The following is a 144,179-nucleotide window of genomic DNA, read 5'->3' on the forward strand; positions in this document are numbered from 1 at the left end:
TTCAGATGGCATCTTGGGTGTTTCTCGAATCCAAACAGCGTCTGCTGTAACTTTTTAAAAGCAGGCGCAAGTATTTGACCTCCAAAAGTCCAAAAGTATTTCCAAAATAAGGTAGTGGATTGGGCCGGTACTCATTCTGTGTTGTGACCTTTCATACTTGGAGTGTGGTGAGATGAGGGTCCATCGCAATACAATGAAAGGCTGATGAGGCTTGTTTCATAATCATCTAATATCCATTGGCAAGAATTTTACACCCTGCCCCCAGTGGGTTCTGAGGTTGGCAGCGAGAGGGGCTGAAATTGCACAGACAAGATTCACTCCGGGCTCTCGTCTAAATCGGGCTGGTATAAATTTTGTACCATGGCGGGAATCCCGCCCTTTCCCCAATTAAGGCCCTTAAGCGACCACTTGATGGCTATACATAATGACCACTGAAGGGGTATTTCCTGCCCAGCCTTAATGGCCAATCATATTGGATGGCAGCTCTCCAAGGCGGGACTTTCTCTTGAGTGAAGGGCAGAAGTCCTGCCTGATGCCAGTCAACACTTGTAAGAACATAATATGGCACCGGGGCCCCTGGGGGTGGGAGGATGTGTACCCTGTCATCTCTTTGGATGGCGGAAACCGAGCCCTCACCATTCTTAAAATTCAGGCCATTTAGTTTCAACACCTCTATTGTTCATGGTGAGGCAGGAAGTCAAATCAACTGGTGTCAGGAACATATCACAGTCAGGCAGGAGCCTGGGGAAGGAAAGGGGTGTTCCCGGCTTCCTGGCCTCAGAGGAAATCAGAAAGAAATTAAAACGATTTACCTCCTTGGGCCTCTTCTGCCCCCGGCCCCTCTTCCTGCTAAATTAGTGGTAAAGGTACATATTGCTTCACCAATCAGGCTACTACTTCCAATAGCAAGTGGGCCCCAATGGTGACAGCTGAAAACAAATCCAAAGGTACGGCTGGGAAGGGCACTCTCTTGGGTGGGCCATGTATGTGCTGGAAGCTTCCTAATTGCTCAAATTATGACACCTAGCAACTGTTCTGGAATGATTTTATGCATGTTTTGATTTGATTTAAACTTATGCTGCAGATACACTCAAGTAATTTGTTTGTCACTCACCAAAGAATATGTATTCAGCGCCATAGATAAACATACGAATGTTATTTAAAGAGCCAGTCATTCAATTTGTAGGTAAGTCTTTCTTGAGTTAAGATAGAGCAAGTTTGTTAACCACTGAAAAAGGGTAAGAAGAAATTATAAAACACATGAATCTACATTCACACAGATTAGAAATAATTATAAATAAAAAAATTATGGAACAGTCCTTGAGTTACCAGGAGTAGATGATGACGCGTTACCGCCATGACATTTTGATATAGCTGCCTTCTGCTGACGAATGGTTGATTCGGTTCATGTGTCCTGTAGTTGGTCAAGATTTCAGTTCTTAGTCCAGCTGCAATCCTTTACACGCCCTGATCCGGTCACTTCTTTGGGCACCTTCAGTGTGTGTGACTTTCAGCTGCTGTTTCTCAGCACACACACAAACAGACCAAACAACAGGCAGACAGAGAGACAGGTAGAACCACAGAATGGCCCTTTGGCAGGGAGGCAGCCAAGTTTTTAATCCTCAGATGTCTACTCCAAGGGGGACTGGTATGTACTCATCTGTCAAGGCCATTACAGCCAGGGACCTTGAGATGAGATAGTTGTAATCTCCCTTTGTCTTCCAGAGATGATAATCCATCTTGGAATGTTTTTTACAAGTACATTGAATTGGCTGAAAGCACAAGACGTCCCATTGTTATTTAGAGCGCCCCCTGCAGCCTTTTCTGTCAGTGGTTAATGGTGCATTCATCAGACATCTTACGCATAAAAATATACAGCTCAGGTCCTTTTCCAGCCCAATTTTCCATGTATGATTCCCAATTTTTTCTCCATCATCATAATAATGTGGAGCACTGCGTTTGGGTGATCTGCTTATGGCTGAATGTCTAGAAGTAAGTGAAAACAGCAGGAGCTGGGTGTAAGGCTGGCAGGATTGGAAGACGTGAGGGTGCAGTGGAGTACTTGGATGTTAGGCCTAAGTCCCAGTTGCCAGGGATTGCTGCTGGATGAATTATGGGGGTGTGGTACATTGAGCTATGTTAGTGATTGATGGGGTTTGGGATTAGAAATGTCTTTTCAAGATTAATTCACTGATCTGGACCACCAGCGTGAGGTCATTGAGCTTATGGCACTACTGCCAGGTCCAGACTCTGCGCATTGACCACCCTGGCCACCTGCTCTCATTTCCTTCCGGGGATTTGCCTTGAGGACCTCTTGGCGTCTCTCCTCCTGTCATTCTCCACCACCGGGAGGCTGGATTCTCCATTTGGGAGACTAAGTCCCCACGCCAGCGTACAAACGGTGATCTTTTACACCAGGAAAACTGGTGCAAAATGGCCACCTATTCCCCGTTTAGCTGGGAGCAAGCAAGGAGGCAGCGTAGAGGTCGCAGCTCTCCCTTGAGCATTTCCGGTTCCGTGGCCGTGCCGTGCTTCATGGCGACTCAGCCCGTGGACCTGGACCGCAAAAGTAGTGCCCCCCCCCCTCGGCCGCTCGGCATCCCAGACTGCCCGCCCACAGTGAACCCAGCCCCGAATGAAGCCCTCACTGCCCGCGGATCGGCCCTCCCCCCGCCACTGTGGTGGCTCCGGACTGAGTTCTCAGCCGCCACGCGAGGCCCCAAACGGTGTGAGCACACTTAAACCAAGCCGTTGGGAACTCGGCCGGTCAGGGACGAAGCATCGCGGGGCGGGTCTCAGATGATGGCCTGAGGCTGTGGATACGTGGCGCGGTGTGCTCCTAGAGTTCTCCACTTTTCAGGGGGTGAAGAATCCGAAAACCGCCGCCGCTCATTATTCCGGCGTCAAAACGGATTCTCTGCCCCGTTGCCAAGCGCGATTTCAGCATCGGGGGTGGGTGGGGGGGGGGGGGGGGGGCGCGAGAATCCAGCCCCAGATCCGTGAACCTAGTAGCCTTCTCTTTTCCCGGTGCTCCTTTTTTCTGCTCTAATTTGTAGCCAGCATCATTATCCTCAGTTCCCAGCAGCTGCCTTCCACAGTATGGTGTTCCCACGGAAGGAGGTGCAGATTGCCTTTAAGAGTTGCAAGTTGGCTGCACTAAATGATATCTGTGCGTGCTACCCGGCTCCCCTGCTGAGGTATCAGGCAGCGAGCTGCACCGAATTTAAATGCCACCTGCCTCAATGGGAATGGGCTCAGGCAAATTATGACTAGCGATTCCCCCACCTCTGAAAATGGGCCTTAATAAGTTTTAATCCATTAAGCCCTTATCATTTTGAAAGTGACGAATAATGATGGATTTGAATGAAAAATATTCTTGCGGACGAGAGCTTTAATTTAGATCTAGCTGTACAATAAGTAATTGCATAATCCAAAGAAAAATATTGAATACTTGTCTTTTTTGGCAAGACTCTGAACTATATTGTAGCCAAGAATAGTATGTTTCGGCTTGTGAGGTGTGTTTCGGCACCTGACTGCATATCCGATTCAGACACAGATTAAACTTTAGCTTTTGTAGCAGTCATCTCAGAGAGAAGTGGGCTTTTCAAAGTTCTGCAGCCAGGTTTTAGCTTTAAAGTGTTTAATCACAAGGGTCCGCTTATCAGGTCGGTCACTGACCACCGCTTCTCTGAAATGAGCTGCTGCTCAACTTGCCTGTCAGCTACTACTAATATACGGATAAATATAACCTGCTTCCAAATGAGGACAGCCTCATTGGCAGCAACTGGATGGATAATTACACTCCTCTGAGACACATACAACACTGAGGAGAAAATTAATTGTTGCCTAGGTCCAGTGCATTTGAAATACAGAATTCTTGATACGACCTCTTAAAATGCAGGGTGGCAGCTGGTCGATATCATTAGTGCTTGTGGACACTTTTTGTCTCGGGTTTCATTTTGATCTGCATGTATCTACTGAAGCTTCCAGTGGATTGACGCATGAATTGAACATGCAGCAATTTCAGCTTCGATCTTTGCTGGAATCATTTCATGGTACCATTTCAGCTTTGATCTTTGCTGGAATCTTTGCCTTCCAACCCTCTCAGCATTTTCGCAACGCATGAATTACCATTAGAATATTGAGTGGCTTGAAGATGCGAAGAATAGCTCCAACTTTTAAGTATTCAGGATAAAGATCCAGATAAATCCTTCAAAAGGCTCGCTAATGTCCAGTCCAACAGGACATTCCACTCGAAACACAAAAGAGATTTGGAAAATCATTACCAGATTATTCAGCAGAAACGATAATTAGAATTTTAAAAAACTGTACGTTGCTGGGATTTAGGGGGTCATGGGTGTAATTTTAATTTCATTGTTCATTAGGCACATTTAATGATCTGAGTGCCTGATGTTGCAAGCAAAAGGCCCTGACATTTCGATGATTAGTCTCATTTGCATTTTATTGGCATGGTGCCCACGTGTTTCCAGTGCTGATAGGCAACTCATCTGTAACGGGAGGGCAAGAAATTTGGTGGACAGTCACAGAGCAAAGACCTGAAGCAACACGTTAAAGAGGAGGCCTGGGCTGGTAGGTGGGATGGTATGGTGAGCATTAATTAAGGCTGGAAGATTATGCCCAAGGAGCAGAAAGAACCTTTACGATTAAGTTAAAGTCACTTAACTGCGATATGCCTTTATTGTTAATATGATTGTTGCAGACAGAGGCAAAGACTCCACGAGAGGCCAAGCTCACAGGTTACAACTCACTTTATTCCACACTAGTCACAATATCCTCTCACCTCCCCGCAGGATCTCCTTCTCCGAACTGCTTCCAGGTCGGGGTTTCAATTCTGTGGGGAGCTCCTCCAATTGGGAGGAAGCTCTGCCACCTAGACACCTGAGTAGCTCATTCTCTGAGGTGTAGGAGGGGAATCCAGTGCTATACAAGCTAGGGGGTCATATAGGGGGTCATAACGCCCCCCCCCGCCCCCGCCCCCGCCCCGTAAAGTCCGGAGAAATAATGTCCATGTTCTCAGGTGGAGCGTCCCATGGCCACTTGGTTTGTGGGCAGTGTTCCAGGGGTGGTGTAGTTGGCCCGGGTGGTGTGTAGCGTACCGGAGACCGCCGCTTCCGTGATTAACATCGTAGCTGGCCTGGCCCAACCGGTAAGGTTGCTGGTACAATCGGTGCCGGTGAATAATCACCAGGCGGTCCAGTGGCCATATTGGAATCCATGTCGCTGTCTACGCTGTCACTGGCCGGGTCCAATGCCTCAGATCCCCTGGCGTCTTGACGTTGAACAGGAGGCAGAATGGGCGGGTGGGGCCCTGGTTCCCCTATGGTCTCAAGGCTCCTCCTTGGTCGTAGGGCCACGTGCCGGTGGTTCCTGGTCGCATCGTCATAAGTGGTCCAGGTGACAGTGTATCTCTGTGTCCTGTACCTGGATTACATAGTAGACCGTCCCTGTTGCGTGGAGGACTACTCCAGGGATCCATGTGGCTCCCGTCCCGAAGTTCCTCACATAAACCAAGTCACCTGTCGTGAAGGTGCATGCTTGCGAATAGTGGTGAGAGTCCTTCTCTGAGCAGTCCTGCCACAGTCGGACCCATGCTCCGACATCGAGGAAGACGAGGCTGAGACGCGTCTGGGGTAGGCACTCCAGGAGCAACTCTGCCGGTGCAATGCCGGTTATGGCATGAGGCATCCTACGATAACTGAAAAGAAACCGTGCCTTCCGTGTCTCCCACGATCCACGAGTCATCTATCTCATGGCTCGCTTGAATGTTTGCACCGCTCGTTCGGCTAGCCCATTGGAGGCTGGGTGGCACGGGACCGTCCGCAACTGCCTGATGCCATCCGTGGCCATAAAAGAAGCAAACTCCTGCCTCATTGTCGGACACCAGGACCTTGGGTAGTGCGTGAGTGCTAAAAATAGCCCTCAGACTGTCCGTATTTGCTCGTGTGGTTGCCATGGGGACCCGGTGTACTTTAAGCCAATTTGAGCGGCATCCACTAATATAAGGAATGTGGCCCCCTTTACAGGCCGGCAAAGTTGATATGTACACAGGACCAAGGCTTCCTGGGCCACTCCCAGGTGTGCATCGCGGCCACCGGTGGGGCCTTCTGGTGTTCCTGGCATGGGGTGCAATTGCAGGCTACACGCTTGATCTCGGCATCCAGTCCGGGCCACCAAACATAGCTACACGCCAACATTTTCATCTTGGCCACCCCAGGGTGTCTGTTATGGAGGTCTTTCAACAGGAGGACACCGTCTTCGATGCACATTTCAGGCAGCTTAGAGATGTAGGCCCTCAGTTCGTCTGGTATCGCCCTATGTCGGGCCCCTATGTCTGTCAGCGTGCAGGACGCAAAAGCTATATGTTGCTCCGAGCCCTTGGGATGCTGTGTGCCAGGATAACCCCAACATCGTATGGCGAGGGGTCGCACATGAGGTGCTGGGGCTTGTCCGGGTGGAAGTAGGTCAGCAATTCCCCCAATGAGTGATGCTGCTTCACCTCAAGAAACGCCTTCTGGGCCCCAGTCTCACTTCAGTCTCTCCTTCAGTAGTTGGTGGAGCAGCCTGAGCAGCGTGGCCACCCTGGGTATGAACCTCCCGTAATATTTCACCAGGCCGAGGAAAAAGCGGAGTTCCATTTGGTCACGAGGGATGAGATCCTGGCGAATTGCCCGTGCCTTTTCCTCCACTGGATGGAGGTCTCTGCTGTCCACCCAGTAGCTGAGATACGTGACCTCCGAGGCATGGAAAACGCACCTCTCCCCCCAGAGGCAGACCCCGGCCCGAGAAAACCACTCGAGGATTTCTGTTAGAATAATAGAACAATAGAACATTACAGCACAGTACAGGCCCTTCTAAAGCCCATCTACACTATTCCATTATCATCCATATGTTTATCCAATGACCATTTAAATGCCCTTAATGTTGGCGAGTCCACTACTGTTGCAGGCAGGGCATTCCACGCCCTTACTACTCTCTGAGTAAAGAACATACCTCTGACATCTGTCCTATATCTATCTCCCCTCAATTTAAAGTTAGGTTCTCCATGTGTTACTGATGCGAGGTCCCGGTAATCATCCAGGTAGACGGCCACCCTTGGCAACCCTCGCAAGATGTTCTCCATAACCGTCTGGAATATCGCACAAGCCGAGGAGACTCTGAATGGCAACCGCGTATATTCATACAGTTTCCGATGGGTATTGATTGTCACATATTTCCAGGAACTTGGCTCGAGCACCTGCTGCAAGTACGCATGGCTCAAGTCCAGCTTAGTAAACATTTTCCCTTCGCTGAGCCGGATGTAGAGATCCTCGATCCGAGGGACCGGGTAACGGTCAAGGATAATACCCAGTTTACGGTCATTTTGTAGTCCCCACAGAGCAGCACCGATCTGACTGGCTTCAACATGGGTACTACAGCAGCGGCCCAATCGGCATAGTGGACAGGGCGAATAATACCCAGCTGCTCCAAATGGTCCAATTCCCGGTCTATCTTGGTGTGAAGTGTGTACGGCACAGGGCGGGTGCGGAAATATCGGGGCTGGGTGTTTTCTTCCACATAGCTCCCTTAATGATCCCGAGGCCTTCGACGAAAACTGAAGGGAATTTGGACCATCTGGTCCACGGTGATACATCTGGCGCACGCGTTGCCATTCCAAATATAGGTGACGCAGCCAATCGCGCCACAATAGGCTGGGCCTGTTGCCCCGGACTACTACCAATGGTAGGCACGCAGGCTGGTCTCCGTATGCCATGGCCACATGGATGGTGCCCTTGATTTCTAAGGGCTCCCTGGTATATGTGGCCAGCCAGGCCTTCGTGTCGCGAGGCTCTAGCGATTGAAGGCCTGTCTGGATGAGAACTGACAACCGAAACTGCCGCTCCCGTGTCCAGTTCCATCTCAGTGGGATGTCCGTTTAGCAGCAGCAGTCCGGATAGGGGCCGCTCTGGGGCCAGTCACATAGAGCAGCGGTCAGCTCCTCAGCTTCCAAGTCATAGAACATAGAACATAGAAAATACAGCACAGAACAGGCCCTTCGGCCCACGATGTTGTGCCGAACCTTTGTCCTAGATTAATCATAGATTATCATTGAATTTACAGTGCAGAAGGAGGCCATTCGGCCCTTTGAGTCTGCGCCAGCTCTTGGAAAGAGCACCCTACCCAAACTCAACACCTCCACCCAACACCAAGGGCAATTTGGACATTAAGGGCAATTTATCATTGGCCAATTCACCTAACCCGCACATCTTTGGACTGTGGGAGGAAACCGGAGCACCCGGAGGAAACCCACGCAGACACGGGGAGGACGTGCAGACTCCGCACAGACAATGACCCAAGCCGGAATCGAACCTGGGACCATGGATCTGTGAAGCAATTGTGCTATCCACAATGCTAACGTGCTGCCCTTAAGAACAAATAAATCTACACTATATAATTTTCCCGTAATCCATGTACCTATCCAACAGCTGCTTGAAGGTCCCTAATGTTTCCGACTCAACTACTTCCACAGGCAGTGCATTCCATGCCCCCACTACTCTCTGGGTAAAGAACCTACCTCTGATATCCCTCCTATATCTTCCACCTTTCACCTTAAATTTATGTCCCCTTGTAATGGTGTGTTCCACCTGGGGAAAAAGTCTCTGACTGTCTACTCTATCTATTCCCCTGATCATCTTATAAACCTCGATCAAGTCGCCCCTCATCCTTCTCCGCTCTAATGAGAAAAGGCCTAGCACCCTCAACCTTTCCTCGTAAGACCTACTCTCCATTCCAGGCAACATCCTGGTAAATCTTCTTTGCACCTTTTCCAGAGCTTCCACATCCTTCCTAAAATGAGGCGACCAGAACTGTACACAGTACTCCAAATGTGGCCTTACCAAAGTTTTGTACAGCTGCATCATCACCTCACGGCTCTTAAATTCAATCCCTCTGTTAATGAACGCGAGCACACCATAGGCCTTCTTCACAGCTCTATCCACTTGAGTGGCAACTTTCAAAGATGTATGAACATAGACCCCAAGGTCTCTCTGCTCCTCCACAATGCCAAGAACTCTACCGTTAACCCTGTATTCCGCATTCATATTTGTCCTTCCAAAATGGACAACCTCACACTTTTCAGGGTTAAACTCCATCTGCCACTTCTCAGCCCAGCTCTGCATCCTATCTATGTCTCTTTGCAGCCGACAACAGCCCTCCTTACTATCCACAACTCCACCAATCTTCGTATCGTCTGCAAATTTACTGACCCACCCTTCAACTCCCTCATCCAAGTCATTAATGAAAATCACAAACAGCAGAGGACCCAGAACTGATCCCTGCAGTACACCACTGGTAACGGGGATCCAGGCTGAATATTTGCCATCCACCACCACTCTCTGACTTCTATCGGTTAGCCAGTTCGTTATCCAACTGGCCACATTTCCCACTATCCCATGCCTCCTTACTTTGTGCAGAAGCCTACCATGGGGAACTTTATCAAATGCCTTACTAAAATCCATGTACACTACATCCACTGCTTTACCTTCATCCACATGCTTGGTCACCTCCTCAAAGAATTCAATAAGATTTGTAAGGCAAGACCTACCCCTCACAAATCCGTGCTGACTATCCCGAATCAAGCAGTGTCTTTCCAGATGCTCAGAAATCCTATCCTTCAGTACCCTTTCCATTACTTTGCCTACCACCGAAGTAAGACTAACTGGCCTGTAATTCCCAGGGTTATCCCTAGTTCCTTTTTTGAACAGGGGCACGACATTCGCCACTCTCCAATCCCCTGGTACCACCCCTGTTGACAGTGAGGACGAAAAGATAATTGCCAACGGCTCTGCAATTTCATCTCTTGCTTCCCATAGAATCCTTGGATATATCCCGTCAGGCCCGGGGGACTTGTCTATCCTCAAGTTTTTCAAAATGCCCAACACATCTTCCTTCCTAACAAGTATTTCCTCGAGCTTACCAATCTGTTTCACACTGTCCTCTCCAACAATATCGCCCCTCTCATTTGTAAATACAGAAGAAAAGTACTCATTCAAGACCTCTCCTATCTCTTCAGACTCAATACACAATCTCCCGCTACTATCCTTGATCGGACCTACCCTCGCTCTAGTCATTCTCATATTTCTCACATATGTGTAAAAGGCCTTGGGGTTTTCCTTGATCCTACCCGCCAAAGATTGTTCATGCCCTCTCTTAGCTCTCCTAATCCCTTTCTTCAGTTCCCTCCTGGCTATCTTGTATCCCTCCAATGCCCTGTCTGAACCTTGTTTCTTCAGCCTTACATAAGTCACCTTTTTTCTCTTAACAAGACATTCAACCTCTCTTGTCAACCATGGTTCCCTCACTCGACCATCTCTTCCCTGCCTGACAGGGACATACATATCAAGGACACGTAGCACCTGTTCCTTGAACAAGTTCCACATTTCACTTGTGTCCTTCCCTGCCAGCCTATGTTCCCAACTTATGCACTTCAATTCTTGTCTGACGACATCGTATTTACCCTTCCCCCAATTGTAAACCTTGCCCTGTTGCACGTACCTATCCCTCTCCATTACTAAAGTGAAAGTCACAGAATTGTGGTCACTATCTCCAAAATGCTCCCCCACTAACAAATCTATCACTTGCCCTGGCTCATTACCCAGTACTAAATCCAATATTGCCCCTCCTCTGGTCGGACAATCTACATACTGTGTTAGAAAAGCTTCCTGGACACACTGCACAAACACCACCCCATCCAAACTATTTGATCTAAAGAGTTTCCACTCAATATTTGGGAAGTTAAAGTCGCCCATGACTACTACCCTATGACTTCTGCACCTTTCCAAAATCTGTTTCCCAATCTGTTCCTCCACATCTCTGCTACTATTGGGGGGCCTATAGAAAACTCCTAACAAGGTGACTGCTCCTTTCCTATTTCTGACTTCAACCCATACTACCTCAATAGGGTGATACTCCTCGAACTGCCTTTCTGCAGCTGTTATACTATCTCTAATTAATAATGCCACCCCCCCACCTCTTTTACCACCCTCCCTAATCTTATTGAAACATCTATAACCTGGGACCTCCAACAACCATTTCTGCCCCTCTTCTATCCAAGTTTCCGTGATGGCCACCACATCGTAGTCCCAAGTACCGATCCATGCCTTAAGTTCACCCACCTTATTCCTGATGCTTCTTGCGTTGAAGTATACACACTTCAACCCATCTCCGTGCCTGCAAATACTCTCCTTTGTCAGTGTTCCCTTCCCCACTGCCTCATTACATGCTTTGGCGTCCTGAATATCGGCTACCTTAGTTGCTGGACTACAAATCCGGTTCCCATTCCCCTGCCAAATTAGTTTAAACCCTCCCGAAGAGTACTAGCAAACCTCCCTCCCAGGATATTGGTGCCCCTCTGGTTCAGATGCAACCCGTCCTGCTTGTACAGGTCCCACCTTCCCCAGAATGCGCTCCAATTATCCAAATACCTGAAGCCCTCCCTCCTACACCATTCCTGCAGCCACGTGTTCAACTGCACTCTCTCCCTATTCCTAGCCTCGCTATCACGTGGCACCGGCAACAAACCAGAGATGACAACTCTGTCTGTCCTGGCTTTCAACTTCCAGCCTAACTCCCTAAACTTGTTTATTACCTCCACACCCCTTTTCCTACCTATGTCGTTGGTCCCAATGTGCACCACGACTTCTGGCTGCTCCCCCTCCCCCTTAAGGATCCTGAAGACACGATCCGAGACATCCCTGGCCCTGGCACCCGGGAGGCAACATACCTTCCGGGAGTCTCGCTCGCGACCACAGAATCTCCTATCTATTCCCCTAACCATTGAATCTCCTACAACTATTGCTTTTCTATTCTCCCCCCTTCCCTTCTGAGCCCCAGAGCCAGACTCAGTGCCAGAGACCTGGCCGCTAGGGCCTTCCCCCGGTAAGTCATCCCCCCCAACAGCATCCAAAACGGTATACTTGTTTTGAAGGGGAACGGCCACGAGGGATCCCTGCACTGTCTGCCTGTTTGTTTTTTCCCCCTGACTGTAACCCAGCTATTCTTGTCCTGTACCTTGGGTGTGGTTACCTCCCTGTAACTCTTCTCAATCACCCCCTCTGCCTCCCGGATGATCCGAAGTTCATCCAGCTTCAGCTCCAGTTCCCTAACACGGTCTTTGAGGAGCTGAAGTTGGGTGCACTTCCCGCAGGTATAGTCAGTGGGAACACCGGTGGTATCCCTCACCACCCACATCCTACAGGAGGAGCATGTAACTGGCCTAGCCTCCATCCCCTCTTACCTGACAGAATATAGCTGCTGTGTGGACTAACTAGATCTCCGCCCTCCGACTCTGCTCCCAGTCAGCTACACTTCCTGTAAACTCCTGGCTCTCTTCTCACTCTTTGCGGAAATGTCGGAAACAAAATGAAAGGAGCACCTTACTCCCTCCTCACCCAACTCCCTCGGTCACCAAACTCTCACTATCGCACTCAAAAAGCACCAAATTCAGCACTCCCTCGGTCACCAAACTCTCACTATCGCACTCAAAAAGCACCAAATTCAGCACTCAGTGCTGAAATCCGTGCGGATTCTTGGGGGGGGGCTAGGTGGGGGGTGGCGGTGGGAATGGCGACTCGTCCATTGCCCTCACGTGATCGCCCAGAGTCTCGCTCCTGACCTTGGTTTCCCACTCGATACAGGCGCCTGCCATCTGGAAATGCTGGGTCCTTGTTCGCTCTGGGGTGAGCCGCGGTGACTTCTGACCTGTGAAGTTCCTGGCACCTTGCTTTCAGTAGTTGTCAGCTGACGGTCTTGACGATGCCCAATGTTCAGGAACGCCAGGACCTGGAGTTCTTGGAGCCCGCAGTTGGTGCTTTCCTGGGCGAGCACTATTTCAACGGCTCTGTCAAAGGTCAGGGTGGTCTCATTAGCAGCTTCCGCTGCGTCTCCCGGTCCTGAAGTCCACAAACGAAGTGGTCCCGCAGCGATTCAGCCAGGGCAGCTCCGAACTCGCAGAGGGCAGCGAGTCCCCATAAGCGCACCAAGTGTTCCCTGGTGGACTCCACTGGCGTCTATGAAGCGGTATGGATCCGGTACCGTCAGACCATAACTGGGAGCTGCGGATTTAGGCGACGGCCCACCCAGTCGATCAGTATGGAGAACGGCAACCCATCCGGCCTGTCTGGGTAAGTCAAGTTCCAGAGTAGTGCATAAGCTAGTCCGTCAACAGCAGTCAGTAAGGTGACAGTCTGTCGCTAGTCAGTAGTGATGCCGTTTGTGTGGAAAAAAGTGGAAGTCTTTCTATGTACTGGGCCCAATCGGCCGAGTTGGTGTCAAATGGCCTGAGTTTATCTATGTATGCCATGCCTGCCGGCTGGAGATCGGCCTCCCGAAGTAGATGAAAAACAGTCCGAGTACGCAGCATTTTCTGCTTACGGCCACTCCACTTGATCCTCGTCGCCAGTGTTGTAGAGGGAGGCAAAGACTCAATGAGAGGTCAGTCTGACAGGGTACAATTCACTTTAGTCCACACTTGTCACAATACCAGTCCTCTCCACACTCCATTCCCCACAGGGTCTCTTTCCCCAGGCTGCTTCTAGATTGGGGTTTATATTCTGTAAGGAGCTCCTCCAATTGGGAGCAAGCTTTGCCCCTGTCACCTGAGTAGCTCAGACTCTGATGTGCAGGAGGAGAATCAAATGCTCTACAAGATCTCTCCGTGTAGGGGGTTGTATCAATTACCAGTTTTACTTCCAGAAATCTCATTAAGTAATACTGGCACAGTTCCTTTGCTGCTTTGTATCACGGAAGGTTAGGGATGCGGGGTGAGGGGGTGGTGGGGGGGGGGGGGGGGGGTGATATTGCAAAAGGATATTACAACTGGCAAAATAACTATTGGATCTTTTTTTTTAAGGGGCAATTTAACATGGCCAATCCACTTATCCTGCACACCTGTCGGTTGTGAGGGTGAGACCCACGCAGACACGGGGAGAATGTGCAAACTCCACACGGACAGTGACCCGGGGCTGGGATTGATCCCTGGTTCTCGGTGCTGTGAGGCAGCAGTGCTAACCACTGCACCATTGTGCTGCCCCTATAATTATTGCATCATAAAACCTTGATTCACAGATTCACATAGCTTACCAAGGTTCCTGCCAGTTTCTGTTGGGAACACTAGTGGCTCAAATTAAGGCCTTTCCAAAATGACAGGACTTGGGTGGAAAGTACTTTGTTTCAATTTTGATTTTGTTACCACCCCATTCACACTAAAAATAAAACAGGGCAGTTCAGAGGCCAAATAGGTGTCTTTGCATTTATCTATATGTTGACCTTAATGACAGTCAGTCTGAAACCTCAAAATATATTTTGTGGTATTTGCCAACTGATTTGGAGTTTTCTCCAATGATTTTCCCTAATGAAATGTTGGGGTCTCATTTCATGGTCGGCAACTGTCTCAGTCTTGTTTTGTCCAAATAACAATTCTTTGTGTTTGACCATAATCAGTAAAACTTACTTTGAAAGTCCACACTACCAACAAATTAACACCCTGTTCTCCTGTAGTAATTATTTGAAATCTGGCATTCTTTCGAGTGCAATACAAAGCTTTGGCAGCTTGTCTCTCTTTTCAGCAATATTCAAAATATATCCAGATTAAGTAAGTGGGAAGCAAGGTGATAGATGGAGTACAATATGGGAATGTTCAGAGAGACTTGCATGTACTCGTAAAAGAAATACACAAAGTTAGCGTGCAGGTTTACATAGCAAACAATTAAGAAAGCAAATGGCATGTTGGCCTTTATTGGGAGGGGATAGGAATACAGGAGTAAAGAAGTCTTGCTGCAATTGTAAGGGACTATGGTGAGACCACACCCAAAATACTATGTACAATTTTGTTCTCCATGTTAAAGAAAGGAGAAAGCTGCACTGGAGGCAGTACAACAAAGCTTCTCTATATTGATCCCTGCGATGAGATAGTTATCCTATGATGAAAGGCCTACAAAATTGGGTCTATAATTCTCTGGAGTTCAGAAGATTTAAGATTACGAAGGACCTTGATGGGGTAGATACCGAGATTGTTTCCCCTGAGTGGAGAATCTTGAACAAGGCGGCACAGTTTCAGGTTAAGGGGCCAATGCGGACCTTGTGAAAATGAACCAATCGGGACCTTGTGCTGCCCTATTATGTATTTTCTTTTCTTTTCATGTACTAAATGATCGATTTGAGCTGCACACAGAAAAATACTTTTCACTGTACTTCGGTACACGTGACAATAAACAAATCCAATCCAATCCAATGGGGTTAGCAGCCACTCGGCGTAGAGCACTTGGCTCTAACTGCCGATGTGGCCTGGAGAATCCGCAGCCGCCATGCTGACTTCCCGACGGGTGAGACCGTGAGAGACCCACGCCGTCGGGAACTCGGTGTAGCGCACAAAGACTCCGAGAGACGAATAGAGTGAAGTCGATGAGGCTTTATTAAGCGTGACTGTTTCCCCCGCAGTTCAGTAGTAGACTGCCTGCGGGGGAGGACTCCAGGTACTTATACTCCGCCTTCAGGGCGGAGCTAGAGGTCAACGTCCAACCAGGACCCGGGATCTGTCAGCCAATGACATCATGGCTTCACAGTCCCACATGACCCCTAATGCATACTACCACATTCACCCCTTGTTAAAAATGAACCCGGCGGGGTGATGCTTCGCATGGTGGTAAGGGTTTACAAGGCTGGTTATTACAGTATGTACAAGGGTTTTTTTTTTAAACTATTTACAGTAATCGTCAGGAAAAGACAAAATGTTCTCGTTAAAAGTCCACATATTGTACTGTTAGTTCGACGCCACGAGTCGGTCGGGCGGTCTGGTCGTCCGTGTCGATCGCCTCGGCCCCGGTGGTGGTGGTGGTGCTTGTTCCGGTGTTGTCGTCTCCGGGAGCCTTACGGTTTCAGCTTGGGCTTCATTCCTGGTCGGGCCTGGGAGGAGGACTGATCCTCCGGGGAAGGGGGCGGTCGCGGGGTGCGGCGGTGGCAGGAAGGGGGGGGGTTGGGTGATTGGTGTCGGGGGGGGGGTGTGTTGCCGGCGGGCGCCAGATCTCGCAGAGAAACCGTGTCCTGTCGGCCGTCGGGGTACTCCACGTAAGCGTACTGCAGGTTCGCGTGAAGGAGGTGAACCCTTTCGACCAACGGGTCCGACTTGTGCGCCCGCACCTGCTTTCGGAGCAAGATGGGTCCTGGGGCCGCCAGCCAGGTCGGCAGCGACGTTCCAGAGGAGGACTTCCTGGGGAAGACAAGGAGGCGCTCATGAGGCGTTTGGTTAGCGCTAGTACACAGTAGTGACTGGATGGAGTGGAGGGCGTCCGGAAGGACCTCCTGCCACCGTGAAACTGGGAGGTCCCTGGACCGTAGGGCCAGTAGGACGGTCTTCCAGACCGTGCCGTTCTCCCTCTCTACTTGCCCGTTCCCCCGGGGGTTGTAGCTGGTCGTCCTGCTCGAGGCTATCCCGTTGCTGAGCAGGAACTGGCGCAGCTCGTCGCCCATGAAGGAGGACTCCCTGTCGCTGTGGACGTATGCGGGGCAACCGAACAGTGTGAATATGGTGTTCAGGGCTTTAATGACTGTGGCCGCGGTCATGTCAGAACAGGGGATGGCGAATGGGAAGCGGGAGTACGCGTCCACCACATTAAGGAAGTATATGTTGCGGTCGGTGGAGGGGAGGGGTCCTTTGAAATCCAGACTAAGGCGTTCAAAGGGGCGGGAAGCCTTAATCAGGTGCGCACCATCCGGCCTGAAAAAATGCGGTTTGCACTCTGCGCAGATGTGGCAGTTCCTTGTGACGGTACGGACCTCCTCTAAGGAGTATGGGAGGTTGCGGGACTTGATAAAGTGGTAAAACCGAGTGACCCCCGGGTGGCAGAGGTCCTCGTGGAGGGTTTGGAGGCGGTTAATTTGTGCGTTGGCACATGTGCCGCGGGATAGGGCATCGGACAGCTCGTTCAGCTTTCCGGGACGATACAAGATCTCGTAGTTGAAGGTGGAGAGCTCGATCCTCCACCTTAAGATCTTGTCGTTTTTGATTTTGCCCCGCTGTGCATTATCGAACATGAAGGCCACCGACCATTGGTCCGTGAGGAGAGTGAATCTCCTGCCGGCCAGGTAATGCCTACAATGTCGCACAGCTTCCACTATGGCTTGGGCTTCCTTTTCCACTGAGGAGTGGCGGATTTCTGAAGCGTGGAGGGCTCGGGAGAAAAAGGCCACGGGTCTGCCCGCTTGGTTAAGGGTGGCCGCTAGATCTACGTCGGAGGCGTCGCTCTCGACCTGGAAGGGGAGGGACTCGTCGATGGCGCGCATCGTGGCCTTTGCGATATCCGCTTTGATGCGGCTGAAGGCCTGGCAAGCCTCTGTCGACAGAGGGAAGGTCGTGGTCTGTATTAGGGGGCGGGCCTTGTCTGCGTACTGGCGTAGAATGAAAAGAACCCCAGGCAGCGTTTCAGGGCTTTTGAACAGTGCGGGAGGGGAAATTCCATGAGGGCGCGCATACGTTCAGGGTCGGGGCCTATTATCCCATTGCGCACTACGTAGCCCAGGATGGCCAGCCGGTTTGTGCTGAAAACGCACTTGTCCTCGTTGTACGTGAGGTTCAAGGCTTTAGCGGTCTGGAGGAATTTTTGGAGGTTGGCGTCGTGGTCCTGCTGATCGTGGCCGCAGATGGTCACATTGTCGAGATACGGGAACGTGGCCCGCAACCCGTGTTGATCAACCATTCAGTCCATCTCTCGTTGGAAGACCGAGACCCCGTTTGTGACGCCAAATGGGACCCTTAGGAAATGGTATAATCGCCCGTCTGCCTCGAAGGCTGTGTACTTGCGGTCACTTGGGCGGATGGGGAGCTGATGGTAGGCGGACTTGAGGTCCACGGTGGAGAAGACTTTATATTGGGCAATCCGATTGACCATGTCGGATATGCGGGGGAGAGGGTACGCGTCTAGTTGTGTGTACCTGTTGATGGTCTGGCTATAGTCTATGACCATCCTTTGCTTCTCCCCTGTCTTTACTACTACCACCTGTGCTCTCCAGGGACTATTGCTGGCCTGGATTATGCCTTCCTTTAGTAGCCGCTGGACTTCGGACCGAATGAAGGTCCGGTCCTGGGCGCTGTACCGTCTGCTCCTCGTGGCGACGGGTTTGCAATCCGGGGTGAGGTTTGCAAACAAGGACGGGAGTTGCACCTTGAGGGTTGCGAGGCCGCAGATAGTGAGTGGGGGTATTGGGCCGCCGAATTTAGAGGTTAGGCTCTGTAGATTGCACTGGAAGTCTAATCCCAGTAATGTGGGGGCGCAGAGTTGGGGAAGGACGTAGAGCCTGTAGTTTTTGAACTCCCTCCCTTGCACCGTTAGGGTAACTATGCAGAAGCCTTTGATCTGTACGGAGTGGGATCCTGCAGCTAGGGAAATCTTTTATGCGCTGGGATGGGTGGTCAAAGAACAGCGTCTTACCGTGTCGGGGTGGATAAAGCTCTCCGTGCTCCCGGAGTCGACTAGGCATGGTGTCTCGTGCCTGTTTATCAGCACCGTTGTCGTCGTCGTCTGGAGTGTCCGGGGCCGAGCTTGGTCCAGCGTCATTGAAGCGAGACGTGGTTGTAGTAGTTGCGCGTCTTCTTCGAACCCCGTGGAGCCGTCGATACTGGGGTCCGTTGTTGCCGTCCAAGATGGCGTCGGGGGTGAACAAAATGGCTGCCCCATGCATCGCACATGGCTGGGGGGTCACAAGATGGCGGCGGGGGTGGACAAAATGGCTGCCCCCATGCGTCGTACAGGTCTGGGGTGGTCCAAGATGGCGGCGCCCTTCCTCCCCTCGTGGTGGCCGGGACCCAAAATGGCGGCGTCTGCGGGTCGCACATGGGGCGCTGGGGGGGTTGGGGAGCGTTAGGAACGCACGGGGCTCCCTCATCTCTGGGGACAGCGGTGGTCGGGACCCAAATTGGTAGCGCCGGCGGGTCAGACGTGGGGCGCGGGGGGGGGGGGTTTGGGGGGTGTTAGAGACGCGCAGAACTCCCTCTTCTCCGGGGAGAACGGTGGTCGGGACCCAAAGTGGTAGCGCCGGCAGGTCATACATGGAGTGCGGGGGGGGGTGGGGGGGTTTGGGAGCGTAAGCGGCGTGCAGGGCTCCCTGTTCTCCCTGGACCTCGGTGGTCGGGACCCAGAGTGGCTGCGCCTGCGGGTCGTACATGGGGCGCTGGGGGGGTTGGGGAGCGTAAACGGCGTGCAGGGCTCCCTGTTCTCCCGGGACAGCGGCGACCTCGCGGGACCGGCACACAGCCGCGAAATGGCCCTTTTTCCCGCAGCTCTTGCAGATCGCTGCGCGGGCCGGGCAGCGCTGCCGGGGGTGTTTCGCCTGGCCGCAGAAATAGCAGCGGGCGACCCTGGTGCGACTTGGCGTTTGGACCGCGCAAGCCTGTGGGGTGTCCGGGGGGGGGGGGGGTTTGTCGCGACGGGTACATATGGAGCCCAATGGGCTGCCGCGCGGTCGGGGCCGTAGGCGCGGTATTTCGCGCGGCCACGTCTAGGGAGGCTGCTCGGGCCCGTGCCTCTGAGAGTCCTAGCGACTCTTTTTCTAGAAGTCTTTGGCGGATTTGGGAGGAGTTCATACCTGCCACAAAAGCATCGCGCATTAACATGTCCGTGTGTTCATTTGTGTTCACCGACGGGCAGCTGCAGGCTCGTCCCAAAATTAGTAGCGCGGCGTAGAATTCATCTATCGATTCTCCGGGACTTTGCCGTCTCGTTGCGAGTTGATAGCGAGCGTAGATCTGGTTTACTGGGCGGACATAGAGACTTTTTAGTGCTGCGAACGCCGTCTGGAAATCCTCTGCATCTTCGATGAGAGAGAAAATCTCCGTGCTTAACCTCGAGTGCAGGACCTGTAGTTTTTGGTCTTCTGTGACCCGGCCGGTGGCCGTTCTGAGGTAGGCCTCGAAACAAGTCTGCCAGTGCTTGAAAGCTGCTGCCGCGTTCACTGCGTGGCGGCTGATCCTCAGGCATTCCGGGATGATCCTGAGCTCAATAGTCCTTTAGTCACGCTTAATAAATTGTAGCGCACAAAGACTCCGAGAGACGAATAGAGTGAAGTCGATGAGGCTTTATTAAGCGTGACTGTTTCCCCCGCAGTTCAGGTACTTATACTCTGCCTTCAGGGCGGAGCTAGAGGTCAACGTCCAACCAGGACCCGGGATCTGTCAGCCAATGACATCATGGCTTCACAGTCCCACATGACCCCTAATGCATACTACCACACTCGGCCGGTCGGGGGCGGAGCATCAGGGGGTGGGCTGTGGCCTGAGGCCGTGGATAGGTGGCGCGTCGTACTCCGCTTTGGAGGGGACGGAGCATCGCGGAAGCGGCGCTGACCCCGAATCTGTCGGGAATTTGGATTCTCTGGCCTGTCGCCGAAAGCGATTTCGGCGTCGGCGAACGGAGAATCCAGCCCTTGGTCTCTCAAGGGATCAAGGTTATGGGAAGTGGGTAGGCAAGTGGAATCGAAGTTCAAAATCAACCGTGATCATCTTGAATGGTGGAGCAGGCTCGACTTGCAGTATGGTCTTCTCCTGCTCCTATTCTTATGTCCCGCCAAGTGACTGGTTGCCAAAATAATATCAGATTAAACTGCTTATTCATTACCAAGGAAAAACAAACACAGGGCTACATTTTATTGATATATAAATCAATACCTGTGTGGATATATTATCGTCTCTAAAGTTCTGCCTGATCCTTGCCTATTCCATCACAGCTACAATCTGTTCCTAGCCCACATGCTCAATAAATGTTAATGTATAGTTTTCATTCGGGGAGAATGTCTGGATGTCAAAATGCAGATTTTACTGAATATTTAGCTCAAAGGCCAACAAGATTTAATAAATATATGGAATTAAAAATAGTCAAAGATAATGGAATGTCACTTTTAAGGGAACATGAAATAACCTATTTTATTACATTCTATGTTCAGCCCACACCTTGTGTATGTATTTGGACATTGAATGCACCATTTCTGATTTGTTGCTGTGTCGAATGAGACATATTCATACCAGGGGCTGGAGACCCCGGTCCCCCAGCCATGTGTTTCTCGGCGACGCACCGTTCTCCGGCAGCAGGATTCTCTCTTCCTGCTGCTTGTCAATGGGATTTCCCATTGAAGCCGCCCCACACTGCCGGGAAACCCGGAGGCGTGGGGGCGCTGCCAGCGGGAACAGGGAATCCCAATGGCTCGAGAATTCCCAGTTGGCCAGCAAATTTGAACGTATGTAGTTCACAAGATGATCGGAGAGCTCTAACTTGTGGTGTTCATCACCAATTTACTATTGCATCAAATTCTGAGGATTCTTTCCAGAACAGGATATCTTGAGCCATTCACTATTAGACCTTGCCGGCACGCTTCAGTACAAAATATACTCAAAATACTTGATGGTAGTGCAAGTGATGGTATGGCTAGGGCAATGGAACAATGGAACAGTGCATCTGCTTAATGAATGGAATTTAAGGATTGAGGAAGAAATGGGAACAAAAGAAAAGAAAGGTGAATTGAAGTTGGCGAATTGCAGTTAAATTAGGAACAGAAAGAGCACTAAATTTAGGGAAAGGTAGGATTCAGAGAAAGATAGCGGAAAAGGGCAGAAAGGAAAGGAAAATCACAATTTTTTAAAATTAGTGACAAAAATTTACTATATTCGGGAACGAGATTGAACAGTTTGAATTGTCTGTCTTCTGAACCAGGGAGGTTGATGGCATTGCATTAACATTGCTAAAAGGCCACTTACGCTATTAAGATCTAGCAGTAACGTTCTGCAATAGGTTTAATGGGCAATTCATGCACAAAATCCAGCAAGTTATTAAAAATAATGGCGAGGCTAAGAATGAGGTGCCTTTTGTGCAAAATGTATGGTGGAGAGGATTAAATCCACAAGCAAGTTCTAGAGAATCACAACTTATGATTTATCTCACAATCCCCTGAACTTGCTGGCTGATTTGTGTACGAATAATAGAGTTCGTTATTAACATTCCATTATTTTTGCAGCAGAATTCGGCCCAATTTTTAAAATTGTTTTTGATCGTTTCATATATTTTCAACAAATTACCAATGTAAAACTTAAACAAATCTATAACTTATGTTTCAAAGGAATTTAATTGACTGTGAAGTGCTGTGAAGCCATGAGAGGCAATATAAACATGTGTTTTGCTTTCTTTTTAGTATTGAACAGAATCACAAAATGCTTCTTCATTCACAATATTTATTCACTAAAATAGTACTCATTTAGAGCTCTCTTAATGACCTACCTGGTAAAAGCACTAATAAGTAAAGGTGCAAATGTATAGAATCCAGAGGTTCTAGAAATTAAAGGCGCGATCTTCACAAATCCCCTAGCGCAGGACGGGTGCAAAGTATTCATTCAATACCTCCACCATGCCCCAGACCCCTTGTGTAAATTTCGTTTTAGGTCCCTTATCAGCACTACTCCTCTTTGTATCATTTTTTTACTATTTCTATATCTATAGAAGACTTTGAAATCTCCCTTTATGTTGGCTGCCAGTCTTTTCTCATAATCCCCCTTCACTTTTCTAATGTACATTTTCACCTCCACCCTTTGAACCTTATGTATTCCTCTTGGTTCGCAACTTTGTTTTCTACCTGCCGCCTGTCATAAGCACAGTTTTGTTCTTTATCTTCATTTCTATCTCCTTTTTCATCCATGGAGCTCTGGATTTGATTGCAGCACCTTTCTCTTTTAAGGAAATATACCCCTGACTGTGTCCCGACCATTTCTGTTTTGAAGGTAGCCCATTGTTCAGCTACGACCTCCCGCCGGGTCGGAGAATCGCTGGGGGGCGGCGTGAATCACCCCCCCCCCCCCCCGCCGGCTGCTGAATTCTCCGGCGCCGGGAATCGCGCTGCGCCAGTCGGCGGCCGCTGACAGCGGCCCCCCCGGCGATTCTCTGGCCTGCGATGGGCCGAGTGGCTGCCCATTTTTTTTGCCGGTCCCGCCGGCGTAAATTTGAGTAGGTCCTTACCGGCGGGACCTGGTGGCACGGGCGGCCTCCGGGGTCCTGGGGGGGGGGCGCGGGGGGGGATCTGGCCCCGGGAGGTTCCCCCACAGTGGCCTGGCCCGCGATTGGGGCCCACCGATCTGCGGGCAGGCCTGTGCCGTGGGGGCACTCTATTGTTCCGCGTCGGCCGCTGTAACAGTCCGCGATGGCCGATGTGGAGATGAACCGCTCTGCGCATGCGCTGGGATGACGCCAGCACTCTCTGGCACTACCGCGCATGCGCCAACTCGCGCCGCCGGCAGAGGCCCTTTGGCGCCGGTTGGTGTGGCACCACCCCTTCCCCGCTGGACGGCGCAGTGCAAACCACTCCGGGGCCGGCCTAGCCCCTGAAGGTGCGGAGGATTCCAAACCTTTGGGGCGACCCAACGCCGGTGTGGTTCACGCCATTCTTCGGCGCCGGGACCTCCCGCCCTCCCGGGTAGGGGAGAATCCCACGCATAGTTTTTCCCGCCAACCTTTTGTTCCAGTCGAACCAGCCTAGCTCTATTCTTGCCCATTGAAGTTTGTTCGCCCCAGTTAATTATTTTTACTCTAAATTGCCTATTGTTATTTTCTATTATCATCCTAAACCTTACGATACTGTGAACTTTTGCCCCTCTCCGTCCTTCACACTGCCACTGTCCCAGTCTACGTTTGAGTAATTAAAGTCCTTCATTAAAACTACGCTATAATGTTTGCATCTCTCTGTAATTTCTCTGCAGATGTGTTCTTCTATATCCTTCACATTAGTTGGCAGTATATAGGCTACACTAACCATTGCAATTGCACTCTTTCTGTTTCTTAATCCCCGACAAATTGATTGTGTCCTTGAATCCTCTGGGACATCCATGCTCGTGTGGACCACCAGCTCAAGCTATTCACCCTCCCCAAAAGAATATCTTGCAGCCACTCTGTGATGCCCTTGATGCTGGCAGCAGGGAAGCATCTGGGGAATAGACTATTTTAGCCCTGGTAATGTGTAATGACACACAATTAATTAATGATCTCATAGTAAAGGATCCTCCAGGTAAGAGTGACCATAACATGATAGAATTTTACATTAAATTTGAAGGTGAAAAATTTGGATCAGAAACTAACATCTTAGGGCGATATGGTGGCATAATGGTTAGCACTGCTGCCTCATGGTGCCGAGGACCTAGGTTCGATCCCAGCCCCGGGTCACTGCCTGTGCGGAGTTTGCATATTCTTCCCATGTCTGCAAGGGTCTCACCCCCACAACCCAAAGATGTGGAGGGTAGGTGGATTGGCTATGCTAAAGTTGCCCTTTAATTGGAAAAAAAGAATTGGACTCTTTAAATTTAAAAAATAAGCTAACATATTCAACTTAAACAAGGGCAATTACAAAGTTGTAAAAACAAAATTTGCAAAAGTAGACTTTTTGGCAGCATACCCCGCTAAGGGGGCGAGTCTCCTGAGGGTCCATAGCCGATTGGAGGAGTCCCAGAGACTACGGACACAGGAGCGTGGCAACTGTGTCCAAGACATCTGTGCCAAGACATCGGCACCATGAGTGAAGCAGTTGGTGACGGCCATGGCTAAGGGCCTCGGTAGACTGTCCGACTCACTGGGGGATGTGACCCAGTGCCAGGCTGACCTTGATGAGGTGCTGCGGAACATGTCCCGCTCTCAGAAGGGAATGGCCGAGGTGCTGCAGAGCTTGATCCAGTGTCAGGTGGGCATTGCCGAGGCACTGCAGAGCATGTCCCAATCACTGAGGAGCATCGCCAAGGGCGTCAACACCATGGTGCAGACATCGGAGAGCCACCAGGGCTGGCAGAGCCAGATGGCACAGGAGCCGTCAGTCCCAACGTGACCACCAGGGCTATATGGGCACCGAGCTGGCAGGGTGCCAACCCGGACCCATCCCATTGAGTGGCGCTGATGGCCACCAGCTCCCCCGCATTCCACCCGTCTGATGAGGCCGCATCTCAATGTCAGCACACGAGACAGGGCGACATGGCTGTGCATGTGACGCAACAGGTTCGCCGGGGCCGTCTGACACCATAGCCGCCAGAGGACGCCCGCCAGAGGCATTGAAGGCCACGGGACATGGTAAGCAGCAGGCTGCCTCCATCTCCAATGTGTATCCTGGGGACACTCCCAGATGTGGATCATGTGGATGCACGTTGAGGATCACTGAGAAGACTGGGGGAGGGAGGGTGGGGGAGGTTAGGTAAGGGGTGAGGGGGAGGCGAGGGGATGGTGCGGAGAGTGGGCCGGTACCATCGGGAGGGTGGGGCATTGATGGAAATGTTTGAAACATTAAAAACCATTTACCACAACAAGTACGATGCCCCAATCACTTTCTTCCACAATGCGAGCTGACCTCTGAACCCTTGGCCCATCTCTCCAGGCACCCCTGACTCCCGGGCACACCCTGCAGGTGATGGGTGCGAGCGAGCACTCAGCAGATAGGCAGGGTCAGACCTAGATTGAAGAGCACTGGTGCTCAGCTCTCTGTGGGCTATCACTACCGCCCTGTCCTCGGCAGTGACCCGCTGACGGTGCGAAACAGTTCCAGCACCCTGGAGTGATGTTACACATACCCTGGGGGAGGTGGAAAATGGGGGGAGGGGAGAGGTGGATGTGGCCTGGGCAGGCACCACCGGAGCGGTCGAGGCATCGGAGCAGCAGTTTAAGCAGTCCGATGCACCGCTCAATGACAGCCCAGGTGGCCACATGGACCTCGTTGTATTGGGTCTCCACTTCGGTCTCCGGCCTCCATATTGGCGACATTGGCCAGGTCCTCAATGTGTACCCCTTATCCTCCAAGAGCTAGCCGCCCAACCTGGGGTAGTCCTCAAAGAGGCCGGAGTTGTCTGACTGCTCCAGGATATCGCTGTCGTGCACCATCCCTGGGAAGGCTGCACACATGTGCATGACCTTCATGTGGTGGTCGCACACACGTTGAGGGACGTAGGATACTCCCAGATGGCCCAGTGAGCACAGGACGACATTGGTGCAGTATATCAGCCCCTGGACCTGGGACATTCCGGCGATGGCAGAGAAACCTGCTGCCCAGCATCTAGTTGGGCTTGGACCATCCATGACAAAATTTAGAAAGTTCTCCGCCTGGGAAAACAGGGCATCCGGGATGCCACACAGGTCCCTGCTTGAGCCCTGGAAGGATACAAATGTGTAAACGTTCAGAGCTGCCAAGAGTGGGTGTTCTCCTCCTCCACGTGGTGCAAAGTTCGCGAGGACATGGCACAGGTACCACACCATCTCCTTTTTGAGGGGGAACCTCCAATGGCACGTGCTGTCCGTCAGTTGTTCAAAGGACCAGCGAAGCCTGTACATCCTGGGCTGTCGCGGGCCTCCCCCTCTGGGCCCCTCCCTGGCCTGATGGATGGCCAGGCCCTCAGGGTGTGGGATGGGTCTCTGCACATGGGCCGCTGCCTCGAGCATCTGCAGACGTCTGGCAGCCCGGCCTAGCACCATCCATACCGTTCAATATCTGGAAGGAATTGGGAGAGGGTGTTAGACTGACAAACTGCGGGGCTTCCACCCCGAGACCCTCCATTGATCCTTCCACTCCACTCTCCCCCCCACAGCCGACACACCTTGCTCATGCACTTCGGCCACAGCAGGCCCCTCAACGCACCCCAGACCCTGTATCCCAGACACCCGCACATAATTTCAACTGGACTGGGCGCTGGTCCCCTCCCCATTGCACTCACCCACCCTCCGCCCGTGGACATGTCGCCAGAGCTGTGTCCCACCCCCTTGGGTGTTCGGATGTTGGCCGCCGTGCCTGTGGTGTTGCCTCCCGCAGTGTTCAGGCAATATCCATGGCACCGCGGTCCGGTTGGGATGCTCGGCAATGCATCCCACATGCGACATGGCCCGCCCACCCATGGAAATCCACTTGAGTTGTGTGAAGTGCTCACTTAACCACAATTGCCAATTCCCCATTAGCAATAGCATTCGACCGCACGGTCAGAGGCCTCGGCAGTCATGGGGTTATGGGTGGTCAGTGGGCAGACAGGCATTGGCTAAGGTTGCTGCTGGAACAGTTACACACTATCCAGGGACTGGCATAGTGGAGCCGCGCTTGGTTGCCCCCCCCCCCCCCCCCAGCGGCCCTCCTCTCCCTGTGATGGGTGGCCTCCCCAGCCAAGAGTGCCCTACCCTCCGCTGGGCACTTGAGCAGCAAGCCCAGCGCACCTGGGCTCTTTACCTGTGAGCAAAGATGTCTACTCACATCCTCACAGCCCTTCCACTAGGTTCATGTTTTTCAAAAGGAGTACTAATCGGTGCCAGTGAGACCACTTGCTGGGGAGGCCGCTGAATCACGGGAGGCCGTTGGGTATGGGGTGGCTCCCGTTAATTGTATGAAAATAGGGCATGAAGTTATGAAGTAGCACTGAGGAACTGCCTGCACACTGCCAGCATGTCATTTTGAGCTTATTAGAATGGATACACATGTGAACTGACCAGTGCTTCTCAAGCTTAGCATGAGTATTTGTGTATTTGTGTGTTAAAGGCATGAGGATCCAACCATATGGACCTCTACCATAATTTCCAATTAATTTGACCCAATTTATACAAAATGAACACCATAGTCCAATATCCTGCGGAATGGAGAGCAGAGTATTAGGGAAAAGGAATAAAAGATATGATAAGAATGATTCTACATTGCTCTAAGTGGCCCAAAACCAGCACGACATGCAACCTATGGAACTTAGTGCTAAACTCCTGATTCTGCAGGACAGAAATTCAACTTTTTTGAGGTCATGTTATTTGCATGTCCTGGTCTTACTGCACATTCCAAAGTTATGTTAGTGAATGTAAATTGGTTCCACAATGAATTACTCATGTAATTTAGCAGTGCAGATTTTTATTCATTGAATGCCTGCACAAAATGCTATTGGCAAGCCTTTGGGTTATTCATTGAAGTACTCCACCACTTAAATTTAGGTTGCCATTTTATTGACACTTGCATTCCGACTACTGGCTTTGACCTACGGATTTATCTGAATTCGTGTTTGCAGGCTCCGCAATGGGCAATTAATGCTGATGTGATAGAGCTGCTTCATGTCCTCTATGGTGCCAGTTTGCTTATCTTGGAAGGCATCTACACAAATAAAAAGGGAATATGTGTCAGCAAATAGTATGTCACCAATGAGTGTGCAGACAGTAATAAGATTATTATGGTGCCTTAACAGCAATTGTTAGTAATATAACAACAGGGGCGAAATTCTCCCCCAACGGCGCGATGTCCGCCGACTGGCGCCCAAATCGGCGCCAATCAGACGGGCATCGCGCCACCCCAAAGGTCCAGAATGCTCCGCATCTTTGGGGGTTGAGCCCTAACGTTGAGGGGCTAGGTCGGTGCCGAAGGGATTTCCGCCCCGCCAGCTGGCGGAAACGGCGTTTGTTGCCCCGCCAGCTGGCGCGGAAATGACATCCCCGGGCGGTGCATGCGCGGGAGTGTCAGCGGCCGCTGACAGTTTCCCGTGCATGCGCAGTGGGGAGAGTCTCTTCCGCCTCCGCCATGGTGGAGACCGTTGCGGAGGCGGAAGGGAAAGAGTGCCCCCATGGCACTGGCACAGGCCCGCCCGCGGATCGGTGGGCCCCAATCGCGGGCCTGGCCACCGTGGGGGCACCCCCCGGGGTCAGATCGCCCCGCGCCCCCCCCAGGACCCCGGAGCCTGCCCACGCCGCCTTGTCCCGCCGGTAAATACCTACTTTAATTTACGCCGGCGGGACAGGCAATTTCTCGGCGGGACTTCGGCCCATCCGGGCCGGAGAATTGAGCGGGGGGGCCCGCCAACCGGCGCGGCCCGATTCCCGCCCCCGCCCAATCTCCGGTACCGGAGACTTCGGCAACCGGCGGGGGCGGGATTCACGGCAGCCAACGGCCATTCTCCGACCCGCTGGGGGGTCGGAGAATGACGCCCCAGATATCGCTGTCTGTTGGTTATTGTGCGCTGGATGCTAGCAAGAACACAAAGCCAGAATGGAACCATTCTCTCAATGGCCTCCAATCCTAAACATTTGGAAAGCCTGCTGCTCATAACGGTTGATGTGCTGTACTTTGGGTAATCTTCCACCAGCACAGAGTCACTGCTCATGGCTATGTGCAGTCTTGGGGGCTGAGCTTCCCAATGCACAGCCTACGTTGCACCTCATGGGAAAGGATGATAAGAGAATGTGCGGTTCCAGGAATATATAATAAGATAGTCAACAAATATGCCAAAGCTGTGTAAGTAATGTAAAGTTTATCCCATTGGCAGCTACCAAGCTGATAAATATGGATGTGAAAGAGAAGAAAATTTATATCATGCACTGACTACAGAAAAACACTTCACAAAAAGATATTCATTTGACTTGTTCCTTTCAAGAGGTTACGTGGGATTTTTTTTTTCCCCCCAAATTATATATTTTAAAAATCCACACAAATGCATCCTCATCTAAGGCAGAGGGCACTGGAAAACTGGGTGCAGAAACCTTGGCACAACTGATGCTGTCAACACACTGTCCAAGGTTTTCAGAATGATTGAGCAGCATTTGGTGAGCAGGATCTTTATGCTTCAAGTCTCATTGATTTAAGGATCTGTTTTTCCAGAATCTGCAATTGCTGCTCATCTGGGGGAAGTCACTGTCTCTGTACAAACAGCCGCATGCCACCTTTTGGAAGGTGTAGGTTCAGTTAAATCCATTTGGTCTACCCATAAAATTGTGCTGTTTGATCTCTGACCTTTTTTGTAGACCTTTGTCGATCTTTGTTTGGGACTCTTATTAGATTAGTTGGGTTGCATTATTTTAGGTTTTCTTTTCGCATTGAGCTGAGATTAGCTGCGTATTTTTTTTTGTGGGGGGGTTTCTGAATAGGATATTTAGTTCAGTTGGCTGGACAGTTAGTTTGTGATACAGAGCAAGGCCATCAGTGTGGGTTCAATTCCCTTATCCAGCTGAGGTTATTCGTGAGGCCTTCTCAACCTTGCTTCTTGCCTGAGGTGTAATGACCCTCAGGTTAAATTATCATCAATCAGCTCTCCCCCTCAAAGGGGAAATCAGCCCATGGTCATCTGGGACTTTACTAGTATGAATGCATCAGTTGAATTGTACAATCTTTTCTTGGGCCAAAGACTTTTTAATATTCCGTAAAGTCGATGCTTATCATCTAACAAGAGGAGGTTCTTCATTACTGCAGGATGACTGTCTTCCCAAAAGTGTTTCCATGGAACTTACAGAGCCATACAAGTTCCTTTCACCAACAGGAAAGTATTCTACTCCATTGAATTGCAGCTTGGATGTGACCAGAACTATGTTGCACTGGAAGTCGCCATGCTGCATTTATTCTGTTATCTCTACAGTCCCACCATTATTTCAAGACAATTCTGCCCTTGTTGAATGGATCCTGGGAAATGAGGAAGACCCTCCCAAGCAATGACTGATGACACCATGCAGATTTCAAGAACAACAGGAGGAAGAAAACAGAATGGGGCATTTGCATATTCCAGGACATCAATCAAGTGCATAAATGAACTGCTGAAAAAAAGATCCCAATGTTTCAATCGGTCTGAAGATCTGCTGATGTGTAGCCTCCCAAAAAATAGACAACATTAAATTTGTTAAGTGTAGTTTTGATTGCTTGGTTTGCAAAGGAAACTATCTTCCCAAGGCACTTGCATGTTCTTGGTTCACTCATCATTGTGTCCAACACAAAGAAATAAGACAAAACCAATGCTTCTCACAATGGAAGTGCTGCTTTAAGCAATCACACATACACTTTTAAGCTTATTTTCCACATTTTCCACTTATTGCTCTGCATGTTCCCAGTCCTTTGACCAATTTACGGTAGGAGTTCCTCACATATGCAAGTAACTTGATTTTGGAAATCTGGGAAGGACTCTTCTCTACATCTGTAAGACGGAGTGCACATGTCTGTGCCAGTGCAGTAGTCAACAGCAGATTGTCATCTCTGTGACAGATGAATAGCTCTAATTAAAACTTTTAAAAGAAACTGACGGAATTTCAGACCCACAAATGTTCTATGCGATTTCTGAGGAGAAAAGAAATCTAACCCTTATCTTGGTTGACAACCTGACATTTATGTCTTATATTTTTATCATCGCACTTAAATAAACTCAAATGTCTACATCAATTACACCCATCAAAATTTAACATGTTAATTACTTGAATATGCTGACAGCAGTTGTCATTATATAGAATTTTATATCCCAGTATCACTCCAGTCTGAAGGCATTCCAGTTAAATTATTGTTTTGATGGTATGGTATGTCCAACACTGCACAATATTCCAAATGTAGCTTCAACAATGATCAACTTCAGGTTAAAATGATCAGTTTTGTTGCAGTTCCCTTTACATTACAGAGACTTAGCCAATAGCTGACATCCCATTCTCCCTCTATGTGCTGCATCCCTGAATGAACATGAGCAGGAGAGCCTAACACAACAAACAAGAAACAGCAAAAAAGAGAAGAGGGAGCAAAACATGAAGGCCATTTACCAACACAGCACCAGTTTTAATGGGCAGTGTATTATAATCCAATGCTCTTTAGATGTGGGCAGTAATTTCATTAGAGTTGTTGGAAACAGCCTCACATTGACTGGATATGAATTATATTACTGAGTCCAACATTGTTAAATATGTCATCTCTGAAAGCTATAGAGCCTCACTGAAGTTCTCTTCCAGTTGACTACCCTTGAAGTGTGCTGTGCAGTTAAGGGATTCCAGGAATACCTCCACACTGATACTTATTTTCATCAATCAATTAAATTGAGGAAAGGAAGCAGAAAAAATAATAGTGCACTAGCAGCTTCTTTAACAGGTACATGCTTGAATGAATTGGTGCTCTAGAAAGTTTGCCCTAAAGCCTTACAATTCTGCGTCATAAAAGCTGACCCTAAAATGCGTTCTTCTAGCTAGTTTGTCCATCTTACAGGACTTTAACTCCTGTAATCATCAATATTTTATTCTTTGTCTAACTTAGTTAAAATGCCACAGAGCAGCAGGAGACCTATATTTGGCCTCAGTATCAATATGCTGCAGGGAAAAAAAATCAGCCAGGGTTCACCAGCCTGCCCACTACTTAGAGCCACTGCTAGAAAAAGTGAATGTCAAAACATTGCGTGAGGGTAGGATCTGATTTGTTTGTCATCGCCTTCACAGTTTAATAGTTTACCAACAGTGTCTAAGTTCACATGTAAAGAATGTCCACTTGCGTGAGATACCATATGAGACCCAGAATATGTGGAGCTACATTCCTGTGAAAGTCAGCAACTTCAGGAGGGAAGGAAAATTGAAAATGAAATGCCAAGAAACACCCAGAGGGGTTGAATTTGGCCAGCCTGGATGGACCCAGTGGGATGCAACAGCCACAGCTGCAAACTATCCTTTGGAGGAGTTCCTCCTCCACACCCATACAGCTGTAGGTGGCTGTGAGGTGATTTTGACCAATGCCTTTGCAGTGTCCTGCCTGGCTCAGCAGCAGTACCTACCTCTCCTGGTTAGACTGCCTGTTGAAGACCCTTCCATTGGACCTCCCGTTTTGTTGGTCCACCCACCACCTTTAATTGGGCCCTAAAATACAGCCTGCAAGCTGTTATGATTTTTCTTTCAAAATTATGAGGGGTCTTGATAGAGTAAATGGGGTGAAACTGTTTATGCAGGCAAAAGGATCAGAACCAGAGGACACGGATTTATTAGTGGCAAAAGAAAAAATCCCAGGGGAAATGAGGAGAAATGCTTTCCTCAGCAAAGTGTTTTGATCTGTAACGCACTTCCAGAAAGGCTAATGGTAGCAGTTCCAATAGTAATTTAAAAAGGAAATTGGATATATATTGAAAACGGAAACTTTGTCGGAGAGCAGGCGGGTGGAAGTATGGGAGGAATATTTTGCTGAAGCCGGCGTGGGACCAGAAATTTCCACCCAAACTCAACAAACCTTTTCCTAATCTGCCCAATTTTCCATCCCACCATGCAACGGTTCCTGCGGCAGGTGAGACCAGAAATCCCGTTCTAATTGGTCACTCATTTACACAGCTGGCACAGGCATGGTGCGCCAAATACCCTTCATCTAAGCTCTAAGATTCTGTTTGCCACATCTTTTGCTTTTACTTCACAGGCCAACTTCACTTATTTTTCAGATCATATGTAACAATTATGTGTTTTTAATTTTTAAGTTGATACTGAGTGAGGGGAACATTGGACAGAATGTTCCTCGTCCCACAGAGGTCGATTGGGAGGCTGGGAGTGAAAGGGGAAAAGGGTCCATCGATTCAGCTGCTCAACACATTCCCACCTCCAATCAAATTGGCAGCAGCAAGTGGCCAAATATGCCTTAGTTTGGGCCTGCTGGGGGAGAGATGCCACCGCTACCAAGATTTTCCTGAGAGAAGCAGGGTGTGGCGCACACAGACTCCGTGAGATGAATAGAGTGAAGTCGATGAGGCTTTATTAAGCGTGTCTGTTCCCCAGCAGCCCGATAGTAAACTGGCCTGCGGGGGAAGGCACCGGCTTCTTATACTTTGCATTCAGGGCGGAGTATGAGGACAACGGCCAACCAGGACCCGGGATCTGTCAGCCAATGACATTAGGGCTTCCAGTCCCACATGACCCCCAATACATACTACCACATTCACCCCTTGTCAAAAATGAACCCGGCGGGGTGATGGTTCGTATGGTGGTAAGGGTTTACAGGGCTGGTCCTGGGAGGATAGAACAGTTACATGGTAGTACAGTATTGGACAGTATCGTCCCGTTACAACTATTTACAGAGGGTATAGGAAAAACAAAATGTTCATTGGACAGTCCATCTTTGTTTTACATCGACGCCACGAGTCGGTCGGGCGGTCTGGTCGTCCGTGTCGATCGCCTCGGCCCCGGCGGTGGTGGTGGTGCTTGTACCAGCGTTGTCGCCTCCGGGAGCCGCACGGTTTCAGCTGTCGGTGAAAAAGGGAGGGGAACTGATCCTCCTGGGAAGGGGGCGGTCGCGGGGTGCGGCGGTGGCAGGAAGGGGGGCGGTTGGGTTGATGGTGTCGGGGGGGTGTGCGTGGTGCCGGCGGGCGCCAGATCCCGCAGGGAGACCGTGTCCTGTCGGCCGTCGGGGTACTCCACGTAGGCGTACTGGGGTTTGCGTGGAGGAGGTGAACCCTTTCGACCAACGGATCTGCCTTATGTGCCCGCACATGCTTTCGGAGCAGGATGGGTCCTGGGGCCGCCAGCCAGGTCGGCAGCGACGTTCCAGAGGAGGACCTCCTAGGGAAGACAAGGAGACGCTCGTGCGGCGTTTGATTAGTGCTTGTACATAATAATGACCGGATGGAATGGAGAGCGTCCGGGAGGACCTCCTGCCACCGTGAAACTGGGAGATCCCTGGACCGTAGGGCCAGTAGGACGGCCTTCCAGACCGTGCCGTTCTCCCTTTCTACTTGCCCGTTCCCCCGGGGGTTGTAGCTGGTCGTCCTGCTTGAGGCTATGCCCTTGCTGAGCAGGAACTGGCGCAGCTCGTCACTCATGAAAGAGGACCCCCTGTCGCTGTGGACGTATGCGGGGTAACCGAACAGCGTGAAGATGCTGTTCAGGGCTTTAATGACTGTGGCCGCGGTCATGTCGGAGCAGGGAATGGCAAAAGGGAAGCGGGAGTATTCGTCCACTACATTAAGGAAATATGCGTTGCGGTCGGTGGAGGGGAGGGGCCCTTTGAAATCGAGACTGAGGCGTTCAAAGGGGCGGGAAGCCTTAATCAGGTGCGCTCCATCTGGCCTGAAAAAATGCGGCTTGCATTCCGCGCAGATGTGGCAGTCCGTTGTGACTGTACGGACCTCTTCTAAAGAGTATGGGAGATTGCGGGACTTGATGAAGTGGTAAAACCGAGTGACCCCCGGGTGGCAGAGGTCCTCGTGGAGGGTTTGGAGGCGGTTAATTTGTGCGTTGGCACATGTGCCGCGGGATAGGGCATCGGACGGCTCATTCAGCTTTCCGGGCCGGTACAAGATCTCATAGTTAAAGGTGGAGAGCTCGATCCTCCACCTTAAGATCTTGTCATTTTTAATCTTGCCCCGCTGTGCATTATCGAACATGAAGGCTACCGACCGTTGATCAGTGAGGAGAGTGAATCTCCTGCCGGCCAGGTAATGCCTCCAATGTCGCACAGCTTCCACTATGGCTTGGGCTTCCTTTTCCACTGAGAAGTGGCGGATTTCTGAGGCGTGGAGGGTTCGGGAGAAGAAGGCCACGGGTCTGCCCGCTTGGTTAAGGGTAGCCGCTAGAGCTACGTCGGAGGCGTCGCTCTCGACCTGGAAGGGGAGGGAACGCGGAGCTCCCTCACCGGGGACAGCGGTGGTCGGGGTCAAGGTAGGTGGCGCCGGCGGGTCAGGCGTGGGGCGCGGGACGGGGGTGAGGGTGGCGTTCGGGATGCAAAAAACCCCCTCCTCTCCGTGGAGAGTGTTGGCCGGCACCCAAATCGGGAGCGCCGGCGGCGGGTCGTACATGGGCTGCGGGGAGGGGGGTTGGGGAGCGTAGGCGGCGTGCAGGGCTCCCAGTTCTCCCGGGACCGCGGTGGTCGGGACCCAAAATGGCGGCGCCTGCGGGTCGCACATGGCGTGCTGGGGGGGTTGGGACGCATAGGCTGCCTGTAGGGCTCCCTGTTCTCCCGGGACGGCGGCGACCACGCGGGATCGGCACACCACCGCATAATGGCCCTTTTTCCCGCAGCTTTTGCAGATGGCTGCGCGGGCCGGACAGCGTTGTCGGGGGTGCTTCGCCTGGCCGCAGAAATAACAGCGGGCGCCCCCGGTGCGACTCGGCGTTTGGACTGCGCAAGCCTGTGGGGTGTCCGGGGGGGGGGGGGGGTAGGGGGTTTGCCGCGACGGGTACGTACGGGGCCCAATGGCCTGCCGCGCGGTTGGGGCCGTAGGCGCGGGTATTACGCGCGGCTACGTCCAGCGAGGCTGCCAGGGCCCGTGCCCCAGAGAGTCCTAGCGACTCTTTTTCTAGAAGTCTTTGGCGGATTTGGGAGGATTGCATACCTGCAACAAAAGCATCACGCATTAACATGTCCGTATGTTCGTTTGCATTCACCGACGGGCAGCTGCAGGCTCTTCCCAAAATCAGCAGCGCGGCGTAGAACTCGTCCATCGATTCTCCGGGAGCTTGCCGTCTTGTCGCGAGCTGGTAGCGAGCGTAGATTTGGTTAACTGGGCGAACGTAGAGACTTCTCAGTGCTGTGAACGCCGTCTGGAAATCGCGGGTGTCTTCAATGAGGGTGAAAATCTCCGTGCTCACCCTCGAGTGCAGGACCTGCAGTTTTTGTTCGTCTGAGACTCGGCCTGTGGTCGATGTGATGTAGGCCTCAAAGCAAGTCTGCCAGTGTTTGAAGGCTGCTGCCGCATTCACTGCGTGGGGGCTGATCCTCAGGCATTCTGGAATGATCCTGAGCTCCATAGTCCTTTTTAGGCACGCTTAATAAATTGTGGCGCACAAAGACTCCGTGAGACGAATAGAGTGAAGTCGATGAGGCTTTATTAAGCGTGTCTGTTCCCCAGCAGCCCGATAGTAAACTGGCCTGCGGGGGAAGGCACCGGCTTCTTATACTTCGCCTTCAGGGCGGAGTATGAGGTCAACGGCCAACCAGGACCCGGGATCTGTCAGCAATGATATTAGGGCTTCCAGTCCCACATGACCCCCAATACATACTACCACACAGGGCCCCCTCCTGAGCTGCACAGACCACTGGCCGGTTGATGTCTCCTCTCTATCACCCCAGCCTGGATGGACCCAGTGGGATGCAACAGCCACAGCTGCAAACTATCCTTTGGAGGAGTTCCTCCTCCACACCCATACAGCTGTAGGTGGCTGTGAGGTGATTTTGACCAATGCCTTTGCAGTGTCCTGCCTGGCTCAGCAGCAGTACCTACCTCTCCTGGTTAGACTGCCTGTTGAAGACCCTTCCATTGGACCTCCCGTTTTGTTGGTCCACCCACCACCTTTAATTGGGCAGGTCTCTTGGGGACGCCTTCTTAATTGGCTGCCCCAAAGAAGATCGTCAACTGCTTCCAGCCACTTAGGGCCAGTTGTGGATTGAGGCTGATCACACCCTAATTGGAAAAATCCAGGCAATTGTGTTTGGCTATAGTTTCCCCTAATAAAGAATAGTCTGTCAGTATTGTAGATTCATACATGATGAAGCACCATCTGGATGAACTACTACAAAAGTTTTGGCTCTGTGGAAGATTATTCCAGCAAAATCCACTGGAGAAACGAAGGGATTGGTATACATGAACAAACGTTACAATGAAAAATTGATAGCGAGTAGCTGTTCAAAACATTAATCCATCACTTGTTTCAGATGCTGAGAGACTGGCTGTGTGTTTCCAACATTATTCTTTCTTGTTGAGATCAGCAGTGTTTTTTTACATAAAGCAATGTGTAATCAAATATGATGTTCCTCTGTTTTTGTAATAAAATATAAGGGGGGCATTTTGGAGGTGGCCGGGTATTGCCCGCTGGCTGGAGAGTTGACGAGCGGCCTGTGTCATATCCTTTCAGAATGGCCAGCCAAATTAAGTCCCAATCAGCTGCTTAATGTGGAGTAAAGGGTTAATGGTTATGTTAATTAGACAACGATGTTAATGATGATGAAAGCATGACATCAGGGTCAGGTGACCGAGAGATGCAAAGGGAACAAAACACAGAATATTCTGTGTCCAAAAAACAATGTACTTATCATGAGCTCATGAATGTCAATAGTTGGGGTGGCATGTGGCACAGTGGTTAGCACTGGGACTGCGGCGCTGAGGACCCGGGTTCGAATCCCGGCCCTGGAGTTTGCACATTCTCCCCATGTTTGCATGGGTTTCACCCCCACAACCCAAAGATGTGCAGGTTAGGTGGATTGGCCATGCTAAATTGGAAAAATAAATAATTGGATACTCTAATTTTATATTTTTAAAAATGAATGTCAATGGTTCTAAATAAACAGTTTCAAGAAAAACAAAATACTGACTATCTATAGTCCCAGAGTAAGAGAAACCTCATCAAGCCAAGAAAGCATACAAGTAAAAGCAACAAACCAAACTATGGGGCAACCCAAACGACTTAACTGGGCAGCGGGCAAGATCCAGGATCGGGGACGTGAGGTTGGAACCAGAGGCTGGCAGGTATCCATTACAGGCAACAGCGCCGGAAGCAGTGGCCGCTACCAGCAATTCACACTCCAAGGCTGTGGTGATGTGCATCATTGTAAATACATGTAAGCTAGACAGACACTAGAGGGAGCACCAGAAACATCACACACACACACTCAACCAATAGATAAGTTAGGTGGGAGGCGACCAATGGACATTCACGATACACAAGGAGGTGACACGACCACAGGGGGGCATTACACCAACCCATACATAAAGGACACCACACACATGATCAGCCCCCTTTTGGCCAGTGGAGACAGTCAGTGAGGAGAGGCACAGGGTTGATTCATTATCACACCCACCACGTGGAAGACAGCAGCTGGTCAGTCAGTTTAGGTAGCTACAATAGGATTAGCAGTAGTGTCGAACTCAAGTTATAAAAGTGTACATAGTGTAAATAAATGAGTTGAAGTTATTTACACGTCTCGACCTTCCTTGACAAATGCAACACAAGGAAGCCGCTTATGTTACAAAGGAAACATAACAAAACATGGTACCAGTAATGAACTGCTTAAATCCAGATAGCCATACCTCAGAGTACAGTGACAACCAGCAATACCCAGGCAAGATGTATGGGCTCCCGATTCCGCAGCCGCTCCAGTGCCACAGCGATCTCCGCGAGAGCTGGCGGCGATTCCGGCAGGCGTTTGAATTCTACCTGGTGGCAGCTGAACTTAAAGACCTGGCCGATAATGAAAAAGTAGAGTTCCTCCTCACCATCGCCAGTGCAAGAGCAGAAGAAATCTTTTTAAAATTCAAGTTCTCCAAGGGGGCAAAACAGGTACGACTTCCAGGCAGTCCTGGACAAATTCGGCAAATACTGTGAGGAAAACACACTCTAATCGGCAAGTAAAGGTAAGAGAAGCGCCAGTACTCACCTCGAGGCCGAGGGCCCGGACCAGAGAGCGATTTGGGTCGAGGTCGGTGGCCATCTTGCTAAAGGAACTACACTATCGCAGTTGCGCGAGAAGTGCGCAGAACCGGAAAGTTCGTTTGTGCATGCGTGAGATGCCGTGCATGCGCAATCAAGAAAACAGCCATCGGTAAAGGAACAGCGATCTGCGCATGCGCAATCGCTTCCTACGTGCTATGTCACGGGCGGCATGACGTCAGAGGCCCCAGACTGCACCAGTTTAAAGGGGAAATGTCCCAAATCAAAGAAAAAATCTTTTAAAGCTGTAAAACAACCTTCCTTCACCTGGAATGACAGCACAATGCCTCAAATTGAACCAGGAAATGAATTTAACCTCCAAAGAACCCTGCAACAAGCAGTTACCTACGCACAAACTGATGATACCGACCTTTACATTTTTTCTGGACCTCGCGAGCGCAATGACAGCTCCATGGTCCTATACGACTACGACTCGGATGAACCTTTCGTGTTGCATATTGGTGACCCCCGCATTGAATCCGACGCAGATGCGGATTCATTTTTCGGATTTGAGGATGTTCAACCCAGCAGATATGACGTCCCAACTCATCCGTGCAGGATGATGCTGCAGCCTGAAATTAAGAGACAGAAAGCGGTACAAGCCCACAGAGAGCGGCCTGCTGCCACACAGAGCGTGGTCCACGCCCCGCTCAGGGTTCCCGACTCTACGAAAGAAGACATGCAAGACTCCACGCTGCAGTCCTTGCAGGAACAAGACGTGACTCCAGTGTCACAAGACTCCACAGCAAGCTCGTGTACAGACTCCACAATTGCAGAAACGCAAGACTCCAGAGCGCAGTCTTTGCATGAACAAAAAGTGACTCCAGAGTCACAAGCCTCCACAGCGAGCTCGTGGACAGATTCCACGATAGAAGGAACGCAAGACTCCAGAGCGCAGTCCTTGCACGAACAAGAAGTGACTCCAGAGTCACAAGCCTCCACAGCAAGCTCGTGGACAGACTCCACAATTGCAGAAACGCAAGACTCCAGAGCGCAGTCCTTGCACGAACAAGAAGTGACTCCAGTGTCACAAGCCTCCACAGAGAGCTCGTGGACAGCCTCCACGATAGAAGCAACGCAAGACTCCAATGCGCAGTCCTTGCAGGAACAAGACCATGAGGGTCTAGCAACCTCCTCTTACCAACTAGCGGCAGACGATGCAAGTCTGCCATGCTCACGTAAACAGCAAGAAGGCTATAACAGTCTACCTCGCTCCACTGCACAGCAGGACGACCATGACGGTCTATCATGCTACAATGAAGGGCACAGCGCTGATGACTGTTCAAGCCCAAATGAAGACAAGCCGAAGGAATCGCCTCTTCCAAACCTGAAGAAAAAAGGATTATGCGCTGACCTTCAGGATCATTCTAGCCGAAGAGATATTAATAATGCTGCACAGTCACAGAAGGATGCTGAGGATTTGCTAAAGAAATTGCTTGTATGTCTAACTTACAAGGAGCAGACTGAAAATTGCCATTGCTTTAGTACGGATCGAAAAAATGGACAAGACATTGATCCTCATTTAATGGAAATAACACAACCTGAATCATATCTACAGCAGGGACAACTGTCTCCCTTCCACACAAAACCGCAAAGTCACAACTTCAATGACCAGCAGTTAGTCAGTAATGACTCTTCAACCCCGGATGGGAATATTAATCACATTGAACCTCTGCACATGCCACTGATAAATGAGCAGGGCATTGGAGCAAGAATCCTGAGGACACCGACATCGAGTAGCCAGATAAAGCACTTAAAACCTGCAGCAGTTTCATGTGAACCAATTGTGCTCTCCAGTGATGGTGAAGATGCAGATAAGGTCGACCCAATTATCCATTGTACCACATTAACTCCAGAGATTAAGCTTTATGTCTGGGGAGTAGAATGTGGGCAATTGAGAACAGTAAAAGAGAGACTGTGACTGTGCCAGTCCCAGCAAAATCAGAGCCAGAGACTATGAAGGCATGTACATTAGAAAAGGATGCATATGAAGTAACTGAGAAGAAAATTGAAACGGACTGTTCTTTGGAAACTAGTACAATGACAAAAGAAACATTGGATCTAACATTTGATGCCCTACAAATGGGAGAAATTGAGGGAAATTAACAAGGTTCTGAAATGTCTGGGGGAAGATTTAAAATTCCAAAGAAGAAAAGCCCAAATGAAGGACAACGGCAAGACAATGACAGTCCATCCACATTGTTTGCACCACCAGATGAAAACTCTGACAATTTACCGAACCCTAGTGAACAGCAAGCAGCGACTGAGGATCTACCCACGGTATGTGAAACGAGTGACGACATCATCCCACTTCCTATGCAAAAGGTGCAAAGTGACAGACCTCAGCTAGTGCATACAGAGGCACTCGACGATCATGGTGAGACCACTGGTGACTCCGGTGACACCACACTACTTCCACCCTCAATTGCTCAAACCTCTCCACTAGTCAATGCATTCCTGCATGTTCCGACTCCAGACGTGCAGCTTCAAGAAATCTCAGCTGACTCCAGTGAACCTGCTAAGACTCCGGACGGGGAGCATCAACAAAAAACAGACCAGACTCCAGATGCGGAGCAACCAAACGCCGACTCTGATTCACGTAAGCCAGACTTTACTCCAGACAGACAGTGTCGCAACCTCAGTGATGGCACGCTCAGGGTGACAGCAGATGCCACAACGACAGGAGGTGGATCAGGTGACAATCACACTGGGTCAGCAATAACAAGCAGCAGCTACAGTCCAAGAGGAATACACCAATTTTCACCACAGCTATGTCCACACATTTGTTCCACACCGACAGTGCGGCCAATGACAGCTCATGCTGGACAAACCCAGTATTCAAGCCTGCAGCAGCCAGCAGTCTATGCAGCATATTCTCAAACAGGACAGCACTACGGATTGCTCACTAATGGAATCAAGACCGAATTGAGGACTACCGTCAGCGCAATCTGCACTACAGACTGGATGCCTTAGTTACTGCCCAGGATTTGCTGCACCACAGCCTGGCCAGACAGCATATTCCTATCAGATGCAAGGTTCTAGTTTCACACCATCACCAGACATTGATGCGAGCAGCAATTCTGTCTCCAAATCGACAAGCTTCAACGGTTCTCAGCAGAATCACCCTTCCAGCTCAGCATGTGGCCAGAACCAGTATGCAAAGTCTCATCCGACTTCAACATCTGGCACATCAATGACCTTGAATGATACTGTAGATGGTACCTCTTCAATGTCAACGACCTATCAGCTACAAGATGCCATCCGACAGCACCACCACAAACATAAAAAGAAAAAGACTCCAAAGCGGACAGCGCAGTGATTCGACCACTTCTTGGTTCCTGTTGATGGCGTTCATAACCAAGAGAGACATTTGACCATGGTGATTGATGGTTTATGGACTCACATGAATGATTTGGACTTATTGTTTAATCACCGTTCCCATGACTTGTATATACCTTACCTTCTCTACCTGTTCTTTGTTCAGTTTTTCTTCAAGTGTACAGAAAATATGAACATATAAAAAGGGGAGGATGTGGTGATGTGCATCACTGTAAATACATGTAAGCTAGACAGACACTAGAGGGAGCACCAGAAACATCACACACACACACTCAACCAATAGATAAGTTAGGTGGGAGGCGACCAATGGACATTCACGATACACAAGGAGGTGACATGACCACAGGGGGGCATTACACCAACCCATACATAAAGGACACCACACACATGATCAGCCCCCTTTTGGCCAGTGGAGACAGTCAGTGAGGAGAGGCACAGGGTTGATTCATTATCACACCCACCACGTGGAAGACAGCAGCTGGTCAGTCAGTTTAGGTAGCTACAATAGGATTAGCAGTAGTGTCGAACTCAAGTTATAAAAGTGTACATAATGTAAATAAATGAGTTGAAGTTATTTACACGTCTCGACCTTCCTTGACAAATGCAACACAAGGAAGCCGCTTATGTTACAAAGGAAACATAACAAAACAAAGGCCAGTATCATCCCGGGGACCCAGGCCACAAGTGAGAGATGGTGGGATTGGGGCCCCGGAGCGGGGATCAGTAGCAAGAACAGGGCTGTGGCTTTCTCTGGAAGCAGGTAAGTGCACCCCCCTCCCCCAGTCCACCCTATTTCCTGATGCCTAGTACCTCAATGAGGAACTGTGTGCCTTTGAATGTGTGGGATCCACTCCAGAAACTTACAAGTTACTTCAACAGGGTTTGGTTTTCAGTCTTCCAGAATGACAAGTACCCACCCGTGACTTGGTGAATACCAGCGGTGGGGGGATGAACCCTTTAAGTGGCCACTAATTACACACTGAAAGGCCTCAAATGATGGCGGGGATCCATGAACCTTCCTGCCCTGAACTTAATCGAACTTAATCCCACCTGCCATCCTTCCACCTCATTAAATGCCTCCTTGCCACCAAATTCAGCAAGGCACCAGGACTTTCAGTTATGTCCCAGCACTGCCGAAGAGTCAAAACGTTACCTCCGTTCTCTCTCTACAGATGCTGTCAGATTTGCTGAAATTATCCAGCATTTTCTAATTATGGTTCTCACTGGGACCAGGCCGACAGATCACACTGAGGAAGGGTTTGGGTCATGTTGGACAGGATGGAGGGGTGGGAAAGGGGGAGGCAAAACTGCGGGGAGGGGCAAAAAAAAATAGGGCAGCACGGTAGCACAAGTGGATAGCACTGTGGCTTCACAGCGCCAGGGTCCCAGGTTCGATTCCCGGCTTGGGTCACTGTCTGTGCGGAGTCTGCACGTTCTCCCCGTGTCTGCGTGGGTTTCGTCCGGTTTCCTCCCACAGTCCAAAGACGTACAGGTTAGGTGGATTAGCCATGATAAATTGCCCTTAGTGACCAAAAAGGTTAGGAGGGGTTATTGGGTTACGGGGATAGGGTGGAAGTGAGGGCTTAAGTGGGTCGGTGCAGACTCGATGGGCCAAATGGCCTCCTTCTGCACTGTATGTTCTAAAGAATTTTTAAAATCCGCCTCAGGGATGCCATTAAGTACCACCCGAGGTGTCTCATCCTGAATCTAGGAAATAATCCAAGTGTGTTTGTTTTTTGTTGATTTTTTGGGATCCCATATTGTTTGCATACCTCTCTCATATCCATCTCTCATATGTATCCATCTGTCATAACAAGAATTCAGTTTTATCTTTGCATCAAAATGTAAAGGTCTTTTTCATCATGGCTCTGCAGGCTAGTTTCGTGAGAGGGCTGAATTGCCTATTTCTGCTCCCAATCCCTATGAGAGCAGCAGCAGTAATCCAAAATGTCTCTCTAATCATCTTCTGCAAACTGAATGTAGCTGCATCTTTCAGTATTTTCAAGTAATTAAAATTTGTGTGTTAACGTAAGCAGGGGCCTTCCAATATGTCAAAAAAAATCAAGATGTATTTAACTTTGCTCAGCAAGATTGCTAATGGGAAAAGTGTTCTGTTTTCCTCAATCACTCCTTATTGTGTGATGCATAACCACCTGAGGACGATAGCATCAACCTTCCTTGTGCTAAATATGAAAACTCTAAACATCAAAACGGATATTTTCCATAGAAGGTCATTTGTATAATTACATAGATCACACTGCCAAATCACACACTTAAAGTCCCCAAACGGTTTCGTAGACAATACTTCATTGCCTTTAAAGAGCTTGTTACATCCTGAGGTGATAAGAACAAAGAACAAAGAAAATTACAGCACAGGAACAGGCCCTTCGGCCCTCCCAGCCTGCACCGATCCAGATCCTTTATCTAAACCTGTCACCTATTTTCCAAGGATCTACTTCCCTTTGTTCCCCGTCCATTCATATATCTGTCTAGATGCATCTTAAATGATGCTATTGTGCCCGCCTCTACCACCTCCGCTGGCAAAGCGTTCCAGGCACCCACCACACTCTGCGTAAAAAACTTTCCACGCACATCTCCCTTAAACTTTCCCCCTCTCACCTTGAAATCGTGACCCCTTGTAATTGACACCCCCACTCTTGGAAAAAGCTTGTTGCTATCCACCCTGTCCATACCTCTCATAATTTTGTAGATCTCAATCAGGTCCCCCCTCAACCTCCGTCTTTCCAATGAAAACAATCCTAATCTATTCAACCTTTCTTCATAGCTAGCACCCTCCATACCAGGCAACATCCTGGTGAACCTCCTCTGCACCCTCTCTAAAGCATCCACATCCTTCTGGTAATGTGGCGACCAGAACTGCACGCAGTATTCCAAACGTGGCCTAACCAAAGTCCTATACAACTGTAACATGACCTGCCGACTCTTGTACTCAATACCCCGTCCGATGAAGGCAAGGATGCTGTATGCCTTCTTGACCACTCTATCGACCTGCGTTGCCACCTTCAGGGTACAATGGACCTGAACTCCCAGATCTCTCTGTACATCAATTTTCCCCAGGACTCTTCCATTGACCATATAGTCCGTTCTTGAATTAGATCTTCCAAAATGCATCACCTCGCATTTGCCTGGATTGAACTCCATCTGCCATTTCTCTGCCCAACTCTCCAATCTATTTATATTTTGCTGTATTCTCTGACAGTCCTCCTCGCTATCTGCAACTCCACCAATCTTAGTATCATCTGCAAACTTGCTAATCAGACCACCTATACCTTCGTCCAGATCATTTATGTATATCACAAACAACAGTGGTCCGAGCACGGATCCCTGTGGAACACCACTAGTCACCTTTCTCCATTTTGAGACACTCCCTTCCACCACTACTCTCTGTCTCCTGTTGCCCAGCCAGTTCTTTATCCATCTAGCTAGTACACCCTGCACCCCATACAACTTCACTTTTTCCATCAACCTGCCATGGGAAACTTTATCAAACGCCTTTTATGTCCATGTATATGACATCTACAGCCCTTCCCTCATCAATTAACATTGTCATTTCCTCAAAGAATTCTATTAGGTTTGTAAGACATGACCTTCCCTGCACAAAACCATGCTGCCTATCACTGATAAGTCTATTTTCTTCCAAATGTGAATAGATCCTATCCCTCAGTATCTTCTCCAACAGTTTGCCTGCCACTGACATCAAGCTCACAGCTCTATAATTCCCTGGATTATCCCTGCTACCCTTCTTAAACAAAGGGACAACATTAGCAATTCTCCAGTCCTCCGGGACCTCACCCGTGCTCAAGGATGCTGCAAAGATATCTGTTAAGGCCCCAGCTATTTCTTCCCTCGCTTCCCTCAGCAACCTGGGATAGATCCCATCTTGACCTGGGAACTTGTCCACCTTAATGCCTTTTAGAATACCCCAAACTTCCCCTTTCCTTATGCTGACTTGACCTAGAGTATTTAAACATCCATCCTTCGCCTCGACATCCGTCATGTCCTTCTCCTTGGTGAATACCGATGCAAAGTACTCATTAAGAATCTCACTCATTTCCTCTGACTCCACGCATAAATTGCCTCTTTTGTCTTTGAGTTGGCCAATCCTTTCTCTAGTTACCCTCTTGCTCCTTATATACAAATAAAAGGCTTTGGGATTTTCCTTAACCCTGTTAGCCAAAGATATTTCATGACCCCTTTTAGCCCTCTTTATTGTGCATTTGAGATTTGTCCTACTTTCCCGATATTCCTCCAAAGCTTCATCAGATTTAAGTTGCCTAGATCCTATGTATGCTTCCTTTTTCATCTTAGCTAGTCTCACAATTCCACCCGTCATCCATGGTTCCCTAATCTTGCCATTTCTGTCCCTCATTTTCATAGGGACATGTCTGTCCTGCACTCTAATCAAGCTTTCCTTAAAAGACTCCCACATTTCAAATGTGGATTTGCCCTTAAAGAGCTGCTCCCAATCCACATTCCCTAGCTCCTGCCGAATTTTGTTATACTTGGCCTTTCCGAATTTAGCACTCTTTCATTAGGACCACTCTCGTCTTTGTCCATGAGTATTCTAAAACTTACGGAATTGTGATCGCTATTCCCAAAGTAATCACCGACTGAAACTTTAACCACCTGGCCAGGATCATTCCCCAATACTAGGTCCAGTATGGTCCCTTCCCGAGTTGGACTATTTACATACTGCTTTAAAAAACTCTCCTGGATGCTCCTTACAAATTCTGCTCCATCTACGCCTCCAACACTACATGAGTCCCATTCAATGTTGGGGAAGTTAAAATCTCCCATCACGCCCACCCTATTGCTCCTACATTTTTCCATAATCTGTCTGCATATTTGTACCTCTACTTCACGCTCGCTTTTGGGAGGCCTGTAGTAAAGTCCCAACAATGTTAGTGCACCCTTCCTATTTCTTAGCTCTACCAATATTGCCTCAGTGCTCGAATCCTCCATCATGCCCTCCTTAATCATAACTGACCAGTAATGCAACTCTTCCACCACTTGTACCTCCCTCTCTATCCCTCCTGAAGCATCTATACCCTGGGATATTTAGGTGCCAGTCTTGCCCTTCCCTCAACCAAGTCTCCACAATACCAATAACATCATATTCCCAGGTGCTAATCCAAGCCCTAAGTTCATCTGCCTTACCTGCTATACTTCTCGCATTGAAACAAATGCACCTCAGACCACCTGTCCCTTTGCATTCTTCATCTCTTCCCTGTCTACTCTTCCCCTTAGTCACATTGAGTTTATTATCTAGTACCTTACTGGCTTTAGTTGCTGCCTCTTTACTGACCTCTAACTTCCTTATCTGGTTCCCATCCCCCTGCCACATTTGTTTAAAACCTCCCCAACAGTGTTAGCAAAAGCACCCCCTAGGACATTGGTTCCAGTCCTGCCCAGGTGTAGACCATCTGATTTGTAATGGTCCCACCACCCCCAGAACCGGTTCCAATGTCCCAGAAATCTGAACCCCCTCCCTCCTGCACCATCTCTCAAGCCACGTATTCATTCTGACTATTCTTGAATTTCAACTCTGACTGTCTCGTGGCACTGGTAGCAATCCTGAGATTATTACCTTTGAGGTCCTACTTTTTAACTTATCTCCTAACTCCCTAAATTCTGATTGTAGGACCTCATCCCATTTTTTACCTATATCGTTGGTGCCTATATGCACCATGACAACTGGCTGTTCATCGTCCCCCTTCAGTATGTCCTGCAGCCGATTGGAGACATCCATGACCCGTGCACCCGGGAGGCAACATACCATTCGGGAGTCTCATTTTCGACCACAGAAACGCCTGTCTACTCCCCTTACAATTGAATCCCCTATGACTATAGCCCTGCGTGTCTTTTTCCCGCCCTTCTGTGCAGCAGAACCAGCCACGGTGCCATGAGCCTGGCTACTACTGCCTTCCCCTGGTGAGTCATCTCCCCCAACAGTATCCAAAACGGTATACCTGTTTTGGAGGGAGATGACCGCAGGGGTTACCTGCACTGCCTACCTGCTCTTTCTCTGCCTTTTGCTCACCCATTTCCTGTCTCCCTCACCACTCCTAATCAGCGGTGTGACCAACTCACTGAACGTGCTATCCACGACCTCCTCAGCATTAAAAATAAAACAACCCCGTGCCCACCTACCCCTATACATAAATAATAAATTAACACCCCGAATTAACACAAAGCAAACATAACAAATATATACTCCCCTCAGATCCCCCAGTGCAGACAAACAAAAATAAAATAGATTCCCCCCCCCCCCCCCCCCCGGGTTGCTGCTGCTGCTGACCGTTGTCTACCGTTCTGCCAGGAAGTCCAAGAACGGCTGCCACCGCCTGAAAAACCCTTGCACCGATCCCCTTAAGGCAAATGTCACCCTCCCCAATTTAATAAACCCCGCCATATCGTTGATCCAGGATTCCACGCTTGGAGGCCTCGCATCCTTCCACTGAAGAAGAATCCTTCGCCGGGCTACCAGGGACGCAAAGGCCAGAATACCGGCCTCTTTTGCCTCCTGCACTCCCGGCTCCCCTGCAACCCCAAATATTGCGAGCCCCCAGCCCGGTTTGACCCTGGATTCTACCACCCTCGACACCGTCCTTGCTATGCTCTTCCATAACTCCTCCAGCGCTGGGCATGCCCAGAACATATGGGTGTGGTTTGCTGGGCTCCCTGAGCACCTAACACACCTGTCCTCACCCCCAAAGAACCGGCTCATCCTTGTCCCGGTCATGTGTGTCCTGTGCAGCACCTTAAACTGTATGAGGCTGAGCCTCGCGCACGGAGTGGAAGAGTTCACCCTCCCAAGGGCATCTGCCCACGTCCCTTCCTCGCTCTCCTCCCCCAACTCCTCCTCCCACTTACCTTTCAACTCCACCACCGAGGCATCCTCCTCCTCCTACATCATCTGGTAAGTTGCCAAGATCTTCCCCTCTCCAACTCACCCCCCCCGAGAGCACCCTGTCCTGTACCATGCGTGGCAGCAGCAGCGGGATTCCCACCACTTGCTGCCTGGCAAACGCCCTTACCTGTAGACACCTAAAGGTGTTCCCCGGGGGGGGGGGGTGCCCATACTTCTCCTCCAGCTCACCCAGGCTCGCGAACTTCCCATCTACAAACGGGTCCCCCAACCTTCTTATCCCTGCCCTGTGCCACCCCGAAAACCCTCCATCTATTCTCCCTGAGACAAACCGGTGGTTCCCCCGTATTGGGGTCCACACCGAGGCCCCCACTTCCTCCCTGTGCCTCCTCCACTGCCCCCAGATTTTGAGGATAGCCGCCACCCCCGGGCTCATGGTATACCTCATTGGAGGGAGCGGCAGTGGCGCCGTTGCCAGCACCTACAGACTCGTACCCTCACAAGACGCCGTCTCCAGCCTCTTCCATGCAGCCCCCTCCCCCTCCATCACCCACTTGCGCACCAGAGGTTGGGCAGTGCCAGCCCCCCCCATCCCTACTCTGCTCCAGGAACACCCTTCTCACCCTCGGAGTCCCTCGTGCCCACACAAACCCCGTTATGCTCCTGTTGACCCGACTAAAGAAGGCCTTCGGGATAAGAATGGTGAGGCACTGGAACAGGAACAAAAACCTTGGGAGCACCGTCATCTTAACTGACTGCACCCTACCCGCCAGGGACAGCGGCAACACGTCCCATCTCTTAAACTCCTCCTCCATTTGCTCCACTTGCCTCGTGAAATTAAGTCTATGCAGTGCCCCCAGCTCCTGGCCACCTGGACCCCCAAATACCTGAAGCTCCTCTCCGCCCTTTTTAGTGGGAACTTGCCAATCCCCCTCTCCTGGTCCCCTGGGTGAACCACGAACAACTCGCTCTTCCCCATGTTGAGCTTGTACCGTGAGAAATCCCCAAACTCCCTGAGGATCCTCATTACCTCCGGCATTCCCCCCACCGGGTCTGCCACATACAGCAGCAAGTCAGCCGCATGGAGTGACACCCTATGCTCCTCCCCACCCCGCACCAACCCCCTCCAGTTCCTCGACTCCCTCCGTGCCATAGCCATGGGTTCAATCGCCAGTGCGAAGAGCAGAGGGGACAGGAGACACCCCTGCCTCGTCCCTCGATGCAACCAAAATTACTCAGACCTCCTCTTGTTCGTGGCCACACTCGCCATCGGGACCTTGTACAACAGCCTAACCCACCTGACTAATCCCTCCCCAAACCCAAACCTCTTCAGCACCTCCCACAAGTACACCCACTCTACCCTATCGAAGGCCTTCTCAGGGTCCATCGCCACCACTATCTCCGCCTCCCCCTCCCTCGCCGGCATCACAATAACGTTCAGGAGCCTCTGCGCATTCACGTTCAACTGCCTCCGCTTCACGAACCCCGTCTGGTCTTCGTGGATCACCTGCGGCACCCAATCCTCAATTCTCGTGGCTAAGACCTTCGCCAGCACCTTGGCATCTACATTTAACAACAAAATCGGCCTGTAAGACCCACACTGCAGGATCAAGGAGACCAGTGCCCGGGACATCGTCGGGGGCAAAGCCCCCCCCTCCCTTGCCTCATTGAAGGTCCTAACCAGCAACGGGTCCAGCAGGTCCACATATTTTTTGTAGAATTCGACTGCAAAACCGTCCGGCCCCGGTGCCTTCCCTGCCTGCATGCTCCCTATCCCTTTGGCCAGCTCCTCCAGCCCAATCGGGGCCCCTAATCCCGCCATCAGTCCCTCCTCCACCTTCGGGAACCTCAATTGGTCCAGAAAGCGGCCCATCCCTCCCTCCTCCAGTGGGGCCCTGAAGACCCTATTGACGCCAACCCCACTCCGCACCACACTCCCTCCCCTATCCTTAACACCCCCGATCTCCCTAGCTGTGTCCCGCTTCCGAAGCTGATGCGCTGGCATCTGGCTTGCCTTTTCCCCATATTCATAAACCGCCCCCTGGGCTTTCCTCCACTGCGCCTCTGCCTTCCTGGTGGTCAACAGGTCGAATCCGGCCTGAAGGCTACGCCTCTTCCTCAACAATCCTTCCTCAGGTTCTTCCGCATACGTCCTGTCTACCCTCACCATCTCCCCCACCAGCCTCTCCCTCTCCCCCCCGCTCCCTCCTCTCCTTGTGGGCCCTAATGGAGATCAGCTCTCCCCTAAGCTCTCTCCCAGTTATCGTTGGCCTCCAGGTATCTCTCTATGCTTCCTCGGACCCGCTCACTCACCTCCTCGTCCGCCAACAACCCCACCTCCAAGCGCCACAACGGGCGCTGGTCCCTCTCCTCCCCCAGCTCTAGGTCTACCCAATGCGGGGCGTGATCCGAAATGGCTATCGCCGAGTACTCGGTATCCTCTACTCTCGCTATCAGCGCCCTGCTCATAATAAAAAAGTCAATCCGGGAATAGGCCTTATGAATGTGCAAGAAGAATGAAAATTCCCTAGCCCCTGGCCTTGCAAATCTCTAAGGGTCCACCCCTCCCATCTGGTCCATAAACCCCCTCAGCACTTTAGCTGCCGCCAGCGTCCTACTCATACTAGACCTGGAGCGGTCCAGTGCCGGATCCAACACCGTGTTAAAGTCTCCCCCCGCCATTATCAGGCCCCCCACTTCCAAGTCCCGGATCCGACCCAACATGCGCCGCATAAAACCCGCATCGTCCCAGTTCGGGGCATACACGTTGACCAGCACCACCCTCTCCCCTTGCAGCTTACCACTTACCATTACATACCTGCCTCCATTGTCTGTCACAATGCTCTACGCCTCGAACGACATCCTCTTTCCCACCAAGATTCCCACCCCCCGATTTTTGGCATTCAGCCCCGAATGAAACACCTGACCTACCCACCCCTTCCTCAATCTTACCTGGTCTGCCACCTTCAGGTGTGTCTCCTGGAGCATGACCACATCCGCCTTCAGCCCCTTCAGGTGCGCGAACACCCGGGCCCGCTTGACCGGCCCGTTCAGTCCCCTTACGTTCCAGGTTATCAGCCGGATCAGGGGGCTACCCGCCCCCCTCCCCCCGCCGACTGGCCTCCTCGGCCAGCCACGCGCCCGCACCCCATGCCCGGCCCATTCCCCACGGCGGCAGACCCCCGTCCCAACCCCCTCTACTCGCTCCAGCTCCCCCTTGACCATACCAGCAGCAACCCGGTTCCCCCCCCCACCTCTCCAACCCTCCCCCCCCCCCCCCTCCGCCCAGCTAGGACCCCTCCTAGCTGCTTTGCTCTCCCCATTGCACTCCCGCAAGTCAGCTGACTCCTGCTGACCCCGGCCACTCCTGCCTCTCCTTCGACTCCTCCCATTGTGGGACATACCCTCCTCCTCCATTACCCATCAGCAGGCTCTCCGCCTCCCCCTTCCATCCCAAGCGTGGGAAAACAACCCTCGCTTCCCTGCCCCGGCCCCGCCCCTCCAGCATTCAGCGCGGGAAAAACCCCGCGCTTTCCACCTGCCCGGCCCCTCCACCTCTGACGCAGCTCCTTTTACAGGCTCAGTCCCCTCAGCTCCGACTCGGGCCTCACCCTCCCCCGCGGGGCCTCAACCCCCCTACCGGCCATGCACCCCTACTCCATTTACTCCAAGAGCCCACCCGACAGACCCAACTAAAACAGTGCCCAACCCACCCTAACCACCCACACTTAATCGAAAAGAAACAAGAGCAATGAACCCCCCCTCAAAATGTAACACACCAACAGCAATCCCCGACCACCCATCCCGACCCTCAGTTTGTGTCCAGTTTCTGAACAAAGGCCCACACCTCTTCTGGGGACTCAAAATAATGGTGCCGGTCCTTGTGGGTGACCCACAGTCGCGCCGGCTGCAGCATGCCAAACTTCACCCCCTTCCTGTGCAGCGCCACCTCCGCACTCCAGTCCTGATATATTCGAACCTCCGCGTTCTCCCACCTGCTGCTCCTCTCTTTCTTGGCCCACCTGAGCACACACTCCCGATCAGCGAACCGATGAAACCGCACCAGCACCGCCCACGGCGGCTCGTTAGCCTTGGACCTCCTCGCCAGCACTCTATGGGCCCCTTCCAGCTCCAGGTGCCCCTGGAAGGACCCTGCTCCCATCAGTGAGTTTAACATGGTGACCACATAGGCTCCCACGTCCGACCCCTCCAGCCCCTCAGGGAGGCCCATGATCCACAGATTCCTCCGCCTCGACCGATTCTCCATCTCCTCGAACCGTTCCTGCCATTTCTTGTGGAGCGCCTCGTGCGCCGCCACCTTTACCACTAGGCCCAAGATCTTGTCCTCGTTATCGGAGATCTTTTGTCGAACCTCGCGGATCGCCACCCCCTGGGCCATCTGGATCTCCAGCAGCTTATCAATAGTAGCCTTCATCGGATCCAGCAGGTCCGCTTTGAGCTCCCTGAAGCAGCGCTGGATAACCTCCTGCTGCTCCTACGCCCACTGCATCCACGCTGCCTGGTTCCCGCCCGCCGCTATCTTGCACTTCTTCCCTCGCACTTTCTTTGGGTTCACCACCTCTTTTTTAGTCGCCCCACACCTGGTCCAAGCCAAACACTGTCGGGGGAATGTTGCAGTCTTCTTCCCACACCGGGAAATGTCGAACAAATTCCGTTGGGGGCCTTGAAAAGAGCCCAAAAGTCCATTCCAAGCGGGAGCTGCCGAACGTGCGACTTAGCTCTGCATAGCCTCAACCGGAAGTCTCGTGTCTGATTGGCTTTAGGGGACAACTGGAACCTTTCCTGGCATGTCCATGTCTCCTCCACCTTACCAAATGTGTCCATGGCGCCTTTTCTTCCCTCCATTTCTGGATTGCAGTTCCCTGATCTGTGCTCCTCAGCCTTCAACCCGTCTTCCCTGCCATTTATTTTCTCTCTGTTTAAAGCAGCACACAAGCAGACTAGCTGTTTCTGCACCCCGCTGTCGATTCCCGGGCACTGGCAGAGTTGCAGCCTGGTAGGTTCGCATTCTCGTAGCCCACTTCAGTGCCGTGTGCGCGATTTCCTCAGCTCTATCCATAACAACGGTAAGTGTCCTGAAAACTTTGATCCTCTGTTTGAAGTAAGCCCCCAGTAACTTGTGGTTGTCTGATAGCTTTTAAAAAAAAAAACTTTTACGCGCAACAGCGGCTGTCACAATCAACTGGATGATTTGCTGAAGCCCAGCTACAAATTCTACGGTATCCAAGTATTTATTCGAGTTATTTTTACTTGCCACAACAATGACTTGTTAACCATTGTGCCACCTTGCCGTCCTAGATTTCTCAGCTCTTAAACGAATTTCAAAACTTCAAAATGGTCACTCTAGTCATGTGACCTTCTTTCAAAACAATGTACCTTAACACAGCCTGGTTCAGCTGGTTCAGGGGTGAAGAGACAGCAAGTGGGGGAAGGTAAAGAAGGTAAAGAAGATAGCTTATTGATGGTGGGCTTTGATCTTCCTCATGTTCAATATCTGATGGTGACGAAAATTCTAGTTTATTCATGATTTTAAATTCAGATTGGCCATCTGACATCACAGAGTTGGTTGTGTTGCAGTGACTTACCGGAAGATGGAGGAAAGAAGGAGAATCCACGTGGAGCGCGACCAGGCCTACTCCATGGCCCGATTCTAAGAACGTCCGACCAGACACCCAACGCTGGAATCAAACATGGGACCCAGCCCAACCTGACCCAGAAAGACCCTGCCTGCGACCCAAACCCAGTCTAAAGACCCACAAAATGGAGGACACCCCATGCAAAGACTTGAATGTGCTAAAAGGTAGACGCGTCCTTGCAGAACCCAAGAGCCTGACCGGTTCGCAAACATACTCCCCCAGCGACGCTGAAATCAGAACCAGTGCCCGGGATCCCGCCAGACGCAACCACTTACCTTCCACAAGGTCAGATTTCTCCCATCAGAGGGGCAGCACGGTGGCGCAGTGGTAGCACTGCTGCCTCACGGCACCGAGGCGCCAGGTTCGATCCCGGCCCTGGTTCACTGTCCGTGTGAAGTTTGCACATTCTCCCCGTGTCTGCATGGGTTTCGCCCCCACAACCCAAAAGATGTGCATGGTAGGTGGATTGGCCATGCTAAATGCAGAGGGCAGTAGAGCGGAGCTGCTGATTGGCTGTTGCAGGGGAAATTTGCATACACCATTGTGCTCACCCTAACTTGAAGGTGTACCTGAGCAAGAGACCCTAGCTGTTCAAGTGAAGACAAGCATCCAGCAGAGGGCAGTAGAGCAGAGATGCTGATTGGCTGTTGCGGGGGAAATTTGCATACGCCATTGTGCTCACCCTAACTTGAAGTGGTTTGTGGAGGAGCTGTTGTCAAGTGATACTTAAACCTGAAACACTTCTTCAGTGTTTCCCTCCCTATCCCCTCCTCTAACCAAAAAAAAAACAACCGCTGTAAAGATCAAGAGGAAGGCTCGAGGGCAGGTCGAAGTAGAAAGAAATTGAACCGTGACATCACAGCCTGCAGGTAAGGGATTGGCTGGTGACTGGTAAGTAGTTTTTCTTTTATTTTCCCTCAGGTGTTTTTGTGCGGGGCGCAGAGGTTGCCGAGTGAGTGCTTGCTGAGAAGGGGAGTGAATAACAGGTAAGCTCTTTCTTTCTTTTTCTTTTTTTATCTAGAGGGGATGGCAGAAAAGGTAGTGCAATGTTCCTCCTGCAGAATGTTTGAGGTGAGGGACGCCGTCAGTGTCCCTGCTGATTTCATCTGTGGGAAGTGCACCCATCTCCAGCTCCTCAGAAACCGCGTTAGGGAACTGGAGCTGGAGCTGGATGAACTTTGGATCATTCGGGAGGTAGAGGTGGTCATAGATAGAAGCTTCAGAGCTGTAGTTACTCCAAAGAATAAAGATAGATGGGTGATGGTGAGAGGGGCTGGGAGGAAGCAGTCAGTACAGGGATCACCTGTGATCGTTCCCCTTAGTAACAAGTATACCGCTTTGGATACTGTTGGGGTGGGGGACTTACCAGGGGTAAGCCATGGGGTACAGATCTCTGGCACAGAGTCTGTCCCTGTTGTTCAGAAGGGAAGGGGGGGAGAGGAGTAGCGCATAGTTCGGGGGATAGATAGGAGATTCTGTGGAAACGAGAGAGACTCGCGGTTGGTGTGTTGCCTCCCAGGTGCCAGGGTGCGTAATGTCTCGGATCGTGTTTTCGGAATCCTTAAGGGGAGGGGGAGCAACCCCAAGTCGTAGTCTACATAGGTACCAACGACATAGGTAGGAAAAGGGATAGGGATGTAAGGCAGGAATTCAGGGAGCTAGTGTGGAAACTTAGATCTAGGACAAACAGAGTTATTATCTTTGGGTTGTTACCCGTGCCACGTGCTAGCGAGACGAGGAATAGGGAGAGAGAGGAGTTGAACACGTGGCTACAGGGATGGTGCAGGAGGGAGGGTTTCAGATTTCTGGATAATTGGGGCTCATTCTGGGGTCGGTGGGACCTCTACAAATGGGATGGTGTACACCTGGACCAGAGGGGTACCAATATCCTGGGGGGGAAATTTGCTAATGCTCTTCGAGAGGGTTTAAACTAGTTCAGCAGGGGCTTGGGAACCTGAATTGTAGCTCCAGTATACAGGAGGTTGAGAGTAGTGAGGTCATGAGTAAGGTTTCAAAGTTGCAGGAGTGTACCGGCAGGCAGGAAGGTGGTTTAAAGTGTGTCTTCTTCAATGACAGGAGCATCCGGAATAAGGTGGGTGAACGCGCGGCATGGGTTGGTACCTGGGACTTCGATGTTGTGGCCATTTCGGAGACATGGATAGAGCAGGGACAGGAATGGTTGTTGCAGGTGCCGGGGTTTAGATATTTCAGTAAAGCGCAGGGAAGGTGGTAAAAGAGGGGGAGGGGTGGCATTGTTAGTCAAGGACAGTATTACGGTGGCAGAAAGGATGTTTAATGAGGACTCGTCGACTGAGGTAGTATGGGCTGAGGTTAGAAACAGGAAAGGAGAGGTCACCCTGTTAGGGGTTTTCTATAGGCCTCCGAAAAGTTCCAGAGATGTAGAGGAAAGGATAGGAGCGAAAGCAACAGGGTAGTTATTATGGGGGATTTTAACTTTCCAAATATTGACTGGAAACGCTATAGTTCGAGTACTTTAGATGGGTCCGTTTTTGTCCAATGTGTGCAGGAGGGTTTCCTGACACAGTATGTAGATAGGCCAACGAGAGGCGAGGCCATATTGGATTTGGTACTGGGTAATGAACCAGGACAGGTGTTAGATTTGGAGGTAGGTGAGCACTTTGGTGATAGTGACCACAATTCGATTACGTTTACTTTAGTGATGGAAAGGGATATGTATATACTGCAGGGCAAGAGTTATATCTGGGGGAAAGGCAATTATGGCGCGCTGAGGCAAGACTTAGGATGCATCGGATGGAGAAGAAAACTGCAGGGAATGGGCACAATGGAAATGTGGAGCTTGTTCAAGGAACAGCTATTGCGTGTCCTTGATAAGTATGTACCTGTCAGGCAGGGAGGAAGTGATCGAGCAAGGGAACCGTGGTTTACTAAAGCAGTCGAAACACATGTCAAGAGGAAAAGAAGGTTCATGTAAAGATGAGACATGAAGGTTCAGTTAGGGCGTTCGAGAGTTACAAGTTAGCTGGGAAAGACCGAAAGAGAGAGCTAAGAAGAGCCAGGAGGGGACATGAGAAGTCTTTGGCAGGTAGGATCAAGGATAACCCTAAAGCTTTCTATAGATATGTCAGGAATAAACGAATGACGAGGGTAAGAGTAGGGCCAGTCAAGGACAGTAGTGGGAAGTTGTGCGTGGAGTCCGAGGAGATAGGAGAGGTGCTAAATGAATATTTTTCGTCCGTATTCACACAGGAAAAAGACAACGTTGTCGAGGAGAATACTGAGATTCAGGCTACTAGACTAGAAGGGCTTGAGGTTCATAAGGAGGAGGTGTTAGCAATTCTGGAAAGTGTGAAAATAGGTAAGTCCCCTGGGCCGGATGGGATTTATCCTTGGATTCTCTGGGAAGCTAGGGAGGAGATTGCTGAGCCTTTGGCTTTGACCTTTAAGTCATCTTTGTCTACAGGAATAGTGCCAGAAGACTGGAGGATAGCAAATGTTGTCCCCTTGTTCATGAAGGGGAGTAGAGACAACCCCGGTAACTATAGACCAGTGAGCCTTACTTCTGTTGTGGGCAAAATCTTGGAAAGGTTTATAAGAGATAAGGGGCGGGATTCTCCGACTCCCCGCCGGGTCGGAGAATCGCCGGGGGCTGGCGTGAATCCCGCCCCCGCCGGTTGCTGAATTCTCCGGCACCAGATATTCAGCAGGGTGGGAATCGCGCCGCACCGGTTGGCGGGCCCCCCCCCCCGGCGATTCTCCGCCCCGCGATGGGCCGAAGTCCCGCTGCTGGAATGCCTGTCCCGCCAGTGTGGATTAAACCACCTCTCTTACCAGCGGGACAAGGCGGCGCGGGCGGGCTCCGGGGTCCTGTGGGGGGCATGGGGCGATCTGGCCCCGGGGGGTACCCCCACGGTGGCCTGGCCCGCGATCAGTGCCCACCGATCCATGGGCGGGCCTGTACCGTGGGGGCACTCTTTTCCTTCCGCCTTTGCCATGGTCTCCACTATGGCGGAGGCGGAAGAGACCCCCTCCACTGCGCATGCGCGGGGATGCCGTGAGCGGCCGCTGACACTCCCGCGCATGTGCCGCACGGCAAAGTCATTTCCGCGCCAGCTGGCGGGGCACCAAAGGCCTTTCCCGCCAGCTGGCAGGGCGGAAATCAGTCCGGTGCGGGCCTAGCCCCTCAAGGTGAGGGCTCGGCCCACCAAGGTGCAGAGAATTCCGCACCTTTGGGGCGGGGCAATGCCGGACTGATTAACGCCGCTTTTGGCGCCGGTAGGCGGACATCGCACCGATTGCGGAGAATCCCGCCCAGGACGTATAATCATCTGGAAAGGAATAATTTGATTAGAGATAGTTAACACGGTTTTGTGAAGGGTAGGTCGTGCCTCACAAACCTTATTGAGTTCTTTGAGAAGGTGACCAAACAGGTGGATGAGGGTAAAGCAGTTGATGTCGTGTATATGGATTTCAGTAAAGCATTTGATAAGGTTCCCCACGGTAGGCTGCTGCAGAAAATACGGAGGCATGGGATTCAGGGCAAATTAACAGTTTGGATCAGAAATTGGCTAGCTGGAAGAAGACAAAGGGTGGTGGTTGATGGGAAATGTTCAGGCTGGAGTCCAGTTACTAGTGGTGTACCACAAGCATCAGTTTTGGGGCCACTGCTTTTTGTCATTTTTATAAATGAGTTGGAGGAGGGCGTAGAAGGATGGGTGAGTAAATTTGCAGATGACACTAAAGTCGGTGGAGTTGTGGACAGTGCGGACGGATGTTACAAGTTACAGAGGGACATAGATAAGCTGCAGCGCTGGGCTGAGAGGTGGCAAATGGAGTTTAATGCAGAAAAGTGTGAGGTGATTCATTTTGGAAGGACTAACAGGAAGACAGAGTATTGGGCTAATGGTAACATTCTTGGCAGTGTGGATGAGCAGAGAGATATCGGTGTCCATGTACATAGATCCCTGAAAGTTGCCACCCAGGTTGAGAGGGTTGTTAAGAAGGCGTACGGTGTGTTAGCTTTTATTGGTAGAGGGATTGAGTTTCGGAGCCATGAGGTCATGTTGCAGCTGTACAAAACTCTGGTGCAGCCGCATTTGGAGTATTGCGTGCAGTTCTGGTCACCGCATTATAGGAAGGATGTGGAAGCATTGGAAAGGGTGATGAGGAGATTTACCAGAATGTTGCCTGGTATGGAGGGAAGATTTTATGAGGAAAGGCTGAGGCACTTGAGGCTGTTTTCGTTGGAGAGAAGAAGGTTAAGAGGTGACTTAATTGAGGCATATAAGATGATCAGAGGATTGGATAGGGTGGACAGAGAGAGCCTTTTTCCTCGGATGGTTATGTCTAGCACGAGGGGACATAGCTTTAAATTGAGGGGAGATAGATATAGGACAGATGTCAGAGGTAGATTCTTTACTCAGAGAGTAGTAAGGGCGTGGAATGCCCTGCCTGCCATAGTAGTGGACTCCCCAACACTAAGGGCATTCAAATGGTCATTGGATAGACATATGGACGATAAGGGAATAGTGTAGATGGGCTTTAGAGTGGTTTCACAGGTCGACACAACATCGAGGGCGAAGGGCCTTTACTGCGCTGTAATGTTCTATGTTCTAAATTGCCCCTTAATTGGAAAAAATTAATTGGGTACTCTAAATTTAAAAAAACAAGAAAAAAAAAGATTTCTCCTATCAGATCCCAGAACCATCCAGAAGCAGCCTCCGACCCAGGAAGCGAGGGAAACCCGAGGGTTTGAGGTGAGACTAAAACAACACAATTTCAAGTCTCCTCTCCCCAGCAGATTTCTGCAATTGAAAACAAGCATAACGCTAGACTTAGCTTTCACAGGAAAGTACGAGAATGCTGTGTGCTCTGTTTCACAGAGACATGCTCACCTCTGCCTCACCAGACTGTGTCATACAACCTGAAGGCTTCGCAATACACCGGATGGACCGCACACCGTCAACCGGCAAAGCGAAGGACGGAGGGATTTGCCTACTCATCAAGACCTCCTAGTGCTCGGACGTGGTGACCCTGGTGAACACCCGGAGGCCTTGTTCATTGTGGCCGGGAACTTCAACCAGGCAAACCTCAAGAGGGTACTGCCAAAATTCCACCAATACATCTGTCAAACCAGGGGCGCCAACATCCCCGACCACTGTTACACAAACATCAAGGGCGCCTAACGATCCATCCCCCGACTGCACTTCGGAAAATTGGACTATAAAATGGTGCTCCTTCTCCCCACATACAAGCAGAAACTTAAGCGGAAGAATCCGGTTAAGAAGGTCGTGGAATGCTGGTCTAAGGCAACAGAAGAGCTCCTACCCGACTGCTTGGAGTCAATGGACTGGTTCATATTCAAGAACTCAGCGGCCAATCTAAACGAGAATGCTACCATCATTACAGACTTCATCAGCAAATGTGTAGAAGATTGCCAGGCAAAGAAGATAGTATGTGCGTTCCCCAACCAGAAACCATGGTTTAATCACGAGATTCACTCCCAATGAAAGTCAGGTCTGAGGCGTTCAGGACAGGTGACCCTGACCTATACAAGAAATCCGGGTACGACCTCCACAAAGCCATCAGGGATGCCAAGAGACAATACCAGACTAAGCTAGAGTCACAGACTAACGACATGGACTCTCATCGGTTGTGGCAACATAGCGGGCTACAAAGCAAAGTCGAGTAGAATCTCTGGCAGCAGTGCACCCTTCCCTAATGAACACAATGCACAATATGCTTGGTTTGAGCAGGAAACCATCAGCAGTTGTCAACTGCCCCAGCAGCCTCGGACACACCCATACCCACCGTCACAGCTTCCAAAGGCAGATCGGACTTCTTGAAAGTGATCCCTCGGAAAGCATCTGGTCCTGACAGGATCCCTGCTTGTGCACTCAGATCCTGCACGGAGAAACTGGCAGGTATGTTTGCGGACATCTTCAACCTCTCCCTACTTTGTTCCGAGGTTCCCACCTGCTCCAAGAAGACCACTATCATACCAGTGCCAAGGATGAACCAGGCAACGTGCCTCAGCGACTACTGTCCCGTGGCCTTGACATCTGTCATTATGAAGTGCTTCGAGAGGTTGGGTATGAGACACATCAACTCCATGTTCCCAGAATGCTTTGATCAACTGCAATTCACATAACGCCACAACCAGTCCACAGCAGATGCCTCTCCATGGCCCTGCACTTACCCATGGAGCATCTCGACAACAAGGACTCCTATGTCAGACTCCCTGGCCCTGCACTTACCCATGGAGCATCTCGACAACAAGGACTCCTATGTCAGACTCCCTCGCCCTGCACTTACCCATGGAGCATCTCGACAACAAGGACTCCTATGTCAGACTCCCTCGCCCTGCACTTACCCATGGAGCATCTCGACAACAAGGACTCCTATGTCAGACTCCTATTCATTGACTCAAGCTCCGCTTTCAACACCATAAAGTCCATATCAAAACTCCAAAACCTGGGACTTGGCTCCTCCCTCTGCAACTGGATCCTCGACTTCCTGACCCGTAGACCACAATCAGTAAGAATAAACAACAACCCCTCCTCCACAATCATCCTCAATACCGAGGCCCCGCAAGGCTGCGTACTTAGCCCCCTACTATACTCCTTACACACACATGACTGTGTGGCAAATTTGGCTCCAACTCCATCTACACGTATACTGATGACACGCCAGTGGGCGGTCGATCTCGAACAACGATGAATCAGAGTACAGGAGGGAGATAGAGAACCTAGTAGCATGGTGTAATGACAACAATCTCTCCCTCAATGTCAGCAAAACTAAAGAGCTGGTCATTGACTTCAGAAAGCAAAATATCGTACACACCCCTGTCTGCAATAGTGGTGCCGAGGTGGAGATAATAATAATAATCGTTTATTGTCAACAATCGGCTTCAATGAAGTTATTGTGAAAAGCCCTGAGCCACCACATTCTGGCACCTTTTCGGGAAGGCCGGTATGGGAATTGAACCCACGCTGCTGGCCTTGTTCTGCAGTACAAGCCAGCTGTTTAGCCCGCTGTGCTAAACTAGACCCTGCTGGTTTGATGGTTTATAGTTTCAAATTCCTAGGTGTGCACATCACCAACAATCTGTCCTGGTCCACCCATGTCAATGCTATGACCAAGAAAGCACAAACATGCCTATATTTCCTCAGGAAACTAAGGAAATTCAGCATGTCCACATTGACTCTTACCAATTTTTATAGATGCAGCATAGAAAGCATCCTATCTGGCTGCATCACAGCTCGGTATGGCAACTGCTCGGCCCAGACCAGGAGGAACTACAGAGAGTCGTGAATACAGCCCAGTCCATCACACGGACTCCACTTCGTTCTCTCATCCATTGACTCTATCTACACCTCCTGCTGCCTTAGGAAAGCGGGCAGCATAATCAAAGACCCCTCCCACCCGGGTTATTCTCTCTTCCAACTTCTTCCATCGGGCAGGAGATATAAACGTCTGAGAATGTGCACTACAGGTTCAAAAACAGCTTCTTCCCTGCTGTTACCAGAGTCTGGAAGACTCTCTTATGGACTGAACTGAACTTTTCGCACACCTTCCCGTACCAGCCTCCCCTAACAGGCGCTGGAATGTGGCGACTAGGGGCTTTTCACAGTAACTTCATTGAAGCCTACTTGTGATAATAAGCGATTTTCATTTCATTTCATTTCATTTCTTTACTGACTAGTACTACACTCCGTATGCTTACCCTGTGCCTATGTACTTGCATTGTGTATTTATATGTTCTATGTTTTTTCATGTATGGTATGAACTGTCTGGACTGTAAGCAGAACAATACTTTTCACTGCACCTCGGTACATGTGACCATAAATCAAATCAATCATTCAGGAGTGGTGGTGATGCAATGGTGTAATGGTCTTGTTTTCAACAAAACTTTTGCCAAGTTTAGCGTTTGTGCTTGTCGTAGTTGTGGGATTAGGGGGGGCCAGGAAATTGAAAGTTTATCCATTTACTTGTCTTCTGCCTGCTATGCGCTTGACATTTTATTCTTGACCTAGTTTTATCTAAACTGCAGTGCCTGAAACAGCATGTGGGATTGCTTCAGTATGCATGTAAATCTAATGCACAAGGCTTGTAATGGGGTAACCTGTGGTGTTTCCACACCACTAATGTCACCATTTCCAAAATACATTAAGGCCAACCTAGTTCAGGCATGTCAGGAAGGGATCTATTATTCATCACTTTTGTAATTATAAGCTATAGGGACTGTTTTCCGGTTTCCTCTATCGTTACATTTAATGAAAAGCAAAGAAAATGCCAACAGAAATGCCCAGGCCACAACCACCATTAAATTACAAGCTCTGTCTACAGGGCCGGAAATCCCCATCCGGGGAAAGCTGTTTCAGCATGCTCAGACTCAACAAGAAGATAAATACAGAGCTGTCTACTTGAGAGTCTGTCATCTATTTCTGTATAAACTATAGCTAGCCTCCACCATGCGGATGGCACCACTGCCATCAGCAGTCAAGCTGATCATGGCCTTCAACATTTTGGCTTTGGCGATGTCTGTGGTTTCAGACATTGCCATCAACGACAACAGCTTACATTTATTTAGCACCTTCAACAAAATAAAACACCCACAGATGCTTCACAGGGGCATTATAAAACAAAGTATGACACCAAGTCACATCAGGAGGTATTAGGTCAAAGGACCAAAAGCTTGGTCAACGAGAAAGACCTTGAGGAGCGCCTTACATCTTGAAGGAGGAAAATGAGACCGAGAAGCATAGAAATATAGGTGGGCTATGCTGGAGGCTAGGGCCTAGGCAACTAAGTGAGCAGCCACCAATTGTGGAATGATTAAAATAGTGGATGCACAAGATGTCAGAATTAGAGGGGCATAGATGTCTCGGAGGGTTCTGGGGCTGGAGGAGATCACAGAGACTGTGAGGGGTGAGACTATGAAGGGAATTGAAAATGAGGATGAGAATTTTAAAAGCAAGATATTGTTTAACTGGGAACCACTGTAGTTCGGTTAGCAGAAGGTGATAGGAAAATGGGTCTTTGTGCAAGTTCAGACATTGGCAGCAGAGTTTTAGATGACCTCAAGATTCTGGATGGTAAAATGTAGGAGACTAACCAGGAGTGTATTAGAATCATAGAATTTACAGAGCAGAAGGAGGCCATTTGGCCCATCGAGTCTGCACCGGCCACTACAAAGAGCACCCTACTCAAACCCACGTCTCTACCCTATGGCTATAACCCAGTAACCCCCACTGAACCTTTTTTGGACACTAAGGGCAATTTAGCATGGCCAATCCACCTAACCCGCACATCTTTGGACTGTGGGAGGAAACCGGAGCACCTGGAGGAAACCCACGCAGACACAGGGTGAACGTGCAGACTCCGCACAGATAGTGACCCAAGCTGGGAATCGAACCTGGGACCCTGGAGCTGTGAATCAACTATGCTAACCACTGTGCTACCATGCTGCCCCATTGGACAAGTCAGGTCCAGAGGTAATGAAAGTATGAATAAAGGTTTGAGCAGTGGGTGAGCTGAGACAGGGTGAAGTCGGGTGTAGATATAAAGATGGAAATTAGCTAACTTTTATTTTCTCTATTCGTTCACGGGATGTGAGCATCGCTGGCCCATCCCTGAGGGTATTTAAGAGTCAACCACTTTGCTGAGGGTCTGGAGTCACATGTAGACCAGATCAGTAAAGGAATTAAGATTCCTTCCCAAAAGGACATTAGTGAACCAGATGGGTTTTTACAATAATTGACATTGATTTCATCGGCATCATTAGACTTGTAATTCAAGATTTTTTATTGAATTCAAATTTCACCATCTGCCCTGGTGGGATTCGAACCCATGTCCCCAGAGCATTACCCTGGGTCTTTGGATTACTAGTCCAATGACAATACTACCACGCCACTGCCACCCCTAAACTTAGTGATGACTTGAATATGAGGACACTCATCTTGGAGGCAAATGTGACACCAAAGAGCGAACAGACTGGTTAAATTTCAAACCATTGCCAGAAAGAAGGTTGAAATCAATAGATAGGGAACTGACTTTGAAGCGAAAACAATGACTTCAGTCTTCCCAACACTAAATTGGAGAACATTTCTGTGCATCCAGTACTCATGAGATAAGCAGTCTGTGGAGGAGTCTCGAGAGATGTTGGAGGTGGAGTTGGCGTGTCGGCAGCGTACACGTGAAAACTAGCACTGTAGTTTGTTTTGGGCTGATGTCACCTAGGGCAGCATGTAGATGAGAAATAGAAGTGGACCAAGGATAGATTCCTGGGGAACACCAGAAGTAACGGGAGGAGAACAGGGAGAAAAGCCATTTCAAGTGATTCTCTGGCTTCGATTAAACTGATAAAAACAGAACCAGGTGCGAGCAGTTCTGCCCAGTGAAGGGGCATTGGAGGAGGGTGGCACAGTCAGGCATGTCAGAGATTGCAGGTAGGTTGATCAGACAAATGACTGACCACAATCCAAAAAGATGTGCCTGGTAGGTGGATTGCCCACCCAAAATTGCCCCTAATTGGGAAAAAAGAATTGCGTACTCTAAATTTCTTTTAAAAATAATAAATGTATATCATAATAATCTTTATTGTCACAAGTAGGCTTTCATTAACACTGCAATGAAGTAACTGTGAAAAGCTGTGATCCGCTTTGATGGCAAGTCAGAACTTCAGAGAATGTTCATTTTCACGAGAAACTGGATACGTTATTGGCCCAAACTGTCGCCCAGATCACTGAGACGGACATTTCAACCAGCTCATCTCAGCACTCAGCAGCCTTTGTGGCAGTCCTGTGTACTGTGTCTCCCTGGGCAGTGAGCCTGACTCAGGTAAGCCCCAGTACCCTACCCTCGCCTGAGAAAACACAAATATGGGAATGACATGTCTTAAAATGACAAGTCAGTTGTTTTAAAGTGCTTTGAAGTCTGAGACGGAGAGTGCAAACTGCCATTGATTGATAATTTTTCTTTTTGATATGTAAATGCAAAGAAACTTAGGGATAGTTTATTCAAAGTTGGAAACTGTTGGGGGGCCTCTGTCAGGGTCTGATGGGGGGGTCACTGTTGGTGTCTCTGTAGGGAGTCTGAGGGAGGGTCTCAGTTGGGAGACTGATGGGGGATCTGATGTGGGGGTCCCTGCTGGGGTACTGATGGGGTTTTGGCGTGCAGGATTTGTGTTGTGGGGGGAGGGATCCCTCCAATGGACTTTAGGGAGCACTTACGTTACATACCTATCCACATGACTGCTGCGTCCATTACGTCAGGGCCACGCTTGGAAATACCTGCACCACTCCACCCCTGCGTAAATCCCGGCTGAGAGACCTGCAGTGTCACAGGGGCAAGGAGAATCGGGTTTCCAGCCCGTTAATTTAATACAAGTAGGTGCTAATGACATATTTGCATCTTCCCACTTGCACAGGGCATGTAACTTGCTGCCATCGCCCATGGGAGACTAAGGCATCGTAAGGGCACCGATTCCACTTTTAGGTTGAAGGATGGGGATTCCCACTACGGGGGGTGGGTGGCGGAGAATCCAGCCCCCTATTATCATAATTGCAAAAAGGTGATTTACTGCTGGGCTGAGTACACTGGCCAAATTCTCGAGGTAGAATCAGCAGCAATTTGACAGCCCACTGCATGATTGTATGCATATATTTCTCGTAACATATTTGTGACTAACTGTAATGGGTGTATTGTAACAGGGGTTTTGCATTGTTCAAATCTAATAAAGATGTTAGTGTTTAATTTGAGCTTTGAATGTTGACTCATTGGGCGGAATTTTCCATTCACTGTACAGAATGCCGGCTGAGATGAAAATAACGACATGCAGCTCATGGGCTGCACAGTCAGGCTTTCTCTCTCGATAATCCAGTGCTCTGTGTAGAACAAAATCTGGAGGTGTGGATCATGTTGTCACATTGGCAGGACGGGGCCGATCAAAACCAGCAGGTGGGAATCCTTAAAGGGCTCCCTGTTCTCCGGTATGGCACAGGAACCCCCCCTATCACAGGCACACGGAAACTTTCCTCCCAATGCCCACAGACACAGGTAACCCCTCCCCCCTACAAACATGGTGAACTGCCCCCCCCCCCCCCCATGGATAAGGGGAAGGCTGCCACACAGACAAGGGGAACCCCCTGTCATAACACCTGAAGGAGGGCTTCAGCGATGATACCTTTTAAACACTAAATAGTTAGCATCCACTAGATCAGTTATACATAAGTTACTTTATTAAGGATTGGGATGAATTATAGGAAGAGTACCGAGTAATCATTATGAACCAATAAACATGTATTTTTAGGACATAGCAGTAATAAGTAATCAATAGTGAAACAATCCAGGGTGCTGGTTCTGTTGTTCTGTTTCTCACAGACAAACAGCACAGGATGTTGTGATTGTCCATAGCTGTCAGGATGAGGATCCTGGCATCAATCATGGGTTGCTTGCATTCTATTGGTTGAAGATTAAACATAGCTTGCAATTCTATTGGGTGAGTTTAAACATAGCAGCTTCAGGGATTGGATCACATTCAACTGGGGCGGGCTATTGATTTTTGAATGTTGTATATGTTCTGAGTGTGTGTCTTTGTTCTGTAGAAGGACCTTGGCAGCTTTCCAGGTCTTATCTCTCATGTACATGAAATCAAGCTTGTAGAATATTAAACCATCTTCTGATTGTTGATGTGTCTGCTGCCCTTTGTACTGAGTTGAGCCACAGGAGAAAAGCCCATGTGGAAGCTGACTCAATACATAGGCCTTGAAACCACTCCAACAACACCCACGAGTCCCACAGTAATCTCCCATGAGTCTCGTGGAGTATGAACTTCCCCGCTCAGGGGCCGAGGCCCGCCAGCAGGATATTAACTCAGGACATTAAAAGTCGGCCCAGGCATAAGCTGAGCTGCAGAGTTGTCCCAGCTGGGACTGGGACTGTTACTTGTATATACTTTACAAAGAACATAGAACAATACAGCACAGTACAAGCCCTTCAGCCCACGATGTTGTGCCGACCATTTATCCTCATCTAAGATCAACCTAACCTGCACCCCTTCATTTTACTGCTGTCCATGTGCCTGTCTAAGAGTCGCTTAAATGTCCCTAATGACTCTGACTCCACCACCTCTGCTGGCAGTGCATTCCACACACCCACCACTCTCTGTGTAAAGAACCTACCTCTGACATCTCCCCTATACCTTCCTCCAATCACCTTAAAATTATGTCCCCTCATGACAGCCATTTCCACCCTGGGGAAAAGTCTCTGGCTATCCATTCTATCCATGTCCGGAACATGGCAACCACCACTGGGCTTTTTGAGTGTTTGGTCGGTGGGGATGGGAGTGCTGTTGTAACTAGGGCAGGAACTCTCCTCCATCTTTGCCTCTCTGCTTCCAGTTCCTTCACCCATCCCCTCACTCTCTCTCCTGTGGCCGCCCAGTGGTAGATATGTAGGTTTAGGAGGGCCATGCCTCCCATGCTTCTTTTCCTTTGTAGGACACTGTTTAAGATCCTTGGGTTCTTTCCTCCCCTCCCTCCCCTCCCACACAAACACCATAGTCAGTTTATCTACCGTGTGGAAGGAGGCCTGGGGATGAAGATCGGTAGGGATCTGAACAGGAAGAGGAACCTGGGCATTACGTTCAACTTGATGATCTGCACTCTCACTGCCAGCGAGCATGGGAGTGTGTCCCACCTCTCAGGTCCTTTTTGTACTTCCCCCACCAGACTCGTCAGGTTCCATTTGTGGATTTGTATCCAGTCATGGGCAATTTGGATCCCCAGGTAGCGGAATTTGGCCTGGGTTTGCTTGAACTGAATTCCCTCCGGCTCTGCCCCTTCCCTTTGTGGGTTCACCGGGAAAATTTCACTCTTGCGCAGATTGAGTTTGTAGCCCAATAAGGCTTTCAGGAGCTTCATGATTCCTTCCATGATGGCTTGGGGGTCTGAGACGTATAGAGGAGCAGGTCATCCGCATAGAGTGAGACACTATGCTCTCTGCCCCTTTCTGAGTGCCCCTCCAACCTTTCACCGTTCTGAGGGCAGTAGCCAGTGGCTCGATTGCTAGGACGAACAGAAGCAGGGGCAGCGGGCATCCTTATCTTGTGCCTCTGTGCAGCTGGAAGTATTTAGAGCCGGTGGTGTTTGTCCGCACGCTTGTCATGAGAGCATTGCACAGAGGTTTCACCCAGACGGTAAACTCTGAACCAAGCTTGAACTGTTCCAGTACCTCTATGAGGTACTTCCACTCGATTCTGTCAAAGACCTTTTTCTGCGTGAAGGGAGAGGATTACTTCTAGTGTTCTCTCCCCGGGTGGGGTCATTCTCACATTCAGCAGGCATTTGATGTTCAATGTTAGGTACCTACCCTGGACAAAGCCCGTCTGGTCTTCTGCAACCACCTCTGGTATGCAGTTTTCCAGTCGCCTAGCCAGAGTTTTGGCCAGGATTTTCACAACTACATTCAGTAGCGAGATGGGTCTGTGGGACCCACACCCAGACGGGTCTTTGTCTTTCTTGGGTATCAGCAAGATTAAGTCTTGTGCCAGTACTGGTGGCAGTGTGCCCCTTACTAATGAGTCTGCGTACATCCACCGCAAGTATAGGGCCAATGCTGTCACGCATTTTTGTTGAAGTCTGCTGGGAATCCATTATCTAGCCTTACCTGCATGGAGCTTTTTTTAAATATAAATTTAGAGTTTTTTCCAATGAACGGGCAATTTAGCATGGCCAATTCACCTAGCCTGCACATCTTTGGGTTGTGGGGGCGAAACCCACGCAAACACGGAGAATGTGCAAACTCCACACGGACAGTGACCCAGTGCTGGGATCGAACCTGGGACCTCGGCACCATGAGGCAACAGGGCTAACCCACTGCGCCACCATGCTGTTGTCTGCATGGAGTTAATGCTCTCCAAGACTTCCCCCAGTTCTACAGGTGCTTCCAGACCCTTTTTCTATCCTCCCCCACAACTGGCATGTCCAGTCCATCAAGGAACTGCTTAATCCTCGAGTCTTCCTCGGGAGGCTTGGAGGTGTACAGCCCCTGGTAGAAGGTCTCAAATGCTTTGTTGAACTTTTCTGGTTCAGCTACCAGCCTGCCATTGTTGTCCCTGATCTGTTCTATTTCCCACATGGCTGCCTGCTTTCTTAGCTGGTGAGCCAGCAGATGACTGGCTTGGTCTCCGTGTTCATAGAAGGTCCCCTGTGTCTGGAAGAACTGGTGCACTGCTTTCCTGGTGGAGAGCAGGTCAAAGCCCATTTGTAGCTTGATGTTTTCCTGTACTCTGGGGTTTCCCTTTGTTAGGGGGCCATCCAAAATGACCACAGTCACCGTACTCACCATGAGGTCAGGCCCCTGCACTCCATAATGCCCCTTTGTCCAGGGGCCACTCAACATGGCCGCCAACTGTGTATACGCAATGTGGATGTGTCCTTCCACTTCGGGGTTTCCCTTTTTTTGGGACCCTCCAAGGTGGCTGTTTGTAGTGCCTTTGTGTTCCTTGCTTCCATGTGCAATCTGTCGTAGCCAGCCTAGAGCTCTTCACACCCTTGTCCCCTTGATCCCCTTTGGGTTTGTTTCCTTCCCCCTTCCGCCCCTTAACCCTGTTTTCTCCTCCCTGTTCTCCCCCCCCAATCATTTACCACCTTAACTACCCCCCCATTGGTGGTGTTCATCCCCCCTGTCACCAAGCGCTCTCCACCTGGCGGGAGATGTGCTGCGGCCTGCCCCCTCCCTCGTAACTCCCGGTGATAGCTTTACCACTCGTGTGGTGGCTCCCCTCCCGGGGTCGGCCTAAGCCTCTCCTTCGCCCGCTACCCAACTTCTTCCTCTCCCTCCTCCTCGCCCCTCCTGTGCCATGCTGCTCTCACCCCCACCGATCTGAGCCATAGCTCCCACATTCAGACTGTGGCGATGTAGTCCCATACAAATTGTCTTTTAAAGTCTCAGTCTGCCAGGGTGTCCACTTCATCTCTGGCTCTGCTGCTGTCTTTCTAGCCCATGTTTATGGACAAATTCTTCCATGTCTGCAGGGACACGGAAGTGGTGATCCCTGCCCTGGAAGGTGACCCATAGTTTGGCTGGGTACAGCATTCCGAACTTCACTCCGTTATTGTACAGGGCTGCCTTCGGTCTATTAAATTCCACCCAGCGCTTGGCTAGGTCTGCCCAATGTCCTGATAGATCCTGATCGGAAACTCTTCTCATTTGCAGGACTTTGCTGCCTGGCCCAGTTCAAGATTCTTCCCAGTCTTAGTACCGGCGCAGCTTAGCAAGTATGTCCCTTGGCTGTTGCCTGCCCTGGGCTTTGGCCGGACTGGCCTGTGGGCCATGTCTATTTCTGGCAGATTGGGAAAGCTGTCTCTCCCCACCAGGTTTCCCAGCATTGGGCCACCTATTCGATGGAGTTCCTGTCATCAGTTCCCTCCAGTAGGCCCATTATCCGCAGGTTCTGGTACCTCGACCGATTCTCCTGGTCCTCGATTTTCCTTTTTAGGGTCCCCTGTACCGCCGCCAACCTTGCCACCTCAGATTCAAGTGCAAAGATCTGGTTGAGGCCTTCTCTAGCCCCTTTGTGGTGTTCCCCTGGGCCTCCAGCTGCCTCTCTGCCTTGTCCAGGGCCACCTGCATGACGACGATCAGTGCCTTCGCCACTGCCACCCTGACTGTTGCCCTCATGTCGGCCTTGATGGCCTCCTTGAGCTCTTGTAGTTCCTTCATGAGGAACTCTCTCCGCCATCCCACCGGTGAGGGGGAGCTCCGTGCACAGCCTGCTGTTCCCTCTTTGTTCGGTGTAGCTGGGTCTTCGTCGTCTCATGTATTCACCATCTCCTCTGTTCGCTTCTCCAAGTTTTTGTTGCCTTCCTCCTCTTTTCGGACCTTGGCGTTGCTAGGCATCATTAGTTTTGCTGTTGTTGGAAGAGGGTGAGGGGATTCTCCCCGCCACCGCCCCCCCCCCCCCCCCCCCCCCCCAACCCGGCCACCCCCTCGAGTCTTGCAGGTTATTTTCGGTTGTAAGTGCTTAAAACCAAATTCTAAGGATGCAAGCCACCTTTTGTGCGTTCACTTTGCACGTGCTTGTCACTGGAAGTAATTGACCAAGCAGCAGTCATGATGTTATCATTTAATCATAGTTAAGTTTGTCCAAAGCGGAAAGCTGGAAGGATTGTTTTTCAGAGACCAAGGCTAATTTTTGTGTTGACCAGGGGTACCCACAACAAACACTGAAGCATTTCGCTAACAGGCGTTCCTTTGAACCCTGCAGTTTCACTCTGTTCCTTTCTGTTTGAAACATCTTGCCTTACAAGAAGATAGTTAATCTTGAGATGTTGCAAGTTTAAAGAACATTAACAGTGAAATGCGAGACAAAGGCAAAATACGGCAGGTGCTGGGATTCTGAATAAAAAACAGAAAATGCCTGAAATGTTAGCAGATCTGGCAAGATCTGTGGAGAGGGGAACAAAGATAATCTGCTGAAAGGTCATTGACCTGATTTGTTAGCTCCCTTTCTTTCTCCGTGGATGTTGCCAGACCTGCTGAGTATTTCCCGTGATATCGTGCCCATCATGCATGTGTACGACAGTAAATAAGCAGGAGCTGTGAAATTAGGTTACATTGGAAGGATTTTCTGTCTTAAGCCCCTTTAGTGTGACAACATTTCAGTTGTACAAGGAATAAAAACATAAAATGTTGGAAAAACTCAGGTCTGGTAGCACCTGTGGAGGAAGAAGGAGAGATAATGTTTCAGGTCCTTATGACTCTTCTTCAGGCCTGAAGAAATGTGATGGATATGAAAATACGAGTCTCTAGACTGGAAACATGTTTCTCTCTCAACAGATGCTGCCAGACCTGCTCAGTCCCCCCCCACCCCCCCGCATTTTGTGTTTTTATTTCAGATTTCCAGCACCCGCAGCATTTTGCTTCTCATAGAATCATAGGATCCTTACAGTGCAGAAGGAGGCCATTTGGCCCATTGAATCTGCACCGGCCCTTGGAAAGAGCATCCGACATAAGCCCACACCTCAACCCTATCCCCGTAATCCAGTAACCACCCACCTAACCTTTTGGATACTAAGGGACAATTTAGCACGGCCAATCCACCTGCACATCTTTGGACTGTGGAAGGAAACCGGAGCACCCGGAGGAAACCCACGCAGACACGGGGAGAAAGTGCAAACTCCACACAGGCAGCCACCCGAGGTCGGAATTGAACCCGGGTCCCTGGAGCTGTGAGGCAGCAGTGCTAACCACTGTGCCGCCCTTTATTTCAGTTACATGTGGTGCTGTTTTTACATGCGCCATGCTGCAGTAGATGTTAAACATTCAAGAGGATGAGTGCGCCGGAGTGTGTCGGATGGAGCCACGGTAACAGAAGAGCATCCTATGAGGAAACACGTTGTTGCACATGTATATTTTGAGCATTTGGGATCCTGCTGTGCAGCCTTCCCCAGCCAGTTTTCCTCAGGTCTCCCACTTTCTTATGCATTTCTGGTCCAATTCATCGTGTCAGCTATCTGCCGCCAGGGTTGTTGCACTTGTCTATTCTGTGGAGAATCTCTTTCAGGACCAAAGTGCGTCGATCTCCTTTCCTTACTTCGACTGGCATGGATCCCAGTGTAATATCAGTGAAGTAGAACCATTCACGGTGTACGGATTTGACAGCTTAAAATGCCTTTCAGGCAAGAGTATGTTTAAACGGCTGTTGGAAACTTTAAATTATTGGCAACTGCGTTTTCGCACAAGCCCGCCCTCAGGCAGCTTGCTGGAGAGTGTACAGAATATGAATATCAACTAATCCCAAATACCAGCAATAATTGGTAAAGTGAGAGCAAACTGGAGAAGCACTTGCATCATGCTTTGTGGAGGGTTAGTTGGGGGGAGGGGGGAGGGGGGGGGGGAGAGGGGGTTGACATAGCAAATGCAAACTTGTGATAATGATACCAAAAGTATAGTTACCACCAAAATATCCAAGTGAGCTGAATACCACAGGTTGTAACATGTCCACCTTCAATCTTTTTTAAAAATATCCTCACCAGTGCTGAGTAAATAGGTTTCAGATTCCCCACGTCATGATATGCAGACATGCAGATAATGATATACAGACAGGCACAGACAGGCAGCTAATGAACACAGAGAACAGGACATGACCAATGAGCAGGCAGGACACTCACTATAAAAGGGATGAGGCACTCACACTCCGCCTCTTTCCACTGATGAACATCTACAGAGTGAGTCAGGGTGTATGTACAGTATCACACCTCCAGCACGTGGCGAAGAGCTAGTCTGGTCCAGTCAGACAGAGTAACCACACTTAGGTTAGCAGAGAGTCAAACTCATAGAGAACTGTGCTAACTGTGCTACTGGTTCAATAAATCAGACTGAACTAACTTCAAGGTCTGGAGTATCTTTTGGTTAAAGCTGCATCCATGTGCAGCCTGTGTTATCCCAGAGTACAGAACAAAACATGCTACCAGGAGACTGCTTAATCTAGGTGGTTTACTTCAGTCTGTTCTGTGACGACCAGCAAATGTATCCCGGCACCATGGAGAAGATTCAGGCTCCTCACCAGCTCAGGACCTCCGGCAATCTCAGTGCCAACGGGAGGACATCCAAGCAAAAGTTTCTGCTGTACATCGAAGCTTCAGACCTCGTGGGTGCGTCTGATGCAAGGAAGATCGCGCTTCTCCTCTCAACAGCGGATGATCAAGCCATCGAACTCTTCAACTCTTTTCACTTCACCGAAGGCCAGGACAAGACAAAGTTTCAGACCATCCTGGACACGTTTGACAGTCACTGTGAAGTGGACTCCAATGAAATCTTCGAGCGCTACATATTCAAACAACGTCTACAAGGTAAAGATGAATCTTTCAACTCCTTCTTAACTAACCTCCGCCTGCTAGCGCTGTCCTGCAACTTTGGTGATATTGCTGACTCCATGATCAGAGACCAAATCATTTTTGGAGTTCACTCTGATCCTCCGAGGGAGCAGCTACTGAAAATCAAGCATATGACCCTGCCAGTCACGATTGAAACACGCACAGTGCATGAGAATGTAGAAAAATTGCTATGCCCAGTACAAATCGGCTGAAAATTAGAAACTTGACTCCCACGAGGCAGAGTGTGTGTAGGCCATCTCCCGGATGCAGCGCCTCAGCATTGATGAAAGCAGCCATTTTACACGCTTTTCCCGGGGCCCCACGCATGCGCGATGTGAACGGGAAAACAAAGCAGCCGACACCCGCACTGCGCATGTGCGACGATGCGCATTGCGTCAGGACGCCGACGTCATGACGTGCTCGAACTGCAGCAACGCCCACTTAAAGAAACACTGCCCTGTAAGAGGCAGGCGCTGTTTAAACTGCGGGATGCCTGGACACTATGCAGCCTTGTGCAGGTCTGCACCACCAGTCAGGGGCCAGCGCTCCCAATTCCAATGGCGGTGCATTCAGAGTGTGCAACAACAATTACAGGATTCTGATCCTGGCAGCACAACGGATCCAGAGGAAGAAAGCTTAGACTCCGCCTACTGTGTGGGCATCATTACCAAATGTGAATATGCCACATCCAACTCTTCACAAAGTCAATCCATCCTCGCTGTGGATTCTGCGGACAAATGGCATGCGGTGATGCAGGTCAACAACTGCTCCATCCAGTTTAAGCTGGACACAGGTGCTTCTGCCAACCTCCTCTCACAGGCAGATTTCAAACGCATCAAGAAGCCCCCCAAGGTCCTTCGAGTAGCCTGCAGGCTCCTGGACTACAACGGAAATGCCATCACGGCACTGGGATCCTGCCGTCTACTCGTATCCAACCGGAGCACCCAGGCACGGTTACGGTTTGAAATTGTCAAGACAGACAGGGCATCCCTACTTGGTGCGCATGCCTGCAAGCAGCTGAACTCGTGCAGCGGGTTTACACAACGACATCCTCCAATGTGGATCTTCAGGCCGACATTGACGACATCCTCGCTCAGTATCCGGATGTGTTCGACGGGATGGGCACGCTGCCATATCGATACAAGATTTTGCTACGACCTGATGCCAAGCCAATGGTCCACGCACCACGCCGGGTCCCGGCTCCGCTGAGGGAGCGCCTGAAAGAACATCTCCAGGATCTTCAGCAACAGGGCATCATTTCCAAGGTAACCGAACCGACTGACTGGGTCAGCTCGATGGTATGTGTTAGAAAGCCTTTGGGAGACCTGCGCATCTGCATTGATCCCAAGGATCTCAATAAGATTATAATGCGTGAACCTACTACATCCCGAAGCGGGAGGAACTCACCAGTGAGATGGCACATGCACATTTTTTCACCAAGTTAGATCCGTCACATGGATTTTGGCAAATCCAGCTGGATGAGTCCAGCAGAAGGCTCTGCACCTTCATCACACCGTTTGGCAGACACTGCTATAATCGCATGTTGTTTGGCATTGTCTCAGCATCGGAGATCTTCCATCGCATCATGGAGCAGATGATGGAGGACATTGAAGGGGTTCGTGTGTACGTGGACGACATCATCATATGGTCTACGGCCCCTGAAGAGCACGTTTCCCGTCTCCTGCAGGTATTCCACCGTGTCCATGCCAATGGCGTGAAGCTGAACAGGTCCAAATGTTGCTTTGGCATGTCGACACTCAAGTTCCTAGGTGACCAGATCTCTCAGTGGGGCGTGCGCCCGGACACAGACAAGGTCAAGGCCATCGAAGCCATGAAGGTCCCTGAAGACAAGAAGGTGGTGTTGCGCTTCCTGGGCATTGTCAATTTTCTGGGCAATTCATCCCAAACCTGGCCTCATACACCACGGCCCTACGAAACCTGGTGAAAAAGTCCACTGCCTTTGAGTGGAAGGCAGCACATTAGGCAGAGTGGTTGGAGCTGAAAGCCAAGCTCACCACTGCACCTGTCTTGGCATTTTTCGACCCAGACAGGGAGATGGCGATCTCGACAGATGCGAGCCAGGATGGCATCGGTGCGGTGCTGCTTCAACACAATGTCACTTCATCCTGGGCACCAGTAGCCTACGCATCGAGGGTCATAACGCCCACCGAAACAAGGTATGCGCAAATAGAGAAGGAATGCCTAGGTCTTCTCACTGGCATTCTCAAGTTTCACGACTATGTCTACGGCCTGCCAACATTCACTGTCGAGACGGATCATAGGCCTCTGGTCCACATTATCCACAAGGACCTGAACGACATGACGCCTCGGTTGCAGCGCATCCTCCTCAAACTCAGAAGGTACGACTTTGACTTCGTATACATGCCTGGCAAGGAGCTCACCATCGCTGATGCATTGTCCCGCTCCATTACATTGCCGAGTGAGCCGCTGGAAATCATCCGGCAGATTGAATCACAGGTGCAGCTGTGTGCTAGCACCCTCCTGGCGTCTGATGAGAAGATGATTCGTATCTGCGAGGAGACAGCCAAAGACCCCCTCTTGCAGCGTGTCATGCACCACCTCGCCAATGGCTGGCAGAAAGGGCAGTGCCCTCAATTTTACAATGTAAAGGTCGACCTGACGGTGATTGATGGTATCCTCCTCAAGCTGGACCAGATAGTCATTCCAATCAGTCTCCAGAGCTTGGTTCTCCGCCAAATCCATGAGGGACACCTGGGCGTCGAGAAGTGCAGACGCAGAGCCAGACAGGCTGTCTACTGGCCCGGTATTAGCCAGGACATTTCGAACATGGTCCTCAACTGTGCGTTTCCAGCCAACGCAGAGCAAGGAGACGCTCCAGCAGCATGAAATCGGGACCTCCCCGTGGTCCAAGGTTGGCATCGAGCACTTTCATGCGAATGATCGTGACTACGTGTTGATTATTGGCTATTTCTCCAATTACCCTGAAGTCGTGAAGCTCTCAGACCTCACATATCAGACCGTCATCAAGGCCTGTAAGGAGACGTTCTCCAGGCATGGTATCCCACTCACTGTCATGAGTGACAATGGTCCGTGCCTCAACAGCCACGAGTGGTCTATGTTTTCCAAGTCATACCATTTCAAACATGTCACTTCCAGCCCACACAATCCGTAGTCCAATGGGAAGGTTGAAAAAGGCGTGCACATTGTGAAACAGCTCATCTGCAAGGCCGCGGATTCTGCTTCTGACATCTACTTCGCACTGTTTGCATACAGGGCGACCTCACTGTCCACTGGCATGTCGCCGGCTCAACTCTTGATGAACAGGGACCTGCGGACGACACTTCCAGCCATACACTTGCCCAACCTGGATCACGTCCTGGTGCTGCAGAAGGTGCAGCAGCTCTGAAACCAGCAAAAGCAGGGCTATGATGCTCATACTACCGATTTGCCCGTGTTATCCTCGGCAGACACTGTCAGGATCAAGATACCGGATGGTGGCTGGTCTGCTCCAGCTGTCGTTGTTCAACAGGCTGTGCCCCTCTCATATGTTGTACATATGGCTGATGGTTCTGTTGTGCGACAGACGGGCACTGCGCAAAGTTGCCTGCCCGTAACCGCTTTCTTCTCAGTTTCTGTCCATTGTTTTGCCACCTCCTGATACCTCGAAATACGAGGCCACCAGTCAAGCTTCCATCCGCTTGTCAAGGTGCCGTCGTCCCAACCACCACCTCTCCGGTGGTCGACAAGGATCAGACGCAAGCCCCAGAGACTGGACTTATGAACATTTGTTTTGTTTGCTATGTTCTGTTTTCTCACATTAGACAGCTGTCTTCCAATGTAAATACGTTCACATATGCCACCGCTTGTAAATATGTTAATATATACCACCACATGTAAGTACGTTCCCATATGCCAACAAAACATAAAAAAGGGGAGATGTCATGATATGCAGACATGGAGATAATGATATACAGACAGGCACAGACAGGCAGCTAATGTACACAGAGAACAGGACATGACCAATGAGCAGGTAGGACACTCAGGGGTGGTATATCACTATAAAAGGCACGAGGCGCTCACACTCTGCCTCTTTCCACTGATGAACATCTACAGAGTGAGTCAGGGTGTATGTACAGTATCACACCTCCAGCACGTGGCTAAGAGCTAGTCTGGTTCAGTCAGACAGAGTAACCACACTTAGGTTAGCAGAAAGTCGAACTCATAGAGAACTGTGCTAACTGTGCTACTGGTTCAATAAATCAGATTGAACTAACTTCAAGGTCTGGAGTATCTTTTGGTTAAAGCTGCATCCAGTTGCAGCCTGTGTTATCCCAGAGTACATAACACAACACCCTACTGGAGTTAAGAGATCATTTTATGATTGAAGTTGGCACCGCTGTGGAGAGAAATGGCGCTGGTCACAGCTTAATGCAACTTAAAGCTGTTTCCAATAGCAACCATAAATGTCCATTTGGTAACCAATCTGTGAATCTCCTGCCAATGTTTCCAATTAAGCCATTTGTGGAAGCATTTAAAGAACAGTCTTCATTTAGGAGCCCTCAGAGCCCACAACCCCATCCCCACCAACAACCCGCCCACACCGTCTGCCCCCACCCCCCATTCCGCACCCCCCACCATCACCACTGTTATATTTAAAATAATGACTTATCTATATATTACTCTTGAATCCACCAGGATGATAAAATGACCAATAGTCTTCTTGTTGAAAGATAACCTATTTAATGAGCAATAAAATAATAAACTGTGAGTCCTTTTACTCAATACTAAACCAACAATAAAGTATTAAAGTACAATACAGATAACTATATAACTATACAGTATCATAACAAACTAGTTCTAACTTCTCTCACTCTAGCTATTCTATGTCTTGCTTGTTAGCTGTTCTGAATCAGATCATCATCTGAATCACCTGACTTAGAAAAGGCGGGAAACCAGTTCTGATCATATCTGACTGTGAGACATCTAGTGTTGAAATGACTGTACTACATTTACATACATTGATCATGTATATTGATATCTGAATATCACTACAACCACCACCACCACACACCCAACCCACCCCACTCTCCTCCCAAAGAAAATAACATGAGGGCAAGTGCCTGGCAGCTTCATCCAATGAATGTAGCTGCGCTTGAATGCCAATTGAGACTGGGGTTTGAATTTGAGGCCTGCAGCTGAGTCTCGCTCCAAAACACAGGGCGTGAATAATTCATGCTTCAGACTATTCTTTAACTAAAATACCCTGAAGTAATTCAATAAAACAAAACAGCTGAGTCAACATGCATAATGATCTTCACGATCCTTAGTTTAGAGAATTGTACATTTTTAACAAGCACGGTAGAAATGTCGATGCGCTGGAAGGTATAATGGAATTTCTGACACCCAAAAGGAGATGATGATTCCCTCCAACTCTACAGCTCTGCTGTTTTCCTAATTGTATTTGTCACCGAGAGAACAAAGGAAAAAGCTCCTGATGTTCAGTCTTGGCCAGGCAGCTGTGTAGCTCATTACCGCTGTCAAGTCTCATCACTGAAAGCTGATGGAATACACACTGCAAAGCTTTCTGTCTGCTGCGGTGTCGCGCTAATCAAAGAGTGTGACATCATGCCTTGTTATCATCTGACCATTCATAATTCCTGAAATGACATTCAGGCAGCTACTGATGCCTGAATGTTCAAACCTTTAATTGTTTGAAAAACAACTTAAATCCCCTCCCACATGAGATAAAAGTATTGAAAAAGGTGGGGAGCGAGGTCGGAAGTGGGAAATCGATCATTCTGGCCTCAAGAAAAATTTTCATTCAGAAACAGCAAGTGCGTCATTGTTGTTGGAAGGGGCACCGATGCTAAAACCTTCAAACAACTATCCAGTTTATTTCTGCATGCTGGCCTTATATCCTCTATGAGTATGATTTTATTTTTTTCAAATTTCGAAAGCTCCTTTTGGCCCAACCAAAACTATTTTTTTTAGTTATAACGTTTTGCTTTTGATTACCTTTGAAGATGGTTTATCCGGAATCAGAGGTAACAGGCTTTGAAATAACATTCAATATTTTCCTATTCAGGTTTGATTTTGTACTGACCGTAATATTTTTCTATTATTGAATGTATTGCATATGGTGGCTGTCAAATATGTGGCACAATTTAATTTATATTTTGGTCAGCAATGTGCTTGACCCGTGAAAAATCCATTACCGTATTTAATAGTCACCAAGTGACTGAGAGATCCACAGGTATAGTCTTCTCAATTTTAACTCAACGAGTGTTTTAGGCATATGGAGTATGGAGTGGGGGTGGGAAGGGGAGAGGGAGGTGCAGGCAGACAGCAAACCATTCTGGCCTCAGCAGGATGAGATTTTAATTCAAAGGCACTCATATACACACACACACACACACACACACTCGGTTTCCCAGCCGAAGGGAAAGTGGTAGCAGGGGAGGCGGTGGTGTTGTGACATTGCAGAGACCAAGGCTCTGGGGACCGGGCTTCAAATCTCACCACGGTGGAATTTGAATTCAATAAAAGTCTGTAATTAAAATTCTAATGCTGCTGTACCTACCTGGTCTGACTTACATATAGCCCCAGTCCAAGGACAATTAAGGATGGGCAATCCTGCACCTGTAACTGCTCATAGTGTAAACAAACTTGAAAAATGGGAGTGCAATGTTAGGTGACAGGACACAATTGTTAAAGGGTGAGGGAACCCTAGCTGACATTCTTTCTGAGGACATCATTCTTCAATTATATGCACACATGACATGTAATAACATGGAGGCTACTCCTTCCCATTATCTGAAGGATGATAACTCCTTGCCCAATATGATCCAAAAGCCTTTTACGCCTTTGCTGGCATCCAACTCTCTACACATACAGTTATCAACTGTACTCCCATCATATTCCATGATTTATCTCACCTCGATCTAAAAATAATTTTAGCTGGATAGTAAATGTATTTTTAGCTTTTAGCAATTTCATGCCATTTTCGTTTTCTTTATTCTTCTTGCATTAGGCAGTTTCACAGGTATATAAAAGTCGCAACAACAGTTTCAACTAACTGTAGTCTTCTTGCACTTTGCGTACCTGATTATGAACCTTTCCTTTATTTCCTTCATCACCTACCCAAAAGCTCCTTAACCATCATGCTGGGAGCAACCAAGGATCCAACAATGAGGGCAGGATGTCACATTATTTGCTTCTTGAAGGACAGTGTGCTTCCTGTTGTGTTTTATGCCTCGGAGATATGCACACATCAGTTTCTATGTCTGAACAGTGGCTTAATTTACAAGTGTTTTTTAAAATGTCTGCTTTCTCATGCTTCCAGCTGTTTCATTCAGTTTAGTTTCTCTTTCTCTCTATCATGACATCCGGACTTCACTAACAGCACAAAACACAGAAGAGACAGAGATGATCAAACATCAAGGGCGCAATTTAACTAAATGGAAAAAAGTTCCATAGTGAGCGGGTTTAGCTGCTTCTTTCCCGGTGCTCGCAGTGCCGAGAAACACCATGCAATCGAAAGGCACTTGGGTTAGATTGGGGCTTCGGTGGGGAGCGAGCAGCCAAGGCCACACATTGCCCCGCTCTCTGCACTGAGGAGCTCCGCTCGTCGGAACGCCTCAGTGGAGCGAAAGATTGGGATGCCATTTTTTAAATGGTGGCCCGATCTCTGGAGCCCCTGACGTGATCCCCGACACCCCCACAAGCCCCAACTCACTACGAGGAGTTCTGCGGGGCCCCTGTCACTGCCCTCAACACCAGCACAGGGCAGCCCTGACTCAATCGCTACCGCACAACGAATGCCAGCTTGGCAGTATCAACATGGTAACCTGGCAGTCCCCCTGCCAACTGGCGGTGCTATCTTGGCTGTGTCAGGCTGGAAGTGCCAGGGTGGCACCAGCAGTCCCAGGGTACCTCCCTGCCCAAAGGGCATGCACCAGAGGGTCTCCGATCGCCTGGGAGACCCCCACGAGTACTGTTGCACCTGTTCCCCATTTGTGGAGACCAGTGCTGAATAATGCTCGCCCAAGGCTTCTGAGGTAAACGGGATAGATTTCAATGTCTCAGGTGCCACGGAAAACTGCATATTACTGTAAGACTAGCTGTCTCGCTCCTGGCATGGTAGCACAGTGGTTAGCACTGTTGCTTCACTGCGCCAGGGTTTCAGGTTCGATTCCTGGCTTGGGTCACTGTCTGTGCGGAGTCTGCACGTTCTCCCCATGTCTGCGTGGGTTTCCTTTTGGTGCTCTGGTTTCCTCCCACAAGTCCCAAAAGACGTGCTTGTTAGATAAATTGGACATTCTGAATTCTCCCTCAGTGAACCCGAACAAGCGTCGGAGTGTGGGGACTAGGGATTTTCACAGTAACTCCATTGCAGTGTTCATATAAGCTTACTTGTGACCAAAATAACGTTTATTTTTACATGTGCTTATTTTTACAAGCATAGATATAGGCTCGTGCTGGAGTAGAGCATTTGCATTCAGTTTCCAACATGCATAAGTGGTCAGTTGTTCACATCCTTCAAATATGCTAAGGTCCTATCTCATTTTCTGATACGTTTCTTGTGATGTACGTTTCTGCATATGGGTTGAGATGCTATTTTTGTCTTTAACATATCAAACATTGTCTGGTATACGATCGCCTATTCCCATTGTGCATCTTTACACAGCAGCTTCCAAAGAGGCATCGTGATCCCTGGGTACTTCGTGTGGTGTTAAGGGATAACAGAATGTAAATGCTAATGTATGATGTAGATGATGATGTTTCACTGACATCAGTCAGTCGTATCGTAGACTCTTGAGAGAGAAGTTGGATGTAGTCCTAATAAATATTTGTTAAGCAAGTCCCAGAGTATGTCTGCAGCCTGTACAGTAACCAAAAACCATGCCTAGAGTTTGTAGATAAGAAGGACCAACTCTGAACATTCTGGCAGCAGTGGAGACCTGGATGTAAAAAATACTTAGTGTCATTGACAGAATCAATGAAGAAAACTCAATGAATAAAAACTTGATAGCAGCTCATACTTATTATTCATTGGAAGGAAGAGGCAAACTGAAAATAGGTAATGAAGACCGTACCTGGTGAGCAGTCCCTGCCCCCAGCCCACCCAATTGACTGTGTTTTGTGCCCACAGAGAGGCCAGATTTGGAACTTATGGAAACCCCATTCCCTTTAATATAATACAGCCTCAGGCCTTCTCTCTGAAGGGCAGCAACATCAAGTCAGCTCCTTTCTTTACGCTGTACGTCCAGTGATAGATAACATTCTCCTGAGGCAGGGAGTGGAAGAGTCCAATGCAAGTTTTGAGACTTTTTGCCTGAAGCAAAACTTGGTAATAGAGAGAGCACATTATAACCAACCTGTATCGTCTGGATATGGGCACCAAAGGACGAGTTAATCCATGATCCTATAGTCATGGGCATCTGCAGACCAAACATGACCATACTTTAGATCAAGCCGCCCTGTATGCGAGCAGGCCAGGCATAGAGAATTTAACTGAACTATAATTCGGTGCTACTCAAAGGCTTCACATGACTCTGTTAACTGAATAGACCCACCAGACCAGGTGAAAGGGTGAGAAACTCCACACCAGCAGCCATTTTGAGATGCTTGCGTTGTCGTGCAAAGAACCAACATAGACGCCAGTACCGCCAGCAGCGGACTCAAAATGCTTCCAGTGTGTGAAAACATGCCAAGAATTTCTGCAAATCCAGCTACTTTAATCAAAGTAGAAGATAAGAAAATATTTATGAAACATGCTGCATCCAAGAAAAAAGACGGAACTGCTGAGTTCCTGGTGGAAGTTACTAGTTTTAGTCCAGACTATTGGCCAGTGCAAGTTAACAGCTTCGCTATCACCTTTAAAATTAATGCTGGAACTGGCGTTAACATACCAGCAGATGATCCTGACTGGCTTCAACCAATACCCCTTCATCCATCAGACATCAAATTACAAGATCCAAGTGGCACAGACCTTCCCATTAAAGACAAGATAATTGCTCCCCTTCATTTCAAGGGGTGACAGAGGTTATTGATTCTCTCTGTGTTGACCACAATCAATGTGCATCCTCATTGAGTGACAATGTTCGTGCATTTCTAGGAATGTTCAGGAAACAATCTTCAACCTTTTATTTAGAAGCAGTGAAACTTCAGCCTACAGCTGCTGAGGAAGATTATTCAATCAGCAGTGAGTTTCTTTCTATTATAAAGGCACCATCCTCGAGACCCCAGGCGAAGATTGAATATACAAATCTCTCAGTTCTTCTTAGACCAGAGGTGGTGGAGACAGAAGACACTGTGGCAGATGGTGATCATCTGCATGGAGACTTGCTGAATCTGACCTGGCTCTTTCCTAAAGGATGTAATGAGGAAGACTCTATTACAGCACTGAGTGATCTGTTGGAGGTTGAGGTCTAGAGGTTAGCCATCTTTCTAATTGATTTGCAGAGTCAGCTGAGTTTCTAATGGCTGAACAGCATTTAGCTTTTTGCTCCCCTGAACTAAACAGTACATTAGCTTATCTATCTCTCATTGTCTATGGGTCTTCCCGAAAGAATGCTGGGCCTGATTCCATATCAAGAGTCCACAGAGGATCACACTGGCAAAGAGCTGATGGCTTCCAAGGGTGAAAATGAATTGACAGCCATACTCCAGTTCCAGCTGAAAACCTCCTTCCCTCCAGCGCTGGAGGTCAGCACAGAAGCTGTGGCAGAAAGCTGCAGAATCTTGTTCAGCAAACTTGTCTTCGAGTTATACATCCTCAATTTGTCACTGAAATTCGTCCCAGTACAGAAGATGATGCCATTTTGGCTTCACACCCTCAACAATTCTACCCATTGTCCATAGTGGGGTAGCCTCACAAAGAGAAGTATGGTTCTCTTACCACTCCCCGCAGTAAGTCAAATGTCCTTCCAAAATACCATGGGGAAATCATCTCTTCTTATCCTCAAAGGTTTATAGGAATGTTGTCATTTTTCTCGCTTTGCAATCCAGATTCATTAGAATCTCAGATCTTCAAACCCTTTTCAACCTTCAATACAGTAGCAAATGATATGACTGTGAAGTTCTTCACTGGAGTTGAAGCTCATGCATCTCCTGAAGTTATTTAGCCGTGTGCTCTCAGGGAGCAACACATTCCTCACAAGTTCTGATTTCTTCTTTCTCGCCCCAGTGAGTCCAAAGATTGATGCCCTCCAAGCCAAAAACAAATGAATAATGTGATGTTGGAATTTCAGTGCCAGTGTGATTCTAGGTATGTAGGCCATACATCCCAAAGGTTAGCGGATTGTATCAAACAACAATTCCTTTCCGCTGTTCGCAATGGGAAAGGTACAGACCCATATCGAACCAGCCTGTACTTGCAAAATTCAGAACACAATGCGCAACATTACATGTGATTCTGCAATTGGACATAATTGCTAAATAATCCTCAATGTGCTAAAAGATTACGCTGGCTATCAATTTAAGATTGTCAGTTGGGCTTGCAGTGTGCCGCATTTGCGTGTACTGGAAGCTACTTATATTAATACAATGGACCCTATTCTTTGCAGACAGATAGAATATGTGCACATACTGCACCTGTTTCAGTTCAACAAAATAAGTTCATTCATCTGGGCAATTCTTTGATCAATCAGATTCAAACTGCCTGGTTTAAATTTTAGAACAATGCTTGGCAGTCACTATGCAACTGGTGCATTCTCCATGACAATGCCTCTACCAATTAGAGTCCACTCATCAACCAATCAGCAATGTCTTCTCATACAATATAAAGTTGATGTTTACCTTGACATTGGTATTCTTGATTGGTATTCCTGATGAGTGCAAGATGAAAAGCTTCAACAAAATGTATTGTTTTTAAACAATAGTCAAATTTTGTTCTATCAAACAACTAAAAGATGTTTGGTGTGACCAAGGGTCTAAAGATGACACAGTTCATACATGGAGATGAGTGAAAGACAGTGCCGCAGGCACCTCTGCTTGTCGAGTGATATGGTTGCTAAGATGTGACACATTCTCCATGAGGAACTCACACCAGGGCACCCAATGCTTTATTTAGCTCTGCACTGATGTTTTTTGCTAGTGGATCCTTCCAGGGCTCCATTGGGGACCTTTATGGAATCTCACAATTGGCAGCACACAAGTGCATAAGGGAGGCAACAGATGCCCTCTTCAGTAAAGCTCACCATTGCATGCAGTTCCGCATGGATGAAGCAGGGCTCGCTAACAGAACATTTTGCAGCAGTCTGAGGCTTCCAACTATTGTAAGATGCTATTGGCTGCACAAGTGTGGCCTTGAGAGCTCACTGCAACCGCCTGTGAGATACATTAATAGAAAGAATTTCAGTTTCTGAACATCCAGCTCATTTGTGATAACAGAAAGCAGATTCAGCGTGCTTGTGCTGAGTATCCAGGTAGTTCACACAGCTTGCACATTTTAAGTCAATCCCAGGAGCCAGAGATATTTGAGGGGGCTTGGCCCTTAGAGGATTGGCTCCTCGATGATAAGGTGTCCCGCCAGAAGAATGTCCATTTGCCGGCCGCAGGGTGCATCTGAGGAGAAATACAGTGCTGCACATTCTGTCACCAGGTCCTGAATAGTGCAGGCAAATTGCCTCTTAATGATACATTTCTGATGGTTGGTTTGCTCAGTCGGGACTCTGCAATTCTCATTGCAGAGAATGTCCCGCATCTTCGTTGTTGACTGTTCTCTGCACAAATTAGTGCTACAAAGGGGGGATGTGTTGCCAGAGGGAAACATTGGTGAGCTAGACATTGCCGTGTATGAGGAGGTCTTGGAAAGGGATGCATCAAGAAAATGTGAGCATTTGTTTGAGGTTTTCACCACTCAACAATCAACTGCTTGGATCTTGGAAATGTTCTGAATGATATGAAATGAAGGATGTAATTTAAATGGTATTCTGGAATTTTAGTTAACTTAACTTCAGAATAGGTGAAGAGTTAATTTCCACGGAATTTCTATATGAGTATGGATTTGTTAAGAACCCTTGAGAGGAGATTGCAAGGGCTCTGACCAAATTTTTAATTCCTCTCTGGCCACGGGGGTGGTGCCAGAGGACTAGACAACATGATGTGTTCCCACTCTTTAAGAAAGGTTGTAGAGATAAGCCAAGACCGACAGACCAGTGAGTCTCACGTCAGCGGTGGGGAAGCTATTGGAGAAATTTCTGAAGAAGAGAATCTATTTCCACTTGGAGAGGCAAGGTTTGATCAGGAATAGTCAATTGAATTTTTTGAGCAAGGGGCCTGGTGTGTGGATGAGGGTGGTGTAATTGATATAGATTTTTTTTTAGTTTTTCCAATTAAGGGACAACTTAGCGTGGCCTACCCTGCACATCTGTGGGTTGTGGGGGTGAGACCCACACAGACACGGGGAGAATGTGCAAACTCCACAGGGACAGTGACCCGAGGCCGTGACAGCATTCTCAATATTTTTCACAATTGTTTAACTTGATTCCAACTTTATTTCAAATTACAGACTTTGAACTGAAACTGAAACTTATTCCCAGCTTCAATTCAACGGAAACATTCTTGCCTCAGCCAGAGTTTCATTAGTTGATTACACATAGACAAGAGCACATAATCAGGCTGTCACTTCAGTGAAGTACGAAGGGAATGTTACACAGCTGAAGGTGCTGTGCTTTAGAAGAAATATTAGAATCATTGAATGGCTACAGCACAGAAGGAGATCATTCAGCTCCTTGCTGGATCTCTATAACAGTACTTCAGCTAACCCCACTTCCTCATGCTTTCCCTATAGCATTGAAAATGTTTTCTCTTCCGCTGCTTATTCCCCTATGAAAACCATAATTGAATTAGCCTCCCTCCAATGGTCAGGCAGAGCAATCAAGATCTTCATCATTTATTGCATAAAGAAGCTTTTCCTTATTCACATGCCATCTGCGTCCTTAGGTACTCAACCCTTCCACCACTTGGAAGTTTTCTCTATCTGTTCTCTCTGGATCAGTCATGATTTTGAACACCGCCATTAAATTTCCTCTTCGCCTTCGCCTCTCCAAGCACTACAACTCCAGCCTCTCCAATCTATCCATGTAATGAAGTCCCTCATCCCTGGAATCATTCTCATGAACTATTTTTGCATCCACTTTGAAAGCCTTCACAACATCCTTCCTGAAGTGTGGTGCTCAGAATTGGACATCATACTCCATTTGAGGTCAAAGCAGTGTTTTAGAAATGTCCATCTATTTTTCTTTCTATTAATTTAGAATATCCAATTCCCCCCCCCCCCCCTCCCCCCCCAATTAACAGGCAATTTAGCATCGCCAATTCACCTAGCCTGCACATGTTTTCTGGTTGTGGGGGGAGAATGTGCAAACACCACACGGACAGTGACCCGGGGCCGGGATCGAACCCGGGTCCTCGGCACTGTGAGGCAGCAGTGCTAACTACTGCATCACCGTGCTGCCCCTCTGTTTTAGTAATCTATGTCCAAATCCCAAGATACTGTATTCTATGGAATCCATAGAATCCCTACAGTGCAGAAGAAGACCATTTGGCCCATCAGGCCTGCAGCGACCTTCTGAAAGAGCACCCAACCTAGACGCACACTCCCCCACCCTAACCTCTTAACCCTACCTGAGGGGTAATTTTAGCATAGTCAATCTACCTAACCCACACATCTTTGGACTGGTAGAAAACCAGAGCACCCGAAGGAAACCCACACAGACGCGGATGTAGTGACATCATGGTTGTGTTGTAATTCGCTGACTGACAACTAGGAATCTCACTCGTATATAAGTGTATTTTAGAGTCAACTGACCCCGCAGACTGACTAGAGGAAGTCAAAGAGAGAGAGGCTGCTTGTGCATGATTTTACTGTTCTTTCATCTGTTCTCTTGTATATAGTTTACCCATACTTAATGTTAATAAATCGTTTCTGGCTTCAACTACAAGTGTTCTTGTAATAAATAAGGTCATCCGACAAGAACAGTACATGGTGACAGGACTGGAAGGTATTAAACACTGGGAAAAAAACTATCAGCCTGCCACAGAGATTTGAAGATTTTGCAGACCACCAGAATTAACAACTTGGAGTCGTTGAAGCCACCAAAGATTCTCAGCTTTCATGGTGATGTGGACAGCAACTGGCAAGTGTTTAAACAACAATTGAATCTGTTTCTTACTGGAGTAAAGTACAATACTGATGCTCCTAACAGTGACAGGGCCAAAAGCAATTGCTGTGTTTAATACATTTAAATTTGCAAATGATGAAGATAGTAAAATGTTAACAAAGTAATTCGAAAATTTGATGCACATTGCAGCCCTAGAAAGAATGAAATTTGTGAATGCTGTGTGTTTAGATCATGTTTACAGAAGACTGTAGAGTCCATAGGTCAGTTTGTTACTGATTTAAAGTTAAAAGCTAAAACCTGTAATTTTTCTGTGGTGGAATCTTCCATGATTCGGGACCAGATTGTGTTTGGTGTGAATGAAAATAAGCTGAGGGAACGGTTGCTGAGGGAATCGGAGATGTCTTTGGAAAAAACAGTTAAGATTTGTCAGGCTCACAAGCTAGCAGCACAGCATTCTGAAATGTTTCTCAGTAATGGCGGTGTCTTCCTGAAGGAGAAAACTCCGGTTGCTGCCCTTTTTCCAAAAAGGTGGGATACTTCCAAAAAAAGGCGGGAAGGTTCCTGCAGCTCCTTAGATACCAACAAACAGGTTAAAGATCAGGACAAAGTATTTCTGTGCAAAAGATGTTGTCAAAGGCACAAATTAAAGCAGTGCCCAGAATTTGGCAAGTTTTCTTCCAGATGCAAAGGAACAAAATCACTTAACTCAGAATTGTTACTCAAAGCTCAACCCCAGACCAATCAGCACAGTGGAATACACAGTCTCCACTGATGAAACATCAGTGAATGTTACAGTGGTCGGATTGAAGTTAGACACTGGTTTAATCAACAGGAATGAGTTTAGGAGGAACTTCTTCACCCAAAGGATTGTGAATCTCTGGAATTCCTTGCCCAGTGAAGCAGTTGAGGCTCCTTCTTTAAACGTTTTTAAGAAAAAGATAGATACCTTTCTAAAGAATAAAGGGATTCAGGGATATGGTGTACGGGCCGGAGAGTGGAGCTGAGTCCACAAAGATCAGCCATGATCTCATTGAATGGCGGAGCAGGCTCGAGGGGCCAGATGGTCTACTCCTGTTCCTAGTTCTTATGTTCTTAAAAATCTAAAAATCTCTGAGAGATTATAATGGTTCAAGCATTCAATGTTATGGTGCTTGTGACCTGAGTGTGTGGTGATGAACACAGTTTATTCAGTCCCATTCTATATTGCATCCGAGGGCTTGGATTCATTATTAGGTGATCAGTCCTGTGAAAAATTAGGCCTTGTGCAGTTGCTATATAGATTCTACAACAGATTGGATCAAAATTAGAAGAACCTACCGACTGGGTAAACTCCATGGTTTATGTAAGGAAAAAGAATGGCGATATTCACATATGCATGGATCCTAAAGATCTTAATTAGGATGTTAAAAGAGAACATTACCAAATACCAAAGCATGAGGAAATCACAGGCTGGATTCTCCAATTTTGAGGCTATGTTCCCACGCCGGCGAGGGAATGGTGGTGTTTTACACCCGCAAAAATGGTGTAAAACGGCCACCGATCCTCCATTTGGGTGGGGGCTAGCATCAAGGCAGCATAGAGCATCAGGCTCTAGCTGGCGATATGGCTTGGAGAATTGCTGGGCCCGTGGCCGCACTTGCGCACAGTGGCGGCCTGCAGCGGCCGTGCCGTTTTACATTGTGGCAGCTGCTCATGGACCCGGCCAGTGAAATAGTGCCCCCCCCCTTTGGCCAGCTTGCATGCCCGCGACCACCCCCCATAGTGCCCCCAGCCCATGATAAAGACCCCTGTTCGCGGAGCGGCCCTCCCCTGACTGTGGCGGTGCTGGACCTAGTCCGCAGCTGCCATGTCGAGTTCCCGATGGACGGTACCATGAGAGACCCACGCCATCGGGAACTCGGCTGGGCGGGGGCGTAGCATTGGGGGGCGGGCCTCCCAATGTCCTGAGGCTGTCAATACGTTGCGCTGCTTTGGAGGGGGCAGAGCATCGTGAAAGAGGTGCCGCCCCCGATTTCGTCGGAAACTGTGATTCTCCAGCAGATTGGCAAACGCGATTTTGACGTCAGCAACCGCAGAATTCAGCCCCACATCTGAGGTGGCTGGCACACAATTCTTTATGAAACTTTACGCATCTCATGATTTTTGGCAACTAAAGCTAGAGGAAGAAAGTACAAAATACTGCACTTTCAATATGCTATCTGATGGTACTGCTTTCTGAGAATGCCGTTCGGCACAATTTTGGCATCAGAAACTTTTCACCGTGCCATGGAGCACATAATCAAAGGCATTGAAGGTGTATTTGTGTACATGAATGATATCATCGTTTGGGGCTCAACCATAGAAGAGCACAGTATGAGGTTGCTTAAAGTTCAGGAGAAAATGGGCTGAAGCTCAACAAGCAAAAGTGCCAATTTGGAGTAATTGAAGACAGATTCCTAGGTGACATACTCTCATTACATGGCATTAAACCTGACAAGGACAAAATACAAGAAATTCTCAACATGCCAAAACCACACCACAAGAAAGCCATCTTAAGAGTGATGGGCACAGGGCAGCACGGTGGCGCAGTGGGTTAGCACTGCGGTCTCACGGCGCCAAGGTTCCAGGTTCGATCCCGGCTCTGGGTCACTGTGCGTGTGGAGTTTGCATATTCTCCTCGTGTTTGCATGGATTCCCCCCCACAACCCAATGTGCAGGGTAGGTGGATTGGCCATGCTAAATTGCCCCTTAATTGGAAAAAAAAATGAATTGGGCATTCTAAATTTATTTTTTTTAAAGTGATGGGCATGATCAATTTTATAAGGAAATTCATTCCAAACCTGTCAGCAAAAACAACACATCTACGGAATCTCCTGAACAAGACAACAGATTTCACTTGGATTGAGCAACATGAGCAAGAATGGAAGAAGCTCAAGACTTCACTAACCGCCACACCAGTTGTCACATTGTTTTGACTCATCTAAGCAGATTAAGGTGTCATCAGACACATCCAAAGATGGTGTCATGTGAGAGTAGCTTTAAGAAATGGGTGTTTTTATAGAATAACTGTAGTGGGTGTACCTTTAAGACATGGGTGTTTATTACTGCAGTAGTGTCAGAGTGTGGGTGGAGCTGGAATGTCTGTCAGCTTTCAGTTTCACTTTGAGAAAAGCTTGGGTGTGTCTGTATTTTTGGTTTTGTTTCAGTGTTGGAGCCGCAGTCAGCCACATAATGTGTAATGTTGTTCTCTCTGCCATGTAAAGACTATCTCTTGATCATTTGGTGAATTCAGAGTTATAACTGTTCTCAGTAGTGAATTTAAACCTGATGTGCTTCTGTTCAAAGTTTTTTTTAAAGTCTTATGGATGTTAAAAGGAAAGTAAGGATTACTTAGTGTTGTATTCTTTGGGGTTGTATTTGAATTAATGGTTGCTAAGATGTTCACTATGTTTTAAAAAGGTTAACTTGAGTTCATGGAATAAACATTGTTTTGCTTTAAAAAATATGTTTCCATATTTTTTAAAGCACCGATGCAAAGTATTTTATTTGTCAATCTTATTTCCACACTACTACCAGTATCAGATGCAAAACTATGTAAGATCAAAGAAGAGAGCAGGAAGGATCAAACACTTCAAGAGGTTATGAGGAACATCAACTCACACTGGCCCAGAGGCCAATGTATGAGTTCCATAATATAAGGGGCTGGATTCTCTGTCCCGCCGTGCCAGATTTCTGGTTCAGCACATCGGCGGGATGCTCTGTTTCGCTGGCTGGTCAATGGGGTTTCCCATTGTGGGGCAGCCCCAAGCCGCTGGGAAACCCCCGGGCTGCCGGCAAATGGAGCATCCCGACGGTGAAGAATCCAGCCCAAGATCTGAATTCAGTATTGTGGTGATGTGCATCACTGTAAATACATGTAAGCTAGACAGACACTAGAGGGAGCACCAGAAACATCACACACACACACTCAACCAATAGATAAGTTAGATAGGAGGCGACCAATGGACATTCACGATACACAAGGAGGTGACACGACCACAGGGGAGCATTACACCAACCCATACATAAAGGACACCACACACATGATCAGCACCTTTTGGCCAGTGGAGACAGTCAGTGAGGAGAGGCACAGGGTTGATTCATTATCACACCCACCACGTGGAAGACAGCAGCTGCTTAGTCAGTTTAGGTAGCTACAGTAGGATTAGCAGTAGTGTCGAACTCAAGTTATAAAAGTGTACATAGTGTAAATAAATGAGTTGAAGTTATTTACACGTCTCGACCTTCCTTGACAAATGCAACACAAGGAAGCCGCTTATGTTACAAAGGAAACATAACAAAACAAGTATCATTTATGGTGTGGCATTTTGTTTGAACACTCTAGTCATACCTCAATCTCTTCGCAAGGATGTACTAAAGAGGATACACGAAGGGCATCTTGGGATTGAAAAAGGTAAACGGAGAGCTCGTGGCTCTGTTTACTGGGCGAGTATAAACCAGGGTTTCAAAAGGATGGTCAGTTGTTGTGACACATGCCAGACGCATCGTTGAAAGCAAACAAGAGAACGTATGCAAATATCTGATTTACCTAGGGCACCATGGCTGAAAGTAGCTAAAAGATTATTTATTGATCATAGACTATTTTTCAAACTATCCCGAAATGGCTCTACTGTCAAGCATAACGGGAAGCAATGTAATACTGCATACCAAGTCAACTTTTGCTAAACACGGATTTCCTCAAGTTGTCATGAGTGACAACGGTCCTTGTTTTAGCTGTAAAGAGTGGCATCACTTCGAAGTCACGTATGATTTCAACCAAGTCACTTTGAGTCTGTTGTACCCTGAAGCCAATGGAAAAGCTGAAAAAGGTGTACATATTATTAAACAAGTGTTGAAGAAAGCAATGGCAGCCAATCTGATCCATATCTCACATTATTGAGTTACAGAACATCACCATTGTCACATGGTAGATGGACAGCAGAGTTAGTCATGAATAGAAGGTTGCGTACCACACTTCCATACTTGGCAAAGAAGGAGGAGAATGCAGTGGTACTGCAGGAAATGCAAAACATTAAAGAGAAACAAAAGCAGTGAGATGATAGAGGGGGGGATTCTGCGACCGCCCCTCCGGGTCGGAGAATCCCCGGCAGCTCCGACACCGGCTGCCGTATTCTCCAGTGCCGGTTTTCGGGCGGGGGCGGGGTTTACACCACGCCGGTTGGGGGCTGTTGCCAGCGGCCCTCCCGGCAATTCTCCGGGCCCCGATGGGCTGAGCGGCCGTCGTTTCCTGGCCAGTCCTGCCAGTGTGAAATGGGCGTGGTCCATCACGGCGGGACGCGGCTTGTAGGCCGGCTTTGTGAGTCCTCAGGGGGGCGTGGGGGGACTCCTCGCAGACAGTGACTCAGCCTGGAATCGAACCTGCGACCCTGGTGCTGTGAAGCCACAGTGCTAACCTAGTGATGACAGTATGAGAATAGAAGATTCAGGCAATTGGTCGAAAAAAGCCACTGTATTTGAAGAAGTAGCACCTCGTTCCTACAATGTACAGACAGAGGAAGGGTGGTTTTAAGAAGAAACCTTTGCGCACTCTTGAAAACCAGAGAAGACTTTCACAACAACGTGATGGATGACAAAACTACATCAGAATCAATGCAAGCTGCAGTGTCAGATAGTTCAGCAGTTCCTGAGCATGAGAATGTCATGGAGAACATTGAATTGACAAGTTCTGAGCAGCAAGGTCAAACTTTGAGAAGATCAACCAGAGTCAGAAGAAAACCTGATCGACTCAATTTGTAGATTTGGACTTTTTGTACGTACTATGCTTGCTGTTCATATATATATATCAATATATGTGTGTATAGTTGCTAAACCAGTTTTAAAAATTAAAAAACGAAATTCATGCTGTTAGATTCATAGGCTCAAATAAACTGATGGTAATGTATGAATTTATTCTTTCAAAGGAAAGGGAATGTGATATCATGGTTGTGTTATAATTCACCGACTGACAACTAGGAGTCTCACTATATAAGTGAATGTTAAAGTCAGCTGATCCCGCAGGCTGACTAGAGGCAGTCAAAGAGAGAGGCTGCTCGTGCATGAGTTTACAGTTCTTTCATCTGTTCTCTTGTATATAGTTTACCCATACTTAATGTTAATAAATCGTTTATAGCTTTAACTACAAGTGTTCTTGTAATAAATAAGGCCATCCGACAAGAACATTACAACGGGCAGAATGTGTAAACTCTACACACAGTCACCTAAGGCTGGAATTGAACACGGATCCATAGCTCTGTGAGGCAGCAGTGCTAACCACTGTGTCACCCTGTCACCCACATTTTTCCCTTTTAATCACGTTTTCAATCTGCTATATTCAGTGACTTATGTACAGTTAACCCAAGGTCTCTCTGTTCTGTATGCCCCTTGGAAATATATGTGTTTTTGTATATTCCCTCTCCTTCGTCCTAATAAAATATAAAATGCATTTGTCAACTTAATCCAATAAAATTCCCACCACATCAACTGCATTCTCTTCATCAATTCTATATGTAACCTTATCAGAAAACAGAATCAAATTAATTGCCACAATTTGTCTTCAAATACACCTGTAACTTCAACCAACATCTCTAAATAAACAGATATCTTTGGTTGTTTATCTCATTGTTATTTGTGCAATCTTGTTTTGTGCAAATGGGTGTCTAATGTCACCACAACGGAGAGTACTTCATTGGACTTCTGGTGGCCATGTGCGAATGGTCATATATTAGGTGGCTCCTGATCTAAGTGGAATCGTGTTGGGTCTTTTCACTTGTTTCAGGAGGAGTTATGTGGGTGGAAAGTGTTTAAGTATAAGGGACTAAGAATTCTCCTTCAGTAGCGCATGTCTGGGGCCAATCAAACGAGGAGTACGACAAGTATGGGGCAACAGCCAGACAAGGAGATCTCTCGATCTGCGACAGAGGGAAAGATGGCAGAGAGCTCTGTGGCGTCGCTGCCCACTCAGTGCTCCATGGAACAGTTGGTGGAGTTCCTGATGGCTAAGTTTGAGCAGCAGAGACAGGAGGCCTCAGAGGACCTGGCCAGGGTGGCCGGGCCGATCTGGGCAGCCATAGAGAGAATGAAGCAAAGGCTGGAGGTGCAGTATGCATCACTCCAGAAGGTGGAGGAGTCTGTGGCTGACCGTGAGGATTGGTTGGCTTAGTTGGAGGTGGAAATCATGCTGGTGGTGTTGGGCTGGCAGAAGTTAAGAGAGAAGGTGAAGAATCGCTCGCAAATGCAGAATCTTCAGATTGTGGATCTGCTTGAGGGGATCGAGGGAGCACAGGCCATACTATGTGTGGCGAATATGTTCAAGAAGGTCGTGGGGGAGGGAGTCTTCGACCGACCTCCTGAGGTGGATCGAGCACACAGGTCGCCTAAAGAGGAAGCCGAAAGCAGGTGAGCCACCAAGGATAATCGCGGTGCAGTTGCACCCTTATTTGGATAAAAAAGTTTCTGCGGTGGGCAAAGGAGATGAGAGAGTGCACCTGGGAAGGCCATGCGATGCATATTTATCACGACCTGGGAGCGGAGTTGGCCAAGCAATGGGCCGGGTTTATGAGGGTTAAAGCAGCCCCAATCAGGAAAGACGTGAGGTTGAGTGTGGGTCACCTTCCAGAATCAGGAGTTTTATTTTGATATGCTGGAGGAGGTGAGTAAGTTTATGAGGGACCATGGACTGGGGGACTTGTGAGAACATTGGATTTGGGGTGCGCAGACCGGCCGCCGTGTTTCCTGCACATGCGTAGGGGGGTTCGCCGACTTCTTTCAGGAGTGGTAAAATGTCAGCGGAGGGGGCAGGGTGGAGTGGGGGGTGCGTGGAGAGGTTTCCTTTCTATTGTTTGGGGTTTCTTCTGGGAAATAGAAAAGGGGGCGTGGGTTGGAGGGAGGAGAGGTTATGGTGTGTTGTGTGTTGATGCTATTGTTGTATCTATTGGGTTTGTGAAAATGCCTTTAATAAAACATTTTCTTAAAAAGAAGTACTTCATTGGGCTGTGAAGTTTTTATCCTTGCAAGTGCAAATTGGGGAACTCTTTCATCCAGACTCGAAACATTAGCTCCCTTTTCTCTCCACAGATGCTGTCAGAATTGCTGAGATTATTCAGTATTTTCTGTTTTTGTTTCCAGGAATTTGCTTTTATCTTTTGGAAATTGGTTTGTAGCTGCCAAAGCATGAGTCATTTTCAGTGGCCAAACTAATGGCCCTTAAAGGGACCACTAGGTTACCACCCAAAGGGCAATTTTTAAATTTCTTATAGAGGAACCAAGATGTGTGTCAGTACTGGCTGTTGTTCTTTCCTTTCCTGATTATCTCCTCACTTTGCACCTTTCTGACAGTCTCAACTGACGTCTGTCCCAGATGTGACTGGCAAGGATCCTCTGAAGCTGTGAATGGTGCCCATAGCTGGCACTGGCATTATCCCAATGAGACCGGTGGAAAGTTGCCAGCTTTATTAGGCATGTAGCACGTAGGCATGTAGCATGTCGGCCTATTAGGAATTAGGGTCGGCACGGTAGCACAGTGGTTAGCACTGTTGCTTCACAGTGATAGGGACCAAGGTTCGATTCACGGCTTGGCTCACTGTCTGTGCGGAGTCTGCACGTTCTCCCTGTGTCTGTGTGGGTTTCCTCTGGGTCCACAAGTCCCGAAAGATGCGCTGTTAGGTGAATTGGACATTCTAAATTCTGCCTCTGTGTACCCGAACAGGTGCTGGAGTGTGGCGACTGGGGAACTTTCACAGTAACTTCATTGCAGTGTTAATGTAAGCCGACTTGTGACAATAATAAAGATTATTACTATGTGAAATGTACATGCTCCTGGATGGCTGAATTTGTTGGCCAGAGAGCAAAGGAGAGAGAGATTGAGAGAGGAGACAAAGAATGTATGCAAATGAAGAGAGAATGTACATTATGAGGGAGGGGGTACACGATCAGAAGAGTGAAAAGGTCGGATATATGGAAGAAAAACAGAAACAGAAAATGGCAGCAAGAGTGGACTTTCCTCCATTCCCAAATAAGAGTAAAGAAGTAGTAAATAAAATTCATTTAGATCTTCTTGGAAATTAAAAATAAAACTGCATGTGCAGTTTTAAATTCCTTCATTAGCATGGTCACATCAATTCCTATTTTACCTCCTCTACTGTAACGCCGACATTAACCTGATATTACTGCCTGCCGTAAAATAGTGCAGAGAGAAATTAGGCACTCACATAGACGAGGGAAAAATTGTGACCAGAGGCCATTAAAACCCAAAAACGAGACAAGTAAAAAAGATGTATATGCTCGATATTCCACATATTCATCGGGAACGTACAGAAAATTAAACCCTGGAGAGACAAAAAAAAGATAAATATGGGGAAACAAGCAAAATGTAAGAGACCAAGAGAAAAAGAAACACAATTTTAATAAAAGCAGAGAATCAAGGACAAGGGGAACAAAGCTGAAGAATGTGCCAGGACACTGATCTGTAATTTTTAATTTGCTGTTGATCGGTATCCTGGTCAACCAGCTTCAACATTACATTTCTGGCGAATTGCCCAATAAATAATTAAAGATTTAGGAAAAATATGGAGACAGAAACAAAGTTTACACATATATAAACATCACATTTAATGGCACATATGACAACATTCGGACAGGGTGAATTTAAAGCAATTTAAATCGTTCCAGCTCATTAATTTGACAGAGGCTTATTTCTCCGAAAAGCCTTTTATATTTTGAGTTAAATAATGCAACATGGCATGGTGTCAGAGATTGAATTCACTCAGTACCCCTATTGGTAAAGCCAGCGTGCAACCGAGTCACGGAGGTCAAACAATCCCATGTTCAATTTGTGCTCTGTGCTGAGTTAGTTGTTGGGGCATTTACACTTGACTTCCAGCACCTCTGAGATGGTGGAAGAGAAAAATCTGTATGAGTTCCTGCTCTTGATAATTATCCAGTGGCCCCTGCTAGAATGTACACATCTGTGAGGACTTCAGATGAAAATAGTGATTGATTCAGCAGCGATGCACCTCTAATTGAATTGCCTGCTGAGATACAGATAAAGACGAAGAGAATGCCCACTGCGATGAAATGTGAGAGAATGACTGGCACAAATGGGAAGGTATCCCACATAGAGGCTGTGTCGTTAGGAGAGTCAGAGGGGGGCAAACTGTCAAAAAGGAAGATTCAGTGGGAGTACGGTTTTCCAATATTATCATAGGGGTGTTTCTATTCAGCTTTTGCAAACAGATGCATAACAAAGTGAAAGGTGCATTTTGATTTTCCAGCATTCAATTGTTATTCTTTGTGCTTAACCCCAAGTGCTAAATCACAATGCTGCCAGAGAGTGAAAAGAATGTCACATTATTCATCTGCAGGAGAGAAATGATGACAGTAGGCTGAAAGAAATCAGCTCAGTAATTCCAGTCCTCTTGGGACAGGTTGGGAGACAGGAGGGACTGTAAAATGGTGAAGGAAGGTAGAAGATAGAGTGCTGGCTACTTTCCCACCACCTTGGCATTTTATTAGCAGTGAGGAAGGTGAACGTCCTCCCTCCAGGGTCTAATTAAGCCATTCATGTGGCCAATTAATAGCCTCTTCCCCTTGCTGCTGGCATTTTACTGGCAGTGGGTGGGCCTCCACTGTATGGGAATTTCTGGGGAAATCTGCAGATTGTGTATCATCAAATATTGCGGGATGAGGATGAAGTGGGATTTGAGAAGGGGCGCCAGGCAGGGACGCGCCACTGTTAATGGTTTCAGTGATGCCACTCGCAACAGCCTCCATGATGGCCACACCAGTTAGTCCCGGTGTGGCAGTGCTGCCCCTTTAAGGGGTGTGCGCTCGTGGTCCACGTGACCAGCTCAGGGCCTATCATGCAGGAGCACGCAAACCCTGGCCTATGGGGAAAATGTGCGGGACCCTGGTCAGAGTGAACCTGGGAGCCAGGGTGTGAAGACCTGCATAGCGACTCTGTGCCTGTGTACTGTTAAATTTCTGTTTTATGGCCGTAATAACGATCTACACAGAACATCTAGTTCTTTGATTAGTAAAATAGTTTATTAACAAGGTGAACACATAGAAAGATAACTAACAAACTATAATACAAGTGGTAACTAATAATTGAATTCAATGAATTCCCCTGGAGCTACTTCCAGTACGACTTACTACCAACTGCCAAATCTCTCGAGTCACCTGGTGGATCTCTTCGTGAAGATAAGCCAATACAGCCAATCGCCTCTGCCAGAGTATAACGGTGGGCTTTGTTGCAGGCGCCCTACGATTACATCATTCAGCATAGGCCAGGTAAACAAATTTCAAATGCTGATGGTCTGAGTCAGTTTCCACTTCCAAAGAAGCAGTTAGATAAAGCACTTGAGGCAAAGGGGATCAAAGAGTATGGGGGGAAGGCCAGATAAGGCTATTGAGTTGGATAATCAGTCATGATTGTAATGAATGGCAGAGCAGGCTTGAAAGACCGAAGGCCTCCTCGTTCTCCTATTTTCTGGCACCCTTATCGGTACCTCAAGACATTGTCCTGGCATTAAACTTTCTGAACATCTTGCCAGTTTCATCCAGTCACTTAAAGAATTGGACACAATGCGATCCAGACCCATCCAAAGTAAAATGCATAATCTTAACCGGGTGCCACCATAATAAATCTGACCAGTTAAGACCATACATTACTCGGAAGGATGAATTCAGTTCCAAAGCCTGAGTCCTATTCTGGGGATCCCTACTGGTAATAGTCCTCCCCAGCCTCAGAGCCTTTGTTGCAAGAATTGCACAGTGCCCATCCAGGCCGGACAAAAATAAAAATGCTCGCCCATGGCTACAACTGGTGGCCAAGCAGAGGTAAGCATATTGAACACACGGTGTGCTAGCGCGACCCTTACTAGAGACGGCAGACATTGCCACCTAAAGCCAACCTTCACCCTTGGGAGTGGCCTGGTCACGCATGGATGAGGGGACATGTCAACTTCGTTGGTCCTTTCTTGCGCAAAATATTTCTTGTTTTGGTCGACGCCCACTCAAAGTGGTTGGAGGTTTAAGGGATTGGAACGACAGCCTCAGCAGCCACAGTAGAAGCCCTGCACTGGATGTTTCCTACCTATGGCCTCCCTGAAGTAATAGTGTCTGACAGCGACACACCGTTCACTGGAGAGGAGTTTTGGCACTTTGTCCGAATGAGTGGCATTCGCCATACAAGAACAGTACCCGATCACCCTGCTTCAAACAGATTAGTGGAAAGAGCTGTGTAAAAATTCAAGATAGCTATGAAGAAGCACTCCAGCAGACCCCTGTGCCTTAGGTTGGCTAACATTCTTCTGTCTTACAATACAACCCCCAATGCCACCACGGGCGTCACACCTTATGGGCCGTTATCTAAGGTTCCTCTTAGACTTGGTTTTCCCGAATTTAGTGGGGAGGGTGGCGGCACGGCAGGCCTGCCAGAGGAAACAGCACATTTCGCAAAAGGGGACAGGCCATTCCAAGCGGGCAATCTGATCCTCGTCTGAAACTTTGCCTCGGGCCTTCTATGGCAGCAGGCAGAATTGTATCCAAGTCAGGCCCAGTCTCATGCATGGTGGATAGGACAGTGCAGAAACACATGACCATGTAAGAAGCTGGGAGTCTGGAATTCGCTGCCCAAGTTGGTGCTGGAGGCAGAGACCCTAAACTATTTTTAAAAGTACCTGGATCTGCATCTTAAGTGCTGTACGCTTCAGGGCTGTGGACCGGAAACTGGAAGGTGGGATTAGAAGGATACCTGGAATTCCTCGAGTTGGCATGGACAAGATGGACTGTATGGCTTCCTTCTGTGCTGTATATTTTCGACAGTTCTATGGTGACCAGTGATGGTGATGTTGTAGAGTGTTTTCTGTTTTGTTCAGCTACAATTCCAGTCCAACTTCAGAAAGTCTCTTCTAGGAAAAAGAACAGAATCCTGCAGATAGAGCCATTGATATTGGATTTGGACTCACTGGGTTCTTACTCAGGTGAATTTACAGCAATAACTTCTTTGATTTTGTGAGAGGAAATAAGGAAGTTAACTTTTGAAACTGAATGAGACTCTGAAATATAGTGAAAGGCAGCGTATGCATCTTGCTGACTGGAGTATTTGCTCCTGCACTGGCCTGTGTGCAGTGATGTTAGCGGCTGTTTTTTCCATTTCGTTGCTCATCAGCAAGTTCCATGTTTGCTCGCCTCAAGACACACATCGCAGTATTGACCATCTTTACCATCATTCTGACAAGAAGTAAGCTTGGATTTCAATTCAGCAATTATTGATACAGGCGTGTTTTTACAGGTTAAAAAGCACTAAAGCAATGATCAATTTGTGTACTTTTGTGGCCTGCACCTTTGAGTTCTGTGGGGCGAGGGTGGGCAGGGTCAGGGGGGCATAAAATCATGGGAGGGTGGGGGGGGGGGCCATAAGTCTAGGTGAGCATGAAGCCCCACAAAGTGTAAATCTGCCTCTGCTCCCTCGCCCCCTCCCCCTCCACCTCCCCATCCCACTCCGCACACACCGAAAACACACCTACAGGATAGCGTAAAGTCTCGTCGATTTGGCCAAGCTTGCTGACTTTTTGCAACATTTCAGTTCTTTCCTCTGATGCACTATCAATTACGACGAGATGAGAGTACAATGTAATCGAGGCTTTATTACACAGAAATGTGTGGCTTCCTACAGCAGCTTACGAAATGGCTGCTCTTCGGAGAGCACACACATTTATACTCCGCCTATTGGGCGGAGCCAGCAGGCAGGGATCTACCCCCGTACCTGTAGTACAGGGGCCTTACCGTAATACCCATATATACAATATAATACAGCAGTACCACATCCTCCAAGTCTTCAAATCTTCTCCAAGCCATTTCAGACCTTGTTGCAACCAGACTATGCCTCATGTTTAAAGAGTGCGGCTTGGCTTTTAAGCAATGCAGACGTGATTTAAGTGGTGTCATTCTCACATGAACATTCCGAGCTGGGCTACTCATCGCAATCATTGGAATAAGCAGACACTGTAAATTTTGCATGCTTCCAGTGTCACCGTGACTAGGTGTGCAGTCACGTACATTATGATCATGTACCCACTTTATGGTTTTATGTAATTTCATTTGTTAAATATCTTTAAATTCTCGGAATAAATCAAACTTCCTCCATTCAAATTGATTGAGCGATGGGAATAGGACACTGAAGATTCTGATGTTTGATTATAACCAATATGGCACAGTAAAACACTACAAGACAGAAACATTTGCAGTCATTGCTTACTTGGTAGAGCTGATAAAATCCCACAGAAGTAACCAACAGAGATAAAGGATTAGACAAATAATCTCAAAATTGACTGGATTTCCATAATGTCTTGGCAGCACGAGTTCTCTAGTGGTTCATCAGTCTAATTTAAAATTTTAATTAACTCCTGGCTGCACAGTTGAACCAATAACCTCATGAATAAGAGGTGCAATCCTTCCAGGTCGACGCTGTTTTGCTCTGATTTGAATTTTTGAATAAAAATATATCTGGTTGCATCAATAGAACTGTAGCTTTGATCAGAAAAAAGTAGATAAATAATGTGGCTACAAGGCAGGTCAGAGGCTGGGAATTCTGTGGTGAGTAACTCACATTTTGACTCCCTAAAGCTTCCCTACTATCTACATTTCACAAGTCAGGGGAATGATGGAATTCCTGCCTGGATGCGGAGATGCTTCAGTGTGATTTGGACAAGCTGAGTGAGTGGGCAAATGAATGGCAGATGCAGTATAATTTGGAGAAATGCGAGGTTATCCACTTTGGTAGCAAAAACAAGAAGGCAAGACTGTTATCTCAATGGCCATAAATTAAGAGAGGAGAATGTGCAACGAGACCTAGGCGTCCTTGGACACCAGTTACTGAAGGTAGCATGCAGGTACAGCAGGCAGTAAAGAAGGCAAATGGTGTGTTGGCCTTCATAATGACAGGATTCGAGTATAAGTGCAGGGATGGTTTACTGCAATTATACAAGACTTTGGTGAGGCCACATCTGGAATATTGTGTGCAGGTTTGGTCTCCTTATCTGAGGGAGGATGTTCTTGCTCTAGAGGGAGTGTAGCGAAGGTTTACCAGACTGATTCCTGGGATGGCCAGACTGATGTATGAGGGAAGATTGAATCAATTAGGATTTTATTCAATGGAGTTCAGAAGAATGAGGGGGGGATTTCACCTATAAAACCTATAAAATTCTAACACAACTAGACAGGGTAGATGCAGGAAAGATGTTCCTGATGGTTATTGTGTTCAGAACCAGGGGTCACAGTCTGAGGATATGGGGTAAACCATTTAGGACAACGATGAGGAGAAATTTCTTCATTCAGGGAGTGGTCAGGCTGTGGAATTCGTTACCACAGGAAGTAGTTGAGGCCAAAACATTTGTTTTCAAGAAGCAGTTAGATACAGCACTTAGGGCGAAAGGGATCAGACGATATGGGAAGAAAGCGGGGTTAGGCTACTGATGATCAGCCATGATCATAATCAATGGCGGTGGAGCAGGTGAATGGCCTCCACCTGCTCCTATTTTCTATGTTTTTATGAGTGCTGCACCGACACTCAAGAAGCTCGATACCCAGGCAGCTGTGATGGACCACAGAATGCTAAAAATTCAACCTTAAAGTAAATTAAATGTCAGACCTTTAAAAGTGGCGCCAAAACTGTCGTGTTGGGTGTTCTGGTGTACAAACGATCCAACACGGCTGGAGATGGTGTAACTTAATTTTATTTACTACTTAACTATAACAGCACACTGCTAACTTGGGTACGTGCATTACCAGCTAATCTGTGGACCCTGTCCTTTTACTATCTGGGTGAGGCACTCAGCACATGGTGAATGTCTGAGTGGCAGGCTCTGAGCTCGGTGCTCTGAGCTGGCTGCTGCTGGAATCGGCAGGAACTGTAGTGTCCCCTGTTTTTATAGTGTGTGTGCTCTCACTGGTGATTGGCTGCGATGTTGTGTGTGTGTTGGTTGGTCCTACTGCATGTCCATCAGTGTGTGTTTGATTGCACCATGATATGCTGATCTAAATATCATGACAAAAACTACAGACCTTGGAAAAGCACAAAGCTGCTCCATAGGTGAAATGGAGGCAGGAAGAGACAAAATCAACCGCTGAAGTCACTCAGCATGGCATCACAGCACATGGTGGTCTGTAAGGAAAATCCCTATCCAGCAATTCTAGGCTGTGGGTGGAAATTCCCGCGCCCTCCTCCCATGGCGTGTAGCGTGGCGGCGGTGGCAGCCCGGCATTGGCCAGAGGCAGGGTCTTCTGATCCCGCCGCTGTGAACGGGATTTTCCATTCTACGCACCAAATCCTCAGTAGGACTTCACTGTCGGTGGGACCGGAATGTCCCGCGGGCGACAATTGGCTGGAAACACTCAGCCATTCGAGTCCAAGAACCAAGCAAACTGGTGGGCAACTCTTAAAAATAATAAAAGTTTGATTTTAATGGTTTGCTGGGCAGGTAGCGCTGAGAAAACCAGGGGCGGAATTCTCCGACCCCCCTCCGGTGCGGCACCGCGCCGCACGAATCGTGCCACGCCGCCCCGCACCGGGAAGCAATTCTCCGGAATCGGCGCCATTGGCGTCGGCGTGGTTGTTGCGGCGCCAGTCGGGGTACGCGCCGACTCTCCGGCGTAGGCTGGCGCGCAGATTCTCCGGGCCGGATGGGCCGAGCGGCCGTAAACAAAAAGCCGAGTCCCGACGGCGCCGTTCTAACATCCTCTGAGCCGGCGAGACCTCGGCGTTGAAGGGTCCGGGGGCGGCATGTGGGGTGGAAGGGGGGTCCGACCCGGGGGGGGGGGCTCCATAGTCGCATGGCGCGCGATCGGGGCCTAGCGATCGGCGGGCCGGCCTCTCTGCCCCCCAGCCTCCTTTCCTCCGCGCTGGCTCCTGTAGCCCTGCGCCATTTGGCGCCGGGGCCGCCGCGGGGAAGAAGGCCACTGCGCATGCGCTAGCTGCCGCCGGTTCAACTGCGCATGCACGGACCCCACGGCACCGAGTTCAGGCCGGGATCGGCAGCTGGGGCGGCGGAGGCCGTCCTAGCCCGCTGTGGGCCGCAGAATGGGGTCCCGGAACGGGCGCCGACGCCGGAGTAAAACACTCCCGTTTATACTCCAGCGTCGGCACTTAGCCGCCCGTTGGGAGAATCCCGCCCCAGATCTCTCTAGCAAGATTGGTTACCCAAAACTCTGCAGTCCGGAACTGAGGTCGGCGCCATCACATATGGTGATGTGAGGTAGCACAAAAGAAAAAAAAACTGCTGCAAATACTCCTTGGTCCAGGGGAAGGGAGTGAAAAAGTAATTTAAATAACTTCAAACAAAGCCATTTTTAACAGCTTTGCAACATTTATGAAATAATTAGAGTCCAGCTAGAGGTCCCCAGGGAGAGACAATGACCATAGCAGGTTTCAGTAGAGGGCTGAAAGCATTGAATACTGGCAGGAAAACATCTGGCAAACCACCTAAAAGCTTAGGAAGTCGAAGAAGAGGAGCAGAAATATTTAATTGATCTCAGAGCTCAGTTTAGATAGCAATCTCGCCGCTAACTGTAGGAGATTCTGGCAGTGCTTCACACTGTACCTCACAGCGATGGGCAATGGCAGAAAGATCCGCAGATACAGTCTTCCTTCTTTCTTCGTTCAACAGGGGAAGAAGCCCAGGAGGTTTATAACGCATTCATATTTGAAAGAGATGAAAAACAAAATGACTTAAAAGCAATAATGCAGAAATTCAAAGCTTACTGCAGCCCAATGAAAAACATCACCGGCTGGATTCTCCGCACCCAGACGCTGAAATCGCGGCCGGGGGAGAATCCAGTTTGACGCCAAAATCGGGCCCGGCGCCGGTTCGGCGCTTCTCTGGGTCCAGCTCTGCGGTTCGAGTCCGCCATTGAGCATGGCGCGGCCACTGGAGGCCGCCGGAGGTGCGGGGCCTGTATCTGCTGCAAAAGCTAGGAGATTTACTCTGGGTCCCTGCCAGCCCCTGCAGGGCTATGAATTCGTGCCACTTTTTTCCACGGTTTTGACGCCAGCATGGGGACACAGTCTCAAAAATGGGGAATTCAGCCTCACGTATGAAAGATACAATTTTTTTAAGCACATGCAAGGCGGTGGCAACATTAGTCGGTCCGTAACTGAGGTTAGAAAACATCTGAGATAGAATAATTTTGCGGAATCGCAAATGCTTTTCTGAGAGAACGGATTTGAGAAGAGTGGATCTCACGCAGGAGAAAGCAATAAATATCTGCAGAGTGGCAGAGATAAGAAAATGCCAGATTAAACAGATGATGGAAGATGATAAAACTCCACACGGTCAAGTAGCTCCATGCAGTTGAACAGAAACAGTGCTGGGGAAAAAAAATACATAGACAGCCTGAAGTAAAAGGAACAAAACCGTTATTAAAATATTTAAATACAGTCGATGCAGAACAGAGCATTTACCACATAGTTGTCCACTCTATGGAAAGCAATGTAAGAACTGCGCTAAACTAAATCATTTTGCTCTGAAGTGTAAATTGAAAAAATGCACATGATTGCAGATGATGACACAAACACGTGGGCCGCGATTCTTCGGCCTCATTACGCTCTCGCTCGGGCAAAATGAGGCCAGTAAATAGCGGGAGAAGCCAAAAATGAGAACCGCACCAGGCGCCAATAAGTTTGTGATGCGACCAGCCTGCTCCCGTAGGCTAAATCGGGATCTCGCTGTGGTGAGACACCAATTATCACCACGTAAGCCCTATTTCCATACAATTAACAGGAGCGACCCCCTTACCCAGTCTCCCATGGTTCAGTGACCTCCCTAGCAAGTGGTCCTTTTCAAAAACGTGACGGAAAGGTTTCTATGGGGAGCCGAGAAACTGAGTCGCCCTCTTTGCTGACAGAATTGGCAATCATGGTGAAGTGAGCAATTCACACAACTGAAGTGGATTCCCGTGGGTGGGAAGGCCATGTAGCATGTGGGAGATATTGCCTAGCATCTTAATCAGACCGTGATGCCTGGACACTGTGCCTGAACACTGCGGAAGGCAACACCATACAAGCAGCATTCAACATCGGAACACCCAGAGGATGGGACACAGCACCGGGGACATGACCATGGCCAGAGGGTGGGTGAGTGCAATGGGGAGGGGACCAGCACCCAGTCTAGGTGACGTTATGAGCATGTGTAAGGGGACAGGGGCTGGGATCCTGTGCGAGGGGCCATCTGCGGCTGGGAGTGTGTGGGCAGGGCAGTCCTGGTGGGGGGCGGTGGGGGCGGGAGGGGAGGAATCAATGGGGGAATGGTGAGAGCCACTGTTGTTTGTCAGTCTAACACCCTCTCCTAATGCCTTACAGATATTGAACACTATGGCAGGGATTTTGGACCCAGAACTTGCCCTCATGGCATTGCTGCTAGGCTGGGCACAGACTCCAGAGACGACGGCAGCAGTAGCAGCGTCAGCAGATGCTCGAGGCAGCGGCCCACATGCCAGGCCCTGCCCCACACCCGGAGGACCCGGACACCCATCAGGCCAGAGAGGAACCCAGAGGATGAGTCTCGCGACGGCCCAGGATGTGCAAGCGTTGTTGGTCATTTAAACAGATGATGGACAGCGCATCCGCAGGAGGCTCCACCTTAAAAAGGAGATGGTGCGGCCCTGCGCCCTCGCGGACATGGCACCACATTGAGAAGCAGGATACCCGCCCACTGTCACCGTCAAGGTCACTGCAGCCCTGAACCTTTACGCCTCGGGATCCTTCCAGGGCTCAAGCCGGGACCTGTGTGGCATCTCGCAGGCCACAGCCCACAGGTGTATCCAACAGCGGAAAACTACATCAACTTTGACATGGACCAAGCCCAACAGGATGTCCGGTAGGCAGAGTTTCCGCCATCGCCGGGATGCCACAGGACTCAGGGGTAGTGGATGGCACGCATGTTACCCTGCACTCACCGGGCCATCTGGGAGTGCCCAACGTTAACAGAAAAGGGCTCCACTCCCTGAACATACAGCTCGTGTGCGCCCACCACATGAAGATCATGCACCTGTGTGCTCGCTTCCCGGGGAGCGTCCATGGCAGCTACTTCTTCGAGGGCTACCCCAGGATGGGCGGCTGACTCTTGGGGGATAAGGGGTACCACTGAGGACCTGGCTAATGACAGCAATAGGGAGGCCAGAGACCGAAGGCGAGACCTGGTAAAACGAGGCCCATGTGACCACCCGGGCTGTGATCGAGCGGTGCATTGGATTCCGCAAGATGCGGTTCCGATACCTCGACCGCTCCGGTGGTGCACTCCAGTACATCCCCGGAGGGTTGCCCGCTTTGTGGTGGTCTGCTGGGTCCTCCACAACCTCGCACAGTAGCAGGGCGTTGAAATGGAGGTTGGTGATGAGGAACATGTGGCCACCGAGGAGAAGGAGGAGGTGGATAAGGATGGTGAGGCGGTGCCGGACCAGCAGGGGCTGGAGGATGAACTCAGGGAGGAATTGGAGGACCAGCCATAGGCCTCCTCTCCCCACCCCCATCCCTCACCTCCCCCACCACCCCACCCCCTACCTATCCCTCTCCCCCGGTGCCCTCAGTGATCCTCGATGTGCTTAGCTCTCCTAGCTCTACTGCTACGTCTAGGTGTCTCGCCAGGGTGCACATCAAAGGTGGAGGCAGCCAGCTGCTTACCTCGTCCCTTGGCCTTCGATGCCCCTGACGGGCATCCTCAGGGGGCACTGGGGCCAGAGTGCCCTGCCCTGGCGAACTTGTCCTCGTGCTGACTGTGAGACATGGCCTCATCAGAGGGGTGGAACTCAGGGGAGCTCGTGGCCTCTGTTACCACTCCATGGGATGGGTCTGGATTGCCACCCAGCGCCCTCTCCTCCCGATCGGTGCCCATGGGGTGCTGGGTTCACCTTGGGACAGAGGGGCAGCTGTTTCGAGCCCCGGCTGCCCCTGCATTATCTGGCTCTGCCAGCCCTGGTGGCTCCCCGATGTCTGCAGCATTGCGTTGACGCCTTCGGCAATGCTCCTCAGTGACTGGGACATGCTCTGCAACACCTCGGCAATGGCCACCTGCAGCTGGAACAAGCTCCGCAGCGCCTTGGCCATTCCTATCTGAGAGCGGGACAAGTCCTGCAGCGGCGCATCAAGGTCAGCCTGGTACTGGGTGACAATCCCCAGCGAGTCAGACATTCTGCCGAGACCCTCAGCCATGGCCGTCACCGATTGCACGAGACCTTGGACACCTTCACAAATGGTGCCGACATCGTGCTCCAGGCTCACCACTGCAGTGTTGGCCTCGATGACACGCATTGCCGGTGACATCTCCTACACCAGTAGCCTCTGGGACTCCTCCAATCAGCTATGGATCTGCTGGAGTGTCCTTGACATCTCCCTCTGAATGTCCCGGTGGCACCCTATGATCTCCATCAGCTCTGGGATGATCTCTTCCAGAGGCTCAGCATCAGGTTGGGATGCAGCTGGGTCCTGGGATCCAGCAGATCTCTGACTGCTGTCTCGCCTTGGGGTTCATTCTTCCACCTGATGTACATCAGCAGCTGTGTGGTGCTCATCAGATTGTGCCCCAGACGTCTGATCACTAACATTTCCAACTGAGGTGCATGCATCTGCACTGGCGAGGATGTCGATGACAGCTGTGGTACCTCAGGATGGCCCGGGATGGGCCAGCACCGTCGGCTGGAGGACCTGCGGGAGAATGGACATGTGGACAGTGGGAGGGATGGGTCAGTCTGTATAGTAATAACAACTCACATTTGACAGAGGGCATCATCATCAGAACCATGCGTGGTTCACAATGATGGGAATGGGGGTGTGAAGGAAGGTTGGGGGTCGCATGGAGAGTTGGGGGGCTGGATGCTCACGTGGAGACAGAAAGGTCTCGGGGGGGGGGGGGGGGGGGGGGGGATGTTGGTGTCCTGGTCTGGAGCTTACAGCCACCGCCATCTCGTCCCAGGCAGTACAGGCTGCTCTGTGGCTCACCCTCTGGGACCCTCTGGGGAACAGGACATCTCTCCTGGCCTCCACTATGTCTAGGCGCCTCACAGGTCTGCATCACCGAATCTTGGGGCTGGTCTCCTGGGCACCATTGTTGCAAGCTGACTGGGGTTAGCTGGGCAAATGCAGCTTAAGTGCTGCTCAATCATGTTCGCGGGGAGGGGGGGTGCTGGCAAGCAAGGTGCTGGCGAATCAGCTGGTGAACCTTCATTTGCTGTGAGAAGCCTGTGGGCCCTTGCTAATTGGACCAATTAACGTTGAATAGCATTGCCGGCCTAGCTGGGCCAAGCGCCGGGATTTCGCACCAGCTCTCGCTCGCTACAACACTTTGAAACCTTTCTGGAAAATCGCGCCAATAAGCTGAACTTCTCATTGGTACATAGAATTTCATAGAATTTACAGTGCAGAAGAAGGCCATTCGGCCCATCGAGTCTGCACCGGCTCTTGGAAATAGCACCCTACCCAAGATCCACACCTCCACCGTATCCCCATAACCCAGTAACCCCACCCTACACAAAGGGCAATTTTGGACACTATGGGCAATTTAGCATGGCCAATCCACCTAACCCGCACATCTTTGAACTGTGGGAGGAAACCGGAGCACCCGGAGGAAACCCACGCACACACGGGGAGGATGTGCAGACTCTGCACAGACAGTGACCCAAGCCGGAATCAAACCTGGGACCCTGGAGCTGTGAAGCATTTGTGCTATCCACAATGCTACCGTGCTGCCCCTAACAGCAAACAGTACAGTAACAGCAAATTCTAAAGAAGGCTGGTTTAAAAACAGCCAATATGCTGGTGAATTTCAAGCTTGACACTGATGCACAAGCAAATGTCATTCCCATAAGCCTGTATCGTAAGGTAAGTAAAAGAAAACAGCTAACGAAACAAAATTGAAGCTGTCTGCTCACACAGGTGAAGAGATTGCAATAGAGGGCAAAAGGACACTTACAGTGAATTATAGAAAGCAGTCTCAAGCACTTTAATTTATAATGGTGAAAAATGATGCAACACACATTTTGGGGATCAACGCGTGTGAAAATCTGCACTCAGTAAGAGAATAATGATTGTTACCTCTGATGGCATTCTGAGTGAGCACAAAGATATGTTGCCTAAAGAGAGAATACACTGTCAAGATTTTTTTTTTTTAGAAATTTAGAGTACCCAATTCATTTTTTCCAATTAAGGGGTAATTTATCGAGTCCAATCCACCTACCCTGCACATCTTTGGGTTTTGGGGGTGAAACCCACGCAAACATGGGGAGAATGTGCAAACTCCACACGGACAGTGACCCAGAGCCGGGATCGAACCTGGGACCTCGGCGCCGTGAGGCAGCAGTGTTAACCACTGTGCCACTGTGCTGCCCTTACACTGTCAATATTGACGAAATTGTGATACCCAAAATACACCCGTCCAAAAAGGTACCAGTAATGCTGAGAAACCAAGTTGGACAGAATGAGTTGGATAGAGACTTTTTCCCAGGGTAGAGGGGTCAATTATTAGGGGGCATAGGTTTACGGTGCGAGGGGAAAGGTTTAGAGGAGATGTACGAGGCAAGTATTTTACACAGAGGGTAGTGGGCGCCTGGAACTCGCTGCCGGAGGAGGTGGTGGAAGCAGGGACGATAGTGACATTTAAGGGGCACCTTGACAAATATATGAATAGGATGGGAATAGAGGGATACGGACCCCGGAAGTGTAGAAGATTTTAGTTTAGACGGGCAGCATGGTCAGTGCAGGCTTGGAGGGCCGAAGGGCCTGTTCCTGTGCTGTACTTTTCTTTGTTCTTTGTTTAATGGAGAAGGTCACATCATCAAGAAAATTGAAGAACAGATCAGGTGGGTTAACCCAATTGCAATTGTACAAAAATCAGATGAGGATCTGTTAGCCTGTCTGGATCACAGAGGCCCAAACCAGGTGGTACAAAGAGAGCATTATCAATTGCCCACAGCAGAAGAGATTACATGTAAGCTAGTTCATAGAATCATAGAAACTACAGTGCAGAAGGAGGCCATTTGGCCCATCAATTCTGCACTGGCCCTTGGAAAGAGCACCCTACGTAAGCCCAGGCTTTCATCCTATCCCCGTAAACCAGTAATTTGATGGACACCAAGGGGCAATTTTCCATGGCTAATCCACCTAACCTGCACATCTTTGCTGATGTTAAATACTATTTAGTCTTGGATGCGAGTTCAGGCTTCGAGCAGGTCAAGTTGGACGAACGCAACTCCTGTCTCTGTACCTTCAACACACAACTTCAAGGCATCTGCAGCATTGTTACAACCATCTCTAGCAGATCTTCAACCTGAGGTCTGGTAAACCCACGAGGTTCAGAGTGTACCACAGTGTATCTAATACTGAAGTCCACAACCACAATCACCCTATTATCATAACAGGATATACGTCCTGTACATAGGAACCAGAGGAATCCTATCAATCATGCATTTGGAAGAACCAGATGTTAAGTCAGAAACTAATAAAGAACCAGAGACTGCAACTCTCATTGTAAATCATCCAAGTCAAGAAAAAGAAGTTCGAAGATCGATGACTGATCTTCCAAGTCTCACAAGAACATAAACCCATCTGGTTCACTATGTCCTTTAGGGAAGAAAATCTGCCATCCTTACCTGGTCTGGCCTACATGTTACTCCAGACCCACAGTAATGTGGTTTACTCTTAAATACCCTCTGAAATAGCCAAGCACTCAGTTTTAGGGCAAGAAGGCATGGGCAATAAATGCTGGCCCAGCCAGCGATGCTCATATTCCCTGAGCAAATAAAACAAATAATAATCATTAAGAGTTGTGAAGCCTCTTGTCAGATTGAATCTGTGATGTCAGAGACATGTGGTGGGGGTGGGGGGGATGGATAATATATAAAAATGTATGAATAAAAAGGATTAAGACTTGTCGGGAGATATAAAATTAGTTTTTATACGGGTTTAATATGTGGGACTAAATAGCACCTCCTGTTACTTTGAAGTGAGAGAACACAAGACAAGGAATTGAGGAGAGAATGTTCATGGCTCCAAAGGTTAACACCTAGTCAAGTATTGCTGCTCATAGTTCAGTTGTATCTAATAAACCAGTTACTGTTTAGACATACCAATGTCTCTGCAATAATTCTTCAGCTAGACTAACCAACACACAACATGTACCATCTACAAGATACACTGCAGCACCTCACCAACGTTCCTGCTGCAGCACCTTTCAAATCCTCGACTTCTGTCACTCAGAAGGAGCAGACGGCTGGGAATGCCACCAGCTGCAGGTTCCCCTCCAGTCCTCCAGACTCCGACCTTGCCTCGCTGTTGGGTCTCAAAACGCTCTGGACTCTTTTGCTGTAGGTCAATGGAAAATAGGTCAAGAACAGGAAAATGTGCAGCTAATCTAACCTGCTGCTTTCATGCTGGATGGATAGGTTAAAATTACCCTCCCAGTCTTGGCTGGCGACTAAATATTTGGCTTCTAGCCAGTAAGAAGCCAGGCACAGCCAAATGTTTTGCATGAATTCCAAGTGCAAGTTGGTCCCAACTAAAAGGAAGAAGGACTGCTGTTACTACATTGATGCAGAGTAACACTGTCAGAAATAATGGAGATAGGGCAGCACGTGACATAATTGTTAGCACTGCAGCCATCGGCGCTGAGGACCCGGGTTCGAATCCTGGCCCTGGGTCACTGTCCGTGTGGAGTTTGCACGTTCTCCCTGTGTCTACGTGGGTTTCACCCACACAACCCAAAGATGTGCAAGTTAGGTGGATTGGCCATGTTAAATTGCCCCTTAATTGGAGAAAAAAATAATTGGGTACTCTAAATTTAAAAAAAAATAATGGAGAAAGCAAAAACGCCTTATTCAGCCTTGCATCGAGTGCTTCGAGTCTGCAGCCCTGGTAGAAACACTTGAAGTTATCTGTAAATTAGCTAACATTTATCAGTTTAGCTGAAAGACTCTTAGAGAGGATCTGTTAAATCAAAGTTAGTATTGCTCAAACCTCCCATATTTAACTGAACTAATTGGATTAATATCTCTTTCTAATTTAAAAAAAAAAGAAAATGTCATAATATACACCAGTATATCATGGTGCAGACACACACACACACACTGATGGACATGCAGTGGGACCAATCAGCATACACAACACCACAGCCAATCACCAGTGAGAGCACACACACTATAAAGACAGGGGACGGGGGAGTTCCCGCTCTTTCTAGTAGCAGCCAGCTCGAAGCACAGAGCTCGCAGCCTGCAACACAGACATTCACCATGCGCTGAGTGCATCACCTGGTTAGGACTAGGCAAGGGTCAACAGTTAAAGCTGGTATTGCATTTACCCACAGTTCATGTATGTTAATATAGTTAACCTTATAATAAAAGAGAGTTGCACCACTTCCAGTGTTGGTGACCTGTTTGTGATCCAGAACACCCAACACATCATGATACCAGGATTGGTTGCATACTAGCACACCTGAGACCCACCTGCAACTAATCAGCATTCCGGCATCCTGAAGTATGGAGAACATCAACCCGCCGCCGTCGCTCCGCATCGCTGGCACCCCAGCGTACAGTGACAACCAGCAAAGATACCCAGGCAAGATGTTCAAGATCGGGGTTCCGCAACAGCTCCAGTGCCACGGCGATCTCCGCGAAAACTGGCGGGCATTCCGGCAAAAGTTTGAAATCTTCCTGCTGGCAGCCGAACTAGAAGACCTGGCCGATTCTGAAAAAACAGAGCTTCTCCTCACCATCGCCGGTGCCAGAGCAGAAGAAATCTTTTAAAAATTCAAGTTCTCCAAGGGGCAAAACAGGAGCGACTTCCAGGCAGTCCTGGACAAATTCGGTAAATACTGTGAGGAAAACACACTCCAACCAGCAAGAAAAGGTAAGAGAAGAGCCAGTACTCACCACGAGGCCGAAATCCCGGAGCACAGAACAATTGTGGTTGGTGGCCATCTTTGTAAAGGAACTGCACTTGCGCAGTTGCGCGACGCCGCGCATGCGCAATCACGAAAACGGCCATCAGTAAAGGAACCGTGATCTGCGCATGTGCAAACGCCTCCTACGTGCTACGTCACGCGCGTCATGACGTCAGAAGCCCCGGACACGCCCATTTAAAGGGGAAACTTCCCAAATCAAAGAAAAAATCTTTTAAAGCTGTAAAACAACATTCCTTCACCTGGAATGACAGCACAATGCCTCAAATTGAACCAGGAAATGAAATAAACCTCAGAAGAACCCTGCAACAAGCAGTTACCTACCCCCAAACCGAGTCCGATTCCGACTTCCCGCAGACCAGTGACACTGAGGACCCGAGGGAGCCTTTTCCAGTCGCTGTTATAACAAAGAACAGGCTGTCCCCGAATCAAAACCACCAGCCACTGTCGGTGCACAGCATTGATCCAGACGACGAGTGGTGTGCCACCCTGACGGTCAACCAGAATTCGTCGCCCACCTCAGAGACTTGACTTATGCGTTTTAGGATGTTGGGCTCTTTGATCTGTTCCGTTATCCTGTTTCATCGTTCCAGTAGTTTGTATATAATGCTAATTTCGTTGTTGGTGTGACACCCTATTTCTCTGCACCAGGCACCTTTCCGTGTAAATAGGTTAGCCTCATGTACATAGTCATGTAAAAACATGCACACACATAGTCAGGTACATTCACTACACAATATTTATTGTCACGCAGGCACATATTCTTTATATAAAAGGGGGAATGTCATAATATACACCAGATATCATGGTGCAGACACACACACACACACTGATGGACATGCAGTGGGACCAATCAGCATACACAACACCACAGCCAATCACCAGTGAGAGCACACGCACTATAAAGACAGGGGACGGGGGAGTTCCCGCTCTTTCTAGTATCACCCAGCTCGAAGCACAGAACTCGCAGCCTGCAACACAGGCATTCATCATGTGCTGAGTGCATCACCTGGTTAGGACTAGGCAAGGGTCAACAGTTAAAGCTGGTATTGCATTTACCCACAGTTCAAGTATGTTAATATAGTTAACCTTATTAATAAAAGAGAATTGCACCACTTCCAGTGTTGGTAACCTGTTTGTGATCCAGAACACCCAACACATCAGAAAACTGCACAGAAAGTTACTCAATCTTAATCGTACTAAAATTAGTATCTATGATCATGAGAAATACCAATCTCCACCGAACACAACAGAAGTCACCTGATAGTGGATTTGCTACATGTGTTGATTTAAATAACACGATTACGACCTGGGGAACCTATATGGCAAAGAAAGAAAGAGTGAATGGAAAAGTTGTCTACCCTTGATCTATTGGCATGAAGATCATGTCAGCTTCTAGATTAATTTATGAGAAAATTCAGCAGAATTGCAAGTCAGTGAACCAAGAAAATACACCGAGAGCCCAAGTAAAGCAATCAGTAAATTGATTTGCAGCTCGATGAGTCAGTCCACCACTTTGCCCTGATATCCCTGTACAAAACTGAACATCTCAGTCTCCTGAGCTCCACAATGCCTCTGAGAATGAACTGCTGATTAACAAAATTAAACAATATCAAATTGAAATGTCAGCTGTTTAGTATGGCCAATGCTGCAATAAGGAGCTTCTGAGAACTGACACTGTAGATAGAATATAGTGCTGCCTGTAAATGTCACACTGTAGTGGTTGAGACCCATATGTAGTATCAACAGAACTTCAATTGGTTTGATAATTGATATCCAATAGGTATCAAAATGCTTCGAAATAGATGAGGGTTGAGAAAATAAAATCCATTAAACCCATGCACCATGGTCCACCAAGTAGAATACATTTCATTCCTTGAAGGCAAAAAATAACTTCATCCATTTCTTTCAAAATGGTAAACACACTAAATCTTTTATAAATATGTTTATATCAAAAAAGAAATATTAAAGTGGGGGGGGGGGATTTTCAGTGCAAAGTACTGGCTCGATGCAGTCAATGAAAAAAGTGAAATATTATCGATTATGAATGATCTTTATCTTCAATTCTCTCACAACAGTCTGTACAATGTTTTCAGGAGCAGTAATGAGTGTCACAATCTTAGGTAGACAGAGAGTTCATCATCAAGGCTTCCATGGCAGTAGCTTAGACAGGCGTTCTCATTTATCTTGAATATGGAAGTGCCAGCAATTTAAAAAGTTAAAGCTGAACACTGGCGGAGAACAGTTGAGAGTTTGGCCAGTCACTGATTTTTTAATAAATATTTGCCACCTCCAAAATAATATCCAAGACCAAGAACAACATGGATTCACACTACTGCAATGGGATCACTTAATGATACCAAACAATTAGATTTTCATCAAATTATCATCAAGCGATAAAAACAAAAAGAATTACCTTCACAGCTTGAAAATGCACTTAAACTCCTGTCCAATTTTCTTAGCTGGAGCCTCTGATTGATGTGGGAATAGTGCCCACTGGATGCTTGCAGCCCACTGGTATGTAATGCATTTGACCACTTTTGATACCAAAATCAAGATAATGGATTGAAAAGGCTATTCAACTGTGTGAGGGTGCTGGCGTTGTCTCAACTTTACTGGAAGATTTTACATGTACACATTATTGAATAGCCGTAACAATCAGGAACACAGCTGAATATGTTTCCCCTTGCTAATACAGGGCACCAACACCAAATGTGGCCAACTCTATTGCTGCTCCTACTGAGATCGGTTACCACGGCAGGAATTCGAGAAATCAAATGTGGTGCCTGCTGGTCTGTGGATCTTTACCCACAAAACTATAGGAAAACCTCTTAGTAACTACATGAGGGAGAGAATGTTCAGTGCTGAAAGTGCAGCAATGGACTTCTATTAATATCTTTTGAAAAATGAACAAAAAACATTTGTCTTATTTGCATATTTTGAAATCACCCGTCTTGTTGATGGTTGGAAAACAATTAATAAAAATGCAGATTTTAACAGAGCCTACAAAGCCATGAGTACGACATTAATATTTGAAGCAGATATGTGAACTGTTTACATAACTACAATTAGATTAATATGGAGACATTTTTCATTACATTGCAAGATTATATGCTTCCATTTAAGATACAGCATTAGATTACTGAAGAATACATTGGACCATTGAAAGGGCTGCTAATTTATATGGTAATTGGCTTCACTTTACAGAAGTCTTCCCTATTCAATATAAAATCCCATCTGGCTCTTTTGATTTTTGCCAGTGCAGTGTTCACATTAATTGCAGAATGTGAACCGATGTCAGACTTACTTTATCATGTGTGACACTGAAAATGAGCAGGCTTAAGCTGTATTCTTCCATTTATAATACACATATTAAAATAATGCAATTCTTACTAACTTCGAGGGATTCTACATGTATCAAAATGGTTATATAAATACTCGTATTATTGTCTTAAATACCATTTTCAATTGGTATGTAGCCACTACATACTTAAATGCTACAGTTGCTAAATCATAATATTAATGAATATCATTGCCTGGCTTTTTGCATATGAGTTAAAATGTTCAGATTACTTTGAAACATTTTGTGAATATTGCAGGCATCAACCGTTATTGTCTGCCTGTCTTTTGCCTTAAGCTGTAAGAGCTGCACAAGATATAATATGTTCTGGGTAACAAAACCAAAACATTGAACTAGAAGTCATGGCCGCAATTTTGGATTGTTGAAGAATGATTTTGTGTGCAGATTGGAGTGAAAGTGACAGCTTAAATGTGAAGTCAGGTCCCCTTCTGACACACAATCCACTATTGCCAACAGATCCCCATTGGCAGACCTTCTCATGCAAGGTTAATTTCACCATCCTCCGCTGTCTGCAGTGTCCCTCCAATTTGTTGTGAAGCTGCCACTTAAAAGTCCAGCTGAATTTTCTGGGAGCCTTTAAACCTTATGTGAAATCTTTTTAATCTCAGGCGAAAATGAATGCTACTGCCTGCTCTCTCCATATTAAAAATGAATTTCCTGGCAAGCAGATTTCTCTCATGTATTGAACTCACACAGTTCTTCTGTTGCTGACCTCAGTGAGACAATTTGGAGAGTATAATTCTCCATCTGACGACTGCACATCACACTCCAGGGAGAGCAAGACAAGAATAATAGCTGCCGTGCAACAATCTTTGTTGTAACATGGATTGTACGTACTCCCTTAGGTACACAAAACCCAATACAAAGCAACCTTTTAATAGTGTATGATTGTAAAAAGGTTATTTTATCTGGCTTCTAAAATAGGTTCCCATGTAGGGCAGTTCCTGAACTAGTACAGAAGCTTGAACCTGAAAGGGGTTCGGTTGGATTCTGCCATTAAAAAAAGCCTGCATTTATATAGCATCTTTTACAACCTCTGGAATCAGTATGGTATGGTATGGGATGTAAAGGTTTCTGATCTTTGATTCTAACCAGTGGGGCACAATAAAACACTACAAAACTAAACATTTTGCAGTCAGTCCTTATATCAGCGACACTGATAAAATCGCACAGAAGTAAAGGAAAACAGAAAAATGGTAAAGGGTGTGATTTAATGGCCGTGTCATGCTCACGCTCAAGCGCAGCACAGCTGTTAGATTGCGGGATAGGCAAAAGTCGGGAACCTCGCTGGCCGGCGATTGGTTTACAATCTAACCAGCTTGCTTCCATTGGCGAGATGACAATAATGATGTGGCGTGGCGAGAAACCAATAATCACCACTTAAAGCCAGACCCAAGGGAGGGAAATGGCCTCAGTCAGGGGAGCAGGGGGACCACCATCGGTGGAGGTGTCACCACTGAGGGGGCAGTGGCTGTGCCAGTCCCCAAGGGTCCGCCATGCCATTATCTGGATCATCTGGGTCCATAACAGGGGCAGCTCTGTCTATCTGTCCCACCGATCAGCCATAACTCCCATTGACCATGGCAGCCTCCTCAGCACAGCTGCTAATAGGAAATTGGCAATCGTAGTAATGTGAGCACTTCACAGCTCTCAATTGGATTCCATTGTGTAGACGTGTCATGTCGCAGGTGAAAGTTATTGCCTAGCATCCCAACCAGACCATGCGGCCTGGACAACCTGCTTGAACACTGGAGGCTTCAACACAACAGAGGCAGAAATTAACACCCAACCACCCAAGAGCTGAGCCTCAGCACTGGGGACACCCCTGCAACCAGATGGTGGGTGTGTGCACCAGGGAGGGAACCAGCCCCTGGTCCAGTTAGTTACCAGCAGGTGTCTGAGGTACTGGGTCTGGGGTCTGGTGCCCAGGGGCTCCTACTGTGGCCGGGGGTGCGTGTGCAAGGTAAACTGGATGGCTCCCTGAGCGATGGTATGGGACGTGAGGGGGGGGAGCCATGGGGGACCAGAGGGTACCAGGCTGGAAGCTATAGCAGGTTCTGTATCCTTCACCCTTGTCAATTCCTTACAGATATTACACAGATATCTTGGACCCTGCGGAAGCAGCCCTCAGAGTGTGGGTGGCAGACCAGGCGGTCAGGAGCAAGAGAAGGCGGTGGCGGCAGCAGCGCGACAGAGCTCGAAGCATGTGGCCCATGTGCAGGAGCCTGCCCCACAGCCTGAGGACTCGGCCGCCCATCAGGCCAGGGAGGGACGCAGAGGGGGAGGTCGGCAACAGCTGGTTATTCAAACAGATGATGGACAGCGTGTGCCACAGGAGCCTCCGCCTCAACAAGGGGATGGTGCAGCAGCTGCGTCATGACCTTGTGGTCTTGGCACCACATGGAGGAGGAGGATACCCCTTCCTGGAGGTCATCAAGGTCATCGCAGCCCTGAACTTCTATGTCTCAGGATCATTCCAGGGCTCGAGCGTGGACTTGTATGCTGCATACCAACCATCAGCGAACTATATAAACGTTGATCTGGACCACGCCCAACAGGAAGACTGAGCTGCAGGATGCTCCACCATTGCCTGGATGTCCCAGGTCTAGGGGTTAATAGATGGCACGCATGTCACCTTACACGTACTGGAGCATCAGGGAACGCTCTTCATCAACAGGAAGGGGTTCCACTCCCCAAATGTCCAACTTGTGTGTGACCACCACATGAATCATGCACGTGTGTTCACGTTTCCCAGGGAGTGTGCATGGCAGCTACATCCTGGGGCAGTCAGAGATGCCCAACGTCTTCGAGGGACACCCCAGTGTGACTAGTTGGCTTATGATTGATAAGGGGTACCCGCTGGAGGACATGGCTAATGACACCAATACGAAGGCTGGAGACCGAGGCGCAGACCCGATATACTAAGGCCAGTTGGCCATCCGGGCTGTCATTAAGTCGTGCATCGGACTGCTTAAAATGTGGCATTCTCCATGGAGGAGGCCAGGGAGGTGTCAGACCAGAAGGAGCTGGAGGATGAGCCTGAGGAGGACCCAAAGGATCAGCGGGGGATGGAAGATAGGTGGCAGCGGCGAGGGTGCGGCATGCCCAGAGGCCCTCATCCTCGACTGCTTCACATAGGGCATGGCTATGTCCATCATCTCACCCCCCACCCCTCTTCCCACCCATCATCCCACCATTTTTCCCCGCCCCCCCCCCCCCCCCACCCACTGCCACTACCCATTTCCCCCCCAATCGCTCTTTTCTACCCTTTCCGGATCTGTGCTACGTCACTCCTGGGTGATGGGCCTATGTCAGCACTGTTAGTACGTCAGTGTCGAAGGCAGGAGGGTGATGATAACCTGCTGTGAGCAAAGCACTGGTGCTCCTCGCTCTATGCCATAGTCTGATTCCTGTTTATTTGCTACGTGCGTGCTCACGATCATCACTGCACATGTTATGCCTTGGGTGGGAGGGGGAGGCAAAATCAGGACTGCCATGCCCAGGGTCTGGGGCAAGGGGTTGAAGGGTGGTCCGCATTGCAGAATAACGTGCCAAAGGCTTCACGTTTCTCGGGTGCAACGTGTTTTTTATTACACAATTGTGACCCCAACAGCCCCTAGCCCCCGATGGTGTCGCCCCCCTTCCCTGCCCCCATTCACACCCCCTACCAAGGTGTCAATTCCCTCAGCGGTGCCCCTCCATGAGCGGGCTATGCTCGCCAATGCCTCCTCAATGACCATCTGTCAGTGACTAGGACATGCTCTGGAGCACATCAGCACTGCCCACCTGAGACTGGGACATGCTCCGCAGCATTCCGGCAAGGTCCACCTGAGACTGGGACACATTCCCCAGCGACTGGAACATGCATCACGCACCTCGGCAATGCCCACCTGAGACTGGCACATGCTCCGCAGCACCTTGGAAAGATCCACCTGTGTGAGGGACACTTCCCCCAACAACTCGGACATGCTATCACTGTCACTGACGGAGCTACCCCTTGGACACCACCACTCGTGGTGCTGGCGTCGTGCTCCAAGCTTTCCACTGCAGTCACCACCCTAGCAGTGTTGGCCTTGGTGTCACACATTGCTGGCACTATCTCCTGCACATGTAGCCTTTGGGTCTTCTCCAATTGGCTGTGGACCTGCTGGAGTATCACTGACATCCCCCTCTGAATCTCTCGGCTGCACCCTATCAACTGCATCTACTCCGGGTAATCCTGGTCCAGAGGCTTAGCATGTGACTGGGACTCAGCTGGGTCCTGGGATCCAGCAGATCTCCGACTGCTGTCTCCCCTGGACGTTCATCAGCATGGTGCTCACCAGATTATGCCCCAGAAGCCAGTCCACTACTTTTGCGCACCGAGCTGTGTGTCTCTGCACTGGTGGAGGGTGGGGATGACAGCTGTGACACGATTAAGGTGGCATCCTCGGAGCTCTCCTTTGAGGTGTTCTCTTGGGAAGCAGGGTGGGGTCGGGACCATCCCAGATGGGCCGGCACCCAAATGGCGATCCTGTAGGAGAATGGACATGTGGTCAGTCGGAGGGAAGGATCAACATGCTGGCCGGTCATCTGGGTGGGGGCAGGCGGGTACTTACCTCTGCGGCGTATTGGTGACCGATTTGTCTTCGGCCACCCCCGCGGCCCCCAGGGCCCGTATCTCTTTGGGGATGAGGACTCTGATGTCCGGCATCCCGCCGCCCATCTGTTGTGGGCCAACCTCTCCTGAGGGGACACAGAGAGGGCATTGTGAGCCGCACACATCATAGATCACAAGGGGGGCATGGGGGAGTCAGGCATGGGCACCACTGCTGGTCATGGGTGGGTTGGATAACGGTATGGTGCTGAGCGGGGGCGGTGCCAAGCACATGGTCATCGGGGGTGGGGGAGGCGGCAGAGGTGACAGGTGGGATTGGTGCCGGGGGTCAATACCAACTCACTCATGCGGCCCAGTAGAGGTTGTTTAGCTTCTTGCGACATTGGGTGGCAGTCCTCCTTGTCACACTTTCTGAGCTGACGACCACTGCCACTTCTTCTCAGGTGGTCAGGGCTGCCCTGTGGCTGACCCTCAGGGGAACAGGGTATTCCGTCCAACATTCTGGACAGGTCAGCATCTCTAAATCTTGGAGCTGGTCTGCACTGTGGCATGACTGCATGCTGTGTAGGGTTTGCTCTGTGTATCCCATTTGCTCGGGGAGCTGCCGGGCACGGTCCCGGCGAAACAGTCATTTGTGGCGTGGAGCCCATGGGGCCTCGTTAAGTGGACCAATTAGAGTCAGATATCCAGTGGCTCCATCGCCGGGTCGGCTATCGAGAAACACCCGGCATTTCCCGCTTGCTACCAAACTTCGAATAAATTCGGATAGATCGCGCCCGACGATAATTTCAGATTTCACCAATATCCTAGCGGCAAAAATTCTCAGCCTGATCTAAAATTTTAATTAATTCCTGTCGGCACAAAGCACTTCACAGCTAATGAAGGCGTTTCAGGGAAATAAGCTGAGCCACTATTGCACTGCAGGAAACTCGCGGTAACAAATTTGCAGACTGCAACATCGCGTTAACAGGAATGTGAATGTAGAGAATTACATTCTTACAGCTGAATAATTCAAAGAGGTTTATTTTCCTGAAATGTCTTTTACACATGAAAATAAATACTGCGACATGACACTTAATCAAATGTTGAATTCACTTGTCACACAATTGAACCATAGCGTTTTTTTAAATCCTAAGTTTAATTTGCACTCTGCCAATTTAGTTGATTTCAGTCAGAAAGGCAGTGAGGACAATTACACATTATTGATCTTCTGTGGGCCTGAGCTAGTGAATGGAAAAATCAGTATGGATTCTCATCCAGTGACCCTTGCTGGAACATACACATTTGTTGGGGCAATGGATGAGGAAAACAGGGATCAATTTGGCAGTGATGCACCTCTAATTGAATTGCCTAGCTGAGAACAGATAAAGAATGACCACTGTGATGAAATACTAGAAAATGACTAGCACAAATGGAAAGGCACCATACCCCACACAGAGATAGTGTCATCAGAAGGGCCAGAGGGGAGAAAATTGTCAATAGAAAACCAGTGAGAGTACGGTTGTCATAGGGGTGTTTCTCCTTTTATAAATAGATGCCTAACGTGAGACAGCTAATGGTTGTTTTTACAGCAGTTTTCACAGTGACAGGTCTATTTTCAAACATTCAATTGTGAGTCTTTGTGTTTAATCCCAAGCGTTGAATCACAATACAGCTAGAAAGAGAAAAATAATGCCACTTATTCATTTACAAGAAATCACTGAAGGCAATAAATATTTTTTTTAAACCTACAGTCTCGGAATAAGTTCATCCTCTTCAGCTAAAGTTGATTCAGTGACTGGAATCTGTATGGATGGTATTGTGAGAAGGCAGGAGAATGGGAATGAGAAACATGTCAGCCATGATTGAATGGCGGAACAGGCTCGATGGGCCGAATGGCCTAATTCTGCTCCTGTGTTGTATCATCATATGGTATGGGATATGAAGGGTTCTGATCTTTGATGATAACCAGTGGGGCACAATCAAACACTAAAACGGAAATATTTTTGTAATCAGTCCTTATTTTAATGACACTGATATATTCTCCCAGAAGTAAAGACAAAAAGATAAAGATAATCTCCGATTTCCACAATATCTTGGCAGCAAAAATTCACCAGTCTGATCTAAAATTTTAATTAATTCCTGTCAGCACAATTGCACCAATAATATCATGAATAAGAGATACATTCTTTTCTAGGTCCACGTGGTTTTGTTCTGATTTAAACAAATCTTGCACCAAACACCAGTACCGAAGCTAAATAATGTGCAGTAAGAAGTCTTACAACACCAGGTTAAAGTCCAACTGGTTTGTTTCGAATCACTAGCTTTCGGAGCGCTGCTCGTTCCTCAGGTGAAGGAGCACCTGATGAAGGAGCTGCGCTACGAAAGCTAGTGATTCGAAACAAACCTGTTGGACTTTAACCTAGTGTTGTAAGACTTCTTACTGTGCTCACCCCAGTCCAACACCAGCATCTCCACATCATGGCTAAATAATGTGGACGGTGGAAATCTGAAATAAAATCAGAGAATGCTGGTATTCCTCTGCTGGCCGGGCAGCATCTGTGGAGAGAAAAAGCCCAGTTCTGGCAAAAGGTCATCAACTTGTTTTTTAAAAATAAATTTAGAGTACCCAATTATTTTTTTTCTAATTAAGGGGCAGTTTAGCGTGGACAATCTACCTACCTGCAGTTTGTGTTGTGTTTTGTTGTGGGGGGTGAAATCCATGCAGACTTGGAGAATGTGCAAATTCCACACAGACAGTGACCCGGGGCCGGGATCGAACCTTGGCCCTCAGCGCCGTAGGCAGCAGTGCTAACCACTGCGCCACTGTGCCGCCCAGGTCATCAACTTGTTAACTGCATTTCTTTCCTCACAAATACCGCCAATCCTGTTGAATAATTCCATCATTTTCAGTTTTTATTGCACAAAAGACCATTCACTGGTTACAAAGCAAAATTTACAGTTAAAATTGGATGCTGAATGCATAATAGACATTCATATGTGTAATCAGAGTTATCTAGCAGTTGAGCAGCAGATGATTAGAATCACTCAATAAAATGTTAAATAGACAATTCAGTGCATTACAGTTAATCAACAGATGCCAGACATTAACTCCAATAGTGACCAGGGTCTAAGGTTATAAATTGGTGAGATTACTTTAAGGATAATTCCTTAGAGGAATGGCAGTTAACAGTTTTGCAATATCTATGAAATAGCTTAAGCCTTCTCCTCACAAATAGTACATTGAGTCAATCTTCTTCCTTCCCTAGGACATTGATTTTAGCTTCTGAAGTGTTGAGTTGATGCCATGGTTTTCTATTCCATTTGTATCTTGGCTTATTGAACCCACCCTATGCTTGAATATTCTGAGTTGCCTTCACTTCCACATTTCTTTGACTTCAGACACATAGAACATTATTTTGCCCACACTTGTACAGCTTCACAGGTCCATTTAATATTTCCCTCATTGTCCCACTTGCAAAGGCATCTTTTCACTTCAAATAGATTGAAGTTCTCACAGAACAGAGCATGCCTAATGAACTAATAAAGAGACTGCTTCTCCTACAAAGAGATAGCTTTCTCTATCAGAAAAGATTTTACAGACTGTTATTCCTACTGTTACTGACTACCAATTCTCAAACCAACCTGACGGGTACAGAATGCTCTATTTTTAGATATTAATTTTAAAGATAGGTCTTCCTACATTCACTTAACCAATCAGGATGATACCTGTACTAGAATGTCTTGTACTACATCACCACCCACATCCCCCCACCCCTTCTGCCAATCAAATCTGCATGCATTCATTTGAAATCTGTGAAATGTAAGAACATGAGGACTCACAGCATTTCCATTATTAAACACAAATATAAATTTCCTGATAACAATTCTGCAGACCCTTCAAAGAGGCAGAGTGTGGTGTACGGGGATTTGGTGCCACCTTTTTTGCCGTTCTGTTAATTTGTCCCCTAAATCTTGGGCACCGGTGCAACAGAAGCACCAACCACATAGTAGAGATGGAAATCGGAATGTCAGTGCTCCAGAAATGGCTGAAAGAATAATTGCTACAGATTGTTTAGCCTCATCCTCAGGAAGATGGTGGCCCTCCTAAGGCAAAGTCACAATTAACACTCTTCAAGTTGTCTGAGGCCATTCTCCAGCTCAGTAATTGACCAAGCAGGACACGTTCAGTTGCATTTCTGTTGTGTTTACCAGCTTGCTATGTATTTTATCTCGCAAAGAACAGCAGAGATGACACACAAGATTTTATGTGTGTCAGAAACTTATTAACAAGAATTTCTCAAAGGGTGACAACTCAAAATGTCTACTTCATATTACCAGTCAACTTCCAATAGATTCTGCAGTTTGTTTCCTCTTCTCCAAGTCACCACTCAAGGCTTAACTAATCAAGCACAGTGAGCATTAATAGTTACAGGCTTACATAATCGAACAGAACTATTGAACCATTAACCACGACATTCTCCAGTCACACACCCAAAATCAATTTGTGGCATGAAGGCAAAGGCCTAAGAAATGTATCCACCCCATCCACGCAATATAATTTAATTATAATAATAATCAATCATCTTTATTATTGTCACAAAGAGGTTTACATTAACACTGCAATGAAGTTACTGTGAAAAGCTCCTAGTCGCCACATTCCGGCGCCTGTTCAGGTACACAGAGGGAGAATTCAGAATGTCCAATTCACCTGACAAGCACATCTTTCGGGACTTGTGGGAGGAAACCGGAGCACCCGGAGGAAACCCACGCAGACTCAGGGAGAACATGCAGACTCCTCACAGACAGTGACCCAAGCCGGGAATCGAACCTGGGACCCTGGCGCTGTGCTACCGTGCTGCCCATGTGAGGAGCAAATTCATTTCAATGTAGACAAAAGTGATGCAGCGCGCTTTGAAGAACGTAGGAGGGTAGAAATAAAGCCTAAAACTTTAACATTTTTACTGCAGAACAGTGAAACCTATGACTACAGATGCACTAATGTGTAATAGTGTAATTTGAGAAAGTTACATTCTAGATATTGGGCTGGATTATTCTGCCCCGCCCGCTGCAAGATCGCCACAAGTGGGACATAGAACATAGAACATAGAACAATACAGCGCAGTACAGGCCCTTCGGCCCACGATGTTGCACCGAAACAAAAGCCATCTAACCTACACTATACCATTATCATCCATATGTTTATCCAATAAACTTTTAAATGCCCTCAATGTTGGCGAGTTCACTACTGTAGCAGGTAGGGCATTCCACGGCCTCACTACTCTTTGCGTAAAGAACCTACCCCTGACCTCTGTCCTATATCTATTACCCCTCAGTTTAAAGCTATGTCCCCTCGTGCGAGACATCACCATCCGAGGAATAAGGCTCTCACTGTCCACCCTATCCAATCCTCTGAACATCTTGTATGCCTCAATTAAGTCACCTCTTAACCTTCTTCTCTCTAACGAAAACAGCCTCAAGTCCCTGAGCCTTTCCTCATAAGATCTTCCCTCCATACCAGGCAACATTCTGGTAAATCTCCTCTGCACCCTTTCCAATGCTTCCACATCCTTCCTATAATGCGGCGACCAGAATTGCACGCAATACTCCAAATGCGGCCGCACCAGAGTTTTGTACAGCTGCAACATGACCTCATGGCTCCGAAACTCAATCCCTCTACCAATAAAAGCTAACACACCGTACGCCTTCTTAACAACCCTCTCAACCTGAGTGGCAACTTTCAGGGATCTATGTACATGGACACCGAGATCTCTCTGCTCATCCACACTGCCAAGAATCTTACCATCAGCCCAGTACTCTGTCTTCCTGTTATTCCTTCCAAAATGAATCACCTCACACATTTTTGTGCATTTAACTCCATTTGCCACCTCTCAGCCCAGCGCTGCAGCTTACCTATGTCCCTCTGTAACTTGCAACATCCTTCCGCACTGTCCACAACACCACCGACTTTAGTGTCATCTGCAAATTCACTCACCCATCCTTCTACGCCCTCCTCCAGGTCATTTATAAAAATGACAAACAGCAGTGGCCTCAAAACAGATCCTTGTGGCACACCACTAGTAATTGGACTCCAGTCTGAACACTTCCCATCAACCACCACCCTTTGTCTTCTTCCAGCTAGCCAATTTCTGATCCAAACTGCTAAATCTCCCTGAATCCCATGTTTCCGTATTTTCTGCAGTAGCCTACCGTGGGGAACCTTATCAAACGCTTTACTGAAATCCATATACGCCACATCAACTGCTTTACCCTCATCCACCTGTTTGGTCACCTTCTCAAAGAACTCAATAAGGTTTGTGAGGCACGACCTACCCTTCACAAAACCGTGTTGACTATCTCTAATCAAATTATTCCTTTCCAGATGATTATACACCCTATCTCTTATAAACCTTTCCAAGATTTTGCCCACAACATAAGTAAGGCTCCCTGGTCTATAGTTACTGGGGTTGTCTCTACTCCCCTTCTTGAACAAGGGGACAACATTTGCGATCCTCCAGTCTTCTGGCACTATTCCTGTAGATAAAGATGCCTTAAAGATCAAAGCCAAAGGCTCAGCAATCTCCTCCCTAGCTTCCCAGAGAATCCTAGGATAAATCCCATCCGGCCCAGGGGACTTATCTATTTTCACACTTTCCAGAATTGTTAACATCTCCTCCTTATGAACCTCAAGCCCTTCTAGTCTAGTAGCCTGAATCTCAGTATTCTCCTCGACAACATTGTCTTTTTCCTGTGTGAATACTGACAAAAAATATTCATTTAGCGCCTCTCTGATCTCCTCGGACTCCAAGCACAACTTCCCACTACTGTCCTTGACTGGCCCTACTCTTACCCTAGTCATTCTTTTATTCCTGACATATGTATAGAAAGCTTTAGGGTTATCCTTGATCCTACCTGCCAAAGACTTCTCATGTCCCCTCCTGGCTCCTCTTAGCTCTCTCTTTAGGTCCTTCCTAGCTAACTTGTAACTCTCGAGCGCCCTAACTGAACCTTCATGTCTCATCTTTACATAAGCCTCCTTCTTCCTCTTGACAAGTGTTTCGACTGCCTTAGTAAACCACGGTTCCCTTGCTCGACCACTTCCTCCCTGCCTGACAGGTACATACTTATCAAGGACACGCAGTAGCTGTTCCTTGAACAAGCTCCACATTTCTATTGTGCCCATCCCCTGCAGTTTTCCTCTCCATCCGATGCATCCTAAGTCTTGCCTCATCGCATCATAATTGCCTTTCCCCCAGATATAACTCTTGCCCTGCGGTATATACCTATCCCTTTCCATCACTAAAGTAAAGATAATCTAATTGTATTTTCAAAGTAATGAAAGTTAATTTAAAAAATGAGAGCAGAAAATGAAAGAATATTTCCGCCTGTGATAAGTGGCCATAAACCCAGGGTTGGTAATGAAAGCACAAAGGAGCAGATTAGCTTATTTTCTTTGCGTGCAAAAGGTTACGAGGACATAGAATTGTGCTATCAATAGAAGACACAGAGGTATGGGAAGCGATCAGAGCCGTGGATTTGGTTTTAATTAGTTCAGCAATGATTTAGCATAAACAAGTTGGTTCACATGACCCCCTTTGTTTCTATTCTTTTTAATGGTTTATTGCAACTGAATTTAAACAAATCACAAAGTTAAAAGGGAATTAGATAAACGCCTGTAGATATTGTGGTGTAAGGCTAAAGGGTGAACAGTTAGATTCAAATACAATCTACTGGAGCAAGCACAATTGTGCCCTATTGTACTGAAATTTTAGGAAGGGTGAACCTCAATCTCTACCGTTAGCTTTCACTGGAGGCTTGTGTTGAAGATCATTGAAGTTGAACCAGAAATCCTTCCAGGGCATCACCTTAAAGACCGAACATCACCCTCTTGCGTTCATTGTTTTCTGCTCTGAAATATAGGTTCATGGGCAATGATCATCACAATGTGACAGGAGGGGTCAGAGCTTGCAGTACTAAGAGTATACTCGCAAATAAGGTCAGAGTACGACAAATTGTAAAAAGATCGAATTAAAGGTCTGTTGTGTTGGGCGCTCTGGATCCGTGGAACACATACAGGTTACCAACACTTGAAATAGTGCAACACTATTTTATTGAATCATTAACTGTTTAACATACTCTCACTGTGGGTTAACACAATACTAGCTTTAACTAAAGACCTTTGCCTTGTCCTAACCAGTCGATGCACTCAGCACATGGTGAATGTCTGTGCTGCAGGCTGCGAGCTCCGTCCTACTATCTAGCTGCAGCTCAAATGAGCGGGAACTCTGATGCCCCCTGTCTTTATAGTGCGTGTGCTCTAACTGGTGATTGGCTGCGGTGTTGTGTGTGTTGATTGGTCCCACTGTGTTTCCATCAGTGTGTGTCTGCACCATGATATACTGGTATATATTATGACAAGGTCTTTATCTGAATCACACCGCAACCATAACAACATAACAAGAAGATGAATTGATGACATAAATAAAAGTAAATGATTATGATATGATAGCATTTACAGAGACATGGTTTCAAGGTGACCAAGACAGAAGACTGAATGTTCAAGGATATTTGGTATTTCAAAAGGATGGGAATAAGGGAAAGGAGATGGGGTAGTCTAATAAAGGATGATATCAGTACAGTATTGAGAACTTATCTTGGGTTAAAGGATAAAGATGTAGCATCTTGACCACGCTTCAAAAAATTGGACCATAAGACGGTGCTCCTTCTCCCAGTATACAAGCAGAACCTTAAGCGGGAGAATCTGGTTAAGAAGGCTGTGCGATGCTGGTCCAAGGCAACTCAAGAGCTCCTACGTGACTGCTTGGAGTCAGTGAACTGGTCCATATTCACAAACTCAGTGGCCAACCTAAATGAGTATGTCACCACTGTCAAAAACTTCATCAACAAAAATGTAGACGATTGCCTGCCAAAAAAGGTAGAACATACGTTCCCCAACCAGAAACCATGGTTTAATCGGGAGATTCACTCCCTATTGAAGGCCAGGGCTGAGGCGTTCAAGTCAGGCGACCCTGACCTACACAGGAAATCTAGATACGACTGCCGCAAAGCCATCAGGGATGCCAAGAATCAATACCATACAAAGCTAGAGTCACAGACTAACAACATGGATTCTTGTCGGTTGTGGCAAAGCTTAAACAACATAACAGGCTACAAAGCAAAGCTGCGTAGAAACTCCAGCAGCAGTGTACCCCTCCTCATGAACTCAATGGATTCTATGTTCGGTACAAGCAGGAAATCATTAAACCGTTGCCAACTGCCCCAGCAGACTCGGACGCACCCATACCTACCGTCATAGCTTCCAAAGTCAGATCGGTCTTCTTGAAAGTGAACACTCAGAAAGCAACGGGCCCTGATGGAGTCCCTGGTCATGCACTCAGATCCTGCATGGGCCAACTGGCAGGGGTGTTCGCGGATATCTTCAACCTCTCCCTACTCCATTCCAAAGTTCCCACCTGCTTCAAGAAGACCACCATCATGCCGGTGCGAAAGAAGAACCAGGTAACGTGCCTCAACGACTACCATCCAGTGGCCTTGACATCTGTCATTATGAAGTGTTACGAGAGGTTGGTCATGAGACACATCAACTCCATACTCCCAAAATACCTTGATCCACTGCAATTCGCATACCGCCACAACCGGTTCACAACAGATGCCATCTCCCTGACCTACACTCATCCCTGGAGCATCTTGACAACAAGGACGCCTACGTCAGACTCCTGTTCATTGACTACAACTCTGCCTTTGTGGAGCTGAGTCCACAAAAGATCAGCCATGATCTCATTGAATGGTGGAGCAGGCTCAAGGGGCCAGGTGTCCTACTCCTGCTCCTAGTTCTTATGTTCTTATGTTCAACACCATAATCCCAGCCAAATTCATATTAAAACTCCAAAACCAAGGACTTGGCTCCTCCCTCTGCAACTGGACCCTCGACTTACTGATCCATAGACCACAATCAGTAAGGATGAACAACAACACCTCCTCCACGAAAGTCCTCAATACTGGGGCCCTACAAAGCTATGTACTTAGCCCCCTACTATATCCCCTATACACACGACTGTGTGGCAAAATTTAGCTCCAACTTCATCTACAAGTGCTGATGACACGACCGTAGTGGGTTGGAATTTGAACAGCGATGTGTCACATTACAGGAGGGAGAACCTAGTGGAGTTCTACCGACAACAACCTCCCCCTCAATGTCAGCAAAACTAAACAGCTGGTCATTGACTTCAGGAAGCAAAGTATCATACACACCCCTGCCTGCATCAATGGTGCTGAGGTGGAGATGGTTGACAGCTTAAAATTCCTAGGTGTACACATCACCAACATCTATCCTGGTCCACCCACGTTGACGCTATGACCAAGAAAGCTCAACAGCGCCTATACTTTCTCAAGAAACTGAGGAAATTCGGCATGTCCACATTGACTCTTACCAATTTTTACAGATGCACCATACAAAGCATCCTATCTGGCTGCATCACAGCCAGGGATGGCAACTGCTGGGCCCAAGCCCATAAGAAACTACAGAGAGTCGTGAAAACGGCCCAATCCATCACACAAGCCCACCTCCCATCCACCTCCCGCTGCCTTAGGAAAGCGGGCAGCATAACCAAAGACCCCTCCCACCTGGCTTACTCGCTCTTCCAACTTCTTCCATCAAGCCCCGCAGGAAAGTCCAATATGTCCCACTCCCCCACTCAGTCACCGTAGCCCTGCAAGTTTATTTCCCCCAAGTGGCCATCCAATTTCCTTTGGGAATCATTGATTGTTTTAATTTCCACCACCCTGGTGAGTAGCATAGGTATCTTCATAATGCACACGTAAAAGATAGAGCAGTTTACCAAATTAGTGATGCATGTAGTAATTCAACATTTCTTCAGGACTTTGGCTGCATTTCAATTCATTAAAATAATGGAATTTATAAAATGGTTACACTGGTTCAAACTATATTGATTCAAATAATTAATAGTTGTCATTCGTCTAGCTTCTGTTGCTTTGAATGACAGCTGTTAGCTGTCCCAATCTTTTCAATAAGACACTCTAAAGTAATCTGTTGTGATGGTTTTGTTCAGTCTTAAGAACGTGGATAGAATTTTCACCTCTAATCTAGACATTGAGACCAAGGTGTGATGTAGCAAAAGAGTTTTCAATTATTATTTCAACTACTGTGTTGTCTCAATAGTTAACTGGTGTAAGCAATATTTCAATGCTCTCCTTTCTCTTACTATGTGTTGCAGAATTCCCTACTGTTGCTTCATTATCAGATTTTATGTTTCAAAGCAGCACTTGGTTCCTCATCATAGCTATGGATTTGAGTTATATTTTGTCTCTGCTTTACTTTGGGTGCGATCTACCTGACAGGGTAACAGTCCCATAATAAGTGCGTTTGACCAGATTTTCCGACACTCACACAGGGCAACTCTGCGCTTGATACCCGTCACGGGAAACATGCCAGCTTGGCACTGCCAGCCTGGCACCCTGGCAGTGCCCCTGTCAGCTGGCAATACCACCGGGGCACCTTAGCAATGCTGGGCTGGCACCCAGATGGCATTCCCAGAGTGTCAGGCAGCCAGTGCCAAGGTGCCCAGGTGGCACCAGCAGTGCCAGGGTGCCAACATGCCAAGAGGGCACGCACCTAGGGGCCTCCAATCCACTGGGAGGCGCCCATGAGTGCCATTCTGTCCACTCCCCATTTGTGGAGACCAACACTGAACGGCATTCAGTGAACACCCGAGAACTCCACGCATTGGTTAGATCATGGGGTCCATATTAGAATGAGACTAGCTGTCTCGCCCTAATATGCATATTTGCTAAAATGTGATCCAGCCACAATGATCATAGAATTTACAGTGCAGAAGGAGGCCATTTGGCCCATCGAGTCTTCACCAGCCCTTGGAAAGAGCACCCTAGCTAACCCCACACTTCCACCCTATCCCTGTAACTCCACCCAACCTTTTTGGACACTAAGGGCAATTTAGCATGTCCAATCCACCTAACCTGCACATCTTTGGACTGTGGGAGGAAACTGGAGCAACCGGAGGAAACCCACGCAGACACGGGGAGGACATGCAGACTCTGCGCAGACAGTGAACTGGCCGGGAATCGAACCTTGGACCCTCAAGCTGTGAAGCAACTGTGCTAACCACTGTGCTATCGTGCTGCCCACGGATTCGCATTGCGCTGCCTCGCAAAATCGCACTAGATCTTGCGAGGCGTGGCGAGCTGTACAGATCCCAGAAGAGGGATCTCCCGGCATCTACCGACCGGGTCGCACTGCCTTTGGGGCAGAAGGCGTCTGGTCAGTTGCACCCATCGTTCCCCATATATATCTGGAACTAATTTTATAGTTCAGTCACAATGGAAACTATTTATTTGTATCGCTTTACATTTTTATCTTTGTTTCGCTGAACAATCTATGTTTTTGATTCATAGTTGGTTATATTTTTGCCTTTATAAAACTTTGATCTAAGTTCTGGTTACTCTTGGGTTTATTGTGACACTGGGCCCGATCTAACAGAAGAGTTTCTAACTGTGATAACGAGCGGGAAATGTCGGGTGTTTCCTGACTGCTGACCCGGCGAAGCCGTCATGGTTACCTAACCTTAATTAGGGCACATAATGATGCCCCACGGGCTTTACACTGCAAATGACTGACCCACCAGGTGATTCGCCCTGTTCCCCAGAGGGGCTCAGAGCATCAGCCACAGGACAACCAGTGTTGCCTGGGATGTGGTGGCAGCAGCTGTCAGCGCGGGGAGTGTGACAAAGAGGACCGCCACCCAGTGCCGCAAGAAGCTCAACGACGTCTGCCGGGTCGCACAGGTGAGTTGGCATCAGCCACCTGGCAGCAGTCCTGCCTGCTATGCCCGGATGGCCGCCCCCACCCCCCCCCAATAGTGCACCTGGCACCACCCCCCCAGCACAATACTGCAATGTGCCCCAACACACCAAGGCATCCACCAGCACACCCCCACCTATGCCCAGCAATGGTGCACCCGCCTGTTCTTCGCCATGCCCTCCCCACATCGTGATGCATGGAGTGCGGGTGGGAATGGGAGATGGGGAGAGATGATAGACAAAGCCACGGCCGAAAAGCAGCAGGTGAAGATGAGGCACTCTCTGGTCCTCCGGGCATACTGGACCTTCGCCGCTGCCGCCTCTCCTCCATTCTCCGGTTGGTCCATGAGGCCTCTCCGGACTTGTCAGCAAGCCCTTCCTGGTCTGGCTCCTCCTCGTCGGCCACATGTTCCTCCACCTCCATCTTCAGCACATCGCCTGCTGTTGTGCCAGGTTCTAGAGAGCACAGCAGAGCACCACGAAGCAAGCAACTCCCCGGGGTGTACTGCAGTGCACCACCAGAGCGTTCAAGTCATCGGAATCGCATTTTAAGCAGTCCGCTACACCGCTCAATGACAGCCTGGGTGGTCTCGTTGTACTGGGTATTCTCATCGGTCTCCTGTATTGGCATCAGGTCATAAGCAGGTACCCCTTACCCCCAATTAGTCCCTCGAAGATGCCGGGATCTCCGACTGGCCCAGGATGTAGCTGTCAATCATACTCCCTGGAAAGCGTGCACACACGTGCATGATCTTCAGGTGGTGGTCGCACATGAATTGGACATTTAGGGAGTGGAACCCCTTCCTGTTAATGAAGGGCACTCCCAAACCGGCTGGTGCGCGCAAGGTGACATGTGTGCCATTTATTATCCCCTGGACCTGGGGCATCCTGACAATGGAGGCAAATCCTACTGCCCGGGCATCTTGATGGGCTTGCTCCAGGTCAAAGTTTATATAGTCAGTTGCCAAGGTAAACAGGGGATCCTGACTTCGCGGATGCACTTGTGGGTTGTTGGTTGGGGCATGCCACTCAAGTCCCCACTCGAGCCCTGGAATGTTCAGCGCTGCGGTGACCTTGACGGCCACCAGGAGTGGATATCCTCCTCCTCCAAGTGGCGCCAAGTCCGCAAGGTCATGGCACAGCTACCACACCATCTCCTTGTTGAGGCGGAGCCTCCTATGGCACATGTCGCCCGTCATCTGTGTGAAGGACAGATGATACCTGTACACCTTGGGCCATCGCCGGCCTCCCCCTCTGGGTTCCCACCTGGCCTGATGAGCGGCTGGGTCTTCAGGGTGTAAGGCGGACTCCTACACATGGGCCGCCGCCTCGAGCCTCTGCCGCTGCTGTCCCTGCCTTCTCTGGTGTCTGGACGCCTGGACTGCCACTGCCACTGAGGTGGCATCCATAATGTTATATCTGTAAGCAATTGGTGAGGGTGAGAGACCTACAAGCAGTTACGGCTTCCACACCGGTACCCTCAAATCCCCCAAGCCATCTTTTAGGGTGCCATCCAAAGAGCCAGTTGTGTTGGGGGACCCCATCCAGCACATACACCCGCAGCCAAGGCAGGGGTCTCTGGGTACTGGACCCCAGACCCTGGGCCCCAGACCCCAGCGGGAACAGTATTGGGATCGGGCTCAGGTAACCCTGAGCCACACATCCACCCTCTGGTCACGGGGGTATCCCCAGGGCTGCGTCCCAGCTCTTGCGTGTTTGATTGTTGACTGCTGCCCTGTGGTGTTGAAGCCTCCAGTGTTCAGACAAAGTGCTCAGTTCCCCCAGTCTGATTGGGATGCTAGGCAGTAACACCAGCCTGTGACATAGTGAGTCGACCCACAGGAATCCACTTGGAAGTTGTGAGTTTTACTAACATATTACTAACATTGCCAATTCCCTAATAGTGATAGCTTTCAGCTGTGCACCAAGCGGCCGCCACAGCGTTAGAGTGACCTGCACCATATTATCACAGATGGGGCTCTGTCCTGGGGGTTTTCAGTGGGACGGGCAGGCAGAAGCTGCAGTTGCCCCTGGTATGGGTTTACACCATCCAAGGGGTGGTATGTTGTACCTGCAGGCGCTGGGCCCCTCGCCACAAGCCCCCCCCCCCTCCCCCAGCATAAGGGCGACCACCCCACCAATGATGGCTGACACCCTCCCCAACCGGGCCGTTCCTCCTCCCCACCCTGTGTCCTTCCCCCCACCCCCCCCCCCCACCCCCCCGACTCCGACCCTCTCCCTGTGCCCTTGGGATGATTTTTTAAAAATTAATTTAGAGTACTCAATTATCTTTTTCCAATTATGGGGCAATTTAGTGTGGCCAATCCGCCTACCCTGCACATCTTTGGGCTGTGGGGGTGAGGCCCACGCAGACATGGGGAGAATGTGCAAACTCCACACGGACAGTGACCCAGGGCCAGGATCGAATCCAGGTCCTCGGCGCCATGAGGCAGTAGTGCTAACCACTGCACCACCGTGCCACCTTCACCCCTGGGCAGTTTGCCCGATTTCAAAGATGACTCCAATTCCCACAGCAGCCATTGTGATGGCTTCACGTTTTTAAATAGGTATGCTTCAGGGCGCCTGCATGACCGCACGTTGGGGAGCCGGTTAGATCACGGGAGGCTGCTAGGTGGGGTCATTCCTGTTAATGGGATGGAGATTGGCCTTAATTGGTGATTATTGGTCTCTTGCCACGCCAGCGGCGGGATCCAGATCTCACCAATGGGAGCGGGCCGATTAGATCGGACACCATTCGCCACCCGGACTCGCCTCAGATTCGTGCTGCTTGTGTCCATATGCTTTTTCATTCACACATTACCCTTTGTAAAGTCACCCTTTATTTTCCATTTCACAGACCCCTAAAATTATGTCCTAGACCATAAGATTGTTCCAATGGGAGATCCGCCCTTTCCAAGGACCCATTTCCCGGTGATTCCAAAACACAGGGCCTACTCCAATAATTTCCGACCCATTTCCACAGACACTCGAGCCCAGGAATGTTTCTCAATGTTCTCAAACTTCAAAATCAGCTCAAAGTACAATCATAGCGAATTACGCTGAATAGTCATGTGTTTCTTTGCACTATGAAACCAGGGGCGGGATTCTCCCACCCTCCGCCGGGTCGGAGAATAGCCGGGGGCTGGCGTGAATCCCGCCCCCGCCGGTTGCCGAATTCTCCGGCACCGGATATTCGTGCTGCTTGTGTCCATATGCTTTTTCATTCACACATTACCCTTTGTAAAGTCACCCTTTATTTTCCATTTCACAGACCCCTAAAATTATGTCCTAGACCATAAGATTGTTCCAATGGGAGATCCGCCCTTTCCAAGGACCCATTTCCCGGTGATTCCAAAACACAGATCGCCCCCCCCCCCGGCGATTCTCCGGCCCAGATGGGCCAAAGTCCCGCTGCTGGAATGCCTGTCCCGCCGGCGTAGATTAAATCACCTCTCTTACCGGCGGGACAAGGCGGCGCGGGCGGGCTCCGGGGTCCTGGGGGGGGCGCGGGGCGATCTGGCGATCAGGGCCCACCGATCTGCGGGCAGGCCTGTGCCGTGTGGACATACTTTTCCTTCCGCCTTCGCTACGGTCTCCACCATGGCGGAGGCGGAAGAGACCCCCTCCACTGCGCATGCGCGGGGATGCCGTGAGCGGTCGTTGATGCTCCCGCACATGCGCCACCCGGCAAAGTCATTCCGCGCCAGCTGGCGGGGCACCAAAGGCCTTTCCCGCCAGCTGGCAGGGCGGACATCAGTCCGGGGCGGGCCTAGCCCCTCAAGGTTAGGGCTCGGCCGCTCAAGGGGCGGGATTGTCCACTCCCACGCCGAAGTGCCCACGCCGTCGTGAACGACGTCGACGTTCACGACGGCGCGAAACGGCCCCTGTCCCGACCAATTCAGGGCCCGATAATGGGCTAGGATCGGGGCCGCGTCATCTACACGCGCCAGGCCTTGTCGCCGCATAAAGGCGGCGCCGCATAGATGACGCGGCCGGCGCCGCATAACTGGCGTCACCCGCGCATGCACGGTTGCCGTCCTCTCCGAGTCCGCCCCGCAAGAAGATGGCGGACGGATCTTGCGGGGCCGCGGAAGGAAGGAGGTCCTCCTTCAGAGAGGACGGCCTGACCAACGGTGGGCACCGATCGCGGGCCATCCCACATTTGAGGTACCCCCGGCAGGAACCCCCCCCCCCGCAGGCCGCCCCCCCCCCCCCCAGCATTCCCGCGCTGCTCCCGACGGCAGCGACCAGGTGTGGACGGCGCCGGGGGGAACCAGTCATTTTGGTCTGGCCGCTCGGCCCATCCGGACCTGAGAATAGCGGGGGTGCCGGAGAATCGCCATTTTGGGTGTCTCCGGCGATTCTCCGGCCTGCGGCCCGCGGAACTCGACGGGGCCGTTCCCCCCGCTTGGGAGAATCGCGGGAGGGCGTCGGACCGGCGTCCCGGGAAATTTTGGCGGCCCAGGCGATTCTCCCAACCGGCGCGGGAGTGGAGAATCTCGACCATGATGCGGAGGATTCCGCACCTTTGGGGCGGCGCGATGCCGGACTGATTCGCCCCGCTTTTGGTGCCGGTCGGCGGACATCACGCCGATTGCAGAGAATTCCGCCCCTTGTTCCCATTTGGGAGAAGCGCACCCAAGGTATTTTATCTGTGTAGGATGCATTGGAATACAAAAAAAAATTCCCAAAGCAGGCATCATTCCAACTACTTAAAAGACATTTCAACAACACTGCTTCCCAAAATATGAACCTCATTGATTTCCAATCATTTATTTTCTTCCCTCAACATTATAGATTTATAATGAACATCACGAGGCTTTCTGTTGGTGTCAGAATGTGTGATCTTCTATATCTGATCAATCTAATCCATAAATCTGTTTGTGGCTGGAGTGTCTGAAGTGACTGTTTGGTGATTGTTTTTATGAAACTCTTGGGCTTTATTTTCTGTTGTCAGCTGGTATCTAAGTTCAGAGATGAACCGCCTACAAGTTGCATAGGTCACGTGTATAGTTATCTGACCTGTCTGGATAGGAAGGGATGTGCTTGACTTGATATAATGAATGGCAATAGGATCATATATAAGGTTTTTTTAAATTTATGAATGAAGATTTATCGGTTCACTTCTTTGCAATACCCCTGGAATATCCCGTACGGGACATCCGGTGTGGGAGTGATTATCTTCCTTGTGGTTCTCGTGGAGTATGACTTCACCCACTGAGGGGCGGGGCAATTCCATTCAGCAATGTATAAAAGATCAGCCAGTAAGGCACCGACCAGAGTCAGACCCTGTAGGGCTCTACCGGCAAGTGTCTGTATCGTAATTGTAAATAAATCAAAGTTCTTTATCTTACTCAGTGTGGAGTCCCCGTATCCTTATTAACTCCCCCCCCACCCGTACCCCCAT

The 144,179-nt window shown here is 48.8% G+C and overlaps 1 long non-coding RNA gene across 1 annotated transcript; it reads right to left on the reverse strand.

Moving 5' to 3' along the window:
• Positions 1–27,901: 27,901 nt before the first annotated feature.
• On the reverse strand, positions 27,902–116,817 carry LOC140422788 (uncharacterized). The gene is made up of 2 exons (XR_011947606.1): positions 116,236–116,817; positions 27,902–28,155 (listed from the first exon to the last, which is right to left on the reverse strand). It is a non-coding gene; the product is annotated as an uncharacterized lncRNA (long non-coding RNA).
• Positions 116,818–144,179: the final 27,362 nt, after the last annotated feature.

Source organism: Scyliorhinus torazame, chromosome 5 (assembly GCF_047496885.1).
Source record: "Scyliorhinus torazame isolate Kashiwa2021f chromosome 5, sScyTor2.1, whole genome shotgun sequence".
In the NCBI taxonomy this organism is placed as follows: Eukaryota; Metazoa; Chordata; class Chondrichthyes; order Carcharhiniformes; family Scyliorhinidae; genus Scyliorhinus; species Scyliorhinus torazame.